The sequence below is a fragment of the Pseudophryne corroboree genome, chromosome 5 (assembly GCF_028390025.1).
Source record: "Pseudophryne corroboree isolate aPseCor3 chromosome 5, aPseCor3.hap2, whole genome shotgun sequence".
Classification (NCBI taxonomy): Eukaryota; Metazoa; Chordata; class Amphibia; order Anura; family Myobatrachidae; genus Pseudophryne; species Pseudophryne corroboree.
Window position 1 is genome coordinate 49,319,983 of NC_086448.1, and position 124,056 is coordinate 49,444,038.

The 124,056-nt window shown below is 45.0% G+C and overlaps 1 protein-coding gene and 2 pseudogenes across 2 annotated transcripts; 2 read left to right on the forward strand and 1 right to left on the reverse strand.

The window, feature by feature from the left end:
• The first annotated feature begins 34,124 nt into the window (after positions 1-34,124).
• Positions 34,125-121,490, forward strand: NDRG1 (N-myc downstream regulated 1). Of its 2 annotated transcripts, XM_063921249.1 has the most exons (16): positions 34,125-34,229; positions 62,502-62,576; positions 71,132-71,167; positions 102,978-103,083; positions 105,568-105,688; positions 107,357-107,419; positions 108,993-109,053; positions 109,629-109,715; positions 110,455-110,511; positions 112,328-112,431; positions 112,560-112,616; positions 113,919-113,970; positions 116,884-116,931; positions 118,047-118,082; positions 118,206-118,257; positions 120,013-121,490. In XM_063921249.1, the coding sequence occupies exons 2-16, from the start codon at positions 62,511-62,513 to the stop codon at positions 120,270-120,272; spliced, it is 1,206 nt and encodes a 401-aa protein (XP_063777319.1). In that variant the 5' UTR covers positions 34,125-34,229; positions 62,502-62,510; the 3' UTR covers positions 120,273-121,490. The 2 variants fall into 2 exon arrangements, with proteins under 2 accessions (XP_063777319.1, XP_063777320.1); XM_063921250.1 differs by lacking the exon at positions 71,132-71,167.
• LOC134929778 (5S ribosomal RNA) lies at positions 40,246-40,364 on the reverse strand (annotated as a pseudogene).
• Positions 42,389-42,507, forward strand: LOC134929731 (5S ribosomal RNA; annotated as a pseudogene).
• Positions 121,491-124,056: the final 2,566 nt, after the last annotated feature.

The window sequence follows — 124,056 nt, forward strand, 5'->3', positions numbered from 1 at the left end:
CGCTGCAGGTGACGTATAAGGGAGGATGTTCCGAGGTGGTTAACGTCCTTACCCCTACTTATTACAGCTTGACAAAGGGAACACACGGCTTGACACCTGTTGTCCGCATTTCTGGTGAAATACCTCCACACCGAAGAGCTGATTTTTTTGGTATTTTCACCTGGCATGTCAACGGCCATATTCCTCCCACGGACAACAGGTGTCTCCCCGGGTGCCTGACTTAAACAAACCACCTCACCATCAGAATCCTCCTGGTCAATTTCCTCCCCAGCGCCAGCAACACCCATATCCTCCTCATCCTGGTGTACTTCAACACTGACATCTTCAATCTGACTATCAGGAACTGGACTGCGGGTGCTCCTTCCAGCACTTGCAGGGGGCGTGCAAATGGTGGAAGGCGCATGCTCTTCACGTCCAGTGTTGGGAAGGTCAGGCATCGCAACCGACACAATTGGACTCTCCTTGTGGATTTGGGATTTCAAAGAACGCACAGTTCTTTGCGGTGCTTTTGCCAGCTTGAGTCTTTTCAGTTTTCTAGCGAGAGGCTGAGTGCTTCCATCCTCATGTGAAGCTGAACCACTAGCCATGAACATAGGCCAGGGCCTCAGCCGTTCCTTGCCACTCCGTGTGGTAAATGGCATATTGGCAAGTTTACGCTTCTCCTCCGACAATTTTATTTTAGGTTTTGGAGTCTTTTTTTTACTGATATTTGGTGTTTTGGTTTTGACATGCTCTGTACTATGCCATTGGGCATCGGCCTTGGCAGACGACGTTGCTGGCATTTCATCGTCTCGGCCATGACTAGTGGCAGCAGCTTCAGCACGAGGTGGAAGTGGATCTTGATCTTTCCCTAATTTTGGAACCTCAACATTTTTGTTCTCCATATTTTAATAGGCACAACTAAAAGGCACCTCAGGTAAACAATGCAGATGGATGGATTGGATACTAGTATACAATTATGGACGGGCTGCCGAGTGCTGACACAGAGGTAGCCACAGCCGTGAACTACCGCACTGTACTGTGTCTGCTGCTAATATATAGACTGGTTGATAAAGAGATAGTATACTCGTAACTAGTATGTATGTATAAAGAAAGAAAAAAAAAACACGGTTAGGTCACTGGTATATACAATTATGGACGGGCTGCCGAGTGCCGACACAGAGGTAGCCACAGCCGTGAACTACCGCACTGTACTGTGTCTGCTGCTAATATATAGACTGGTTGATAAAGAGATAGTATACTCGTAACTAGTATGTATGTATAAAGAAAGAAAAAAAAACCACGGTTAGGTCACTGGTATATACAATTATGGACGGGCTGCCGAGTGCCGACACAGAGGTAGCCACAGCCGTGAACTACCGCACTGTACACTGGTTGATAAAGAGATAGTAGTATACTCGTAACAGCTAGTATGACGACGGTATAAAGAATGAAAAAAAAACCACGGTTAGGTGGTATATAATACAATTATGGTTGGACGGACTGCCTGCCGAGTGCCGACACAGAGGTAGCCACAGCCGTGAACTACCGCACTGTACACTGGTTGATAAAGAGATAGTAGTATACTCGTAACAACTAGTATGACGACGGTATAAAGAATGAAAAAAAAACCACGGTTAGGTGGTATATAATACAATTATGGTTGGACGGACTGCCTGCCGAGTGCCGACACAGAGGTAGCCACAGCCGTGAACTACCGCACTGTACACTGGTTGATAAAGAGATAGTAGTATACTCGTAACAACTAGTATGACGACGGTATAAAGAACGAAAAAAAAACCACGGTTAGGTGGTATATATTATAATACAATTATGGATGGACGGACTGCCTGCCGAGTTCCGACACAGAGGTAGCCACAGCCGTGAACTACCGCACTGTACACTGGTTGATAAAGAGATAGTAGTATACTCGTAACAACTAGTATGACGACGGTATAAAGAACGAAAAAAAAACCACGGTTAGGTGGTATATATTATAATACAGGCCCTCATTCCGAGTTGTTCGCTCGTTCTTTTTCATCGCATCGCAGTGAAAATCCGCTTAGTACGCATGCGCAAAGTTCGCACTGCGACTGCGCCAAGTAACTTTACTATGAAGAAAGTATTTTTACTCACGGCTTTTTCTTCGCTCCGGCGATCGTAATGTGATTGACAGGAAATGGGTGTTACTGGGCGGAAACACGGCGTTTCAGGGGCGTGTGGCTGAAAACGCTACCGTTTCCGGAAAAAACGCAGGAGTGGCCGGAGAAACGGTGGGAGTGCCTGGGCGAACGCTGGGTGTGTTTGTGACGTCAACCAGGAACGACAAGCACTGAACTGATCGCACAGGCAGAGTAAGTCTGGAGCTACTCTGAAACTGCTAAGTAGTTAGTAATTGCAATATTGCGAATACATCGGTCGCAATTTTAAGAAGCTAAGATTCACTCCCAGCAGGCGGCGGCTTAGCGTGAGCAACTCTGCTAAATTCGCCTTGCGACCGACCAACTCGGAATGAGGGCCACAATTATGGATGGACGGACTGCCTGCCGAGTTCCGACACAGAGGTAGCCACAGCCGTGAACTACCGCACTGTACACTGGTTGATAAAGAGATAGTAGTATACTCGTAACAACTAGTATGACTATGACGACGGTATAAAGAAAGAAAAAAAAAAACACGGTTAGGTGGTATATAATACAATTATGGATGGACGGACTGCCTGCCGAGTGCCGACACAGAGGTAGCCACAGCCGTGAACTACCGCACTGTACTGTGTCTGCTGCTAATATAGACTGGTTGATAAAGAGATAGTATACAATACTACTAATATACTGGTGGTCAGGCACTGGTCACCACTAGTCACACTGGCAGTGGCACTCCTGCAGCAAAAGTGTGCACTGTTTAATTTTAATATAATATTATTTATCATGTACTCCTGGCTCCTGCTATAACAACCTGCAGTGCTCCCCAGTCTCCCCCACAATTATAAGCTTTATATACAATACATTGATGTGCAGCACACTGGGCTGAGCAGTGCACACAGACTGAGTCACTGTGTGACTGTGTATCGTTTTTTTCAGGCAGAGAACGGATATATTAAATAAAACAAACAACTGCACTGTCTCTGGTGGTCACTGGTCACTGTGGTCGTCAGTCACTAAACTCTGTCTGCACTCTGCACTCTCTTCTAATCTACAGTATCACAGCAATCTCTCTCTCTCTCTCTCTTCTAAATCTATTCTAAACGGAGAGGACGCCAGCCACGTCCTCTCCCTATCAATCTCAATGCACGTGTGAAAATGGCGGCGACGCGCGGCTCCTTATATAGAATCCGAGCCTCGCGAGAATCCGACAGCGTCATGATGACGTTCGGGCGCGCTCGGGTTAACCGAGCAAGGCGGGAAGATCCGAGTCGCTCGGACCCGTGAAAAAAAAAGTGAAGTTCGTGCGGGTTCGGATTCAAAGAAACCGAACCCGCTCATCTCTAGTATATACTACTATCAATATATAATGTACAATGTATAATCTACTATATATGTGTAATGTACAATGTATAAACTACTATCAATATATAATGTACAATGTATAAACTACTATCAATATATACTGTACAATGTATAAGCATCTATCAATATATAATGTACAATGTATAAACTACTATCAGTATATACTGTACAATGTATAAACTACTATCAATATATACTGTACAATGTATAAGCCTCTATCAATATATAATGTACAATGTATAAACTACTATCAATATATAATGTACAATGTATGAACTACTATCAATAACGAGTTTTATGGTAAGAACTTACCTTTGTTAAAACTTTCTGCGAGGTACACTGGGCTCCACAAGGATAGACATAGGGGTGTAGAATAGGATCTTGATCCGAGGCACCAACAGGCTGAAAAGCTTTGACTGTTCCCAGAATGCATAGCACCGCCTCCTCTATAACCCCGCCTCCCTGCACAGGAGCTCAGTTTTTAGTTAACCAGCCCAATGCAGTAGCAGGTAAAGAGACGACAACGGTTAGTAGCCACATACACCACACTCTCACTACAGGAGAAGTGTCAGCGGCTAATGCCATACCAACCCAAAGAAGCTAAGTGCGTCAGGGTGGGCGCCTTGTGGAGCCCAGTGTACCTCGCAGAAAGAGTTTTAACAGAGGTAAGTTCTTACCATAAAACTCTTTTTCTGCTGCGGGGCTCCACAAGGATAGACATAAGGGATGTCCTAAAGCAGTTCCTTATGGGAGGGGACGCACTGTAGCGGGCACAAGGACCCTGCGTCCAAAGGAAGCATCCTGGGAAGCGTCAATATCGAAGGCATACAACCTTATGAATGTGTTCACAGGGGACCATGTAGCCGCCTTGCACAATTGTTCAAGGGTCGCACCACGGCGGGCCGCCCAAGAAGGTCCAACAGACAGCGTAGAATGGGCCGTAGTGTGAGCAGGAGCTGACCAGCCTTCACATAACCATGCGCAATCACCATTCTAATCCATCAAGCCAGGGTCTGCTTGTGAGCAGGCCAGCCACGTTTGTGAAATCCAAACAAAACAAAGAGAGAATCAGATTTTCGAATAGAAGCAGTTCTCTTCACATAGATACGGAGAGCCCGTACCACATCCAAAGACCGCTCTTTGGGAGACAGATCAGGAGAAACAAGTGCCGGAACCACAATCTCCTGGTTAAGGTGGAACGAAGAAACCACCTTAGGTAAATATCCGGGACCAGTCCTAAGAACTGCCCGGTCATGGTGAAATATCAGATATGGGGAACTGCAGGACAAGGCCCCCAAATCCGACACTCTTCTAGCTGAAGCAATAGCCAGCAGAAACACCACCTTAAGGGAAAGCCACTTAAGATCAGCTGAACCAAGAGGTTCAAATGGAGACTCTTGTAATGCCTCCAAAACCACGACAAGTCCCAAGGAGCCACAGGCGGGACATAGGGAGGTTGGATACGCAACACACCCTGAGTAAAGGTATACACATCAGGTAAGGTCGCAATATTTTTCTGAAACCACACCGACAAGTCAGATATTTGAACCTTGAGGGAGGCCAGACGCAGGCCTAATTCCAGACCCTGCTGAAGAAAAGCCAACAACTTGGCTATACTAAACTTGGAAGCGTCATAATCATTAGATGCGCACCAAACAAAGTAAGAATGCCAGACCCTATAGTAAATCCGAGCCGAAGCCGGTTTCCGGGCCCGCAACATAGTTTGAATGACCGCCTCAGAAAACCCTTTAGCCCTTAAGACGGAAGCTTCAAGAGCCACGCCGTCAAAGACAGCCGGGCTAGGTCCTGGTAGACACAGGGGCCCTGAACGAGGAGGTCTGGGCATTGTGGAAGTAGAATTGGATGCTCTGACGATAGGCCTTGCAGGTCTGAGAGCCAGTGCCATCTGGGCCACGCTGGAGCTATGAGACACAGATTTCCTTTCTCTTGCTTGAACTTCCGAATTACCCTGGGCAGAAGTGACACCGGAGGGAACACGTACGGCAGCCGAAACCTCCACGGCACCGCCAGCGCATCCACGAATGCTGCTTGAGGATCCCTTGTCCTTGCTCCGAAGACCAGAACCTTGTGATTGTGTTGAGACGCCATTAGATCCACGTCTGGAAGGCCCCACTTTTCCACTAGGAGTTGAAACACTTCTGGATGGAGACCCCACTCGCCGACATGTACGTCCTGACGACTGAGAAAGTCTGCTTCCCAATTCAGGACTCCCGGAATGAATATTGCTGATATGGCCGGTAGATGGCGTTCCGCCCAATGTAGAATCCGTGAGACTTCCTTCATTGCCAAACGGCTTTGAGTGCCGCCTTGATGATTTATGTAAGCCACTGTGGTGGAGTTGTCCGACTGTACTTGAACAGGATGGTTCTGAATTAAATGCTGGGCCAGGTTCAACACATTAAAGACCGCCCGCAATTCCAGAATGTTGATCGAGAGGAGAGATTCCTCCTTGGTCCACCGACCCTGAAGGGAGTGTTGCTCCAGCACCGCGCCCCAACCTCTTAGACTGGCATCTGTCGTCAACAGGACCTAGTTGTATATCGAGAAGGGACGGCCCCTGCACAATTGTCGGTCCTGGAGCCACCAGAGCAGCGACAGACGGACCTCCGGAGTCAATGAGATCATGTGAGACCTGATCCGGTGAGGCAGGCCATCCCACTTGGCTAGAAACAGCTTCTGAAGGGGGCGAGAATGGAATTGAGCATACTCCACCATGTCGAATGCTGATACCATGAGGCCCAGCACCTGCATCGCCGAATGTATTGACACTTGCGGACGAGAAAGGAAGCAACGAATCCTGTCCTGAAGCTTCAGGACTTTCTCCTGAGACAAGAACAACCTCTGGTTGTGAGTGTCCAATAGCGCTCCCAGGTGCACTATGCTCTGAGCAGGAACCAGGGAGGATTTCTTCCAGTTGATGAGCCACCCGCGGGCTTGTAGAAACCGGACAGTCATATCCAGATGACGTAGGAGAAGTTCTGGGGAATTTGCCAGGATTAACAAGTCGTCCAGATACGGCAGTATCCTGACCCCTTGATGGCGGAGTACCACCGTCATCACCGCCATAACTTTGGTGAAGACTCGTGGAGCCATAGTTAAACCAAAAGGTAACGCCCGAAACTGGTAATGGAGGTTGCCAATTGCAAACCTCAGGTATTGCTGATGTGATGCTGCTATAGGAATATGCAGGTAAGCATCCTGTATGTCCAGGGAGACCATGTAGTCCCCAGGTTCCAAGGCCAGAACTATACAGCGAAGAGTTTCCATATGGAACTTGGAAACCTTCACAAACCTGTTCAATGCCTTGAGGTTGAGAATGGGCCGGGAGGACCCATTCGGTTTCGGGACTAGAAACAGCGGAGAATAGCACCCCGGCCCCTCTGCGCAAGAGGCACCTGTATTACGACTCCTGTATCCAGGAGGGTCTGTACCACCGAATGCAGAGTGTTTGCCTTTGTCTGGTCCAATGGGATGTCTGTCCGGCAAAATCAATGAGGGGGTCGGTGTTTGAAGGCTATGGCGTAACCTCGAGTGACAACTTCCCGTACCCAGGCATCTGAAGTGGTCTTCAACCATTCCTGGGTATACCCTAGAAGCCGGCCCCCCACCCTGGGATCCCCCAGGGGGAGGCCCGCCCCGTCATGCGGCAGGATTATCGATCTTGGAAGCTGACTGACGGGCCGCCCAGGCTCTTTTGGGCTTTGGCTTACCAGGTTTGGAAGTGCGGACCTGCTTGTTGTACGCCTGACCTTTTGCTTTACCTGAAGGACGAAAGGGGCGAAAGGAAGTACCTTTAGCCTTCGACACAGAAGGAGCGGTACTTGGCAGACAGGCAGTTTTGGCAGTAGCCAAGTCAGCCACAATCTTATTTAAGTCCTCCCCAAACAGAATATCTCCCTTGAAAGGGAGTACCTCCAGGGTTTTTCTAGAGTCCAGATCCACAGACCAGGATCTCAGCCACAATATCCGGCAAGCCAGGACTGATGTAGTAGAGACCTTGGTTGCTAGGATACCGGCATCAGAAGCCGCCTCTTTAATATAGTGAGAAGCTGTGACAATATATGACAAGCATTGTCTATCATGGTCAGAAGAAATTTCAGCTTCTAACTCCAAGGCCCATGCTTCAATAGCCTCTGCAGCCCATGTTGCTGCAATAGTGGGCCTTTGTGCAGCACCCGTGAGGGTGTAAATTGCTTTTAGACAACCCTCCACACGTTTATCCATAGGCTCTTTTAGAGACGTGACAGTAGTGACAGGTAGAGCTGAGAAAACCACCATCCTAGCCACATGTGAATCTACTGGACGAGGCGTTTCCCAATTTTTAGACATCTCTGGCGCGAGGGGATAGCGAGCCAGCATCTTCTTTTGAGGCACAAACTTCTTACCCGGGTTTTTCCAGGGTTCCTGACGTATATCCACTAGGTGGTCAGAGTGAGGTAAAACTTGTTTAACCACCTTCTGACGCTTGAACCTATCTGGTTTCTTAGGAGGGACGGATGGCTCAGAATCATCCGTAATCTGTAAAATCAACTTAATAGCCTCCAAAAGATCAGGAACATCCACATGTGAACTACCCTCCCCATCAGCAGTATCTGTGTCAGAATCTGTGGGGTCAGTGTAAGTGCCATCTTCATCAGACGAGGTGTCAGTGACAGCAGTGGATTGTGAGGAGACAATAGCTCGCTTGGAGGACCCCTTGGGCTTGGGCGAGCGATGGTTAGACTTTTTAGTAGTCAGGGACTGGTTCAAATTCTTCAATTGAGCAGATAAATTGTCTGCCCACAGCGGGTTAGTTGCAGGGACCACATACGGTTGCACCGGCATAGGGGGTCCCATAGGGGATGTTAGTTTATTAACTAACGTATGCAGAAGCGTGGAAAAAGCAGCCCACGGTGGGTCATTATGTACCTCCGTTGCCACAGTCCCACTGGGGGGCAAGGAGCCCCCAGAACCAGAGCCCAGAGCTGCTATATTCTCCTCATATGGATCTGTGGCTTCAGCAACACCTGCAGTGTGTTCCGCCCCAGAACCGTTACCTTCAGAAGCAGACCTGATATAACTTGCAGTATCAGGTAACAGTACAATTGGCAGCAGCACAATACCTCTTACCCAAACCCCTGCGCAGTGTAGTCAGCACAAGCAGAGATATAGGAGAGATATGGTGACTAAAATCACAGAGAAAAATACGTATTAAAGTATATCTTGTGAAAATCCTATATAAATATAAAACCTGACGCACCAAGCCCCCTCAGGTTATAGAATATAGGGATAGCAAGTTGAGTGAGAGACACGAAATGGAAACCACTCAGCAAGCTAATGCACACACATATAGTCACAGTTGTACAATGCAGAGGTTATTACTAACAATAATACTGCACTGGACTAGCTTACACAGCTATATAACAAATAGATATAACAGTACACAGTAAGAACTGGATGTATATCACAGGGTAACTGTACTAGAAAACCCTGACTAAATGCACTCTTTCTTAACTAACACTGTCTAATAGGCAGGTAGAATACTTAAGTGTCATGTAAAGTCACAGCGCTGACAACCAGGCGGCTTTACACAGGAGGATTTGCCCAAGCAGTCCCAGGAACAGTGTAGCTGAGAGAAGTGGCGCCCAGACACTGACAGGGAGTGAGGGAGAGACAGATATGCAGCTACAGGGTGGGAACATTTGCGGAAATGGCACCCTGGGGCTGGGGGAGGGGCTTATCCCCCTGCTGGCAAAACCACCGGGTACTGTGGGTTACTATTAAAATGGCTTTAAGGGAAAACCTGACCTGCACCCATGCCCTGGTGATCTAGAGGGATCACCTGTACTGCCACAGTGTCCACCGTCAGCGCGCACGGCCCGCCTCCCACTGACCGCGCCAGATCGCGATAAAATACGGGTCCCGCAAGCGGGACCCACTCACCACCTCCCGAAGCGCGGCCACGCGATCCCGGAGAGCCCCCGTCGTGTGTGCATGACCATGGAAGAAAACCGGAGCCTCCTGCTGTAGTTACCCGGCAACCAGGGCTCGGGAGTCTACAGCGCCGCTGGGGAGAGCTGGAGCTGCAGCAGTGAATGTCTCCTGACATTTAAACACCGCTGCAGCCCTTGAAGTCTTCACTTTTTTCTTCAAACTCTTCTTAGGGCTGCCTGGAGCAGCCCCTCTGTCATGTGCCTGCTATCTGCGGCACCAACTTCAAAACTGAGCTCCTGTGCAGGGAGGCGGGGTTATAGAGGAGGCTGCGCTATGCATTCTGGGAACAGTCAAAGCTTTTCAGCCTGTTGGTGCCTCGGATCAAGATCCTACTCTACACCCCTATGTCTATCCTTGTGGAGCCCAGTGTACCCCGCAGCAGAAATGTACAATGTATAAACTACTATCAATATATGATGTACAATGTATAAGCTACTATCAATATATAATGTACAATATATAAGCCTCTATCAATATATGATGTACGATTTATAAGCTACTACAAAAGTATAATGGGGTATAATGGGGAGTTGGGATCCCGGCACTCGGCAGTCAGGCTGCCGACGCCGGAATCCCGACACCTGAAAGAATGCCGACGCCGGCATCCCAACAGCCGGTATCCTGAACATACTGTATGTATCCGAGGGTGTTAGGGTTATGCTGTATGCGGTAATGTATAATGTTCAATGTACTGTATAAGCTGCTACCAATATATACTGTATAATGTATATGCCACTGACAATGTATCATTATAAACCTAGTAACAATGTATATTGTGTAAACATACTAATAATGTATAATATACAATGTATGAGCTACTACTAATGAATCCTGAACAATGTATATTATATAATTCTAGAAACAATGGGGGTCATTCCGAGTTGTTCGCTCGGTAAATTTCTTCGCATCGCAGCGTTTTTCCGCTTAGTGCGCATGCACAATGTTCGCACTGCGACTGCGCCAAGTAAATTTGCTATGCAGTTAGGAATTTTACTCACGGCTTTTTCTTCGTTCTGGTGATCGTAATGTGATTGACAGGAAGTGGGTGTTTCTGGGCGGAAACAGGCCGTTTTATGGGCGTGTGGGAAAAAACGCTACCGTTTCTGGGAAAAACGCGGGAGTGGCTGGAGAAACGGAGGAGTGTCTGGACGAACGCTGGGTGTGTTTGTGACGTCAAACCAGGAACGACAAGCACTGAACTGATCGCACTGGCAGAGTAAGTCTCGAGCTACTCAGAAACTGCACAGAGATGTCTTTTCGCAATATTGCGAATCTTTCGTTCGCAATTTTAAGAAGCTAAGATTCACTCCCAGTAGGCGGCGGCTTAGCGTGTGTAAAGCTGGTAAAAGCAGCTTGCGAGCGAACAACTCGGAATGAGGGCGCATGTATCATTATAACGGGCAGCACGGACGGAGTAATGTTTAGGATTACTGCCTCACAACATGGCCCTAACTGTGTGGAGTTTGTATATTCTCCCCATACTTGCGTGGGTTTCCTCCGGGTGCTCAAAATCTAATTTATCGTAGCTGGAGCTCTTCCTGCTCAGTAAGAAAAAAAGCAGCAACTTTTCTTTACGTCCAACTCTGAAACTCTGATTCCAACAACTTGTTGGAGTCGATCTGTTGCTTTAAATCCTGATAGTCTCTTAATAATCATCCATTTCTGTACACAATTATATGCCCCCTGGCAGGAAGCCCGGACAAAACAGTGTGCAAGCTGTGGGAAATGGGGCGGCTGTTCAAAGCTACACCTTGAATTTGTCATATTAGTCTTTGCAATAAACACGAGGCTTGTACGTGTCACATAAACAAAAAAAGCTAAGCTATAAATAGGACAGGGTTCCTTTAAAACATTACCAGCAAGAATTTCATTGATGAAAACACATCTCTTATCTACGCGTAGAATAGAGGCAGCCATTTTGAGAGCTAAACCAACACATGAGAATGCAGGAGGAGCCAGTACCTCAGGAACGTCACTAGCTCTAAGGGAATTTATAAGCCGCTTTCTTGTGATTATTGGTTCACTCACCAAAATGGCTGCCTCCGGGATGTGTAGCCACTTTAAGAACCATACATTGAGCCTGAGAAGTGGCGGTGATCCGAGGTGTAGCTAGGTGCCATGGTGCCCGGAGCAAGGGTATGTTTCAGCACCCCCTACCCTGTACTGAATTGTGGGCATGTTACATTTGAAAAGAAAAAATATTTAAAAATCCTAAATTGGTGACAGGGCCGGTTCTAGACCTTGTGGATCTCAGGGCAGAAGTTTCCCCCATGTTTTAAAATTAGAGATGAGCGGGTTCGGTTTTACTCGGTTTTACTCGGTTCTCAAAACGGCATCTAATTGGCTCACGGATGTCACGTGTTTTGGATAGCCAATAAGATTCGGTTTTGAGAACCGAGTAAAACCGAGTAAAACCGAATCCGCTCATCTCTATTTAAAATAGGGACAGTACGCACCTAAGGCACGCAACAAAAATATAGGAGCCTGGCTTCATGGGAAATGGGTATAGTTCCAATTCAGATTGCACCTTACAGTATTGTTATTCACATTATACCAAAATAGTGTCCGTTAGTCACTTTACGCCACACAGTGGAGCCCCTTATACACGTTGCACAACACAGTAAAGCCCCTTATACAGTTACGCCGCACAGTAAAGCCCCTTATACATGTTATGCCACAAGTAGAGCCATTTATATACGTTACACCACAGTAGAGCCGCTTATACATGTTAATCTGCAGCTTTCAATGCAGAAAGAGGTGCTGCAGCAGCTGGGGCAGAGAGTAGTGTAGAAGAACAGAAGTAACCCGGCTGCACAGCTACACGCAGACATTGAGACATATAAAGAGGGCAGCAGAGCTCCGGCATGTGCTGGCTGTCCGTGTCTCCTGCTGTCACCTATGGCCTGCCCTGTTCCCTACATAGCCTCCGAGTCAGTGTGCGCCTTCTGCCTCTCCTTCTCCTGTTCTCCAGCTGCCTGTACAGCGGCCCGCGGTATAGTAGATGGAGGGAGGGGTGCAGACGGCTACACACCCTCTAACTTTTCCAGCACCCGGAGCTTGCGCTCCACTGGAGCCACCCCTCGCTACACCCCTGGCGATGGTGGGTGCAAGCCGCTGGTGTTTTCAGTCTGCACAGACGTCCGAATTGCACTGCACCCATATAGATGCAATTTTCGGTGAAAGTTTCTAGATAGTAACAAGGAAGTGGCTAACCAGCGACTTATGCCTAAGATGTAGTTGCAGCGACACAGTCGGCCATGTTCAGACAGAGATTCTCCATAGGGCTGGTACAGTTTCCAGTGGTGCCTATGGTCATACACAAATTGGTGATTTAGCGCGGCAGGCGGTGGGCTTCTCAGTAGGAATGTATTCTAATATTATTATTATCATTTATTTGGTGCCACAAGGATTCTGCAACAACGTGCAGAGGGGGAGAGAACCTACAGCAACATTACTAAACTATAATGGTGGCTACATGGGACGGTTATAGATAAGTTCCCATTTTACATATGTACATATACTGTATATGTACATAATCACTTAATGACAGATCACACTATGCATAATTACATAGCCACCATATAAGCTGATCGAGAGAGCTTACATTCTAGGCAGGCAACTGGTGAACAGAAAGAGGGAGATGGGACAGAGTTGGTGAGTGTGGAACTTGGGGATTTAGGAGGGGAGGGGGGAGTATTTGTCAATGAATAACAGGTAAATAAAATTCTGCTGCAGGTTATATTGATAAAGGTAAAATGCCTATCGATCCAAGTCATTTCTAAAGTGGAAAACCTGCAGACCAGCACTGTTCCTTTATTGGCATGGCTGAACCTATTTCTCCATCTAGTGAGGTTCAATGTGCACACTCAGTTCTTGGTCCTTGGAACAGCTCCAGAAAGATTAACCTGCACAAGTTCACCTAAAAATGGAGACAAATGTTCTTTTAAAGTTCAACCGATCTTGTTTTGCCATGTGGGTGCTAAAGATGGGGCACTCATTCTCCTAACCTGCACTCAGCATGAAGTTCCCCTAATTCATTCAACTCCGCAGCGCAGAGGCTGCCATCTCTGCCTGCAAATCCATGTGGTTACCCATAGAAACAGGAACATTTAAAAGTAGGAGCGTGATGTCACACACAGCAGCATTTGAGCAGTGGATTTGTGCTTCAAAACTTCCCACCCAAAATCCTGGTTTGTAACACTGGTATGTATGAATACTTACCCGCCCAGGCAGCTCTTCCTGGCAGGAGGCCTATTGTGTATGCTTAGTATCTCTCTCTCTGGTGCATGCACAGAACAGACCTTGCACAGCAGAAGATTCCCATAATCGGGAATCTGCATGCAGTGCAGGACCTGCTCCCACATCTCAATCAGGCCGACATTCCCTGGAAAATTATACTTTCCGGAGCTTGATGCATATGGGCACATTTCAGCCCCTTAGTATGCTATAGGGATGCTGTACTTAGGGTGGCCCCTTCCCACTAGATTGTTAGCTCTTCAGAGCAGGGCCCTCTTTCCTCTTGTTGTCAAAGCCCTCTTCTCGACATATTTCACTCGCAGCTCTTTCCTACTCAGCGACCATCGATTCTTTACCCGCTTCTTCTCCTGCTGGTAAAGGCTCATCTCTATCTATGGCCACCAGCCCCTAGTAGTACGATGGTTACTCCTTCGCTACTTACATCCTAGCTGTATTATGCATGAGAATTGTGGTGCTCTTTGTTACCTGCACTCTATTTCTGTTATTTATTTACTGTAATGCTAAGTTTTGTCTCCCTGTACTGTCCTTTGTGCGGCGCTGCAAAACACTTGTGGCGCCCTATAATAAAATGTAATAATAAATAATAATAGAGTCACAGTAGATATCTCCAATATCTGCTGCAGAACATTTAATACGTATGAGGAGCCATATATATTGAAGTAAACCACAGAAAACAAAAGTTTTTTCAGAGGATTTACCACCCATTTTGAATTGATACATCCCAGCATTTGTCATAAACAAGACTATTTGCAGTTATTTAAAAAAAAGGGTTATTACCGCTACTCTTAAATGTATTAAAGATAGTGTTCATTCTAGCACCCTGCACCTTTCAAAATCCATGCAGTTCTCCTTTCCTGCCTGGGGTGTCGCTCTCTGCTCTGGTGCTTCTCAGAACACTCTGGACTGTATCTCAGCACTGAAATACAGACCAGAGTGTGCTGAGAAGCACCAGAGGAGAGAGTGACACCCCAGGCAGGAAAGAGGAACTGCACATGTTTTGAAAGGTGCAGGGTGCTAGAATGAACACTAAAAGAGCAGATTGTGGATTAATCACAGATTTTTCCAGCAACTCATACGGTTTCTGTTAACAATGCAGCTACCATAAATAGGTATGGTGACAAAGGGGTCTATGTACTAAGCCTTGGGGAGAGATAAAGTGTACGGAGAAAAAGTACCAACCAACCAGCTCCTGTCATTTCTCAAACCCAGCCTGAAGCAGTTAGGAGCTGGTTGGCTGCTACTTTATCTCTGTCTACTTTATCTCACTCCAAGGTTGAGTACATAGACCCCATAGTGTTATACGCACTTTAACAAAGTGATGAAAAGCTTAGCTATTTGCCAGTTGTCACCTAACATCTGGGAATGGGGTTCTGCATGCTTGCACTTTTTGCAGCCACCAGCTCCGGACCTCCTTGCACACGCACGTTTCACTCACAATGAGCTCTCACCAGTTATTTCAGATCTTGCACAAACATATTGGAGTCACATGGGAACCATGATACTCCGTTTTCTGTCTCAACACTAACATAGTGATACATTGAGGCGCTATAGCTTCCTGCTACAGTGGCAGGTAACACTTATTCTCTGACCTTATAAATGGTGCCCATATCATAAAATAATAAATGTTGCCCCTCCATAAAAATATTTTTAAACACCAAGTAACAATTAATTAACATTGACCCTTAATATATTTAATACATAATATTGCGCTATTAAAAAAATGAAAATAACCATTTTACTCGCAAGAAACTAATCAATGTTATCTGCTTCCATATTTAATAAATAGGTGCCTAATCCATGACATTTCTGATACCACGGGTCTCGACACTGCCTTTGTGTGCACACTCTTAGTAATGCATGCGTTATAGGAGTTGTTCAGGATTTTCACATGCGCGCAGTAGTGAGAAATCACTCAACTACGTGAACACCGTCATTGTTTGCAGCACTGAATCAGACCAATACTGGCGGTTTTCATTATAAGTGTATTGTGTTTTCTGTCCTTCTGATTGGCTGGATAGGTCAGCAAACAACAGCATGCTTTTTGAGCTATCTCACCTGTCACAACCAGGGCTATCGAAACCCATAGTCAGACCGGGCAGCTGCCCAGGTCCCCAAAATCCTAGAGGCCGTCGAGCAGGTTCAGATGGTGGTCATACAATCAGAGCATCCAGACAGCTTTCTCTACCTGCCTCCCTCCCCCCTCCCCCTTCCCCAGAAGAGTGGGCAATGGTGATGACACGATTTGCGCTGAATTGCGCCATTATAGCCACACCCCCTGCTGGACAATGCTGGTAGCCAGAGGCATGGTCATGATGACGCTGCGATCCTGTGGCCACTCACCCTGCACAACCCCCTTTTTCAGCATCAGAACCCCGCCCCTCAAGTTAAGCCATGCAGCCACAACACCTCCCACTGTGCCGATCTGACTACCCCCTCCCTGAGGGGGCTGTCTGAAAGTCGCCAGCTATGGTCTGGCTGGGCTAGATTAGAGAATGTGACTAAGGCAGAAATACCAGAAATAAAGATTTAAGTGCTGTCATGCCTAGAGTGTTTGGGCATGCTGGTACTTGTAGAACTACAGGTAAGACAGTGCTTGCTGGGAGCTGTAGTACAACAACCTATCTTTCCCACCAATGTTGCTGCTACAAACATAGGCTCAGTGGCACTGAGAGAGGGAAGGAGAGGGTACAAATTACCTGGGCCCAGGTCTGTTGGAGGGGCCCAGTGTGGGCCCAGGTCCACGCCTCCTGTGATTAGATCATGCCCCCTGAAGAGTACCTGGGCCCAACCAGGTTCTCTACTGCCCTGGCTGGGAGGCATGCTAAGCTCCTGTAAGTGGGTGCTTCTCATATGCTTAGGCATGCCCCCATAGAGGTGTGGCCATGCCCCCAGCATGCTGTGGTCACACCCCCTCCAGGGGAGGGGCATGGGGCCCAGGAAGTTGTTAATACCGGGGCCCAGGATTTCTCTTGGCAGTCCTGCATAGGCTGTGACAATTTTAGAGAGACAATTTTGCATTGTCTAATGAAATTATAATTCTATATTTATTTTGCAAGCAATTCTGCACCAGTCCCATAATGTGCACGCCTACATCCGCGCTGACGTATTACATGCTACATGTGTAACTGTTTCTTTGCAAAGGTCTGATCCTTTTCTGAAGTTTAGAGAAGTCACGTTGCACTTAGAGTCACAAGACACTAGTAGCACATAGTTACTCACCAGCAGCGTGATGCAACAGAGACATAATCAGTTTACAATTACTGCAATGCCACTCGTGCAAAACTGAGCTACAAAGCACTGAGAGCGCAGGAAACCACGAGCTGGGCGTGAATCATCATGTAATTAATCACTCATTTAAAGACACATAAGAAAAAAGTAAACGACAGCTTGTTTATGACTTACATAACAGATTACACCACAGTGTAGTGCCGCTAGCTGTGTAAGATATGCTGTAAACACACCAGCATCAAGCAGAATTCCAAGAGATTGCTTACATATTAGAAGTCTGTGAGACGTAATACACCTGTATACCTGTACAGGTGTTATGGTCCGCACATTCCTAGGTGCATGCAGCACTCTCATGGTCTGTCTGCATAGACCGTGTACATTATTGCCCCTTAAAAAAAGTCTGATTTCGGTCCACTGCGTTACATCCTGGACTTAATATTACATTTTTGCAAGGACCTTCTCCTGGCAAGCGCTTTCGCTTTCACTCTGCTATCTGGTTCAGCTCCAGATGGCATACTGCATGGCATGCATCAGTGGGGGGCCACAGAGTCAAAAATTCTAATAGGCTGCTATAGACTAACGTCATCTTCAGATGGCATTAGTTACTGGGGCTAAGCTGCCTGGTAACTTTGACAGCATAGCAGTCCTCGTAGAAACCTATGGGGTATGTCCTGCTGTTAAAAATGGTGGGACTGTTTTAGACATCTCTGATATTTCCCGTGGTCCCTCCATGCTGAATCCTGGGGTATGTGGCCAATCATATTTAGGATTCATGTTTAATATGGATTTTTCATGGGATTCATTATCGCATTCATTGGGCTAAGGAGAGATGAAAGCAGATCTTTTGCAGAGACACAAACATAGGATTTTGTTGAAGGGTAAAGTGCGCCCCCTGCACTAAGACCCGAATTAGCACACTGGGCAACAGATTCCTTGTCTCACATTGGTAACCTATGCAAATTTTGAAACACAATTGCAGTAACTGTATACCTGTTGCAATGCAAGGGGTGCAAATACATTTAAAAAAAAAATAATTATTTTTTTGCATGCAGGGTATATACCGGCAGTCTTTGCATGTAGCCCACAAATGCTGGACAGCTTTATTTTTACACTGCAATTTTGTTTTCAATTTGGACTCACACCTCCAATTCTATCAAATATACCATAATATATAATAACAGCACTGAGAAGAATTGTGACAGAGAGAAGTTCTGAATTCACATCTTGTTTTATTTTCTAATGCAATATAAGTGCATAATACATGTCATTATTTCAGAAGTATTTTTTCACAGGCACCGACAAACAATTGCCACTCACAGTGTACAATCAGATCTGATAAAGTCTCCTAATGCCACAGCTGTGATCATTTACAATGGTCTAGATCTAGAAGATGCCCCACTGTTTAGGAATGTTCATTTCCTCTGCCAAAGTGGCGGAGCAGCAGTTCAGTAGTTCATCAACTTATCAACCTCATTACAAGCCGACAATCAGAGGAAAACAGGTAGTAGGAGCACCCTGCAGAGATAGCACTACCTATAAAGCAAAGCCAAACCTCAATTATAGTTCATTAAACACAAAGTAAAAAACACAAAAACTGTGTCCCATATTTGTCTAAATCCAAGTGCTGCGAAATTCTTTGTCTTCTGCTTATTGTTACTGGGCAGCACAGAAGCACAATGGTTGGCATTGCTGACTGGCTGCACTGGGGGCCTAATACAGACTTGATCGCAGCAGCAAATTTGTTAGCTAATGGGCAAAACCATGGGGGTCATTCATTTTTTTCACTGATCGCTGCACTGCAAACAACGGCAGCTAGCGATCAGTGAAAAAAATGGCTAATCTGCGTATGCACCGCAATGCGCACGCGTGACGTACAGGTACAAAGAGCATCATTGTTTTGCACAGGTTCTAGCGAAGCTTTCAGTCGCACGGCCGAACGCAGGAAGATTGACATGAAGTGAGAGTTTCTGGGTGTCAACCGACCGTTTTCAGGGAGTGCTTAGAAAAACGCAGGCGTGGCAGAAAAAACACAGGCGTGGCTGGGCGAACGCTGGGCGGGTGTGTGACATCAAAATCCGTCCCTCGGTCGCACACAATGAGTAACTACAGGGCTGGTCTTGTTTTGCACAAAATGATTTTGCAGGCGCTCTGCTGCACAAGCGTTCGCACTTCTGCAAAGCGAAAATACACTCCCTGGTGGGCGGCGACTATGCCTTTGCACGGCTGCTAAAAGTAGCTAGCGAGCGATCAACTCGGAATGACTCCCCATGTGCACTGCAAGCGTGGCAGATGTAACATGTGCAGAGAGAGTTAGATTTGGGTGGGTTATATTCTTTCTGTGCAGGGTAAATACTGGCTGCATTATTTTTACACTGCAATTTAGATTTCAGTTTGAACACACTCCACCCAAATCTACTCTCTCTGCACATGTTACATCTGCCCCACCCGCAGTGCACATGGTTTTGTCCATTAGCTAACAATTTTGCTGCGATCAGGTCTGAATTACCCCCTAAGATCTCAGTTGCCCACCAGGGACCTGCCTGTGTGGAATTTTCATGTTTTGTCCATTAGGTTTCCTCCCACAATCCAAAAACATACTGGTAGGCTTGTGACAGTGTACATGTATTTTTTCGTATTTTTTATTTATGACAACTGTGTTTGGTTCTAGCGCTGATTCAGAGCTGCAATACGGGTCAGCTTTACGACGGACCCTGTGTTTTTTTGGTCTGTGTCTGCTCCTTAGCGGAGCGCACACATCTGCAGGAGATTGAGATATGAATCTCAGCTGCAATTGCAATGGTTGAGGCTGAGCTGAGTGAGGATCCATGATTCGAAAGGCTACACGTCTGCATAGATATGGGCAACTCTGCATACGGGGGGAGATGCGCATTTATTCCCGTGCACGCAATGGGCAGCGTGTACCTATTATACACCTCATTTAGTTAGAACAGTGGTTCCAAATCTTTTTGAAAAGTGAAAACATGGCGCGCTAGAGTATCAGAATTTTTTTCACGGCTCAGTCGCTGCCTGGCTCCCTCCTACCCGCTCCCCCTGCCCCCAGCAGTGCATAATGCGCAGCGTGACATGATGTCAGAGGTCACGCTGCGCAGTCTGATGCCAGCCGCCCGCGCCACCCAAACAGCACCTTGCTGCCTGCAGCCCGCAAGCCCTCCCATGATGGACAGTCTGACGCCAGCCGCCCGCGAGTGCTGCTCCCAGCCACGATGGTGAGTATTTGTGTGGGCTGAGGTGGGCAGGTCTTCAACCCAATCTCAGAAATCCCGGGATTTACCTTTTTTCAATCCCGATACCCGGGATTGAAAAAAAGGCCCGGGATTGGCCTCCCTAATTGGCAGCCACCAGCACTGGTTTTGCCTATTACATTGTCCATAAATTATTTTAAATTGGTGCTGGACCATCAATCCAAGGCAAGAGCCTCGCTGCACCCCAGGGTGCCTAGGCACACAGTTTGAGAACCACTGAGTTATACCCCTTTTCCACTATCTAGCACGGGTTGCAGCCGGGAGCCTGACACGGCTAAGACCCGTGCTAGAGTACCCTTCTACACTGAGCTCACCAACCCGGCATATTGCCGAGTTGGTGGCGCTGCTGGTGACGCAGCAGGGGGCGGCGCTGGGAGATCACATGATCTCCCAGCGCCGCCCTTCCATAGACTGTGAACGGGAGTGACACGGCTTCCGTTTACACTACACAGCTTACCGGGTTGAACACATGTTCAACCCTGCAAGCTACCCGGGTAGGGGAATTTGCAGGGGGGGCCCTTCCCACTAGAAATATCCACGGGTAAATGCGTGCCCCCGTGTTTTTAGAGCTAGTGGAAAAGGGGTATAAGACAGTCATTAGGTCCATCCCATATGCTTTGTGATTTCATCCCTGTTGATTTTCTTGTTCGTCTTTGGTGCACAAATTGACAATTTCTATTCATCTGAATGGTAACTCTGTCAATGCAACTAGATCAGGCTTTTTCAACCAGTGTGCCGTGGCACACTAGTGTGCCGCGACCAGTTGCAAGGTGTGCCGCGGAGCCAGAGCAGCTTCCTGTACCTTCAGAGTGAACTGTTGGCCTGGGCTCTTCTTAGAGGATCAGTCATGCTCCGGCCGTGACCTATGCCTTGATGACACGGCAATGTGATATCATAGGTCACGATCGCCGCGTGTCACCACTCAGCCAGCCCACCCGCCTGTATACACATCTTCCAGTTCCCGCCTGCATCCACAACTTTCCTTGCCCACCCACATTATTTATTATTATTATTATTATTATTATCCTTTATTTATATGGCGCCACAAGGGTTCCGCAGGGCCCAATTACAGAGTACATAAACAAATAATCAAACAGGAAAACAGCAACTTACAGTTGACAATATAGGACAAGTACAGGGTAAATAAACATAGCTACATCAGCAGATGACACTGGAATAAGTATCAGGTGGCAGAAGACTGCTGAATTTGGTGCAGTTGAATATTATTAAAGTAAGAAAAGGATAAGCACATGAGGGAAGAGAGCCCTGCTCGTGAGAGCTTACATTCTAAAGGGGAGGGTAGACAGACAGGGGTGAGACAGATGGGGTACATAGAGAGCGTGGAACAGAGGTTTAGGATGAGATTTGGCTGGGTTTGGTGAAGAAGTGGGTCTTGAGAGCCCGTTTGAAGTTTTGTAGAGAGGTGGAGAGTCTGAGGGGAGAGGTAGGGAATTCCAGAGAAGCGGTGCAGCACGTGAAAAATCTTGGAGGTAGGAGTGGGAGGAAGTAATCCGTAGGCAGGAGAATCGACGTGCATTAGCAGAGCGAAGAGGATGGGTGGGAGTGTAAAGGGAGATAAGGTCAGAGATGTAGATGGGAGAGGAGTGGGTGAGGGCTTTGTAAGCAAGTGTGAGAAGCTTGAAATGGATTCTGAAAGGGAAGGGGAGCCAGTGAAGGTCTAGTAAGAGAGGAGAGGTGGACGTAGTACGTTTGGTGAGGAAGATGAGCCGGGCAGCAGCATTGAGTATAGATTGGAGTGGAGAGAGGTATTTGTCAGGAATGCCAGTTAGGAGGAGATTACAGTAGTCCAGTCTAAAGATGACCAGTGAGTGGATAAGAGTCTTAGTAGCATCCTGGGTCAGAAAGGGTCTGATCCTGGAAATATTTTTTAGATGAAAACGGCAGGTTTGTGAGAGGTGCTGAATGTGTGGTTTGAAGGAGAGGGAGGAGTCAAGGATTACTCCAAGACAGCGCACTTGGGGGCTAGAGGAGATAGTAGTGCCATCAATAGATAATGAGATTGTAGGAGGTGAGGTTATGCGGGAGGGAGGGAAGATGATCAGCTCGGTCTTAGACATGTTAAGTTTAAGAAAGCGCTGGGACATCCAGGAAGAGGTAGCAGAGAGACAGTTGGAGATACGAGTGAGGAGAGCAGGGGAGAGGTCTGGAGAGGAAAGATTGATTTGAGTGTCATCAGCATAGAGATGATATTGGAAATCAAAATAACTAATGAGCTTACCTAGTGAGGACGTGTAGAGAGAGAAGAGTAGAGGACCAAGGACAGAACCTTGGGGTACCCTTACAGTTAGTGGAAGTGAGGGGGAGGTAGAGTCATAAGAGGAGACAGAGAATAAACGGTCAGAAAGGTAGGAGGACAGCCAAGAAAGGGCAGTGTCACGCAGACCAATGGAGTGAAGGATTTGCAGTAGGAGAGGATGGTCCACAGTGTCAAAAGCAGCAGAGAGATTCAGTAGAATAAGTAGAGAGTAGTGTCCTTTAGATTTAGCAGCATGGAGGTCATTGCATACTTTTGTAAGGGCAGTTTCAGTGGAGTGGAGAGGATGGAAGCCAGACTGGAATGTGTCAAGCAGTGAGTATGAGGAAAGAAAGGAAGTAAGGCGGTTGTAGACAATACGCTCAAGGAGTTTGGAGGCAAAAGGGAGGAGAGAGATGGGTCGGTAGTTGGAGAGAGTGTTTGGATCAAGGGTAGGTTTTTTAAGAATAGGAGAGATGAGTGCATGCTTGAAGGCAGAGGGGACAGTGCCTGATGAGAGGGAGAGATTGAGAAGGTGGGAAAGATGGGAACAAGCAGAAGGAAAGAGGTAGCGGAGGAGGCACATCCACACCTGCCCCCCGCTCGCTGCTCCGTATTCGCAGCACTCCACTATGAACAACCCCCGCCACTGAGGGACACGGAGGAGGACAGCTAACCAGTAGGGGCTAATATTTGTTATGTTATTTCTCCTGTGGGGAGCAATAGAATTTATGGGGGGAACAATGTGAATAATTCATGTGGAGAGCAATAGGATTTATGTGGGGAGAAATGTGATTGATTTATGTGTGAGCGTCATGATTTATGTGGGGAACAATGTGATTGATTTATGTGGGGAGCAATGGGATTTATGTAGGGAGCAACATGATTTATGTGGTGATCAACATGATTTATGTAGGGAGCAATGTGATTGTTTTCCTGTGTAGGCCTATGTATGCGTGGATTCTTGTTTTTACTGTGAGGGCCAATGTGTGGGGGGTTTTTTCTGTGGAGAACTGATGGTGTGCCTTTGCAATTTTAAAATATTGTTTGGTGTGCCGCGAGTAAAAAAAGGTTGAAAATCACTGAACTAGATGATGTTTCCATGTGTGGTCAGCTTCCACCAGATCACAGTCACAGTATTCTGCTTTCTCGCAGCACATGTATAAGAAATATAGACTGAACCTGTTTGTAACCACAGTTGGGGCTGATTCAGAACAGGGAGTACAGCAAGAAGAACAAAAAAGTAATTTTGTATCTGGAACAAATACAGGAATACATATGTATACCTGCAAACACATTTAATATTTCAGTAACAATAATGAGATGTGGCGCTATCTATTTATGATTAATACAGTCTGTGTACGCCTTGTGTTTCCGCTGCTGTATGGGACAGCGTGCAATTCTGTGCAGTCAGGAAGAGACACGCAGCTCCATACTGCACTGGAGACACAAGAAGTTCCGAGACTAAAGATAAGATAGGTACACACCTTAATGATGTGGCGACCCTACGACGTGACGCTGCGATGGAACGATATGTTGCATCGACCTACACACTGCACAATCCGCCGTATGGCGGCGATTGATATATCATTTGTAACAACACTGCGCCGCTCTGTGAGATGGGACGATACGACCATCCAATTCTCCAAATGAGGAATTAGGTGGATTTGGCGGCAAACATTATATGATGGATCAGAAGTATGGCTAATACTCGTACATTGTGTACCCAGCTTTAGAATATTTAATATCATTATTTCTATAGCATCGCAGCAGAAATGTTTGTTTTGTTATTTATATAAAGCATTGATACGTTATGAATAAATACATTCTATACATTCAGTTGTGTAAGTAGAATTTTTTTCTTAGCGGTACTGATAGGACAATTGGGCGTGGTCATGTCTCATGAAGGGGGGTGTGCTCACACAAATCTAGGGGAGTGGCTACATGACAATAGGGGCATGGACACATTATGCCACACACCGTAATGCCCATTACACATTATGCCAAACACCGTAATGCTTATTACACATTATGCCACGCTCCGTAATGCTCATCACACATTATGCCAGACACTGTAACACCCATTACACTATACGACACACTGTAATGCTCATTACACATTATGCCACACACCATAATGTCCATTACACATTATGCCACACACTGTAGTGCCTACAGTATTACATATTATACCACACACCATAATGCCCATTACACATTATGCCACACACCATAATGCCTATTTCACATTATACCACACCGTAATGCCTATTACATATTATGCCACACACATTTATGCCACTGACACCATTTTACAATAAATCCCCTTATAAATTATGCCCCAGCGGTGGCCTGGTGGTTCTGTGTACCACCACCATATTTCTTAATCGTACTCTGTACCACCCCACTTTCAGCACTGTACAAATTTTACATTTTATACGTTGTATATGGACAGTCCATGTATGATTCTTATAGTCATGTACCATACCCAGATTGTATTTATAATGGTGAAAAGATTGCGCCAAACTCTATAAGTTTTATAAGTGTTCTATAAGTGTTGTTTAAATTGAGAGAAGCTTTACTGTGTGACCACATAGGAAGCAAGACCCTTATACAGTACTACTATTATATATATATATATATATATATATATGTATGTGTGTGTGACGGTGGTAATTCTACATGTATTAATTTGCTTACAGTGTAAATGCTAGCTGCTCTTGCATGTAGCCCCAAGTAGGGATGGCCATTGACCATCGATGACTTAAAATCGTCAATGGTCTATGGCCAATGTTGAATACTTTAGCCATCTATGGGGGAGAACCAGATGGTTTCCTGCCATCGATGATAAAGATGAACCAGATAGTTTTTTTTTTGCTCTACATTGTGTCGGGACACGGAGCACAGCTCCACCCCCTGACACCCACAAAGCCCCATCCCCAGTCACTGATTGTCCGGCAGCCTACTCCATAGTAAATGCCCAACCATCAGTGGGAGAAACCATCGATAGTTACCTAGCAGATAGTTCCATACCATCTATGTTAGTTATCAATGGTACCATCAATGTATAACCAACCAATGGCCGTCCCTACCCACAAGTGCTGGACAGCTTTGCATTTACATAAGAGTCTGGACACGCCCTTCCCAAATCTAGTTATCTGTGTGTATATTATACCTGCCGCCCCTCTGCAGTGCAGCATGGTTTTACCAAGGGGCAAAATTACTTCTTCTTCTTTTTGCCTTTGCTCTTTATAGAATCAGCCTCCTAAAGCGCAGATAAAATGAATATCTAGCGCATATATAAAGGCAGCGTGAGATGCGTGATCAGCACCAGTGCTATAGCCTGGGCTGGGGGGACGGAGAGTGTGGAGTTCATCTGTAAATGCAGAAAACCAGAAACAGGGGGCTGCAAAAACCCTGCAGACCCCCTAGAGACAGATACTTCTATGTTGAATAGCACTAGGTTCTCCCTAAGGCAACACACAGGGGTGTAGCTATAACTTTGTGGGCCCCATAGCCCCTGTCCCAATGCTTCTAGATACACCTCTCCGTGGCACTTGTTCATTGTATGCCCCATTGTAGTGCCCTAGTTCAAATAATGTCACACTGTAGGGCTGCCAGCACACACTATGCCACACAATACTCCCAATATACATACAGTGGTCCCAGCTTAAATTGTGTGACATTATCATGCCCTCCAGTTCATTTTATGCCACATTACAAATGAGCAGGTCCAGGGGCATACCCAGATGTATTTTAGGTCCCAAGGCAAAAGTTTATAAAAGTCCCTATGTACTGTTCCACCCAATGGTGAAAAATGTGCTGTGTATAACACATGTAACTGTAACAGGGAAGGTGGCCCTTCTCCGCTCTGGCCCCATAGCAGCTGCACTCCCTGCACCAATGGTAGCTACACCCTGTATATAACACATGTAACTGTGACAGGGAAGGTGGCCCTTCTCAGCTCTGGCCCCATAGCAGCTGCACTCCCTGCACCAATGGTAGCTACACCCTGTATATAACACATGTAACTGTGACAGGGAAGGTGGCCCTTCTCAGCTCTGGCCCCATAGCAGCTGCACTCCCTGCATCTATGGTAGCTACACCCTGTATATAACACATGTAACTGTGACAGGGAAGGTGGCCCTTCTCAGCTCTGGCCCCATAGCAGCTGCACTCCCTGCATCTATGGTAGCTACACCCTGTATATAACACATGTAACTGTGACAGGGAAGGTGGCCCTTCTCAGCTCTGGCCCCATAGCAGCTGCACACCCTGCACCTATGGTAGCTATGTCCTTGTATATAATACATGTAACTGTGACAGGGAAGGTGGTCCCTCTCAGCTCTGGGCCCCATAGCAGCTGCACTCCCTGCACCTATAGTAGCTACACCCTGTATATAGTAGAGATGTGCACCGGAAATTTTTCGGGTTTTGTGTTTTGGTTTTGGGTTCGGTTCCGTGGCCGTGTTTTGGGTTCGAACGCGTTTTGGCAAAACCTCACCGAATTTTTTTTTGTCGGATTCGGGTATGTTTTGGATTCGGGTGTTTTTTTCAAAAAACCCTAAAAAACAGCTTAAATCATAGAATTTGGGGGTCATTTTAATCCCAAAGTATTATTAACCTCAATAACCATAATTTCCACTCATTTTCAGTCTATTCTGAACACCTCACACCTCACAATATTATTTTTAGTCCTAAAATTTGCACCGAGGTCGCTGGATGACTAAGCTCAGCGACCCAAGTGGCCGACACAAACACCTGGCCCATCTAGGAGTGGCACTGCAGTGTCACGCAGGATGGCCCTTCCAAAAAACACTCCCCAAACAGCACATGACGCAAAGAAAAAAAGAGGCGCAATGAGGTAGCTGTGTGAGTAAGCTAAGCGACCCTAGTGGCCGACACAAACACCTGGCCCATCTAGGAGTGGCACTGCAGTGTCAGGCCGGCTGGCCCTTCCAAAAAACACTCCCCAAACAGCACATGACGCAAAGAAGAAAAAAAAGAGGCGCAATGAGGTAGCTGTGTGACTAAGATAAGTGACCCTAGTGGCCGACACAAACACATGGCCCATCTAGGAGTGGCACTGCAGTGTCACGCAGGATGGCCCTTCCAAAAAATACTCCCCAAACAGCACATGACGCAAAGAAAAATGAAAGAAAAAAGAGGTGCAAGATGGAATTGTCCTTGGGCCCTCCCACCCACCCTTATGTTGTATAAACAGGACATGCACACTTTAACCAACCCATCATTTCAGTGACAGGGTCTGCCACACGACTGTGACTGAAATGACGGGTTGGTTTGGACCCCCACCAAAAAAGAAGCAATTAATCTCTCCTTGCACAAACTGGCTCTACAGAGGCAAGATGTCCACCTCATCATCATCCTCCGATTCATCACCGTGTACATCCCCCTCCTCACAGATTATCAATTCGTCCCCACTGGAATCCACCATCACAGCTCCCTGTGTACTTTGTGGAGGCAATTGTTGCTGGTGAATGTCTCCATGGAGGAATTGATTATAATTCATTTTAATGAACATCATCTTCTCCACATTTTCTGGAAGTAACCTCGTACGCCGATTGCTGACAAGGTGAGCGGCGGCACTAAACACTCTTTCGGAGTACACACTTGTGGGAGGGCAACTTAGGTAGAATAAAGCCAGTTTGTGCAAGGGCCTCCAAATTGCCTCTTTTTCCTGCCAGTATACGTACGGACTGTCTGACGTGCCTACTTGGATGCGGTCACTCATATAATCCTCCACCATTCTTTCAATGGTGAGAGAATCATATGCAGTGACAGTAGACGACATGTCCGTAATCGTTGGCAGGTCCTTCAGTCCGGACCAGATGTCAGCATCAGCAGTCGCTCCAGACTGCCGTGCATCACCGCCAGCGGGTGGGCTCGGAATTCTGAGCCTTTTCCTCGCACCCCCAGTTGCGGGAGAATGTGAAGGAGGAGATGTTGACAGGTCGCGTTCCGCTTGACTTGACAATTTTCTCACCAGCAGTTCTTTGAACCCCTGCAGACTTGTGTCTGCCGGAAACAGAGATACAACGTAGGTTTTAAATCTAGGATCGAGCACGGTGACAGCATCTCTTGCACGCCCCTGTCGTTTTTTAAATAATTCTGCACCACCAAATTCAAGGTATGTGCAAAACATGGGACGTGCTGGAATTTGCCCAGATTTAATGCACACACAATATTGCTGGCGTTGTCCGATGCCACAAATCCACAGGAGAGTCCAATTGGGGTAAGCCATTCTGCGATGATCTTCCTCAGTTGCCGTAAGAGGTTTTCAGCTGTGTGCGTATTCTGGAAAGCGGTGATACAAAGCGTAGCCTGCCTAGGAAAGAGTTGGCGTTTGCGAGATGCTGCTACTGGTGCCGCCGCTGCTGTTCTTGCGGCTGGAGTCAATACATCTACCCAGTGGGCTGTCACAGTCATATAGTCCTGAGTCTGCCCTGCTCCACTTGTCCACATGTCCGTGGTTAAGTGGACATTGGGTACAACTGCATTTTTTAGGACACTGGTGAGTCTTTTTCTGAGGTCTGTGTACATTTTCGGTATCGCCTGCCTAGAGAAATGGAACCTAGATGGTATTTGGTACCGGGGACACAGTACCTCAAACAAGTCTATAGTTGGCTCTGCAGTAATGATGGATACCGGAACCATGTTTCTCACCGCCCAGGATGCCAAGGCCTCAGTTATCCGCTTTGCAGCAGGATGACTGCTGTGATATTTCATCTTCCTCGCAAAGGACTGTTGGACAGTCAATTGCTTGGTGGAAGTAGTAAAAGTGGTCTTACGACTTCCCCTCTGGGATGACCATCGACTCCCAGCAGCAACAACAGCAGCGCCAGCAGCAGTAGGCGTTACACTCAAGGATGCATCGGAGGAATCCCAGGCAGGAGAGGACTCGTCAGAATTGCCAGTGACATGGCCTGCAGGACTATTGGCATTCCTGGGAAAGGAGGAAATTGACACTGAGGGAGTTGGTGGGGTGGTTTGCGTGAGCTTGGTTACAAGAGGAAGGGATTTACTGGTCAGTGGACTGCTTCCGCTGTCGCCCAAAGTTTTTGAACTTGTCACTGACTTATGATGAATGCGCTGCAGGTGACGTATAAGGGAGGATGTTCCGAGGTGGTTAACGTCCTTACCCCTACTTATTACAGCTTGACAAAGGCAACACACGGCTTGACACCTGTTGTCCGCATTTCTGTTGAAATACTTCCACACCGAAGAGCTGATTTTTTTGGTATTTTCACCAGGCATGTCAATGGCCATATTCCTCCCACGGACAACAGGTGTCTCCCTGGGTGCCTGACTTAAACAAACCACCTCACCATCAGAATCCTCCTTGTCAATTTCCTCCCCAGCGCCAGCAACACCCATATCCTTCTCATCATGGTGTACTTCAACACTGACATCTTCAATCTGACTATCAGGAACTGGACTGCGGGTGCTCCTTCCAGCACTTGCAGGGGGCGTGCACATGGTGGAAGGCGCATGCTCTTCACGTCCAGTGTTGGGAAGGTCAGGCATCGCAACCGACACAATTGGACTCTCCTTGTGGATTTGTGATTTCGAAGAACGCACAGTTCTTTGCTGTGCTTTTGCCAGCTTAAGTCTTTTCATTTTTCTAGCGAGAGGCTGAGTGCTTCCATTGTCATGTGAAGCTTAATCCACTAGCCATGAACATAGGCCAGGGCCTCAGCCGTTCCTTGCCACTCCGTGTGGTAAATGGCATATTGGCAAGTTTACGCTTCTCCTCCGACGATTTTATTTTAGATTTTTTAGTCCTTTTTTTACTGATATTTTGTGTTTTGGATTTTACATGCTCTGTACTATGACATTGGGCATCGGCCTTGGCAGACGACGTTGACGGAATTTCATCGTCTCGGCCATGACTAGTGGCAGCAGCTTCAGCACGAGGTGGAAGTGGATCTTGATCTTTCCCTATTTTTGGAACCTCAACATTTTTGTTCTCCATATTTTAATAGGCACAACTAAAAGGCACCTCAGGTAAACAATGGAGATGGATGGATACTAGTATACTTATGGATGACGAGTGACTGACGACACAGAGGTAGCTACAGCCGTGGACTACCGTACTGCGTCTGCTAGTATAGAGATGATAATGATATAAAAAATATATATATATCACTACTGCAGGTATATATAATATAATGACGGACCTGCTGGACACTGTCAGCAGACTCCTAAACTACTAGTATGAAGAAGATAGAAAAAAAAACCCCACCACAGGTAGGTATACAATTAAGGACGAGCACTGACGACACAGAGGTAGCTACAGCCGTGGACTACCGTACTGCGTCTGCTAGTATAGAGATGATAATGATATAAAAAATATATATATATCACTACTGCAGGTATATATAATATAATGACGGACCTGCTGGACACTGTCAGCAGACTCCTAAACTACTAGTATGAAGAAGATAGAAAAAAAAATCCCACCACAGGTAGGTATACAATTAAGGACGAGCACTGACGACACAGAGGTAGCTACAGCCGTGGACTACCGTACTGCGTCTGCTAGTATAGAGATGATAATGATATAAAAAATATATATATATCACTACTGCAGGTATATATAATATAATGACGGACCTGCTGGACACTGTCAGCAGACTCCTAAACTACTAGTATGAAGAAGATAGAAAAAAAAACCCCACCACAGGTAGGTATACAATTATGGATGAGCACTGACGACACAGAGGTAGCTACAGCCGTGGACTACCGTACTGCGTCTGCTAGTATAGAGATGATAATGATATAAAAAATATATATATATCACTACTGCAGGTATATATAATATAATGACGGACCTGCTGGACACTGTCAGCAGACTCCTAAACTACTAGTATGAAGAAGATAGAAAAAAAAAAACCCACCACAGGTAGGTAAACAATTATGGACGAGCACTGACGACACAGAGGTAGCCACAGCCGTGGACTACCGTACTGCGTCTGCTAATATAGAGATGATAAAGATGATAGAGATGAACAAAAAAAATATAACACTACTGCAGGTAAATATTTATATAATATAATGAATGACGGACCTGCTGGACACTGTCAGCAGAATGCGTTTATAGAATAAAAAAAAAAAACACCACAGGAGTGTTTAACTTTTTCAGGCAGACAATATACTGGTGGTCACTGGTCAGTCACACTGGCAGCAAAAGTGTGCACTGTACTCCTGCTATAACTGCACCCCAGTCTCCCCCACAATTCAGCTGTGTGAGCAGTGAGCACTCAGCACAGTCAGATATACATAGATGATATTATCATGCAGCACACTGAGGCTGAGCACAGATATGGTATGTGACTGTGTATCGTTTTTTTTCAGGCAGAGAACGGATTATATTAAATAATAAATAAAACTGGTGGTGGTCACTAGTAACTATCAGCAAAACTCTGCACTCTGAGTACTCCTAATGCTCCCCAAAATTACTAAGTTAGTAGTAAATCAACTCAAGTGTCTCTATCTATTCTAACGGAGAGGACGCCAGCCACGTCCTCTCCCTATCAATCTCAATGCACGTGTGAAAATGGCGGCGACGCGCGGCTCCTTATATAGAATCCGAGTCTCGCGATAGAATCCGAGCCTCGCGAGAATCCGACAGCGGGATGATGACATTCGGGCGCGCTCGGGTTAACCGAGCAAGGCGAGAAGATCCGAGTCTGCCTCGGACCCGTGTAAAAAGGCTGAAGTTCGGGGGGGTTCGGATTCCGAGGAACCGAACCCGCTCATCTCTAGTATATAGCACATGTAACTGTGACAGGGAAGGTGGCCCCTATCAGCTCTGGCCCCATAGCAGCTGCACACCCTGCACCTATGGTAGCTACGCCCTGTATATAACACATGTAACTGTGACAGGGAAGGTGGGCCCCTCTCAGCTCTGGTTCCCATAACAGCTGCACTCCCTGCACCTATGGTAGCTACGCCCTGTATATAACACATGTAACTGTGACAGGGAAGGTGGTCCCTCTCAGCTCTGGGCCCCACAGCAGCTGCACTCTCTGCACCTATGGTAGCTACAACCTGTATATAACACATGTAACTGCATACCTCCCAACTGTCCCGATTTTCGCGGGACAGTCCCGTTATTTGGGGACTGTCCCGCTGTCCCACCCGCGGGCCGCAGTGTCCCGCGGTGGGGGGGCAGTTGGGAGGCTCTGTCTCTCGCTGCCCTGCTTAGCAGAGCAGCGGTGAATAGACGCTGTGCGCATGTGCACAGCGTCTATTCATTGGAGACAGAGGGAGACGGGGCATGCAAGCAGCTCACAGAGCGCTGGGCATGCCCCTTCAGTGACGAAAACGGGGCGTGGCTCGCGATCGCGGGTCCTCCCGCGATGCCACGCCCCCTTTTTATAGGTCACGCCCCCTTTTCGGGAGCGCGCGCGGCTTCGCCGCGCGGGTGTCCCTCTTTCAAGAAGGCAAAAGTTGGGAGGTATGTAACTGTGACAGGGAAGGTGGTCCCTCTCAGCTCTGGGCCCCACAGCAGCTGCACTCTCTGCACCTATGGTAGCTACACCCTGTATATAGCACATGTAACTGTGACAGGGAAGGTGGTCCCTCTCAGCTCTGGGCCCCACAGCAGCTGCACTCTCTGCACCTATGGTAGCTACACCCTGTATATAGCACATGTAACTGTGACAGGGAAGGTGGCCCCTCTCAGCTCTGGTTCCCATAACAGCTGCACTCTCTGCACCTATGGTAGCTACACCCTGTATATCACACATGTAACTGTGACAGGGAAGGTGGGCCCCTCTCAGCTCTGGCCCCATAGCAGCTGCACTCTCTGCACCTATGGTAGCTACACCCTGTATATAACGCATGTAACTGTGACAGGGAAGGTGGCCCCTCTCAGCTCTGGGCCCCATAGCAGCTGCACTCCCTGCACCTATGGTAGCTATGTCCCTTGCACCACAGGAATGCTACAATGTGAAACATTTATTACGCATTGTTGTGGAAGTAAATGAAAATATATGTTTCGTGCAGACGCCACAATTTGTCACGTGGACAAAACAAGAAACTGAAGATCAGGAGAGACAGCAGTGCCATCTGCAAGGCAAGAGGTCTGCAACCTATGACTCTCTGCTGGTGGAGCTACAAGACCCAGCATGCCCTGAGACCCTCTGTCAAAGTATCTGGGTTCTTTGTGAGCCACAGGCTGCAATAAGCAGTGACTATAGTAGTTACTGTACAGAGCAGATGTGCCAAACTCCACGTAACGTGACAGTCATCTCCTCACCATGTTACACGGACCAGGCACGTACACCAAAATCACACTGTTCAGCTAATTGGCTCCTGACAAGGGATGAACCTTAGTGCCTATAGAGTGTAAGCTCCACTGGTGCAGGGACTGATGCAAATTACTGACATACTCTCTGTAAAGCGCTGCGGTATATGTGTGTGCAATATACATATCTGGTCATAAATATTACAGGGCTCAGCAGTAGCAGAACTTCCTCTGTGAGATGTGTGAGAGGCAGAGAGAGCAACAAGCTGCTGTGCTGTGTTTACCAGGCGTGTCTGACTGACCCACTCAGGACCCAGCCCCTTCATCCCTGCCTGGAGGGAAGAGCTGGGGTGGGGCTGAGCCATCCCAATATAACCCCCTCACTCAGCTGAGCGGATTAGCAACCACAACAAAAAAGCACAGAAGAGAGAGAAAGCAGCATCTGGGAAGGCACTGCCACATCTGACTTGTGAGAGGTAAGGGAGAGACAGCGCAGCTTTCTGCCATCAGGCGTGGGTGCTGGTGCACTACTAGTCCCAGCAGTGATGGCCACTATGGATCTAAACCACTCAGAGGGCATGCTGGGACTTGTAGCTCTTCAGCAGTTGGAGAGCAACAGGTTGGCTGCCCCGTCAGGGGTGGTTCCCTAACTTACTCCGACCCATCCCACTGTCTACCAGGGACTCATCTGTGTCTAGTTTTAGGGGGCTTGCAAGCAGGGCCCTCCTACCCCTATGTCTGTTTGTGTTTGCACAGTTTGTTCTATTACTGTTGTTCTAATTGTAAAGTGCAACGGAATATGCTGCGCTATACAGTATAATAATCTGATAATAATAATAATAATAATAATTCACATATACATTATCATTTTATGTTTAGATACATATTTGTATTGTCCCAGATATAATGTTTTATTTGCATACATTGCACTATATTTAGATACTGTTTATTTTAATACTGTATATTTTCCAGACTCATTGTGTCATTATTGTCTGTCGATACTTTTATTTTATTTATCTTGCGTTGGCAACGGACGACAATATCTATCTATCTATCTATCTATCTATCTATCTATCTATCTATCTATCTATCTATCTCATATTTACTAGAAAAGGGGACTGTGAGCAGAGATTCAGGATGAGACATGGGTATGGAACATGTGAAGCTCCTCGTAAACAGAGTTGCACTAATCACTTTAATCACTATTGTTTTGTGGGTCAGTGTTGACATCTTGCAGATTATCTGGGTTTAGCCCTATGACGGACAGGTCATGCTTTCCCTGCCCATCTGCCTTGCACAACAGAAACGCACATGTATACAGTGCACAGTACATATACAGTGCACACAGCTGTGTGTCAGTGTACCGTATGCCTGGTTTCAAGCTCCAGTAAATTCAGTGCACTAATGTGACCCCAAAGTGTAGAGTATGTTGGAAACCTGTACAGTATATTTCTGTGCATGGGGTTATGTGCTCTTCTCTCCAGGGTTATATAAACAGGGAAAAAAGAAATAGTTTGCCAATAAGTTTCCAAATAGTAATCTTACAAACTCCCACCTAGCCTTTTACTTATCACAGGTCGCCAGCCAGGCTGCAGGAAGGACCTGTGGGAAGTACAGGGGTATTACTGTATTGCTGAGCTACAGTTGAGTCTATGTAGTGTATATAGGAATATTGTAAGACCCTGGTATACATTATGAAAACACTGTGGTAAAAAAAAATATTTCAGCCAATCAGCAAGTAGATTTTATTTGTCTAGTTATGGAAGTACATTTCCGATTGGCTGAAATGATTTCAGTGCAAACTTTTCAAGAAAATGCCTTGTTAAATGAGTTTTATTATTTGCTAATACTATAGACGTCTAGGCAATGACGCCTTGGTGAACAAAATTGTTACAAAGTTAAATTGTTGGGGTTCTTGCTCCCTGCGCTAGTAGTAGATTGCACCCTCATTCGGTAGCAGAGATATCTTTCAGTTGGGGAAGCTCAGAAGATTTCTGACTAGTAACACTTACAATTGAAATGATGGTAAACAATGACTTTTTAGGACTATTGTACTAACACGGCATTTTCATTAAACCTGTAACAGCCATTCAGATTCTTGTGTTTATTAAGTGACAGATAAAAGCAAATTCTTTATTGGTTGCCGTGATACAGGGCACATTTTACAATGTTAGTAAATAAGCCATAACCTTTCTGATTTAAATTAAGTGGCCCATAATTTAATCTATGCCCGAGTCAACTAGAATAGGGAGGTTGTATACATTATTACACATATACTGACTCTTATTATATGTGTTGTAGGAGAAAAAAAAAGAGGTTTGTAAATAAAATGAATATAAGTGATATAAAGTTGACGGCTAGATTGCACCATATACCCACTTGGCACAGGCATGCCAGAAGGAGGCCTGGCAAATATGGTAAAGAAATTACTCCTTAGCATGGGGTGTGTTGTGCCGCTCCTCCCCCCCTCCTCCTTGTGCCAAAATCCGGTTACTTAATATTACATGTATATAGAACCCACAGCGTGCTGCAACCTTCCAAAGCCTTTTTGTGGGTGTGGATCCTAGGGTTGACCATACTTAGGTTGACAGTCATTAGGTCGACCACTATTGGTCGACAGTGACTAGGTCGACACCTGAAATAGGTCGACACGGTCATTAGGTCAACATGAACAAGGTCAACATGGAAAAAGGTCGATGTGTTTTTAAAAAAAATAAACATTTGGTGTCATTTTCTTCGTAAAGTGACCGGGAACCCAAATTAGTGCACCCTGTCCCCTCGCATGGCGAGCAAACTTCAGGCAAGGTGCCTCGCTCCGCTACCGCTGTGCTCGGCACAGGTTACCGTTCCCAATAATAGTCCACGTGGATCGTAAAGTATGAAAAAATAAAAAAAATTGTGAAAAACTCATGTCAACCTACCATGTCGACCAATAGTGGTCGACCTAAAGACTCTCGACCTAAGTGTGGTCAATCTAGAGACCGCATACCCCTTTTTGTATAGTAAATAAGAACACAAGGGAGATTTATAAATGGTACCTGTTAGCAGCCATATGAGAAATTGCTGCACAGTGTCAAGGGCTAAGGGGGCCTGCTATGTACTAAGCCTTAGAGAGAGATAAAGTACCAGCCAATCTGCTCCTAACTGCCATGTTACAGGCTGTGTTTGAAATATGACAGTTAGGAGCTGATTGGCTGGTACTTTATTTCTGTTACTTTATCTCTCTCCAATGCTTAGTACATAGAACCCTAAGGGTGACATTTGCTAAGCAGTGATAAGAGCGGAGAAGTGAGCCAGTGGAGAAGTTGCCCCATCAACCAATCAGCAGCTCTCTATCATTTTATAGTATGCAAATTATAGATGTTACTTCAGTGCTGATTGGTTGCCATGGGTAACTTCTCCACTGGCTCACTTCTCCGCTCTTATCACTGCTTAATAAATGTTCCCCTAAGTCTGTGCCATTAAATTTTGTAGAATTCACAATGAATATATCATCAGGTATACCTAGCACAAGGGTCCTTTACCTTGTCACATGAAATGTAGTGTTACGACTATTGTATAACTTATGTGTAGCTGGTCGATCCAGTCCTCTAATAAGGAGAGAGTTGTAACATTTTATTAGAATACAGACACCTGAGCACATGTCACAATAAATTCCGATACATAGTACTGTCTGTACGTCTTGTTACATTTTGTTATCCAGGTAACAGGTTATCTTCACACTTGGATGAAAGTTCTACCCTCTGCCGCCACCTAGAGGAGGTGCGATGTTATGCAGCAAGGTGATTGCATACCTGCACTGTTTCACCTGGAAAGCCTCTGCACGTTGCATTCATTGGCATATATACCTATCATCTTTTTATCTGTAGAGAACATATTGAAGTAGCACAAGTATATTATTTTTTTCAGGAATACAAAATAATGTATCCGGGAAAAAAAGTATCGCCACACTCCCCCTAGATTGTAAACTCTTTGGAGCAGAGCCCTCTTCCCTCCTGTTCTCACAGCCCTCTTCTCTCGCAATTCAATTACAACTGTCTCCTACTCAGCGACTGTTTACCTGCATTTCCTCTCGCTCGTTACCGTTCATCTTTCACCGGCTGCCTGCCCCTAGTAGTACCCCGATTACTCCTTTGCTTCCTGACATCTCAGCTGTATTGTGTACTGAGAACTGTGCTGCTAATTGTTACCTGTGCTCAGTTTTACTTTTTCAGTTACTGGAATACAGTAAGTGTACCCTGTAATAAAAAAAAAATATATATATATACTCTATATTATATAACTGCAGCTAATTTACAAAGATGATTGCATGCCTCTCTGTGAGTACATACTGCCCTGGGATATATCTTATTCTGGGGCCTCTGAGAGAATTGGGATTGTCACGGACAAAGGATCCATTCATGCGATGGGACTGCACCGTCATGTTATATGATGGGATGTAAATTCGTTACCATGGAGTGCCAAGGAGAAGAAGAGTTACGATTGGACTTCAGACTGCTTTGTGGCATCATGGATTACAGAGGGGGTAATACTTGCACAGATGGAACAATGGAAACTTGCTTTCTACTGTAGAACAGAACTTTGCTGCACCCGGGGCGAAATGTGGGGCTACTAGTGTATACAGTGCTCCAATGACTGGAGATATGGGGTATTCCCTTGCATGCTACTAGTGTATACAGTGCTCCAATGACTGGAGATATGGGGTATTCCCTTGCATGCTACTGGCATATACAGTGCTCCAATGACGAGATCTGGGAGATTCCCTTGCATGCTACTAGTGTATACAGTGCTCCAATGACTGGAGATATGGGAGATTCCCTTGCATGCTACTAGTGTATACAGTGCTCCAATGACTGGAGATATGGGGTATTCCCTTGCATGCTACTAGTGTATACAGTGCTCCAATGACTGGAGATATGGGGTATTCCCTTGCATGCTACTAGTGTATACAGTGCTCCAATGACTGGAGATATGGGGTATTCCCTTGCATGCTACTGGCATATACAGTGCTCCAATGACTGGAGATATGGGGTATTCCCTTGCATGCTACTGGCATATACAGTGCTCCAATGACTGGAGATCTGGGAGATTCCCTTGCATGCTACTAGTGTATACAGTGCTCCAATGACTGGAGATATGGGGTATTCCCTTGCATGCTACTAGTGTATACAGTGCTCCAATGACTGGAGATCTGGGGTATTCCCTTGCATGCTACTAGTGTATACAGTGCTCCAATGACTGGAGATCTGGGAGATTCCCTTGCATGCTACTGGCATATACAGTGCTCCAATGACTGGAGATATGGGGTATTCCCTTGCATGCTACTAGTGTATACAGTGCTCCAATGACTGGAGATATGGGGTATTCCCTTGCATGCTACTAGTGTATACAGTGCTCCAATGACTGGAGATCTGGGGTATTCCCTTGCATGCTACTAGTGTATACAGTGCTCCAATGACTGGAGATATGGGGTATTCCCTTGCATGCTACTAGTGTATACAGTGCTCCAATGACTGGAGATATGGGGTATTCCCTTGCATGCTACTAGTGTATACAGTGCTCCAATGACTGGAGATATGGGGTATTCCCTTGCATGCTACTAGTGTATACAGTGCTCCAATGACTGGAGATCTGGGGTATTCCCTTGCATGCTACTAGTGTATACAGTGCTCCAATGACTGGAGATATGGGGTATTCCCTTGCATGCTACTAGTGTATACAGTGCTCCAATGACTGGAGATATGAGAGATTCCCTTGCATGCTACTAGTGTATACAGTGCTCCAATGACTGGAGATCTGGGAGATTCCCTTGCATGCTACTAGTGTATACAGTGCTCCAATGACTGGAGATCTGGGAGATTCCCTTGCATGCTACTAGTGTATACAGTGCTCCAATGACTGGAGATATGAGAGATTCCCTTGCATGCTACTAGTGTATACAGTGCTCCAATGACTGGAGATCTGGGAGATTCCCTTGCATGCTACTAGTGTATACTAAAGGAAGGGAGAGAAAGAAGGCTCTTGTGTGGGCGCACTCTTGAAGGGAGAGGAAAATTCCTATAACATATAGAGAGAAATACTTAAAACATAACTTTTAATGTTTATAATGAAAATACCCATATAAATGATCCTTATCAAAGAAAAAAATGTGATAATTAGAATTAGTAAAATGTTCTGGTCTGTTTAATCACACTTGGTAATTGGAATGGTTGTAGACATTGATTGGTCTTACCCCCAATTCCCCTGACCAGCACAGAATATCTGTGTTAATAGAACCAGGGAGTGATCATAAGAGTTATTTAATAAGTAAGACCCACTTGGGCTACTTGATTGAAAATTGGTTGGTCTCCTGCATTCAAATGAGCTGGACTTTCTGACGTAAGCCACAAAAATTAGTATTAAGCCTCAAGAAGGAGAAGGAAAGGGGGAAAGGAGAATTAGTGGTGATGCTGCTGTTGGTATTGCAAACACATATGGAGGGAAATGGTCCCAACTCTACAACACCGGGTATTCGCAGGAAGTCTCCTCTCCTGGTACTGACCCGGCCCAATGCTGTTTGGCTTCCAAGATCAGACGAGATCGGGCATTGGCAGCGTGGTATGATAGTAGAGAATTTTTTGATGTTGCACCAATGAGAGTGCACCTATGTAGGAAACGGAAGAAAGAGGAAGAACGGGAGACAGAAAGAAAAAAGAAAGAAAGGATGAGAAATGAAAATAGTATATAGAAGAGAAAAGGAATGAATCAGTATAGCGTAATTGAGGGATCTGCTTTCTGCGTTAGACACAGCTCAACAAAACCCACTTTGGTGGTATTGTGTTCCGTGAATCGCAGATGAGAGTCCATGAAGCAATAGTGAAGTATGAGCAAAAGGTATGAAAGATATACTGGGTTGAACTATCAAAAAATTAAGCATCGATTTGAAAATTCACATAGGTATTTAACGTGCATATTAGGATAAAGTTTAGAAGTTCAAAGAACATGCTGAGGCTCACGATGAGTGAAATAATTATCAGACAAAATACCGGCCTCTGCTGGAAAATTTTTTTTGCATAATAGTATAAATACTTTAACAGATATTAATTTTGGAAAAATAAGGGAAGAAAAAAAGGGATGAAAAGACAATTTGGGCTGTATTAAGTTATTAGACAGTAGTGCTGTAGCAAAGAGCTTATGTGTGTGCTACACAAGTCCACATGACATGGAATAACATACAACAGATTAATATAAAGCGCATCAGGGGTTGCGGTCTGTGCAAAATGTACACAGAACGGCAGTGGAACTCTGATAAGGATACACAGATCTAAACATTCGCTGTATAATCAAGCATATTAATAAATGCACTTAATGTGTTGTTGTCTGTGCACACTATATACAGAGCACCAGTAGGTCCAATCAGATGTGATGGAAGTTTAGTGTGCATCAAAAGGTTGCCGTCTGTGCCAAGTATGCACAGGACAGCAGCAGGCTTGTAGTCAATAATACTCTCTGCCAAAAAATTATATCTACGTATGCTACAGGGCTATTAGCATGCTGTCCTCTCGGGGGACCACACTCAGAGTGATTTCTCAGCTCCTGCCTGGGCACATGACAATGCCCTAACCTGCCTTCTTTCTCCAATTTTGGTGACCGTAAGCCTACAGCTGCCCTGTGCACATCCTGCACAGACAGCAACACACTCTGTGTATTTACTATATATGTTTCACTAGACAGCATGCTAATAGCCCTGTAGCATACGTAGATATAATTTTTTGGCAGAGAGTATTATTGACTACAAGCCTGCTGCTGTCCTGTGCATACTTGGCACAGACGGCAACCTTTTGATGCACACTAAACTTCCATCACATCTGATTGGACCTACTGGTGCTCTGTATATAGTGTGCACAGACAACAACACATTAAGTGCATTTATTAATATGCTTGATTATACAGCGAATGTTTAGATCTGTGTATCCTTATCAGAGTTCCACTGCCGTTCTGTGTACATTTTGCACAGACCGCAACCCCTGATGCGCTTTATATTAATCTGTTGTATGTTATTCCATGTCATGTGGACTTGTGTAGCACACACATAAGCTCTTTGCTACAGCACTACTGTCTAATAACTTAATACAGCCCAAATTGTCTTTTCATCCCTTTTTTTCTTCCCTTATTTTTCCAAAATTAATATCTGTTAAAGTATTTATACTATTATGCAAAAAAAATTTTCCAGCAGAGGCCGGTATTTTGTCTGATAATTATTTCACTCATCGTGAGCCTCAGCATGTTCTTTGAACTTCTAAACTTTATCCTAATATGCACGTTAAATACCTATGTGAATTTTCAAATCGATGCTTAATTTTTTGATAGTTCAACCCAGTATATCTTTCATACCTTTTGCTCATACTTCACTATTGCTTCATGGACTCTCATCTGCGATTCACGGAACACAATACCACCAAAGTGGGTTTTGTTGAGCTGTGTCTAACGCAGAAAGCAGATCCCTCAATTACGCTATACTGATTCATTCCTTTTCTCTTCTATATACTATTTTCATTTCTCGTCCTTTCTTTCTTTTTTCTTTCTGTCTCCCGTTCTTCCTCTTTCTTCCGTTTCCTACATAGGTGCACTCTCATTGGTGCAACATCAAAAAATTCTCTACTATCATACCACGCTGCCAATGCCCGATCTCGTCTGATTTTGGAAGCCAAACAGCGTTGGGCCGGGTCAGTACCAGGAGAGGAGACTTCCTGCGAATACCCGGTGTTGTAGAGTTGGGACCATTTCCCTCCATATGTGTTTGCAATACCAACAGCAGCATCACCACTAATTCTCCTTTCCCCCTTTCCTTCTCCTTCTTGAGGCTTAATACTAATTTTTGTGGCTTACGTCAGAAAGTCCAGCTCATTTGAATGCAGGAGACCAACCAATTTTCAATCAAGTAGCCCAAGTGGGTCTTACTTATTAAATAACTCTTATGATCACTCCCTGGTTCTATTAACACAGATATTCTGTGCTGGTCAGGGGAATTGGGGGTAAGACCAATCAATGTCTACAACCATTCCAATTACCAAGTGTGATTAAACAGACCAGAACATTTTACTAATTCTAATTATCACATTTTTTTCTTTGATAAGGATCATTTATATGGGTATTTTCATTATAAACATTAAAAGTTATGTTTTAAGTATTTCTCTCTATATGTTATAGGAATTTTCCTCTCCCTTCAAGAGTGCGCCCACACAAGAGCCTTCTTTCTCTCCCTTCCTTTAGTATATGTACTCTCTGGCTCTGGGCGCACCACCAAGCAGGACAACGTTATTTATCGAAGTAAAAGACATAGTCTTTTCTTCTCTTTTCCTATTTTGGAGTGTTTAATTGCCCAAATTTTGGTTCCACAGTATTAAAACAGTACTATCTTTACCAGTGCCCGATCGCCCTTTGTCTAGTCTATGCTACTAGTGTATACAGTGCTCCAATGACTGGAGATCTGGGAGATTCCCTTGCATGCTACTAGTGTATACAGTGCTCCAATGACTGGAGATCTGGGAGATTCCCTTGCATGCTACTAGTGTATACAGTGCTCCAATGACTGGAGATCTGGGAGATTCCCTTGCATGCTACTAGTGTATACAGTGCTCCAATGACTGGAGATCTGGGAGATTCCCTTGCATGCTACTAGTGTATACAGTGCTCCAATGACTGGAGATCTGGGAGATTCCCTTGCATGCTACTAGTGTATACAGTGCTCCAATGACTGGAGATCTGGGAGATTCCCTTGCATGCTACTAGTGTATACAGTGCTCCAATGACTGGAGATCTGGGGTATTCCCTTGCATGCTACTAGTGTATACAGTGCTCCAATGACTGGAGATATGGGAGATTCCCTTGCATGCTACTAGTGTATACAGTGCTCCAATGACTGGAGATATGGGGTATTCCCTTGCATGCTACTAGTGTATACAGTGCTCCAATGACTGGAGATCTGGGAGATTCCCTTGCATGCTACTAGTGTATACAGTGCTCCAATGACTGGAGATCTGGGGGATTCCCTTGCATGCTACTAGTGTATACAGTGCTCCAATGACTGGAGATCTGGGAGATTCCCTTGCATGCTACTAGTGTATACAGTGCTCCAATGACTGGAGATCTGGGAGATTCCCTTGCATGCTACTAGTGTATACAGTGCTCCAATGACTGGAGATCTGGGAGATTCCCTTGCATGCTACTAGTGTATACAGTGCTCCAATGACTGGAGATCTGGGAGATTCCCTTGCATGCTACTAGTGTATACAGTGCTCCAATGACTGGAGATCTGGGGGATTCCCTTGCATGCTACTAGTGTATACAGTGCTCCAATGACTGGAGATCTGGGAGATTCCCTTGCATGCTACTAGTGTATACAGTGCTCCAATGACTGGAGATCTGGGAGATTCCCTTGCATGCTACTAGTGTATACAGTGCTCCAATGACTGGAGATCTTGGAGATTCCCTTGCATGCTACTAGTGTATACAGTGCTCCAATGACTGGAGATCTGGGAGATTCCCTTGCATGCTACTAGTGTATACAGTGCTCCAATGACTGGAGATCTGGGAGATTCCCTTGCATGCTACTAGTATATACAGTGCTCCAATGACTGGAGATCTGGGATATTCTTTGGCATGCTAAAATAAGTAAAGACATCACCGATGCCAAGGACTGGACTGTGTTGCATGACTATAGGGCCGCAATGGAGGGACTAGAGAAAGATAGGCCAATAAACTGAAGAAAAACATATCTGCGATTCTATGACATCCACAGACCATAGTATCATTTTGCATCCATTTATCTGGCAATATTGCAAGTTATGGGCATTCCCGTAAGAAAATATTTGCAGGATGGGGAAGTTTCTCTGATAAGAACTATACTAACCATAGCAGAGGGTAACCAATCAAGATAAATCGTGTGTTAAGGATGTTCCTAAATTCATGTTAATGAAAGTTTCATGTATGGCTAATGCTTCGTATAGGTATAGTTGGAACTCGTGGATCTTCCTGCATTGGTTTGACCAGGGCCGGATTAAGGGCCACATGGGCCTGGAGCTGAAAATATTGAAGGGTCTATTGTGAAAAATGGGGTGAGTGATCAGCGCTGTGTGGGTGTGGCCAGAGCCATATGGGTGTGTACATCCCCTACACTATCAACTCCAACAGCTCCATAAATATGTAAAAATATAAAAAAAAAATATGCATAAATATGTGAGAAAAATAGAAATACAATCTTAATAGTTATGCTTCATGGCAGACCATGTGGCCAGCTGTTGGGTAATGATCGTCATGCTGCCATGATGATGGGCCTATTTTTATGTGGAGGCCTGGAGCTGTAGCTCCATCCGCCCCATTGTTAATCTGGCCCTGGGTTTGACAGGAGCCTAATCTCAATGCAATGAAGAGCATGGTACATTATATGGAGCTGTAGGTCCTCTCCTGCTATCAGGTGTGATGTCTCTATGGGGGTAATGCTGAGTTGATCGCAGCAGCAAGTTTGTTAGCAATTGGGCAAAACCATTTGCACTGCAGGGGGGGCAGATATAACATTTGCAGAAAGAGTTAGATTTGGGTGGGTTATATTGTTTCTGTGCAGGGTAAATACTGGCTGCTTTATTTTTACACTGCAATTTAGATTTCAGTTTGAATACACCACATCCAAATCTAACTCTCTCTGCACATGTTATATCTGTCCCCCCTGCAGTGCACATGGTTTTGCCCAACTGCTAACAAATTTGCTGCTGCAATCAACTCAGAATTAGGCCCATTGGCCCTCATTCCGAGTTGTTCGCTCGCTCGCTGCTTTTCGCAGCAGTGCACACGCTAAGCCGCTGCCCTCTGGGAGTGTATCTTAGCTTAGCAGAAGTGCGAACGAAGTATTCGCAATATAGCGAAAAGATTTGTCTTTGCAGTTTCTGAGTAGCTCGAAACTTACTCTTCCAGTGCGATCAGTTCAGTGCTTGTCGTTCCTGGTTTGACGTCACAAACACACCCAGCGTTCGCCCAGACACTCCCCCGTTTCTCCAGCCACTCCCGCGTTTTTCCCAGAAACGGCAGCGTTTTTCCGCACACTCCCATAAAACGGCCAGTTTCCGCCCAGAAACACCCACTTCCTGTCAATCACACTCCGATCACCAGAACGAAGAAATTTCTTCGTTAAGCCGTGAGTAAAATACCAAACTTCTTTGCAAATTTACTTGGCGCAGCCGCGGTGCGAACATTGCGCATGCGCAGTTTGCGGAAAATCGCTGCGATGCGAAGAAAAAGAACGAGCGAACAACTCGGAATGAGGGCCTATGTGCGGACATCCTTTCTTCCCTTTGGAGAACCCAGAGGCGGATTGGCCATAGGGTATACAGGGAAGATTCCCGGTGGGCCGACGCACCCGTGGGGCCTGTTTTGTTTGAGGACATGTGGTCCTTTTATAGACCTAATGGATAAGATGCAAAATAATTTGCATATATGAAAATGACTTTGCCACTTAGCCTGTGATTGCAGATGATCTAGTGTATGCTCTGTCTGCCTGCTTGGCTGACATATAAGATTTAGTGAATAGTAATTGGGATACGGTTGGTGTAATAAGCAAGAAAATATATCTTTCTAAAGAATGATATAGTTTCCTAAATTCTGAAGGTGTATCATATAATGTGCTCATAATATTTAATTTGATTTATTTTTAACTTCCCCCTTGATGCTGGACATGCCCACTATCTGGTAAGTCTTGGGGGGAGGGTGCTGCTTCCATGGCCCATGGCTAGACCAGTGGCGTAACTAGAAATTTTTCTCCCCCAAGCCAAAAAATTCTTCGGCGCCCCCCCCCCCCCTTCCTTCATGCTACATAATTGGGAGCAAGAACGGGATAAATATGCGCGCGCCGAAGGCGCGCGCGGCAAAATAAGGGGTGTGGTTTCATTGGAATGGGCGTGGTTTCGCATAAAGGGGCGTGGCATTGCAGGAAAAGACTACCTTATACCCCAGTTCTGCAACCTGCACGCCCATACGTTGGCCACCACAGGAAAGAAAAATAATCCTGATTCATGCCCCTTACATTATTTGTCATTTTTCCTCCTTATAGTAATGCCCAGTATACATTATTCCACATACTGCAATGGCCCTTAGACATTATTCCACACACAATAATGCACGACACAATATGCACACACTGTAATGCCCCCGACACATTATGCCACACACCGTAATGCCCGTGACACATTATGCCACACACCGTAATGCCTGTGACACATTATGACAGGAATCGCAATGCCCGTTATACATTATGCTACACACTGCAATGCCCCTGATACATTATAGCACATACAATGTCTGTGACACATTATGACACACACCGCAATGTCCGTGATACATTATACCACAATGCCCGTGATATAGTATACCATACACCGTAATGCCTGTGACACATACCGCAATGCCCTGCCCGTTACACCCTATGCCACACACCGCAATGCCCGTTATGTATTATGCCACACTGCAATGACCCTGAGACATTATACCACATACCACAATGCCCGTGATATAGTATACCACACACCGTAATGCCTGACACATTATGACACACACCGCAATGTCCGTGATACATTATGCCACACACTGCAATGACCCTGAGACATTATACCACATATCACAATGCCCGCGATATAGTATACCATACACCGTAATGCCTGTGACACATTATGACACAAACCGCAATGTCCGTGATACATTATGACACACACCGTAATGCCCATTACACATTAAGTCCTACAGTAAGGCTTCTAATTACTTTTCAATTACCTGCTCGTTGTCAGGGGTTTCATGCACTGGGTGTCATGCTCGTTGCCAGGGGTTTCGTGCTCTTGGTTCCATGCACGGTGCCAGGGGTTTTCATGCTCAGGGTGTCATGCTCGTTGCCAGGGGTTTCATGCACTGGGTGTCATGCTCGTTGCCAGGTGTTTCATGCACTGTGTGTCATGCTCGTTGCCAGGTGTTTCATGCACTGTGTGTCATGCTCGTTGCTAGGGCTGTGCTCCCAGTGCCACATATGTCCCCAGTGCCAGATATTCCCCCACGGTGCCAGGTACTCACATGCCCCAGTGCCAAATATAGCCCCCCCCATGTGCCAGGTACACATATACCCCCCCAGTGCCACATATGCCCCCAGTGCCAGATATTCCCCCCCAGTGCCACATATGCCCCCAGTGCCAGCTATGCCCCCAGTGCCATATATTCCCCCCCAGTGCCAAATATGCCCCCAGTGCCATATATTCCCCCCCAGTGCCAGAAATGCCCCCCCCCCCAGTGCCATATATGCCCCCAGTGCCAGATATCCCCCCCCCAGTGCCATATATGCCCCTAGTGCCAGATATTCCCCCCAGTGCCATATATGCCCCCAGTGCCAGATAATGCCCCAGTGCCAGATATCCCCCCCCTGCCAGTTATTCCCCCCCAGTGTCATATATGCCCCCAGTGCCAGATAATGCCCCAGTGCCAGGTATCCCCCCCCCCCTGCCAGTTATTCCCCCCCAGTGTCATATATGCCCCCAGTGCCAGATAATGCCCCAGTGCCAGATATCCCCCCCCTGCCAGATATTCCCCCTCAGTGCCATATATGCCCCCAGTGCCAGATAATGCCCCAGTGCCAGATATCCCCCCCCTGCCAGTTATTCCCCCCAGTGCCAGACATCCACCCCCCCCCGCCAGATATTCCCCCCCAGTGCCAGATAATGCCCCAGTGCCAGATACCCCCCCCCCCCCAGTGCCATATATGCCCCCAGTGCCAGACAATGCCCCAGTGCCAGATATCCCCCCCCTGCCAGTTATTCCCCCCAGTGCCAGATATTATCCCCCCCCCCCCCCGCCGCCGCTTTTTGGAGGAACACGGAGGGTACAGCCTCTCCTGTGCCCCTCCTGCTGCATCATCTCCGGCGGCCGCGGGTCTAATAGGGGGAAGTGCCGTCCGTGAGCCAATTAGAGCTCACGGACGGCACTTCTCCCTATAAGACCCGCGGCCGCCGGAGATGATGCAGCAGGAGGGACACAGGGAGGCGCGGCTGTGCCCTCCGTGTCCCTGCAACAACCGGCGGAGGGAGGGAGAAAGCAGACTGACATGCGGACGCTCGTCCGCATGTCAGTCTGCTGTAAATCAGTGGCGCCCCCGCAGCCCCTCGCCCCCAAGCCACCGCGAGGACTGCGGGGGCAGTAGTTACGCCACTGGGCTAGACCTTACACCTCTGGGGCTGCCCATGTGGGGCCACTAGTACAAATTTTTCCAGGGCCGCTTTTTGTTCCCAATCCGCCCCTGGGAGAACCTTATTTGTAATGTAATGAATGAAACCTAAGTGATTCATTGGTGAAAGAAGGTGACTTGCAGCCAAAAGCGGTAGCTCCAGGATTATAGTTGTCTAACCTTAAGGGGGAATTTATCAGACCTTAGATAGAGATAAAGTGGAGAAATTGTCATAGCAACCTACCGGCTTCCAACTATCATTTTCTAGCACAGCCAATTGAGTAAAATGACAGATAGCAGCTGATCGGTTGGAATGGGTTATTTCTCTCCAAGATTTGATATATCTCTCCCTCAATGCTACCATGCAGGAGATCCCAGAGGAGAGTCAGATGGAGGTGCAGCAGATGTTCAGGTATGAATGGCGCTATCACGGTACTTTCCCTGCAATGCAGTGTCGGCAAATCGAGTCGTCGAGCCACCTCACACCATCCACTTCACTGGGGATTCAGGTGGCTGGCTCATACTCCCGGGAGTATGGGAGAGCTTCCTACAATTAGGGAGTCTCTCGGACATTAGGAGTAAGCAAGAGGAGGATGCCTGTTTGAATCTAGATAGTTTACTGGCCTGGTAGCGTTCTAGCTTTGAGGTGTATCAGTAATCGCCAGTACAACAGATTAAGGTTATGTAAGTAGATAACCCTCCAGTAATGGGTCACAGGAGACTTCACAGTTTTAGGTTGCATGCCATGACTCCGCATATAACATAATTCTCAGTTTGTGCTTTGCTAACTTTGTATGTCGAATACAGCTAACTATCCTCCATGAAATACCAATGGACAGCTGTAGTAAGAGACACTTTTTAGTAGAGATGAGCGGGTTCGGTTCCTCGGAATCCGAACCCGCCCGAACTTCAGGTTTTTTTACACGGGTCCGAGCGACTCGGATCTTCCCGCCTTGCTCGGTTAACCCGAGCGCGCCCGAACGTCATCATCCCGCTGTCGGATTCTCGCGAGGCTCGGATTCTATCGCGAGACTCGGATTCTATATAAGGAGCCGCGTGTCGCCGCCATTTTCACACGTGCATTGAGATTGATAGGGAGAGGACGTGGCTGGCGTCCTCTCCGTTTATAGAGAAGAGAGTGAGACTAGAGTAGAGAGAGACACAGTATTTACTTTAGTAATTTTGGGGAGCATTAGGAGGAGTACTACTACTTGCTGAAGTGATAGTGTGACTGTATATCTGACTTGTGGGGGAGACAGTGGGGAGCAGTTAGAGTCTGAGAGCAGGAGTACATATTTTAACGTACAGTGCACACTTTTGCTGCCAGAGTGCCACACTGCCATTGTGACCACACTGACCACCAGTATATATTGTGATTGTCTGCTTAGGAGTACTACTTGCAAGTTGCTGATAGTGTGACCAGTGACCTGACCACCAGTTTAATTAATCACCACCAGTTTAATATATATATATATATTTGTATATAATATATATATATATAATTGTATACCACCTACCCGTGTTTTTTTTTTTTTTTTTCTTTCTTCTTGATACATACTACTATAGTAGCTTACTGTAGCAGTCTGCGGTGCTGCTGAGCTGACAGTGTCCAGCAGGTCCGTCATCAGTCATTACATAATAAATATATATACCTGTCCGGCTGCAGTACTAGTGATATTATATATATATATATTAATTTCATCTCATTATCATCCAGTCTATATTAGCAGCAGACACAGTACGGTAGTCCACGGCTGTAGCTACCTCTGTGTCGGCAGTCGCTGGTCCATCCATAATTGTATACCACCTACCCGTGTTTTTTTTTTTTTTTTCTTTCTTCTTGATACATACTACTATAGTAGCTTACTGCAGCAGTCTGCGGTGCTGCTGAGCTGACAGTGTCCAGCAGGTCCGTCATCAGTCATTACATAATAAATATACCTGTCCGGCTGCAGTACTAGTGATATTATATATATATATATTAATTTCATCTCATTATCATCCAGTCTATATAAGCAGCAGACACAGTACGGTAGTCCACGGCTGTAGCTACCTCTGTGTCGCAGTCGCTGGTCTATCCATAAGTATACTAGTATCCATCCATCTCCATTGTTTACCTGAGGTGCCTTTTAGTTGTGCCTATTAAAATATGGAAAACAAAAATGCTGAGGTTCCAAAATTAGGGAAAGATCAAGATCCACTTCCACCTCGTGCTGAAGCTGCTGCCACTAGTCATGGCCGAGACGATGAAATGCCAGCAACGTCGTCTGCCAAGGCCGATGCCCAATGTCATAGTACAGAGCATGTAAAATCCAAAACACCAAATATCAGTAAAAAAAGGACTCCAAAATCTAAAATAAAATTGTCGGAGGAGAAGCGTAAACTTGCCAATATGCCATTTACCACACGGAGTGGCAAGGAACGGCTGAGGCCCTGGCCTATGTTCATGGCTAGTGGTTCAGCTTCACATGAGGATGGAAGCACTCAGCCTCTCGCTAGAAAACTGAAAAGACTCAAGCTGGCAAAAGCACCGCAAAGAACTGTGCGTTCTTCGAAATCCCAAATCCACAAGGAGAGTCCAATTGTGAGGTTTGCGATGCCTGACCTTCCCAACACTGGACGTGAAGAGCATGCGCCTTCCACCATTTGCACGCCCCCTGCAAGTGCTGGAAGGAGCACCCGCAGTCCAGTTCCTGATAGTCAGATTGAAGATGTCTGTGTTGAAGTACACCAGGATGAGGAGGATATGGGTGTTGCTGGCGCTGGGGAGGAAATTGACCAGGAGGATTCTGATGGTGAGGTGGTTTGTTTAAGTCAGGCACCCGGGGAGACACCTGTTGTCCGTGGGAGGAATAGGGCCGTTGACATGCCTGGTGAAAATACCAAAAAAATCAGCTCTTCGGTGTGGAAGTATTTCAACAGAAATGCGGACAACATTTGTCAAGCCGTGTGTTGCCTTTGTCAAGCTGTAATAAGTAGGGGTAAGGACGTTAACCACCTCGGAACATCCTCCCTTATACGTCACCTGCAGCGCATTCATAATAAGTCAGTGACAAGTTCAAAAACTTTGGGCGACAGCGGAAGCAGTCCACTGACCAGTAAATCCCTTCCTCTTGTAACCAAGCTCACGCAAACCACCCCACCAACTCCCTCAGTGTCAATTTCCTCCTTCCCCAGGAATGCCAATAGTCCTGCAGGCCATGTCACTGGCAATTCTGACGAGTCCTCTCCTGCCTGGGATTCCTCCGATGCATCCTTGCGTGTAACGCCTACTGCTGCTGGCGCTGCTGTTGTTGCTGCTGGGAGTCGATGGTCATCCCAGAGGGGAAGTCGGAAGACCACTTTTACTACTTCCACCAAGCAATTGACTGTCCAACAGTCCTTTGCGAGGAAGATGAAATATCACAGCAGTCATCCTGTTGCAAAGCGGATAACTGACTGAGGCCTTGACAACTATGTTGGTGTTAGACGTGCGTCCGGTATCCGCCGTTAGTTCACAGGGAACTAGACAATTTCTTGAGGTAGTGTGCCCCCGTTACCAAATACCATCTAGGTTCCACTTCTCTAGGCAGGCGATACCGAGAATGTACACGGACGTCAGAAAAAGACTCACCAGTGTCCTAAAAAATGCAGTTGTACCCAATGTCCACTTAACCACGGACATGTGGACAAGTGGAGCAGGGCAGGGTCAGGACTATATGACTGTGACAGCCCACTGGGTAGATGTATGGACTCCCGCCGCAAGAACAGCAGCGGCGGCACCAGTAGCAGCATCTCGCAAACGCCAACTCTTTCCTAGGCAGGCTACGCTTTGTATCACCGGTTTCCAGAATACGCACACAGCTGAAAACCTCTTACGGCAACTGAGGAAGATCATCGCGGAATGGCTTACCCCAATTGGACTCTCCTGTGGATTTGTGGCATCGGACAACGCCAGCAATATTGTGTGTGCATTAAATATGGGCAAATTCCAGCACATCCCATGTTTTGCACATACCTTGAATTTGGTGGTGCAGAATTTTTTAAAAAACGACAGGGGCGTGCAAGAGATGCTGTCGGTGGCCAGAAGAATTGCGGGACACTTTCGGAGGACAGACACCACGTACAGAAGACTGGAGCACCACCAAAAACGCCTGAACCTGCCCTGCCATCATCTGAAGCAAGAAGTGGTAACGAGGTGGAATTCAACCCTATATATGCTTCAGAGGTTGGAGGAGCAGCAAAAGGCCATTCAAGCCTATACAATTGAGCACGATATAGGAGGTGGAATGTACCTGTCTCAAGCGCAGTGGAGAATGATTTCAACGTTGTGCAAGGTTCTGCAACCTTTTGAACTTGCCACACGTGAAGTCAGTTCAGACACTGCCAGCCTGAGTCAGGTCATTCCCCTCATCAGGCTTTTGCAGAAGAAGCTGGAGGCATTGAAGGAGGAGCTAAAAGGGAGCGATTCCGCTAGGCATGTGGGACTTGTGGATGGAGCCCTTAATTCGCTTAACAAGGATTCACGGGTGGTCAATCTGTTGAAATCAGAGCACTACATTTTGGCCACCGTGCTCGATCCTAGATTTAAAACCTACCTTGGATCTCTCTTTCCGGCAGACACAAGTCTGCTGGGGTTCAAAGACCTGCTGGTGAGAAAATTGTCAAGTCAAGCGGAACGCGACCTGTCAACATCTCCTCCTTCACATTCTCCCGCAACTGGGGGTGCGAGGAAAAGGCTCAGAATTCCGAGCCCACCCGCTGGCGGTGATGCAGGGCAGTCTGGAGCGACTGCTGATGCTGACATCTGGTCCGGACTGAAGGACCTGACAACGATTACAGACATGTCGTCTACTGTCACTGCATATGATTCTCTCCCCATTGAAAGAATGGTGGAGGATTATATGAGTGACCGCATCCAAGTAGGCACGTCAGACAGTCCGTACTTATACTGGCAGGAAAAAGAGGCAATTTGGAGGCCCTTGCACAAACTGGCTTTATTCTACCTAAGTTGCCCTCCCACAAGTGTGTACTCCGAAAGAGTGTTTAGTGCCGCCGCTCACCTTGTCAGCAATCGGCGTACGAGGTTACTTCCAGAAAATATGGAGAAGATGATGTTCATTAAAATGAATTATAATCAATTCCTCCGTGGAGACATTGACCAGCAGCAATTGCCTCCACAAAGTACACAGGGAGTTGAGATGGTGGATTCCAGTGGGGACGAATTGATGATCTGTGAGGAGGGGGATGTACACGGTGATATATCGGAGGATGATGATGAGGTGGACATCTTGCCTCTGTAGAGCCAGTTTGTGCAAGGAGAGATTAATTGCTTCTTTTTCGGTGGGGGTCCAAACCAACCTGTCATTTCAGTCACAGTCGTGTGGCAGACCCTGTCACTGAAATGATGGGTTGGTTAAAGTGTGCATGTCCTGTTTATACAACATAAGGGTGGGTGGGAGGGCCCAAGGACAATTCCATCTTGCACCTCTTTTTTTCTTTCATTTTTCTTTGCGTCATGTGCTGTTTGGGGAGTGTTTTTTGGAAGGGCCATCCTGCGTGACACTGCAGTGCCACTCCTAGATGGGCCAGGTGTTTGTGTCGGCCACTAGGGTCGCTTATCTTACTCACACAGCTACCTCATTGCGCCTCTTTTTTTCTTTGCGTCATGTGCTGTTTGGGGAGTGTTTTTTGGAAGGGCCATCCTGCGTGACACTGCAGTGCCACTCCTAGATGGGCCAGGTGTTTGTGTCGGCCACTAGGGTCGCTTAGCTTAGTCATCCAGCGACCTCGGTGCAAATTTTAGGACTAAAAATAATATTGTGAGGTGTGAGGTATTCAGAATAGACTGAAAATGAGTGGAAATTATGGTTTTTGAGGTTAATAATACTTTGGGATCAAAATGACCCCCAAATTCTATGATTTAAGCTGTTTTTTAGTGTTTTTTGAAAAAAACACCCGAATCCAAAACACACCCGAATCCGACAAAAAAAATTCGGTGAGGTTTTGCCAAAACGCGGTCGAACCCAAAACACGGCCGCGGAACCGAACCCAAAACCAAAACACAAAACCCGAAAAATTTAAAGTGCACATCTCTACTTTTTAGTACTCAAGAGTGGTCACTACTCACTATTGCAATTCATGAATGCAATCTTCCTATTTCTCATACAATGAGACAGATGTGTTTAGCATTGGACAGTGATAAAGTACCAGACAATCGGCAACTGTCCTTTTTCAGCACGGCAATTAGGAGCTGATTGGCTGACCCCTAGTCTTGACAATCCAACACCTAAAGAACATCATCTTGAATTATGATGAATATTATATTTTGTCAAATAATCTGTCTTTTTTTAATGTTTCCTTTGCCCTGAATATTTTGAGTCTGGTTCCTTCCTTTTTTTTAAAAAAAAATAAGTTTGTGCTGATACATTTCTGCCGTCAATCTTCCATGAATGCAGAGGTAATCATTAACATTGGCGGAGATTTCTTTTCTTCCACACCCTAAAATTGTCCTTTGCTTCTGCCTTTGCCTGGTTTGTCACAAGACCTGTTAAATATTATGTGCCAAAGGTCGGGAATCTGTTGACAAGGCATTTTAGAATTCTTAAGGTGTGTACCTTCATGAAAACAGTTTACAAGATTTTTTTAAATGGCTCTTAAAGTTGAAAACTGCCTAGAGGTAAAGAATACACATCCCGCTTCACCTGCAGACATATCCAGTACTCAATGTTCCCAGCCGCAGGCAGTGCTGACATCACCGCTACGACAATATAAGGCTCCGACGTTTTGACCCTGTTGACCTTTTGTACTGTACCTATCTACCTTAAGCACAGTCAACCTTGCATTGGTTGACCTTTTGTGCCAGTGGACCGACTGCATGTCGGCTATATGGTTTCGACCTAATGACTGTCGACCATAACCTGGTCAATACACTGATCCACACCCATCCCGACCACAACTGAATGGGAAAAAAATGAACGTGTACATATTGTAACTATTTATTATTTTTAATTGTTTGTATATCATTGTTGCTTATCACTTACGCTGCAGCCTATCGGTCAATGTAGGTCATGGAAGACACTTGACATATAAAGCCTTGAAACATTGGGCTTTATTCAGAGATTTAGATTGTGGAGATATTTACGCAAATCTCAGATGTTTTTGGATCAGCGCAGGAGGTGTTGGATGCAGTGCAGCTGCAGATGTCAATTGAGTGACAGTTTGAAGCCGTTTAAAGGTGTTGAGGAGGAGCTTTGGAAAAAATATGGGGGATGTGGTACCATTATTTTCTGGGCCCCAGCAGCATTGTCTTACTGGACATCCTGAGTAACCAGAGAGTTAATCAGCTGTCCGATGGTGACCCGATGTTCACGCAAAGGTTCTGGTGCTTTGGACGTCTTTGGATGCAGTCAGCGTCTTTTTTGAGAATACAGTGCCCCAAAAAGACATCGGACAGCTGCATTTACCAACCAACCCAACATTTCTGTGATCAATTTTGATGCTTTTTGGGGCAAAAGGGTATTTTTAACCATTTACACAGTGATTCTTAGCTGCACATAAAATATGGAAAAGTACCGCAGCAATAATCTTTTATATGTCATTATTCCAAGAGATCTTATTACAGTGATGTTATGTTATACAGTATAGTTCTTATTATAGTGTATAATATGTATACATTGGGGTGCTGCTACTACTAACAATCTATACACAGACAAAAAGAGAACGTGGTACACCATAATTAGCAATTCTACTAAGACTACTTTTTGTGATTTAGGTGTGTAGTATTTAAGATGTAAACCTTTTATTTGCATTACTTTAAAACACTTTAGATGTAAGGACTCTCAACTGAGGCAATATTTGAATCAGAAATTAAATAATGTGATTAAAAATGACTTAGTGCTGCAACCCAACAGTTGGTCCATTAAATCCTAATTACTGTATCTGTTCGTTTATAGTATTCTTGATGCTGTTTTCCTACTTTATCGCTACTTCTGAGTAGGTTTGTTTCATAATTATGTTTATTTACTATGTGCTTGCACACTCCGAGTTATGCAGGTGCATATAGTAAATGGTATACCTGGAGGCATCTCCGGAAGTCCTATGTCTACTTAGTGCATAATAGAACAGTATTATAGTCATAGCCAGTGGTCAGGTCATGTAGGGGGTGTAGATATCTGTATAGGGTGTAATAGATGTATTATGGTCCTGTCCAGTGGTCAGGTCATGTAGAGGGTGTAGATATCTGTATAGGGTGTAATAGATGTATTATGGTCATGTCCCGTGGTCAGGTCATGTAGAGGGTGTAGATATCTGTATAGGGTGTAATAGATGTATTATGGTCCTGTCCAGTGGTCAAGTCATGTTGGGGGTGTAGTGTGCTATGTCTGTATAGAGTGTATAATTATATTGTAATTTCCAGTGGTCAGGTCATGATGGGGGTGTAGTGCCCTATGTCTGTATAGAGTGTATAATTATATTATGATAATGGCCAGTAGTGAAGGTCATGTTTGTGGTGTAGTGTCCTAGAATTCTGTTCCTATGTGTACACATGTACCTGCCCAACACGGCAGTATACAGCTGAAAATGTGAGTTTATAAATTGCACCAGTCTGAGATAATACAGATGTTACTTTGTCACCTCAGCACATTCTACTGTTATTTCGCCACCTGCTCGATAACGATTGTAGTGTGAACTGATTACACGGCTCCCCACAGTCACCAGGATCATATCCGCAAATTATACAGCTCTGTGCATGATATGATGCAATGTACAATCCTCGTTTTATCTTCAGTTGCAAATCTCTTGCTGGGTCATTGACAAACGTTCCTGTTTTCTCATTTTATGTTTTAGTGCAGATGTTAATCAAGACCCCGCTATAGATTCCATGCAACCAACACAAAGTGACATCAGATTAATAACCACGCACATGACACTCGGATAAAGTGTTTGTTACTTGGCTTTTTAGAGGAATGTATTTGTATGTAGAAAGGATCAGAGGTTATTAGTGACAAAGCCCAGAGGTTTCTGTTTGGTTCAGGTACAGGGACGGGACCCTACGTCCCTTCGTACAAGGGAGCACTGGGAATGGCCATCAGAAACAAGAACTCATAACTATCAACATTACGATCCAATGGAGGAGCTTTTTCCATTGGATGCCTGGATTGAGATGGTTGCCACCATCACCTGCTCCTCTCCGATGGCCACTGACGTCACTTCTGTTGCGCACACCAGAAAGGAGGAACTCTGTGTCCACAGCAGAGAACCTTTGTACATGCGCAGACTTCAGTTGTCCACTGTGCATGCACACTAGTCTACAATCAATGGTTAACAAGCTTCATGCCATCACAAGGCGTGTTGCAATTATGGCAGCTCTGCTATGATACAATGGCCTTTCCTGGCCCAGTGATTCCACTCTAGCTACCAGGGACTTGCTCTTGCTGTCTGGAACTTCTCTGCCATATGCCAGGAAAGGTGACCTGGCACTGCCGCATCTCTCTCCCTCTGTGCTCCAGAGTGGCTACACCACCTGTACCACTGGTAGATGAGACCCTGGACAACACTTATACCTTCTCATTGGGATGTCCAACCTATTCAATTATATTTTCTCTGGAGCTTTCCAAGAAACCAATGTCACTTTCCATTAAGGTAACAGCTGGCAATGTAAGTGTGAGACGAGGCTGGCTTTATTTCTAGTGTTAGAATTTCTACTTTGTTTTTTATCATTAAATAAATTGGTTCATTTCTGCTAAACTTTCAGGATCAGACTGCACTTGTCCTACATGCGAGAAGGTCGCTCCTCTGGGAGCTGTGGGAAGGTCACACGTGGGGAATGCTGATATTAACTACAAGGCCCTTTGCTCTGAGCAAGTTTTACTTGTTTTATTATCTCTGCTTCTGCAGGGCACCTAGTACAGTAAGCTTCAGATTACATACAATACACACGTCATAATGTCATTTAAGTACATTATATAGTAAGGCATCAGTAAATCCTGCTCTATTAGGTCTATAAACTGTTTTATATAATATAATTATGATTTGAATATAAAGCTACGCCACCATGTGGTCATAAGCAGTACTGCAGTTTTGTATTTGTTTCAAGTTTGTTATTAAACCTAGGAGATTACAGGTGGGTACACACGTTAGCTGATTGGGGTAAACTCTTTCGATCATCCTTCCTGTGTGTACTCAGCATGACCTCCTTCCAGCTCATACAAGCACCATCCACACGGTGCAGACTATGTGAACGGGGCTATTACGGAACTTCTATGGGATTGGATGTTCAATCCTTTAAAACTTAAACAGGGCATAAAGCCGCATACACACAGTGGTAAACATAGTGCATATCGCACTATGGGGGTAATTCAGATCTGATCTATGCTGTGCGTTTTCGCACAGCGGGCAATCAGGTCCTAACTGCGCACATGTATGCACCGCAATGCACAGGCACGTCAGACAGCAACAACGGGCATCACCGGTCAGCGACGGAAGGGTGTGAAAAATCCGATCGCACGGGCGTTTGCAAGGTGATTGACAGGAAGAGGCCGTCTGGGAGTGTCCGGAAAATGCAGGCGTGTCCAAGCATTTTCAGGGAGGGTGTGTAACATCAGCTGAGGCCCCGATCAGCCTGTTCTCATCACACTGGAGGAGAAAGTCCTGGGCTGCGCACAGACTGCACAAAGTGGATTTTCATAGCTTGGCATACACATGCGATCGCACACTTGCACGGCAAATTAACACTCCTCCTGGAGGCGGCGACTATCTGATCGCAGGACAGCAAAATAAGCAGCCCAGCGATCAGATCTGAATTACCCCCTATGTGTATACAACTTGTGATGCCGATGCATGCTCCACTCCTGCAGGGTCTGTATTGCAAGTAAAAATAGAGTTCTGGGCTCCGTGGAGTACAAGGGAAATTGCAAAGTCAAAATTGGCCTTTAGGCAGAATTGCACCATGTAGGCCCCTTAAAATTTGATTGCAGGAGTGTTTGTCGGCTTAAGCTCCTGCATCGCACTGCATGCACAAGGATACAATCATTTTGCTGATCTTTAGATACACTCTCGGATGTAAATCGAAGGATCGGCATAATGTATCCATATGTACTCACCTTTATAGTTCAGACATGCTCATTATGTATCTTCCTACCAGCCAGAGTAATCCTGTGATCGTAAACAAATGTCGCCACTTTGATAAGATGAATAGTTCTCAGACATGGGTAGTTACATTAATGTGCTATATTTAACAAAATTCAGAAGGTAGTTTACTGTACACAGCGCTTGCTCTAGATCAGTAGAAACCATGCATGTGAAATCTAGAAGTGCAGCCTGGTACAAAGCAGGTAACGTCATTTAAAGGAATGTTATAAATTCTTTTATTTAGCACCAAAATCAATCCCTCAATTCTATGCAGATTCAACGCCAAATACCAATTACACACTTGTACATTTTCCTAATAACTGTGCATGGGTTTCCTACAGCAGGACCACTGTAAAATTGGCGGATTTTGGTAAACCACCAATGACCGACTGCTAATATGTTACATAGTATCTCCTGGGTTTGCAAGAAATACAGTACATTGGGGATAGATTGTATAAAACGTGCCCTTTCTCGCTTTCACAGGTACATTATTGCCTCAACAGAACTTCAGATGGAAATGGACAATAACTGTGTTTACTATCAGCACAGACTTAATAGTCAGACGATATGGAAGTCCCAGGGGCAGGAGGATTTGGGAGAGTAACTCCAGAGGAGACCCTTGTGAGTAGGCATAGATAGCTAGCTCCGAGACCTTAAAACCAAGCTGAACTGATACTCCAGTGCTACTGGTGCTGGTTCTGGGCATACTGGAAATCAGAGTAGAGCAGGGCTCAGGGGCTGGAGAAGAAGCTCACATTCCTGCTTCCTGCTGCTAATCCTCAACAAATTGCAGATTTATAGTTCTACACACAATTAACATTTGTTAGACTAGTAGCCTGCATATTCTACAGTTACTAAATATGGACCCCACTAAGCCACTAGAACTGGAGTTTGTGACGCATAGCTGGAGACGGAGCAGTATTGTGGAGCTGACCTGGAGCACAGGTTCCTGGATCAACATACTGTAGAAGTGGGTTTATCTTGGCTCTGGGGCCAACAGTCTGGGTGCTCTGCCAATACTAGCTGGAAGATACACAGATATGAGTCACTCGTGTTAGGAGAATACTGATTTGTTAGAATATAACAGTAAACCCAATTACGAAGCATAATCTGAGTGATCATAGAACCACAGGTAGATGCAAAGATTCACAATGTGTACAAATGCTCACTCTAATTGTAATGGCAAATGTAACGTGTCCATTGGTGCTCTAGAATGTACGTTATTGTAAGCAGGGTCTTATGTCCCTTATTATCTTATGTATTTATGTCCAATTTTGTCTTATTCAATATGTATATATGTTTGTTTTTTTAAATAATAATTTTATACCACCTGCTCCTGGTGTTGCCAGGTGCTTAACTAACAGGAGATAAGTAGGGTGAGTCCCCGTGACCCACCTCATGTTTGGTGTAGAGTTTATAGTTGGAAAATTCAAATGTTCGTCTTATGCCAAAACAGGCTCAAAACAAAAGGCGCCGCGGAAGCCCGCTGTGCATTTCAGTTCCTAAACATATCTGGCTGTGGGTTTTTATACATACTGTATATTTATACAATGTTCAATTGTACATTTTATTAATGTCTGTAATTACTATCCTCCTACAAGGTGGGGAAAAAGATAATACTTTATATTTAGTAGTCTTTGCTTTGGAATTTTGAGAGATGGGAGATTTTCCCAACCCCTTCCCCAAAAATAAAATAAACCTCTAGTTATGTGCGTGAGTGTTTGTTGTTGCGTGGCAGCTTGTGATTTATGGCCACATGGGGTTATGAAATAGGTTCCGGGAGGAAGGAACTGGCGTGATTTTGCCTAGTCCCTGGCTAAATTTCAAGCGTCAATCAGTTGTAAGGTTAGTTCTACCGTATAATTTTAAATTTGGCCAGGAACTTGCTGAAATCACTCCTGTTCCCTCATCGTGGAAACCTATCGCATAACCCCCATAGTGTCTCTGAGGGAGAAGTAACGTCCATTCAAAACCACGTGGTAACTCTGCTGGAGGACACTTATATACACCATCTGTTTATGGCTGGGTAGCCAATTCAAGCAGGAAGGAAGCTCTGCTGTATGTCCCCCCAACTGCCTTTAGTGGTGCAATACATTTATACAGGTACAATGTATACTTCCCTGCCTATGTTATCTCCTCACTGACTGTATCTCCCTGTGCTGGCCGTCAGTATAAAGACTGCATAATCTGCCTCGTTACATTATCATGACTCCAATAATGATCTCATCACTGATTTGAAGGGGGGAAAGCAGAAGGACACTGTAGCTAACCGTATGTAACTCTGTATTAATAACTTTCTCGCTTAATTCTAGAACATTGCGTAACAGGATTCACATTAAATACTGATGACACGGAAATTAATCCCACATGTTGTACAGTTTAATGAATTCTGTTATTTCTTTTGCAGATTGACAAAATGTCTACACAGCTACAAGACCTAAATTTTGGGGAGGGGAAGCCCCTGTTGGTGGAAAGAGAAGAGGTAATTGTTATTAACCCTTTAATGCAGGAAACAAACACTTTGCAGCAGCACCGTACAGGCAGGAAGTTCTCTACAGTTTCAGCATTTACTTCTCAAACTTTTTTGGACGGGAGTAATTTTTCAGGAATGTATCCTTTTGGCCCCCACAGTCTGCTGTAGCAGCATCTCAATATGGTGGAAACGGGTCCAGGAAGAACACAGCTAGTAGAGCATACTGACGCAAAGAACACTGGCTTACAGACAATGTAGAGAATATGGGCTTGATACTACCCAATGCTGATATTCTTTCTTTTTTACTTAAAAATAAAAATCTGCCTAAGTGCTAGCACAGTCATTAAGCCACTATTGAATTGTTTATTCTGTCATACGTATTCTTCTTTAACAATTCTATCTGACTTGGAATTTCTTTTTATGTTTAAATTTAATAAAATGTGGTGGTTGCCCAGCGACATCCACCGAAAGCATTCATTAACAGGAACCAGGGCTGTCATTAGGGGGGGATGGATGGGACTGGAGTCCCGGGTCTGGACAGATAAGGGGCCCCTTCCCTGGCTCCTACCCAAGAGCGTAGCTACCATGAGTGAAGGGGGTTCAGTTGCTATGGGACCAGCAACACCTCCAGCCTATCTTGTCAGTCCCAGGCATCACAATTTCTGACGGCAGCCCTGACAGGTACTTTAATGTTTACTATGACAGAATCGGAAAAGTTTGACATCGTACTTACATTTTTCATACAGCAGTTCCAAATTTTGTTTTTTCAATGGCTGATCCAAGGATTTTATCCAACTGCTATTTTTGGAATTTGTTTTTTTCCATATAAGATCGCTATCACGGTGGAGAGGCGGGGTGGGGGGTTCATTTACCTTCTCCTGTATTAACAAAACTACAGTTTATGACAGATTTATATAGTTTTACTTTTCAAAATGCACTCAACGTTACTTGAGTGTATATGAATAGTTAATCAGGCGCACAAGAACAAATCAAACTACCTGTATACACACGAAATTTTTTTTGTCAATACATGTAATATATAGCTTCCAATCGCAGCTCCTATAAGACCGGACTGTCAAATAAAATAAATATATATATCTTTGGTGAGGGGGGACTCGTCGGATCTGGCGGTCACGGCGCTCGGTCCTCACAACTGGTGGGCACGGTAAGAACTTGCACACAGAGGAAGCGGCTGGAGTAGAACCGGACTGGCTGCAGCATACACGGTGCACAATGGAGCGTCCTCTACGCGTTTCTCCGCTCTAATGGTAAGCGGTTTCCTCAGGAGATTAGTACAGGTGTCCACAGCAGGTATGTTTTTAAAGTCCATTCAGCCAATAGGAAAGTCCCATTCATTTGGAATACACCTGTATCTAATTGATGCACCAGCTTATTCATCCAGAAAAAATAAACCTCTCTATCTTTATGAAAAAAACTTTATCAATCTTTGAAGCATAATTAAAAGAGAATACATGTATCTAAACTCTTTGTTTACACATTAATGATTACATACAGGTATAAAGATTATAATATTCTATATAACAAAGAGTTTAGATACATGTATTCTCTTTTAATTATGCTTCAAAGATTGATAAAGTTTTTTTCATAAAGATAGAGAGGTTTATTTTTTCTGGATGAATAAGCTGGTGCATCAATTAGATACAGGTGTATTCCAAATGAATGGGACTTTCCTATTGGCTGAATGGACTTTAAAAACATACCTGCTGTGGACACCTGTACTAATCTCCTGAGGAAACCGCTTACCATTAGAGCGGAGAAACGCGTAGAGGACGCTCCATTGTGCACCGTGTATGCTGCAACCAGTCCGGTTCCACTCCAGCCGCTTCCTCTGTGTGCAAGTTCTTACCGTGCCCACCAGTTGTGAGGACCGAGCGCCGTGACCACCAGATCCGACGAGTCCTCCCGGGACATCATTGACCGTCGGGTCCAATACCGCTAAGTACCCATGCAGTGCCAGCTTGAAAAATACTAGCAATTTGGTGGTGAAATTTCCGTGACAGCCTGGTCTGGTAATTCCATCTTTTGCATTGTCTGTGTGGCTACACTTTACGGATACTTGAACCGGTACAGAGTTCTAATTTAAATTATCATGAAACCATTCTATGTCCACTAAGTACTTGCGCACCTGGAGGACACAATCACAGCTTAAAGGCAGTTAAGAGGAAACCTGGATTGCTAATTAAGCTTTGGCTGGCAAAACCATCTGATATCTGTTTCTGTGGTCTACAATTGGAACTTGTTACCATTGAATGGACATAATGTCTTTGAACTTTTAAATAGAGTTATGTGCACATTTATGAGCGTATTGAAGTGTCAGCTTATGTAGATACTCAATTGAGTTTTTATTATGTTATATGTGTTTATAAACTGATATTAAATCTATTAATTGAATTTTAAACCAGCGCTCCTTATCTTTGCTTTTAGCTCACCAAAGATATATATATTTATTTTATTTGACATCCAGAGTGTCTTATAGGAGCTGCGATTAGAAGCTATATATTACATGTGTTAGCAAATATTTTTTCGTGTGTATACAGGTAGTTTTATTTGTTCTTGTGCGCCTGATTAACTATTCATATACACTCAAGTAACGTTGAGTGCATTTTGAAAAGTAAAACTATATTTGTTACTTTTATATTTCTGGATATACAATTTGGGCTGCACTATTGATTATTCTTTATTATAATTCAAACGTTGAAAGTATTTGTGATGGCATCACAGAGAAAGTTTGGTGATAGGGATAATAGACGTAATCTGTTGTTACAGGAGAGATTGGCAGCTGAATCCCTTTCCACTGAAGCTAACCCGCTAGACATGAGTCATCTTTTCAATAGACTTGAAGTATTACTTAAAGCCGAGACAAGACACTGGCTTGATAAAATGACTCTGAGTAAATACCTAACCGATAAAATGATCCCTAGAGGGTTAAGGATCCATAAATCCTGTTCATTTAAGGATGATGAAAATTTAACTAAAAAGTGGAACGGGATTCTTGACAATTGCTCTTTTGCTCTGATGGAGCTCCTGGTTACCCATAGAGCAAGTAAGGTCTCTGGATTATCTATAGAAATTGAGAAGGCTCAAGATATGCTTAAACCATTTGATGTAAGGTCAGATTTTCGTGATCGTGACTATCAATTGAACCAAAGAGTAGAAGAATTTGAGAAACAAACCATTTCAAATAAGAATAAAAAGCTAGATAGAGATCGCTCAGACTATTCAACCAATACAGTACGCACCTATAATAGGGGCGGAAGGGGTCAATTTGATAGGTTTAGATCCCCTAACAATACCAACAATGATCGTGCTTTGGTAAGAAAAACTAACATGCAGAGCCCTAGACAAATATATAGTGAAGGTATGAGAAGGACCTCCACTAGAACTGATTCCCAGATCTCTGATCTAAGGTCTAGACAATTAGCAAGTCATCTTTAAGATCAGAACACCAAAATAGGGGGGCGAGATCAAAAAAAAACCACTATAATTCGAGTAATTCGAATTATACTTCATCAACCACAGTTCCCGTAGAAAGCTCTGAGTCCTCCCATTTTTTAGAGAAGGAACTCTACCCAATCTGGAAAAATCGCAACCGCTTCAGTGCGTTGAATCAAAATTCTCCCAAAAGGGGCAGAGAACAAAGTATAGAGGAATTAGAGGAGGAAGAAAGCAATCCCACAAAAAATATAAAACAAAAGTAAGAAATAAAGGCCTATATAATCTATCTTCTAGGGGATTAACAGAAAGTGAGAAAGCTGTTATTGCTAAAGGTTTAAAGTTTGCTCCGAATAAGGGTCCAGAATTTTTTGATTTATATATTGAGCTCAATAGATATACTCGAGATCTGTGCAGACAAAGATATTTTCAGAATAAGGCCATTAAAAGGAGAGGTCTGATGGAGTCCCCTATAATATTAGATAGAGATGATCAATCTGCCCTAAATATTCTGATAGAATTGCAAAAGGAGAGTGACGCATCACAACCAATGCAAGTCTATGATGTGTCTAGAGCAACACTAAATAGACCTTTTAAGAAAAAGAGTGAATTCTACCCTACTCAATACAAAAGCGGCTTTATAGAGACATTCTATACCACCACCTTGCAAGACTTTAAAGAGCTGTGTGCGTCTTCAGGAAAACTGTCTAAGGGTAGTACCAGATCAAAGAGGGACAATCTTCACCCCAATGAAAGAAGGGCCATTAACCATTTGAAAAAAGATAAATCTATTATAAAAAGTGCGGATAAGGGAGGAGGGACAGTAGTACAAGATGTGGTTGACTATATACAAGAAGCTTATCGTCAGCTGACTGATGTGAAATTCTATAAGAAGTTACCAGGAGATCCTACTGTTAGGTTCCTGTGTGACCTGAAACAAATATTGGCTGATGCCCTGGCGTGTGGTGTGATATCTAAGGAGGAATATCATTTTTTATTTAATGCACACCCCATCACTCCCACCTATTATCACCTCCCTAAAATTCATAAATCACTTTTCTCACCTCCTGGACGTCCCATTATTTCGGGTGTGGGTTCACTCACTTCTAATTTATCTGCATATGTTGATCTTTTTTTACAGCCACATGTTAAAGGTTTGAGGTCTTACATAAAAGATACCACTCACTTTTTACACCTAATCAGGGAGCTTAAATGGCAAGAAGATTTCTTGCTAGTCACCTGTGATGTAGAATCACTTTACACTAATATACCGCACGATCTGGGTCTTAAAGTTATAGTAAATTATTTGTTTCAGGACCCAACACTGTCACGTGAGCACTGTCACTTTATTTTGGACTCTATCTGGTTTATTTTAAAACACAATTATTTTACGTTTAATGATGAATTTTTTCTGCAGACACATGGTACCGCCATGGGCACCAGGTTCGCCCCGAGCTTTGCTAATTTATATATGGGGAGCCTCGAAAATCAATACATATGGGGGGGCCCTTTCGGAGCGAACCTGGTGCTCTATGGCAGGTACATAGATGACTTGTTCATTATTTGGAAGGGGGACACAACATCCGTTTTACAATTTATTGATTTTCTTAACTTAAACACTTTTGGTCTTTTTTTCACAAGCACGGTCCACAAGACCGATATGACGTTCATGGATATTGCACTACACGCTGGGGCTATCAATCGGCCTATTCAAACTAAAACTTTTCGAAAAAAGGTCGATTGTAACACTTTTTTGGGATATACTAGTTGTCACTATAAACCTTGGGTCAATAATATCCCCAAAAGCCAATATCTCAGGATTAAAAGAAACTGTTCTAATGAGAATGACTTCATTATCCAAAGTAGAGAATTGACTCAATCTTTTTTGGATCAAGGCTTTCCGAAACATCTATTAGATCTGGCCTATGAGGAGGTATCAAAACAATGTAGACAGGAGATTCTATTAGAGAGACCTGAAAAAAAGAAGACCAGCTTCATATCAGAAAGTAATGAACCACTCTTTATCTTAAGATTCAACAGTTCATCAAATAAAATTAGAGATATTTTGATTTAAAAAAATTCTGTGTTAAAAATGGATAGAGTGTTATTAGGTTGTTTGAATGATAAACCTAAAGTGGTTTTCAAAAGAGCCAATCATTTAAAGAACCACTTTTCACCTAGTCATTTCAAACCCATTGCTACTCATTGCACTAAGAAGTTGCATACATCTCAGGCACAGAGAGGACAATGTAAGAAATGTTTGAAACCCAGATGTATTACGTGTAGATTTGTTGAATCAGAGAGCCATGATTTTTCAGCTCCGAAAGATACTGGAAATCACAAATTTAGTATCATCGGATCCATTACTTGTCAGACCACATATGTTATATATGTAATAACTTGCACATGTGGTCTGCAGTATGTAGGAAGCACTACTCGGTCCCTGAATACACGGTTCTTAGAACACAGAAGACTTATTAATAAGAAGATACTTGCGCACAGTGTTCCCAGACATGTGGTCCAGTCACATGGGGGGGATATCAAGGTTATTTCTATCAAGGGCATTGAGCACATAGAAGAGACCCCAAGAGGTGGCGATAGGTTTAATCGCCTCTGTAAGCGAGAGGCTTATTGGATTTGTTCGCTCAATACCCTTGTTCCAATGGGTTTGAACGAAAACATTGAAATGAACAATATATGATAAACCAGTTTATGGCTTGATGTGGCATGATCTTTAGTTTATCTACATAATATCATTTTCTGATGGTCTCTGGTTTACTCTAAAACCAATGAAAGTAACCAACTTTATTTATATCAGGATTGTTTCTTTTAGATTTCTCTGTTATTGTGCAATATGGGATACAACTGGGAGGTTTTACACGGGATATACCGTATTATGTGTAATAATAATAATAATAAAAATAAAAATAGAATGTTACTATAGACGAAATTTTGGATGGTTTGCTATTGTAGGTTACATATATACTGTTGAAATTTACATTTATTATCAACATAGAGGTATAGTTTGGGGTATGCTGTTGGGGGTTTATAACTCCCTTAGTGAGTGTGGCCTTATCTAGATTATAAAAATGGAATCTAACTCTACCAGTCTAGGTCTGGAAACATAGGAATATTGTGCACCTAAAAAGGCTAAATATAATAAGAACATAAATGAAAATTATAATCTGAATTTATGATGGGTCCTGCTGTGATTCGATCCTGTGACCTTGTGAGCCGTAGTCCAAGGTCTCACCAGATGAGCCATAGAGACTTATGTCCAGAATAGAGTCTATTGTAATATTAGGAGTGTTATATGCGATGTTTGTTTAGATGACACCAATGTTCTCTGTGATGCCATAAATAAAATAAAATAAAATAAAGAAATGTGGTTATATAGAATATTATAATCTTTATACCTGTATGTAATCATTAATGTGTCAACAAAGAGTTTAGATACATGTATTCTCTTTTAATTATGCTTCAAAGATTGATAAAGTTTTTTTTCATAAAGATAGAGAGGTTTATTTTTTCTGGATGAATAAGCTGGTGCATCAATTAGATACAGGTGTATTCCAAATGAATGGGACTTTCCTATTGGCTGAATGGACTTTAAAAACATACCTGCTGTGGACACCTGTACTAATCTCCTGAGGAAACCGCTTACCATTAGAGCAGAGAAACGCGTAGAGGACGCTCCATTGTGCACCGTGTATGCTGCAGCCAGTCCGGTTCCACTCCAGCCGCTTCCTCTGTGTGCAAGTTCTTACCGTGCCCACCAGTTGTGAGGACCGAACGCCGTGACCGCCAGATCCGGCGAGTCCTCCCGGGACATCATTGACCGTCGGGTCCAATACCGCTAAGTACCCATGCAGTGCCAGCTTGAAAAATACTAGCAATTTGGTGGTGAAATTTCCGTGACAGCCTGGTCTGGTAATTCCATCTTTTGCATTGTCTGTGTGGTTACACTTTACGGATACTTGAACCGGTACAGAGTTCTAATTTAAATTATCATGAAACCATTCTATGTCCACTAAGTACTTGCGCACCTGGAGGACACAATCACAGCTTAAAGGCAGTTAAGAGGAAACCTGGATTGCTAATTAAGCTTTGTCTGGCAAAACCATCTGATATCTGTTTCTGTGGTCTACAATTGGAACTTGTTACCATTGAATGGACATAATGTCTTTGAAACCCAGATGTATTACGTGTAGATTTGTTGAATCAGAGAGCCATGATTTTTCAGCTCCGAAAGATACTGGAAATCACAAATTTAGTATCATCGGATCCATTACTTGTCAGACCACATATGTTATATATGTAATAACTTGCACATGTGGTCTGCAGTATGTAGGAAGCACTACTCGGTCCCTGAATACACGGTTCTTAGAACACAGAAGACTTATTAATAAGAAGATACTTGCGCACAGTGTTCCCAGACATGTGGTCCAGTCACATGGGGGGGATATCAAGGTTATTTAAATATATTTAAATTATATATTTAAATTAAATTAATTATATTTAAATAGAGTTATGTGCACATTTATGAGCGTATTGAAGTGTCAGCTTATGTAGATACTCAATTGAGTTTTTATTATGTTATATGTGTTTATAAACTGATATTAAATCTATTAATTGAATTTTAAACCAGCGCTCCTTATCTTTGCTTTTAGCTCACCAAAGATATATATATTTATGACAGATTTAACCTGATAGACCTGTTCTGTTTCGGCTGAATAATTTTCCTGATTTCTGCAAAAAACAAACAGCAATTTAAAAAAACAAACCAAACATTTTTATTTATTTTTTGTTAAAAATGTTAGGATTTTTGAATTTGAGCAAATCTATTTTTTTCCTGTTCAAAATTTAATGGTAAACCAAAAAAATTTAAAGATATCTGATAATCCCCAATAAACTAATTCCTTTCAATATGAGCTAGACTTCCCAAGATGGATACAGTCTGGTGAATTCTGAACCATAAATAATTGTTATATTAATCAGTAATTACAAGTTCTTTAGACTTTGAACTTTTCAATAACATTTTTAATACTTGTTATTTTTACTTAACATAAGTGACCACCTTACTTACATTCTTCCCCTTCTGTGTTTTCTAGGGAATTACTGTATTATTGCAAGAATATGAAATTCAGGTAACTAATCAGACTAATTATAAAATACTCACCCCCTCATATAAGTTCGCCTCAATGTACCATCATTCTTTATCGTTTAGTTTTATTACACATTTCTTACTTCTACATCTTTGGAAACTGCCTGATAAAATAATAGTACACGTAATTGGAGCATTGTGAGATTGTTGTACTAGTTGTGATTGGAAATGAAGTGCAGAATTGTAAAAGTCAACAAAAGATATTGAGAAAAAGATAAAAGTGACATAATATTAACTACATCATAAATCAAGGCAGCAATTTATTGAATTGTCTCACTGAGGAGATCACTGTTGTAAACGGGTGATGTTCACGGCAGTCCTAATTCACAGATGAGCGTCAGGACGGCCGAACCCAAAGGTTTGGTGCCGTTTATTGGTAGTGGGGAGGAGAAGATGGTATACAGTACGTTAGGGATGGAAAACTATAATACTTATGCCCTTATTTATCAATGAGTGATAAATTTCACTGTGAGTGATAAATTGCACAAGCCAATCAGCTCCAAACTTCCATGTCACAGGCTGGGTTTGAAAAATGACAGTTGGGAGCGGATTGGCTGGTGAAATTTATCACTCACAGTGAAATTTATCGCTCATTGATACATAAGGGCAATAATTATGTAGTCCCTGGACAGCACGATGCTTCTTTTTTTGTGTAAACTGTTTTTATTGATTAAAGCAGCAGACAAAACATTACAGCAATACTTTTCCAAAATAAGGGGGGGGGACACAAAAACATCACATATCATATATGTCAGTACACTACACATAGAGGCCCAAAGTAGAAAAATTATTTGTCTGCTTCGCTTACAACATCAGAACTTATAAAGGAGGAACATTTTAACAAAACAGCATAGTAAAATGGGAAAGAGGAAGAAGAGAGAGAAGAGAAGAAGGAGAAGAGAGGGAAAATTAAGACGGGTAGAGTCAGATGTGAGAGTCTGCGCAGTAGGGACAGGTTGTTTGGGGAACGGAGGGGGGATCTCCACCAATTAAGGGTCTGAGACATATTATAGAGATATCGTAATCGGAATATGAATATGGATATGAATATGAATATGGGGGGGTTATGTCGCCATGTAGGACCGATACAAAGGTGTATCCTTAAAGTCGTACCAGGGAAACCAAATAGCTATAAAGTTAACGGTTTTCCCGGATGAGAAGGAGACAAGGTCTTCCATATCTAAAAAGTAATCGACCTTTGTGAACCATAATTTAATCGAGGGTGGTGAGGTGGATCTCCAAAGGATTGGAACAACCGCTTTTGCTGCGTTGCTAAGGTGTCTCAACAGGGAATGTTTGTAGGAGTGTGTTCCTGCGGGGGTGTGGTTGAGGAGCCAAAAACCTGGGTCTTTCGGGATCTCATCTCCCACTATCTGTTCGGTGCATTTAAATACCTCTGCCCAAAATGGGGTTATAAGAGGGCAATCCCACCAAATATGTATAAAACTCCCTGGGGCGTTTTTGCATCTCCAGCACAGATTCGAGAGAGAGGGAAACATTTTATTGAGAACACGAGGAGTCCTATACCACCTATATATAAGTTTATAGAGGGTCTCTAATGTCGATAAGCATAGAGAACTCGCCTGGGCATTCTTAAATACGGAATCCCAGTTAATCTGCGTAGGCAGTCCTGACAGTTCCTTCTCCCAGGAAGTCAGAAAGGTAGGAGGTTGCGGGAAAAAGTTTTCCATGATAAGCGCATAGATTTGTGAGATAGTATGTGTGGGAGAACTGGGAGAGGTGCATAGTCTTTCAAACCCGGTGAGATCCCTAGTTATGTCAGAGAGGTTCTTAGAAGATGATATGAAATTATGAACCTGCAGGAACCTCCAAAACTCAGCACTATGTAGGTTCCAAGAAGACTGAACATCTGAAAAGGAGCGCACCCTACCCGAGCTCACCAGCTGGCCGACTCTAAAAATCCCGGCTTCCGCCCATGGAGCGAAAGCTGTCCCGTGAAGACCTGGAGCAAACTCGGAGTTATAGAGAAGGGAGGTTAGGGGGGACCATTTGGAGGATATATGGCTCTGGGATCTCAGCGTGGCCCATAATTTGAGCGTGGGGGAGACCGTGGGGTGTGAAACCTTCGGGAGGGTAGGAAGCCAAGGTGCAATTTCAATATAATGTGGGAGACAGCCCTCCTCTAGTAGGACCCATTGTTTGCGGTCTTTAGCGCGCGTCCATTCCAGAATCCTATTCAAATGTACTGCGTGGTAGTAGTTAGGGATATGTGGGAGTTGTTGCCCCCCTTGATGTTTTCTCCTAAATAAAATGTTGTGTTTAAACCTGGGTGGCATACAACCCCATACAAATGCGCGAATAAGATTCTGGACGTCTCGGAGCCAAAGCAGGGGGATGTGTATCGGAGGGGTCTGGAGAAAGAATAGTATCCTAGGGAGGGCATTCATTTTGACAACGTTAATCCTGCCGAACCAAGACAGTCTTAGTTTCTTCCATTTCTGGAAGTCTAGGCGAAGCCTAGCCAATAAGGGGTTAAAATTTAGGGAGAATAATTTGGATAAATCGTTGGTCATTAACACCCCCAAATATTTTAGTTTGTGATCATGCCAGGTAAAAGGGAAGGCATGTTTCAGGCCCTCTACTATATCGGGGGGAGTAGTTAAATTCATGGCAATAGATTTGGAGTAGTTTATTTTGAAATTAGAGAGGGCTCCAAACTTCTCAAATTCTGTCATCAAGTTTGGCAAAGAAGTGACCGGTTTTGTGATTATAGCGAGTAGATCGTCGGCATATAAGGCCAGTTTGTATTCAGTCCCTTTTACTAACAAACCTGAAATGCTCGGGTTAGCCCTAATGCTTCGAGCTAATGTTTCCATGCAAAGGACAAAGAGCAATGGGGACAGTGGACAGCCCTGTCGCGTGCCATTGGAAAGGAATCAGAAAGGGAACCATTAATCCTAATTTTGGCGGACGGGGAGGTATAAAGGGATAGGATTCTGTGAAGACAAGCGTTACCGAGTCCCAGATGCTTCAGTATACCAGCCAGAAAGTCCCAGTCCACTCTGTCAAATGCTTTTTCAGCATCGGTCGACAGTATGATTGATGGGGATGAAAGCTGGCCGGCATAGTGAATCATGTTGAGCACTTTAGAGGTATTATCCCTAGCTTCTCGGCCTAAAACAAATCCCGCTTGATCTCCATGTATCAGACCAGGTAATAATAATTTAAGGCGGTTTGCAATCAATTTGGCAAAAAGTTTTATGTCTATATTTAATAGTGAGATTGGCCGGTAACTGGAGCAAAGACTGGGGTCTTTACCCTCCTTGGGTAGAACTGCAATATGGGCTTCGAGAGATTGTGGGGAGAAAGGCGATTGTTCTGATATGGTATTAAAGGCTCTCGTGAGTATAGGGACTAATTTCTCTTTAAAGGCTTTGTAATAGGCAATGGTATATCCATCAGGGCCGGGACTCTTGCCGTTGGGAGAGGATTCAATAGCTTTCTTAACCTCCTCAGTAGAAAACGGGGCATCTAGATCTTCTACTTCTTTTGTGGATAGCGTGGGGAAGTCTAAGGCCCGTAAGTAGTCAGCTATGGCTGTTTGATGGGACAACTTGTCAATTCTTCCGGTCGGACCAGAGAGGTTATACAGAGTGGAATAATATGCCCTAAAGGCCCTAGCGATGTGGGGTGTCTGGTGTTGGGATTGGCCGTGGCTATTTTTAATTGTGTGAATAAAAGCAAGAGCACGTTGTTCTCTAAGTGCTTTGGCTAGTAATTTCCCAGGTTTATTGCCCCATTGATAGTATCTGCTATGGCACTTCCGATAAGAAAACTTGACTCTATCAGAGAGTAACTTATTCAGATCTGCCCTAGCAGCTTCGAGATCGGCATAATGATGTGGGGTTTGGGATTTTTTATGTAGAAGCTCGAGAGATTGTATTCTAGACAATAAATCACCCCGAAGTTTCTCCCTCTGCTTTTTGCGGAAGGATCCTATCTGAACACAAACCCCCCTAATGACACATTTGTGAGCTTCCCAGACTGAGACTTTGGAAATGTCATCTAAGTCATTGGTACAAATATAAGAATCTAAAGCGTTGTCGATTCGGGACCTACAGTCTGCGTCTTGCAGAAAAGTGTCGTTAAAACGCCAGGACCATTGGCGATGTGTACTCGGAGGCAAGCGTAAAGTGAGGTTAACTGGGGCATGATCTGACCACACAATCTGTCCTATAGAGGCATCAGAAAGGAGGTGTAAGTGTCGGTGGCTCAGAAACAAGTAATCAATTCTGGAATATGTCTGATGTGGGTGTGAGAAAAAGGAGTAATCTATCTCAGTAGGGTGCGTCAGTCTCCATGTGTCAATCAGCTGGTGGTCGAGCAGGGCGCGCCTCATTCCCCTATGCTCCCTCTCCGGCCTGCAGGAGATCTTTTTAGAATTGTCCTGGCGGGGATCTAGGGTCCAGTTTAGATCACCTCCCATCACCACCACCCCCTCCAAGAGAGGTTCCGCGTTATCTAGAACTGAGGATATAAAGGAAGGTTGTTTAGCGTTAGGAGCGTATATGTTCAGGAAAGAGAAACGTTGACCATGTATGTCGCATTTCACCAGCAACCCCCTACCCTCAGCTATTCTATGGGAGGCAATATTAAGGACAGGCAGGTGGCGGGCCAGCAATATAGCCACACCCAATGTCTTACCAGCAGAGTTATTAGACAGGAAAACATGAGGATAATAGTGAAATTTTAGGGACGGCACGTGTCCCATCTTGAAATGTGTTTCCTGAATAAAAGCAACGTCAACTTTCTCATCTCTAAGCCATTTAAGAAGTTTAGACCTTTTCTCAGGAACATTCAACCCTTTGACGTTAAGGGTAGTTACGTGTAGATCATTCACCCCCATTATCAGGCGGACCTAATTGCTTCACATTAGTCTTTCCTACGGCAGACACTGGGGAAGGTGAAGGGAGAGCAGCAAAGGAAGGAGATAGGAAAAAAGGGGGGAAAGCAAAGAAAAGAAGAAAAAAAGATACAGCGTGGGAAACCACGCCGAGAGGTACTTTGCCATTAAACAGGGATGATAAAACTACAAAAAGAACTGCTGCAAAAAGGACAGGAGCGGAATCCTGCCGACTCCCAGTCCAAAGAAACAGGGGATGCAGCATAGTGGGGGTCCTACGGGGGGCCCAGGACAGTGACTATCCACTAGATAGAATCGAAACAAATGTGTGGTATTACCGAGGTGTGCACAAAGGCACAAGTGAAACAAAAATAAAAATATAAAAGCTTATATAAAAGTGTACATATAATCCTCAAACTATCAAACCAGGTTTCATGAAGGCTGATCAATTGTGTATGTGGATATCGACAACAAGATAATGAATTCAGCGTGAAAATAAACCAAAATAACATGTCGACGACATCACTTATCTATGAAATCAAAGCAACTGTATACTATTACTAAGTTACAAAAACCGATCTCACGTGTGAGCAACACATATCACTATATAAGAAAAAAAAGAAAACTCAGTGTATAACATGGGTAGCAAGTAAATTTACGTCCGTTCGGGACGAGACTTCTCATTCAGGGAGGCTCTGAAGAACGTGAACCAGGAGTGGCTCCCCGCCTCCGTGGGGGACGAACTTGCTGCCACGCGTCGTCTGGAGGGAGCACAACAGGCAAGTCCGGTAGGTGGGGAAAAGCGTCCCAATCTGGTAACGGTACCGGAGGAATTCCCAAGGTCGTGAAGAAGGTCTGTAAATCCGAAGGTCTAGAGAGACTCGCAACTTTGCCACCATGAGAAACCTGGAGGGAGAAAGGGAAGCCCCATCTGTATTTCAGCTCGAGTTTCCTGAGAGAGTCTGTAAGAGGTTTCAAGGCTCGACGTTGTTGTAAGGTCGACCAGGCAAGGTCAGGAAATATCTGAATCTTGTCCCCTTGAAAGACAATACTGTCCAGCTGACGGGCCGTCTTCATTATTTCCTCTTTTTGGACATAATAATGGAGCCTGCAAATCACGCCTCGTGGTCTGTCGGAGGGTAGGCCGCAAGGACGGAGGGCTCGGTGAGCTCTATCAAATATAATGTCCTTGTTCGGATCCAGGTCAATAAGTTCTCCAAATATCGTAGATAAGGCGGCTGTCAGGTCAGCCTGTTGGACACTCTCAGGTAAGCCCCTGACTCTGATATTATTTCGCCGGCCGCGATTATCCATATCCTCAATACGTGATTTTAGAAAAGAGATATCGTCCCGTTGGTGAGATAGCACCTCCCGAAATGTAGTCAGAGAATCCACAGTAGATGATTCATGGCGTTCCAGGACATCAACTCGAGTCGCAATTTGGGACATATCTTGTCGGAGCGCTGTCACTTCCTGAGTGATGGTGGAAAGCAAGCGAGTCTCCAAGGCTGAGAAATCTTGTTTCGTGGGAAGTGTCCTTACATGAGACAATATCTCGCTTATCTCCGCAGACAGAGAGAGGGCCTGCGGAGGCAACGAAGTCCCAGGGGATGACATGTCGTCCACCGGGCCGTGTAGAATCGGGGAGGTCGGGACAGTAGAGGGAGTAGCGGGGATTGAGGTTGGAGAAGTTAAGAACTGACGTAGGTCCGACGAATGTCGGTTCGCGGGGGATGGGATCGCGTCCGGCTTGGTCTTGGCCTTGTTTTTCTTTATCCCTCTCACCATGAGATCGGTCTTCAATTAAAGCAGTTTAGAATTACACTTTCACATATCCTCGGCAGCGTAAAGCATGTGGGTCGTCACCGTGCAAAAGCCCCCACGTGGCCTTAGGGTAGCATCAGGCAGGCAGGCACATGGCTAGGGATCCATACGTCAACTCACAGTGGCAATACATCCGACTTGGCCTAATTGAGGTGTATCTGCGGGACCCTGGGCCGCTAAGCAGGGAACCGACTGATGCAGAAACCTGAATGGATGGATGGGGGGGGGGGGCACTTCGGCAGATGGTATATATCATAAAGGTCTGTGTGGCCCAACCTTATATGCACCCCTCCCCTCTTCTCGGGCAGTCGCTCTGCAGACTTTGAGCAGCACAGATTAAAGGGCTAAATGAGAGGGGTTCCAGCAGAGCTCAGCCGACACGCGTCCTCTTTGTTAGCTTGTTAGGCTACACCCCGGCAAGAGTGGTTTTTAATAACCCCTACAGCTAGAAACATAGGAGGTAGTAGAGCTTCACCTCCTCACAGCCCCATAACATGAAGTATGGTCGTGCAGCCCCTAAACAAAATGGCGCCGTCGGCCTCCTATGCAGGGCCTCGGCGGCCTTGGTACCTGGAGCCCGCTAAGAGCGTTGGTGGCAGCGGTGTGTAGTCTCCCCGCTACAGGGTCCGCTCGTAGCAGGGGGAGAAAGGAGAGCACAGTGTGCAGCGTCCTGGTCCCAGGCTCGCCGCAGTCACTTCCGCGCCAATCGCGGGTCCCCGCTCCGGGCAGCGCAGCTGAAGGGGAGCGCACTTGTCGGGTCAGCCAGGCGGGGGACAGGTGAAGGAGCGGTGGAGGGATGAGGGATGAGGAGGGTCTCGACTGTGCCCACAGGACACGAGTACCTCACTTCCGGTCCGGGTCCGTGAATGAACAGAGACCCTTGCTTCAGATGGGGAGGTAGGCCGCAACCCGCACGGGTGCAGGAGGCACCCGCCGGCTCCGCAAACCACACACCCCAGTGCAGGTAAAAGATATAAGTTTAGTAATGCACTGATCTGTGGAAATAGCAGCCCAAAACAGTCAGTTTATATTTTTCTCAGGCAGGAGCCCCAATCCAGCACGACTGCCTGGATCTGCTGCTAAGCCACGCCCCCGCACGATGCTTCTTTATGTGTTTAAGCTAGTAAAAACATTAAAGTTTTAAACAATGGCCATAATACGATCGGAAGCGCCAAGTTTGACATCCCAATGTTTCGGAAGTAAACCCCGTGGTATTTTCTTGAAAAGCCGACAAAGCACCTACTGCAGCCGCTATTTTGTTTGTTTACAGACGGAAGATTGGGATCTGTTCAGAAGGTCAACAGAATGTCAATGTGGATATTAGGTCAACAAAGCAACACGCCGACATTCATAAATGTTAACAGGGTTAAAGCGATGACTTGTTCACAGTGATGACATTTTTACCATGTTGACATCAGAGTCTTGACAGTAAAGTTTTGTGTTATTTTTAGGGTAAGGCTAAAATATGCAAAAAACTGTATTCCAACATTCTGGTGTCAACATGTTAAATGTCGACATTTGTGAATGTTGACATATTGATTGTCAAACTAGTCTGGCTGTCAGCATTTTGTCTGTCGACTTTTCATACCACACCCTGGTAGATTGACTTTAGTAATTGCTACTTACATAAACAAAATAAGAATGCATCTCTCCGGGTGACCGGAATATTGGTGTCGGCGGTCTCTCACCGGTGTATGTGCCTCCTCTCGCTGGTCATGTTTCCCTGTGTATGTGTTGTATGTAGGTCTGCAGGAAGTTAGCCGAGGCTAATCCATGTAACCACAGTTATATCCTCCAAGCTCCAAATCCCCCGTACGTGTCACTGTCCTTAGGCTGACGGTGAGGAAAACAAACATGAGCGTCATTAATAAGTAACATCCCTCTTTAGAGGTTCTTAAACTGTGAGGTGGCGGTCGCTGGTGACAATTGCTCTCAGTCTAGTAAGGGTTACGAGTCGACCCCTTAGTTATTATACAGATATACACAAGATACAATGGTAATGAAAATGGGGAGACAGTATGCTCTCTGACCTGTGTGACAGTGCTGAAATCTTTCATCTAAGACCAAAATTATTGTTCTGTGAGCCCCGAGTGTCAGTGTGCCATTATTCTGGGACCCCAAATACCAGTGTCTTATTTTTCTGGGACCCCAGAGTGTCAGTACCTTATTCTTCTTGGACCCCCAAATGTCAGTACTTTAATCTTTTGGGACCCCTGATTGTCGAAGCCCTATTCAGCTGGGACTTTCGAGTGTTGGGACCCCCGAGGGCCAGGTCTTTCTTCTTCTGGGACCACTGAACGTCTGGACCTTAATCAGCTTGGGCCCCCCGAGCATGGAACTCCAAACTGCAGGATTGTAATATTATGCATAAGTTTTGAAGTTATTGTATTAATTACCCTTTAATTGTACCAAGCGGTAGCCCCAAAAACTGTAGAACTAAAAAGTGCTTGCCGTGACTCTTGTTCCGTAGCTTTGACACTCATCAAAGTTTAAAAAGGTTCAATAAGTCTGCACAGGATCAATGTCTATTTGAATCAATTTATATAGAATATAATAGACATTTAGTCTTTCCTTTAATGTCCTGCGGGTGGAAGGGGGTGTTCTATCTTCCGTTCAGCATGTAGGACCTGGAGCAGTAATTTTTGCTAATTTCTCCTTTACTGCACATATGGTGGGTGATGGGGCAGAAGGGAGAACACTAAAAGGGAGAAGCAGGCATTGGGCTGAATAAAGGGGTCCCAGTACATGACTTCCTGGGTGTTAGGGGTTATTTAATACGCAGAGGAGGGGTGGATAGTGCAGTGGCCTTAATATTCATAATTTTCCAGTAGAAGGGCAGCTTGCTTGACTGCAGATATCTCCAGTTCCCAGAAATAGATTTCTTAGCTTTCAATGGGATAAAAAATGAGTCACACCTTTCAGGAGGCACTGGGGACACCTTTCAGGAGGTACTGGGGACACCTTTCAGGAGGTACTGGGGACTTGGGGATCAGAGTTCAAGAGCCAGAGCAATCCACCAACATAAATCTAAAACCGCATACCAGGGGGTTTATTTACGAATATTCGTGTTTTGTCCGTTTTGAAGGGTGTTTTAACTCGAATGGTATCGGGTGCATTTTACTGCAACTTTTTGAATCCTGATACGGTCATTCACTAAGCTGCCGAGTTTTGCTCAATCGTTTTTTTCGATGTGATTCGTAATATCAGGCAGTGTTTTACTGGAGTGATGAGTAAAACACTGCCTGAAAAAACACAAGGAAACCCGGCCGGATCTGTGAGATCCGTGCAGGGCTTCATTGTGTACCTTTAAAAATTCATTAAAGTCTTTAAAAATCTGAAAAAAAATTGCGTGGGGTCCCCCCTCCTAAGCATAACCAGCCTCGGGCTCTTTGAGCCGGTCCTGGTTTAAAAAATATGGGGGGGGAAATGACAGGGGTTCCCCCATATTTAATCAACCAGCACCGGGCTCTGCGCCTGGTCCTGGTTCCAAAAATACGGGGGACAAAAAGCGTAGGGGTCCCCCGTATTTCTGAAACCAGCACCGGGCTCCACTAGCTGGGGAGATAATGCCACAGCCGGGGGACACTTTGATATCGGTCCCTGCGGCCGTGCCATTAAAACCCCAACTAGTTATCCCTGGCCGGGGTACCCTGGAGGAGTGGGGACCCCTTCAATCAAGGGGTCCCCCCCTCCAGCCACCCAAGGGCAAGGGGTGAAGCCCGAGGCTGTCCCCCCCATCCAAGGGTGGCGGATGGGGGGCTGATAGCCAAGTGTGAAAGTGTGAATATTGTTTTTAGTAGCAGTACTACAAGTCCCAGCAAGCCTCCCCCGCAAGCTGGTACTTGGAGAACCACAAGTACCAGCATGCGGTGGAAAATCGGGCCCGCTGATACCTGTAGTACTACTACTAAAAAAATACCCCAATAAAAACAGGACACACACACCGTGACAGTACAACTTTATTACATACATGCACACCAACATACACACATACTTACCTATGTTCCCACGAGGCTCGGTCCTCTTCTCCATGTAGAATCCTCGGGGTACCTGTGAAAAAAATTATACTCACATAATCCAGTGAAGAATCCGGCCTTTGAATAATCCACGTACTTGGCAAAAAAATAAAACGCAAACCCGACCACGCACTGAAAGGGGTCCCATGTTTACACATGGGACCCCTTTCCCCGACTGCCAGGACCCCCCCTGACTCCTGTAACCAATGGTGGGAACTTTGTGGTCAGCGGTGAGGTTACTTTCGGTCAACCGCTGACCACAAAGTTCCCACCATTGGTTACAATGGAGCGCATAGGCGCTACATTGTATCACTGCCGTGTGCTATCTGACAGACACTACAGGAGCACACAGCCAATCAGGAGGGTGCCACGACGTGGCGCTCCCTGATTGGCTGAAGGGTCCCTCTTTGACAGGAGTCAGGGGGGGTCCTGGCAGTCGGGGAAAGGGGTCCCATGTGTAAACACGGGACCCCTTTCAGTGCGTGGTCGGGTTTGCGTTTTATTTTTTTGCCAAGTACGTGAATTATTCAAAGGCCGGATTCTTCACTGGATTATGTGAGTATAATTTTTTTCACAGGTACCCCGAGGATTCTACATGGAGAAGAGGACCGAGCCTCGTGGGAACATAGGTAAGTATGTGTGTATGTTGGTGTGCATGTATGTAATAAAGTTGTACTGTCACGGTGTGTGTGTGTCCTGTTTTTATTGGGGTATTTTTTTAGTAGTAGTACTACAGGTACCAGCGGGCCCGATTTTCCACCGCATGCTGGTACTTGTGGTTCTCCAAGTACCAGCTTGCGGGGGAGGCTTGCTGGGACTTGTAGTACTGCTACTAAAAACAATATTCACACTTTCACACTTGGCTATCAGCCCCCCATCCGCCGCCCTTGGATGGGGGGGACAGCCTCGGGCTTCACCCCTGGCCCTTGGGTGGCTGGAGGGGGGGACCCCTTGATTAAAGGGGTCCCCACTCCTCCAGGGTACCCCGGCCAGGGGTGACTAGTTGGGGTTTTAATGGCACGGCCGCAGGGACCGATATCAAAGTGTCCCCCGGCTGTGGCATTATCTCCCCAGCTAGTGGAGCCCGGTGCTGGTTTCAGAAATACGGGGGACCCCTACGCTTTTTGTCCCCCATATTTTTGGAACCAGGACCAGGCGCAGAGCCCGGTGCTGGTTGATTAAATATGGGGGAACCCCTGTCATTTTCCCCCCCATATTTTTTAAACCAGGACCGGCTCAAAGAGCCCGAGGCTGGTTTTGCTTAGGAGGGGGGACCCCACGCAATTTTTTTTACTGATTTAACACTAAACAGACCCTTTCCCATAGATAACCATGCACAGATCTCACTGATCCGTGCATGGTTATCCAAACTCGACTGGAAAAAGCAGGTCTATTTTTTTTGCTGCTTTTTTTAACGATTCGAAAAAAAACAGACCCGCACTTGAGCACTCAGAAACTAACACCGAAATACGAATGAATAGTGAATGGCCGTATTATATGAAATAACAGCCGCTTTTGACCGATGGTCTATTCATTCGTATTTCGGAAGGCTGTCATTCAAAACATTACGAATAGACCAGACACTGCCGAGATTGGTGCCTAGTAAATTTCCGGATTGGGACTAAGAGAAAAAAAAACACAAATCGGCCAAACTCGGATTTTTAGTAAATACTGGCCCAGGTGTGTGTAGTTGGAGCAGGGAGCAGCTGCTGGAAGGCTGATTTCTCTGGTTCACCGAAAGGGGAGAGTCCCAGCTTTTATAGTATACCCTCAAAAAAATCCTCTAAATCAGACAGAACCTGAGATACCTGGCTATGAAGAGAAATTAACAGGCTTGGATGGGGACCACTGTTTTAAAGTTGCATATCTCTGGTTCCCCATGGCCGACTTAATAAAAAATCTGGTACCCCTGGAAAAAGGGGACCCTCAGCTATCAGCCTATGGCCCTTATACCCCTGCGGCCCTTGGGCAACTGCCCATTGAGCCTATACGAAAAGACGGCCCTGCTTACTGTATACCAATAACTTAAAGTGTGGTGACCAGGCCGGCTTCCACAACTGCTCAAATTAGTGAAAGTCTATTTAATTTACACTATTATTAGCACATACTGTAAGTGCATCTTTTTTCCCCCCACGTGTTCCTTATTTTATATCTTTCAGCTGTAAAACTGGCCTGCAGTAAGTCCCATTCACTCACTCACACACCGCAAAGGCCAGCTTTGGGTAATTAAATAAATACTCTGAAAGGTTATTGTGACATTTTGATGTGTTTTCCTTGCTCTGTGTACACACGCGAGGCCAAAGTTATGATTGGAACAGTCGCGCTATTTAAAGGTCACAATTCCTGAACAGATGGCGTCGTCTTCATCCCTCCATCAGATTATCGACCTAGACGGAGGTCTTCCCTCCCTGGCCCCAAGATAGTGTTTTAATGCAAATCGGTGGTTAAAGAGCCTGGTTCCCTAATAGCACTGACGCTGCTCGTTATGTGCAGCCATCTGCTGCCAGAGTAATAGTCTGCGCCTCCGTCACAGCTAGCTAGATTTCTATCACGCAGGGTCAGGCAAAGAAATAATTGAGTTAAACTGAGCAATAAAGTGTTTTCTACTGACTATGTACAATTCGTCCTCTTCTATAACTATAACATAGAGCAATCTGGTCAAGACAAGAAGTGATTTTATAATATGCGGTACATTATAAAAGCTGCACAGTGTTTCCTTTTTATGAAGGCAATTAAGGTCTGATTATGAGACGCAGGCAGCAGCGTCTCTTGGCGCAGTTGCACAAAATCTGATTCAGGCCCTTAGTGTAAACTCTAAAGAGTCTATTTATCAGAAGATATTTTATATGGCCGCATGTTGCAGGGAGAGAGAGAGTCTTCTGTTGCTGCTGTTTATCATTAACCACTTAATAGGCTAATATTTTTGCCAAAAACCTCTTGGAAATTGTCAGGGTTTTCTTTATGGTTGAATTAAGTTAATAACATAATTAAAATATATATAATACGATTAAAAAAAAGCATTGGTACAGGTACCAACATTGATGTCTGGAACATCGATGGTCAGAAGATCGCAACAATTGCCACTTCACTTTTTTTTTTTTTTTTTAGCACCTGCTTAACTCTGCAGCCTTTGAGGGTCAAGAGGAAAGATGGCTGCTTTTTAACATTTCCGCAGCAGCTGCTAATATCTGCAGCCGCAGAGTGTGGTGGTGGGGGGGGGGGGGGGGATGCTGCCAGGTTGACCGACCAGCATGGAGATCGGCAGCATGGCAGGCACTGGCAGAGGGAACCAGGAAGCAGGGGGGCAGAGAGGTCCTTTTGAGAGCGGCATCTGCTGGAAGATTCTCTTCCTGCAGCCGCACAGTGGGCTTTTTGACTGGTCACATCCAATGCAACCATGTCAAGGAATCCTTGGCTTTCTATGGGAATGCTATCTCAGGAGAACTCCTATGGTGGCTTTTATGAGCAATACTCGCCAGTGGGCATTACTATCAGTAGGACTTGGTAAATATGGAGGATCCCTAAATCCTACAAAAACTGGCGCTTTCACATTATTTAGGAATCTTTTCTCTTTGATAAATCAAACCACATGGCTCTGTGTAACTCTCTTCTGCAATATATTGTTTTTGTCTCATCAGGGTTGGATGTTACATATCCTTAAATACTCTGCAGCCGCTCCAATAAATGCTGTGTGTTTTTTTTCTGTTTTTTTTAAACGGACTCCTCAATCAGCATTCTAAAGCCATGCTGCACAGATAAGACAATCAGAAATTCTATTTACACAGATTATCATTTTGTAATCTATTTAATAGCACAACAATATGGGTCAGCGAGACACTTCTGTGTGGCAGCAGGTCAGTGTGTAGTAATTGTGGGATGTCTGTGTCTGCATAGCAGGAAGGCTCCATCACTGCCGGTTTAGAGATGCCAGTTAGCAGGGGTGCTGTGGGTGGGGGCTTATTTTCAAACATGCTCATTGCCTGCGGGATGGCTGCTCAGACCTCACTTACTGAGTCAATAGTCAGTGGACAGGGATCACATTAGCTGCTTGTGTGACTTTTCCGGACACTGCACAACAGGAACTGTGCAAGCGGTACATTGTTCTGCAGCTGATCATTGCCGGGATCCTGTCAGAATAATATAATGAATGGTATCATATTATATTATCATTTTACTAGAGGTCAGAAAGGGCTATAGTAGCAGCGGGTGTGGTATGAAGAGTCGATATTCAGAAAGTTGACAGGAAAATGTCAGCATTCACAGATGTCGGCATGACCACAATGCCGATATGTTCATAATGTCTACATTTGATACGTCAACACCACAATTTTCTCATACTTTTTTTTTTCTTTTCATATTTAAGTCTAGCCCTAAATGAAAATAATACTAAAATATACTGTTGACATTCTGGTGTAGACACGTGAGCCATGTCAACATTTGTGGATGTTCACATTTTACATGTCAATCTAACTTCCATGCCGACATGCTCAATGTCGTCATTAAGAATATGTTGACATTCTGGTGTGGTCATTCTGACTAAATTCCAGTAGCAATAGGGGTAAGAGGCAGCGGGATGCGTGGCTATACGATACTGGATGACAAATGTTGAAGTCATTTGAAGTATTAATTTCATGGCACCTTCCCCCTTCCTCCCCCGTGGGTACTAGAGGGCCCCTCAGTAATCGCCCGACAATGCAGGGCTAATCTCTGTGGCCTCACTATACTCAGCCGGGATCCGGTCTGAAGATCGACAGTGGGGTAAATTTACTAAGATTCGTATTTTCCCGTTTCAGGTCAAAGTTCAATCACGAATGACATCGAAAGTGTAAAACTGCAACTTTTTGAATTTATTACGACTAATTTACTAAGCTGTCGTATTCGGGTTTTTCTTTTGTTCCGATGTCGATGTCATTCGTGTTTTTTTTTCTATTTTTACGGCAGTGATTAGTAAAACACTGCCGACTTTTTAAAAATGAATCTCGGCCGGATCTGTGTGATCCGTGCTGGGGTTCTTTTTTTTTTTTTTTTTTAAATTAAACAGTGTAAAAACAATAAAAAAAATTGCGTGGGGTCCCCCCTCCTAAGCATAACCAGCCTCGGGCTCTTTGAGCCGATCCTGGTTGCAGAAATATGGCGAAAAAAATGACAGGGGTTCCCCCATATTTAAGCAACCAGCATCGGGCTCTGCGCCTGGGCCTGGTTCCAAAAATACGGGGGACAAAAAGAGTAGGGGTCCCCCGTATTTTTTAAACCAGCACCGGGCTCCACTAGCTGGACAGATAATGCCACAGCCGGGGGTCACTTTTATATAGTGCCCTGCGGCCGTGGCATCAAAAATCCAACTAGTCACTAGAGATGAGCGCCTGAAATTTTTCGGGTTTTGTGTTTTGGTTTTGGGTTCGGTTCCGCGGCCGTGTTTTGGGTTCGAACGCGTTTTGGCAAAACCTCACCGAATTTTTTTTGTCGGATTCGGGTGTGTTTTGGATTCGGGTGTTTTTTTCAAAAAACCCTAAAAAACAGCTTAAATCATAGAATTTGGGGGTCATTTTGATCCCATAGTATTATTAACCTCAATAACCATAATTTCCACTCATTTTCAGTCTATTCTGAATACCTCACACCTCACAATATTATTTTTAGTCCTAAAATTTGCACCGAGGTCGCTGTGTGAGTAAGATAAGCGACCCTAGTGGCCGACAAACACCGGGCCCATCTAGGAGTGGCACTGCAGTGTCACGCAGGATGTCCCTTCCAAAAAACCCTCCCCAAACAGCACATGACGCAAAGAAAAAAAGAGGCGCAATGAGGTAGCTGTGTGAGTAAGATTAGCGACCCTAGTGGCCGACACAAACACCGGGCCCATCTAGGAGTGGCACTGCAGTGTCACGCAGGATGGCCCTTCCAAAAAACCCTCCCCAAACAGCACATGACGCAAATAAAAAAAGAGGCGCAATGAGGTAGCTGTGTGAGTAAGATTAGCGACCCTAGTGGCCGACACAAACACCGGGCCCATCTAGGAGTGGCACTGCAGTGTCACGCAGGATGTCCCTTCCAAAAAACCCTCCCCAAACAGCACATGACGCAAAGAAAAAAAGAGGCGCAATGAGGTAGCTGACTGTGTGAGTAAGATTAGCGACCCTAGTGGCCGACACAAACACCGGGCCCATTTAGGAGTGGCACTGCAGTGTCACGCAGGATGTCCCTTCCAAAAAACCCTCCCCAATCAGCACATGATGCAAAGAAAAAGAAAAGAAAAAAGAGGTGCAAGATGGAATTGTCCTTGGGCCCTCCCACCCACCCTTATGTTGTATAAACAAAACAGGACATGCACACTTTAACCAACCCATCATTTCAGTGACAGGGTCTGCCACACGACTGTGACTGATATGACGGGTTGGTTTGGACCCCCCCCAAAAAAGAAGCAATTAATCTCTCCTTGCACAAACTGGCTCTTCAGAGGCAAGATGTCCACCTCATCATCACCCTCCGATATATCACCGTGTACATCCCCCTCCTCAAAGATTATCAATTCGTCCCCACTGGAATCCACCATCTCAGCTCCCTGTGTACTTTGTGGAGGCAATTGCTGCTGGTCAATGTCTCCGCGGAGGAATTGATTATAATTCATTTTAATGAACATCATCTTCTCCACATTTTCTGGATGTAACCTCGTACGCCGATTGCTGACAAGGTGAGCGGCGGCACTAAACACTCTTTCGGAGTACACACTTGTGGGAGGGCAACTTAGGTAGAATAAAGCCAGTTTGTGCAAGGGCCTCCAAATTGCCTCTTTTTCCTGCCAGTATAAGTACGGACTGTGTGACGTGCCTACTTGGATGCGGTCACTCATATAATCCTCCACCATTCTATCAATGTTGAGAGAATCATATGCAGTGACAGTAGACGACATGTCCGTAATCGTTGTCAGGTCCTTCAGTCCGGACCAGATGTCAGCATCAGCAGTCGCTCCAGACTGCCCTGCATCACCGCCAGCGGGTGGGCTCGGAATTCTGAGCCTTTTCCTCGCACCCCCAGTTGCGGGAGAATGTGAAGGAGGAGATGTTGACAGGTCGCGTTCCGCTTGACTTGACAATTTTGTCACCAGCAGGTCTTTCAACCCCAGCAGACTTGTGTCTGCCGGAAAGAGAGATCCAAGGTAGGCTTTAAATCTAGGATCGAGCACGGTGGCCAAAATGTAGTGCTCTGATTTCAACAGATTGACCACCCGTGAATCCTTGTTAAGCGAATTAAGGGCTCCATCCACAAGTCCCACATGCCTAGCGGAATCGCTCCGTGTTAGCTCCTCCTTCAATGTCTCCAGCTTCTTCTGCAAAAGCCTGATGAGGGGAATGACCTGACTCAGGCTGGCAGTGTCTGAACTGACTTCACGTGTGGCAAGTTCAAAGGGCATCAGAACCTTGCACAACGTTGAAATCATTCTCCACTGCGCTTGAGACAGGTGCATTCCACCTCCTATATCGTGCTCAATTGTATAGGCTTGAATGGCCTTTTGCTGCTCCTCCAACCTCTGAAGCATATAGAGGGTTGAATTCCACCTCGTTACCACTTCTTGCTTCAGATGATGGCAGGGCAGGTTCAGTAGTTTTTGGTGGTGCTCCAGTCTTCTGTACGTGGTGCCTGTACGCCGAAAGTGTCCCGCAATTCTTCTGGCCACCGACAGCATCTCTTGCACGCCCCTGTCGTTTTTTAAAAAATTCTGCACCACCAAATTCAAGGTATGTGCAAAACATGGGACGTGCTGGAATTTGCCCATATTTAATGCACACACAATATTGCTGGCGTTGTCCGATGCCACAAATCCACAGGAGAGTCCAATTGGGGTAAGCCATTCCGCGATGATCTTCCTCAGTTGCCGTAAGAGGTTTTCAGCTGTGTGCGTATTCTGGAAAGCGGTGATACAAAGCGTAGCCTGCCTAGGAAAGAGTTGGCGTTTGCGAGATGCTGCTACTGGTGCCGCCGCTGCTGTTCTTACGGCGGGAGTCCATACATCTACCCAGTGGGCTGTCACAGTCATATAGTCCTGACCCTGCCCTGCTCCACTTGTCCACATGTCCGTGGTTAAGTGGACATTGGGTACAACTGCATTTTTTAGGACACTGGTGAGTCTTTTTCTGACGTCCATGTACATTCTCGGTATCGCCTGCCTACAGAAGTGGAACCTAGATGGTATTTGGTAACGGGGGCACACTGCCTCAATAAATTGTCTAGTTCCCTGTGAACTAACGGCGGATACCGGACGCACGTCTAACACCAACATAGTTGTCAAGGCCTCAGTTATCCGCTTTGCAGCAGGATGACTGCTGTGATATTTCATCTTCCTCGCAAAGGACTGTTGGACAGTCAATTGCTTACTGGAAGTAGTACAAGTGGGCTTACGACTTCCCCTCTGGGATGACCATCGACTCCCAGCAGCAACAACAGCAGCGCCAGCAGCAGTAGGCGTTACACGCAAGGATGCATTGGAGGAATCCCAGGCAGGAGAGGACTCGTCAGAATTGCCAGTGACATGGCCTGCAGGACTATTGGCATTCCTGGGGAAGGAGGAAATTGACACTGAGGGAGTTGGTGGGGTGGTTTGCGTGAGCTTGGTTACAAGAGGAAGGGATTTACTGGTCAGTGGACTGCTTCCGCTGTCGCCCAAAGTTTTTGAACTTGTCACTGACTTATTATGAATGCGCTGCAGGTGACGTATAAGGGAGGATGTTCCGAGGTGGTTAACGTCCTTACCCCTACTTATTACAGCTTGACAAAGGCAACACACGGCTTGACACCTGTTGTCCGCTTTTCTGTTGAAATACCTCCACACTGAAGAGCTGATTTTTTTGGTATTTTCACCAGGCATGTCAACGGCCATATTCCTCCCACGGACAACAGGTGTCTCCCCGGGTGCCTGACTTAAACAAACCACCTCACCATCAGAATCCTCCTGGTCAATTTCCTCCCCAGCGCCAGCAACACCCATATCCTCCTCATCCTGGTGTACTTCAACATCTTCATCTTCAATCTGACTATCAGGAACTGGACTGCGGGTGCTCCTTCCAGCACTTGCAGGGGGCGTGCAAATGGTGGAAGGCGCATGCTCTTCACGTCCAGTGTTGGGAAGGTCAGGCATCGCAACCGACACAATTGGACTCTCCTTGTGGATTTGGGATTTCGAAGAACGCACAGTTCTTTGCGGTGCTTTTGCCAGCTTGAGTCTTTTCAGTTTTCTAGCGAGAGGCTGAGTGCTTCCATCCTCATGTGAAGCTGAACCACTAGCCATGAACATAGGCCAGGGCCTCAGCCGTTCCTTGCCACTCCGTGTGGTAAATGGCATATTGGCAAGTTTACGCTTCTCCTCCAACAATTTTATTTTAGGTTTTGGAGTCCTTTTTTTACTGATATTTGGTGTTTTGGATTTGACATGCTCTGTACTATGACATTGGGCATCGGCCTTGGCAGACGACGTTGCTGGCATTTCATCGTCTCGGCCATGACTAGTGGCAGCAGCTTCAGCACGAGGTGGAAGTGGATCTTGATCTTTCCCTAATTTTGGAACCTCAACATTTTTGTTCTCCATATTTTAATAGGCACAACTAAAAGGCACCTCAGGTAAACAATGGAGATGGATACTAGTATACAATTATGGACTGCCTGCCGAGTGCAGACACAGAGGTAGCCACAGCCGTGAACTACCGTACTGTACTGTGTCTGCTGCTAATATAGACTGGTTGATAAAGAGATGTCTATGTAACTATGTATGTATAAAGAAGAAAGAAAAAAAAACCACGGTTAGGTGGTATACAATTATGGACGGACTGCCTGCCGAGTGCAGACACAGAGGTAGCCACAGCCGTGAACTACCGTACTGTACTGTGTCTGCTGCTAATATAGACTGGTTGATAAAGAGATGTCGTAGTAACTATGTATGTATAAAGAAGAAAGAAAAAAAAACCACGGTTAGGTGGTATACAATTATGGACGGACTGCCTGCCGAGTGCAGACACAGAGGTAGCCACAGCCGTGAACTACCGTACTGTACTGTGTCTGCTGCTAATATAGACTGGTTGATAAAGAGATGTCTATGTAACTATGTATGTATAAAGAAGAAAGAAAAAAAAACCACGGTTAGGTGGTATACAATTATGGACGGACTGCCTGCCGAGTGCAGACACAGAGGTAGCCACAGCCGTGAACTACCGTACTGTACTGTGTCTGCTGCTAATATAGACTGGTTGATAAAGAGATGTCTATGTAACTATGTATGTATAAAGAAGAAAGAAAAAAAAACCACGGTTAGGTGGTATACAATTATGGACGGACTGCCTGCCGAGTGCAGACACAGAGGTAGCCACAGCCGTGAACTACCGTACTGTACTGTGTCTGCTGCTAATATAGACTGGTTGATAAAGAGATGTCGTAGTAACTATGTATGTATAAAGAAGAAAGAAAAAAAAAACCACGGTTAGGTGGTATACAATTATGGACGGACTGCCTGCCGAGTGCAGACACAGAGGTAGCCACAGCCGTTGACTACCGTACTGTACTGTGTCTGCTGCTAATATAGACTGGTTGATAAAGAGATGTCTATGTAACTATGTATGTATAAAGAAGAAAGAAAAAAAAACCACGGTTAGGTGGTATACAATTATGGACGGACTGCCTGCCGAGTGCAGACACAGAGGTAGCCACAGCCGTGAACTACCGTACTGTACTGTGTCTGCTGCTAATATAGACTGGTTGATAAAGAGATGTCTATGTAACTATGTATGTATAAAGAAGAAAGAAAAAAAAACCACAGTTAGGTGGTATACAATTATGGACGGACTGCCTGCCGAGTGCAGACACAGAGGTAGCCACAGCCGTGAACTACCGTACTGTACTGTGTCTGCTGCTAATATAGACTGGTTGATAAAGAGATGTCGTAGTAGTATGTATGTATAAAGAAGAAAAAAAAACCACGGTTAGGTGGTATACAATTATGGACGGACTGCCTGCCGAGTGCAGACACAGAGGTAGCCACAGCCGTGAACTACCGTACTGTGTCTGCTGCGACTGGATGATAAATGATATAAAAAATATATATATATCACTACTGCAGCCGGACAGGTATATATTATATATTATATAATGACGGACCTGCTGGACACTGTCTGTCAGCAGAATGAGTTTTATTTTTATAGAATAAAAAAAACAACAACACACAAGTGAAGTCACACGACGAGTGTTTAACTTTTTCAGGCAATCACAATATAAGTATACTATTAACTATACTGGTGGTCAGTGTGGTCAGGTCACTGGTCAGTCACACTGGCAGTGGCACTCCTGCAGCAAAAGTGTGCACTGTTTAATTTTAATATAATATTATGTACTCCTGGCTCCTGCTATAACCTATAACTGGCACTGCAGTGCTCCCCAGTCTCCCCCACAATTATAAGCTGTGTGAGCTGAGCAGTCAGACAGATATATAATATATATAGATGATGCAGCACACTGGGCTGAGCCTGAGCAGTGCACACAGATATGGTATGTGACTGAGTCACTGTGTGTATCGCTTTTTTCAGGCAGAGAACGGATATATTAAATAAACTGCACTGTCTGGTGGTCACTCACTATATAATATTATGTACTCCTGGCTCCTGCTATAACCTATAACTGGCACTGCAGTGCTCCCCAGTCTCCCCCACAATTATAAGCTGTGTGAGCTGAGCAGTCAGACAGATATATAATATATATAGATGATGCAGCACACTGGGCTGAGCCTGAGCAGTGCACACAGATATGGTATGTGACTGAGTCACTGTGTGTATCGCTTTTTTCAGGCAGAGAACGGATATATTAAATAAACTGCACTGTCTGGTGGTCACTCACTATATAATATTATGTACTCCTGGCTCCTGCTATAACCTATAACTGGCACTGCAGTGCTCCCCAGTCTCCCCCACAATTATAAGCTGTGTGAGCTGAGCAGTCAGACAGATATATAATATATATAGATGATGCAGCACACTGGGCTGAGCCTGAGCAGTGCACACAGATATGGTATGTGACTGAGTCACTGTGTGTATCGCTTTTTTCAGGCAGAGAACGGATATATTAAATAAACTGCACTGTCTGGTGGTCACTCACTAGTAAACTCTCTGCACTCTCTACACTTCTACAGTACTCCTCCTAGTCCTAAGCTCCAGTAAATCTCTCTCTCTTATAATCTAAATGGAGAGGACGCCAGCCACGTCCTCTCCCTATCAATCTCAATGCACGTGTGAAAATGGCGGCGACGCGCGGCTCCTTATATAGAATCCGAGTCTCGCGATAGAATCCGAGCCTCGCGAGAATCCGACAGCGTCATGATGACGTTCGGGTGCGCTCGGGTTAACCGAGCAAGGCGGGAAGATCCGAGTCGCTCGGACCCGTGAAAAAAAACATGAAGTTCGGGCGGGTTCGGATTCAGAGAAACCGAACCCGCTCATCTCTACTAGTCACCCCTGGCCGGGGTACCCTGGGGGAGTGGGGACCCCTTCAATCAAGGGGTCCCCCCCCCAGCCACCCAAGGGCCAGGGGTGAAGCCCGAGTCTGTCCCCCCCCCATCCAATGGGCTGCGGATGGGGGGGCTGATAGCCTTTGTTGTAAATGAAAAGATATTGTTTTTAGTAGCAGTACTACAAGTCCCAGCAAGCCTCCCCCGCATGCTGGTACTTGGAGAACCACAAGTACCAGCATGCGGCGGAAAAACGGGCCCGCTGGTACCTGTAGTACTATAACTAAAAAAATACCCAAATAAACACAAGACACACACACCTTGAAAGTAAAGATTTATTACATACATGCACACAAACATACATACATACTTACCTTATGTTCACACGCAGGTCGGTCCTCTTCTCCAGTAGAATCCAAGGGGTACCTGTTGAATAAATTACACTCACCAGATCCAGGGTCCCAGGCTCCTCGTCGCATCCATGTGTAATCCACGTACTTGAATAAAATAACAAAACGGATACCCGAGCCACGAACTGAAAGGGGCCCCATGTTTTCACATGGGACTCCTTTCCCCGAATGCCAGAAACCCACTCTGACTTCTGTCTAAGTGGGTTTCTTCAGCCAATCAGGGAACACCACGTTGTGGCACTCTCCTGATCGGCTGTGTGCTCCTGTACTGACTGACAGGCAGCACGCGGCAGTGTTACAATGTAGCGCCTATGCGCTCCATTGTAACCAATGGTGGGAACTTTCTGCTCAGCGGTGACGTCACTTTAGGTCAACCGCAGGGCAGAAAGTTCCCACCATTGGTTACAATGGAGCGCATAGGCGCTACATTGTAACACTGCCGTGTGCCGCCTGTCACTCAGTACAAAAGCACACAGCCGATCAGAAGAGTGCTACAACGTGGCGCTCCCTGATTGGCTGAGGAAACCCACTTAGACAGAAGTCAGAGTGGGTTTCTGGCATTCGGGGAAAGGAGTCCCATGTGAAAACATGGGTCCCCTTTCAGTTCGTGGCTCGGGTATCCGTTTTGTTATTTTATTCAAGTACGTGGATTACACATGGATGCGACGAGGAGCCTGGGACCCTGGATCTGGTGAGTGTAATTTATTCAACAGGTACCCCTTGGATTCTACTGGAGAAGAGGACCGACCTGCGTGTGAACATAAGGTAAGTATGTATGTATGTTTGTGTGCATGTATGTAATAAATTTTTACTTTCAAGGTGTGTGTGTCTTGTGTTTATTTGGGTATTTTTTTAGTAATAGTACTACAGGTACCAGCGGGCCCGTTTTTCCGCCGCATGCTGGTACTTGTGGTTCTCCAAGTACCAGCATGCGGGGGAGGCTTGCTGGGACTTGTAGTACTGCTACTAAAAACAATATCTTTTCATTATCACAAAAGGCTATCAGCCCCCCCATCCGCAGCCCATTGGATGGGGGGGGACAGCCTCGGGCTTCACCCCTGGCCCTTGGGTGGCTGGTGGGGGGGACCCCTTGATTGAAGGGGTCCCCACTCCCCCAGGGTACCCCGGCCAGGGGTGACTAGTTGGATTTTTGATGCCACGGCCGCAGGGCACTATATAAAAGTGACCCCCGGCTGTGGCATTATCTGTCCAGCTAGTGGAGCCCGGTGCTGGTTTTAAAAATACGGGGGACCCCTACTCTTTTTGTCCCCCATATTTTTGGAACCAGGACCAGGCGCAGAGCCCGATGCTGGTTGCTTAAATATGGGGGAACCCCTGTCAATTTTTTTCCCATATTTCTGCAACCAGGATCGGCTCAAAGAGCCCGAGGCTGGTTATGCTTAGGAGGGGGGACCCCACGCAATTTTTTTGGAAAAAATAATCACTTTCCCACCCCTTCCCACTGATATACATGCATGGATCCCTGCATGCCTATCCAATCACGAATAAAAAAAGCAGGTCTGTTTTTTTTAAGCACTTTTTTACGAGTTGTAATTTTTCACGGCAGTGTTTTGTTTTTTTTTGCTTTGCACTTCTTAGTAAATGACTGAGATTCATACTTAAACAGCCGCGTTTTGACCGATGGTGTATTCATTCGTGATTTTTTTCCTAGGACTTCCAAATATTACGAATGCCCTCATCACTGCCGTGATTTGAGTTTAGTAAATTACCGAGATGACACTTTGATGAAAAAACGGCATCTCGGTCAAAATCGGGACCTTAGTAAATTTACCCCAGTGTCTAGGTAAACCATGTTTAGGCCGATATGTTTTCAAGGTCAACAGGGTTTCTAGGTTGACGGGTCAAAAGTTCGACATGAGTTTTTCACTTTTTTTTTTTTTTTTTTTTTTCTTTTGAACCTTTTCATACTTAACGATCCACACGGACTACGATTGGGAATAGTAACCTGTGCCGAGTGCAGCGGTAATGGAGAGAGGCACCTTGCCCGAAGCATGGCGAGCAAAGTGAGCCATGCGAGGGGACACTGTGCACTAATTGGGCTTCCCGGTCACTGTACGGAGGAAACAACACCAAAAAACATGAAAAACCCATGTCGACCTTTTGACCTGTCGACCTAGAAACCCTGTCGACCTTCAAACCCTGTTGACCTAGTGACTGTCGACCTATAGTGGTCGACCTAAACATTGTCGACCTAGACACTGTCAATCTAATGATCCACACCCACTCAGCCAGCGGCGCTATCTATCTGGTGGTCTGTTCGGAAAGATGGTTCCGCACATGAGAGAGCAATCAATTTGGCACCGTGCCAAACTCTTCTGCACATGTTCCATCGTTCTGAACAAATCAGCGGAAAGATGGCACCACAGGACCCAGGTATGGGGGTGCTAGGGAACAGCTGCAATGTCCTTAAGACGCCCCTGCGAGAAGTCTCATTCTGATTCTGGAGTCCTCTGGAATGTCCAAGAGAAGGGGTCTATTTACTATGCCTTAGATAAAGTACCAGCCAATCAGCTCCTAACTGTCATTTTTCAAACCCAGTCTGTAACATGGAAGTTAGCAGCTGATTATCCGGTACTTTATCTCTCTCCACTTTATCTCCATCTAAGGATTAGTAAATAGACCCCTTACTTACTTACTGCCTTGCCTACTGTAAATTATAAAGATGTGCCCAAGGAGTTCTGTGACTGCATGAGAACCCAATCTTAAACAATCTGGGGTATGTTATTCCTTATAATGCACCTGGTTTTTCCTCATGAACACTGACGTGATGACATCAGAACTCAACAGTTATAAGCAATGTATACTCGACGATTTTTTTAGCACGCTGCCGGCAACTTCAGGGGTGCAGACGGGCTACTGTCACATTTGGCTCCGCCCTGTAAATATGGAGCTGCGTTTCCCGGTGTTATCTCCCCATCCTGCCCACTTTTCATTAGCAAGCAGGTGTGAGACGGGAGATTCGGCCGCTCTTCCGGGAGTATGAAGCAATGACATCAGAGGAACTCAACAATTTTAAGTGATGGCATCACTTTTTATGCAGACTTTAGTGACATGAGATTTGTATAATATCATCATAAACTGGAATACACGGAGTAGTGAATAGTGATGTCATCCCTTGTTCTCTTATAAGCATACAGTATAATGCTATGACATCATATTTGTAAAGCCCAACTGAATCACGACTGTAGGAAGACTCCCGTATTTTATATACTAGGACGCTCTCTGCTGTAGATTATACAAGTCGGCAAATATCGGTGGAAATACTCAAAATTGGACAAAATCGACCTTTAATTTATATACCTCCTATTGTCCTTATAATGTATGCCCCATCATTTGTTTTTCTATATTGATTATACTTCACATGCCTTCTGTCAGTTTGTTACATCTAGAAACATTTCAATTTAATTATAGTCATAAATGACGGAATTTACTAAGCATGATGCATGCACAGTAGTTGCCATCAATGCCTCACAGCGCTGAGGTCTTGGTTTGATGCCTATCATGGCCCATCAGTGTGGAGTTTATATAGTCTCCATGTGTATGGGGGATTCCCCCAGGTGTTCCGGTGTACGCCCACACTCCATAAACGGTATCCGGTCTCTAGGTCGACAGTCATTCGGTCGACTACTATTGGTAGACCTGCATTAAGTTGACATGGTCACTAGGTTGACATGAAAAATGTCGACGTGAGTTTTTCACATTTTTATTTATTTATTGAACTTTTTCATACTTTACGATCCACGTGCACTATGATTGGGAATAGTAACCTGTGCCGGGCGCAGCAGTAGCAGAGCGAGGCACCTTACCCGAAGCATGGCGAGCGAATACTGTGCACTAATTGGGGTTCCCGGTCATTTTACGAAGAAAACAACACCAAATATTTTTTTCAACTCATGTCGACCTTTTGTCATGTCGAAGCAATGACCGTGTCGACCTATTACAGGTGTTGACCTAGTCACTGTCGACCAATAGTGGTCGGCCTAATGACTGTCGACCTAAGTGTGTTCTATCCTATGATCCACCCAAACAAACTGGTAGATTATTTAGATTCTGCAAAAAGCAATATATTGAATATAGATTGTAAGCTCCCCTGGTGCAGGGATTGATGTATATAACTAAACAACAGAGGCGTAACTAGGGTTTTCGGAGCCCAGGGCAAGATGGAAAATGGCGCCCCCCCCAAAAAAAAAACATACAAAAAGAAGCATGTGCGCGCGCCGAAGGCGCGCAGCGAAAAATGGGCGTGGCCACACACCAGGAGGGGTGTGGCCAGTCTCCAGAAGGGGTGTGGCCACTAAAATGGCCCACAGTGCCGGATACATTGCCCCACAGTGCCAGTTACATTGCCCCACAGTGCCAATTACATTGCCCCACAGTGCCAGTTACATTGCCCCACAGTGCCGGATACATGCCCCACAGTGCCAGATACATTGCCCCACAGTGCCAGATACATGCCCCACTCAGTGCCAGATACATGCCCCACAGTGCCAGTTACATTGCCCCACAGTGCCGGATACATGCCCCACAGTGCCGGATACATGCCCAACAGTGCCAGATACATTGCCCCACAGTGCCAGATACATGCCCCACAGTGCCAGTTACATTGCCCCACAGTGCCGGATACAATGCCCCACAGTGCCGGATACAATGCCCCACAGTGCCGGATACATGCCCCACAGTGCCAGTTATATGCCCCACAGTGCCAGATACATTGCTCCACAGTGCCAGTTACATGCCCCACAGTGCCAGTTACATGCCCCACAGTGCCAGATACATGCCCCTCAGTGCCAGGCCCCACTCAGTGCCAGTTACATGCCCCATTTGGTGCCAGTTACATGCCCCACAGTGCCAGATACATTGCCCCACAGTGCCAGTTACATGCCCCACAGTGCCTGATACATTGCCCCACAGTGCCAGTTACATGCCCCACAGTGCCAGTTACATGCCCCACAGTGCCAGATACATGCCCCTTAGTGCCAGGCCCCACTCAGTGCCAGTTACATGCCCCATTTGGTGCCAGTTACATGCCCCACAGTGCCAGATACATTGCCCCACAGTGCCAGATACATTGCCCCACAGTGCCAGATACATTGCCCCACAGTGCCAGTTACATTGCCCCACAGTGCCTGATACATTGCCCCACAGTGCCTGATACATTGCCCCACAGTGCCAGTTACATACCCCACAGTGCCAGTTACATGCCCCACAGTGCCAGATACATGCCCCTCAGTGCCATGCCCCACTCAGTGCCAGTTACATGCCCCATTTGGTGCCAGTTACATGCCCCACAGTGCCAGATACATTGCCCCACAGTGCCAGATACATTGCCCCACAGTGCCAGATACATTGCCCCACAGTGCCTGATACATTGCCCCACAGTGCCAGTTACATGCCCCACAGTGCCTGATACATTGCCCCACAGTGCCAGATACATGCCCCACAGTGCCAGGCCCCACTCAGTGCAGGTTACATGCCCCACTTGGTGCCAGATACATGCCCCACTTTGCCGCTGGACCCCCCCCCCCCCCCCCCCCCCGTCACTTACCGGTCGGTGGCTTCTTGTTGCTATGTGAGGGGAGGAGAGCGCAGCGCCTCTCCTTCCCCTCGCCGCTCCAGGTCTCCGGCGGCTGTCTGGCGCCGGTTCGCTAGCCAATCAGAGCTCGCGGACCGGCAGCCAATCAGGAGCCGGTCCGCAAGCTCTGATTGGCTAACGCCGGAGACCGGACACAGCAGCGCTGCTGGCAGCGCTGCTAGTGCTGGCAGCGGCGGGGAGGGGAGGGAGAGACGCTGCACTCTCCTCCCCTCACATTTAGGGTTGACGGGGGCGAGTGGGGCATGATGCCCTGGACGCCGGCGGCGCCCCCCCTCTCCTGGGCCTGCCAAGGCGCCCAGGGCACGTGCCCCACTCGCCCTACCCTAGCTACGCCTCTGCTAAACCATAATCTCTATATAATAACGCTGCGGAATATGTGTGTGTTATATAAATAACTGTTAATAAACAAGTAAACAAATGTATAATCCACACCTCACAGCGACCCCCCAGAAATAACAGGAGTAAGCGGCTTAATCACAGGTCGGCCCTGTAGGTTGTTACGTGGTTCCTGGGAGAGATCCTGGAATGCCTGGCTTACAGCCTCAGACGTGCCCTGCTTAACAGGCCAGGGGATGGAATTATGCATCTGCCAGGATGCCTTGCCTCCCATCTTCGCTTCTTGATGTGACCTTGTTTCCTTGTCTGAGCTGGATTGGAAAAAAGCATTTGTCATATCATGGTCCTTTGACACAGATCCTGTTTAAGAACATCCTTATCCCAATTTAGCTTGTTGTGCTTGCGGTTCATGGTGGGAGTTGTCCCTGCTTATGCAAAACGTCATGTGGGCTATATAATCCTGTTACCGGGGAGCCTCCCTGAGAGTTCTGGGCACTAGTTGCAGCCTCCGGATCATTCGGTGTTCTCCATAATGGTCCTGGATGTGGATGACTCTGTCTTCTATACCAGCAATGATGTAAGTAAGAGGCCCTCTCTGCTAGTGCTACAGTATACTGATTATATATACAGCATATGGACCGGTTACCGGATGGTCACCGCCTTGCACCTGGCACAGATTATTTTTAAACGTTTTTTATCCTTGATGATGCTGACGGATGAAGTCGGGTTATTATTGCTGAGGGTGGAGAATACATGCAGGTACAATTATTACAGGTACAGTTGCACGTAGCACCTTGATGCAACTTTTACTAACTACTGTATTGTGGCTTACCTCGGTCTCTCTTTTTGCTGTTCGAGTCTTGACTTTCTTAGAGCAGGTGGATGTGTTTATTTGTCCTGGGCTACAATGTGTTCTACACATTGGATCCAGATGTTTCCAGATCTGTGTCCCCAGGCAACGCACACAAATAACACTTTATGCTGGTACACATACATAGGAGGGCAGCAGCTAGACTGTGTATAGTAAAAGTTGCAGGGTGGCACGTGTAAGACGGTGACATGATCTGGCGTGAGAAGACCCTTTAATTCAGGAGGCGTAGGATAAGCCTGGTCCATGAGCCATGGATTGTTTCAGCATAACTGGGCGCAACCAGATGACAGCATTTATGTAATACACCCATCTGGTATATAGCTGATGTATGTGTTGGGTATTTGGGGCCCGGATAATGTAACCAGCACTCCAGTTTGTTTCGGAGTTATAATTTGACATCTTGTGTTTGTGTAGCGCAACTTTTACCCAGTGGTGTTTAATCTATATCACTATGGAGACCCAAACAGAGAACATTATTCACAGCCGGTCACACCTGCTCTGACGGACTCTGATGAATCAAATACCTTTTATCAGGAGCACCTTTATAGCCAAAGCACTTTACCCGACCTAACCGTATCTTTCTGTATATCAGTTAATAAGTCACTGTAACATAGAGCTGGTAGGATTCAAATGAAAAGATTAAATGTAATATATATAATATTATTCTATTACACGCACTATAGATACATTAGCAGTAGGATGTCCATTGAGCGGTTAACCATCGACTGTGGATGGGGGGTTTTCCACTGGGGGAAACTATTGATGGTTAAACTATTGGTGGGTTTTGGATCTGTGCAATGGACCAGGGAATGAGCATTATTTACAAACGTAGGGATTGTGCCATCGGAACTCCTCCACCAATGGTAAATCTAGTTACCTTCAGGAGATAACCATCAATGGTAATGAATCATTGATGGTCATTGGCCACCCTTAGTGGGTATTGGCTAGGTATTGCTCACAAGTGCCACTTTTGTTTGTTCCTCCACTGAAGCGCAACCGAATGACGCATAATGCGTCAAGTTAAAAGTACGTACATAATGGCACCTAATCTCCACCGACTCACAGCTGATGTACAAACCATGCTCTCTTCCGGAGTGGAAACCACTGTGTGCCATTACGTACAGTATAACGATAAACCTTCTCCGTCCCCTTATGATGTTATAATCTTGCTCCTCAAAATCTTGTTTTTACGCCGTCTCTCCAACCAATTCTGCCCAGTGGTCCTAAAGCTCCTGCGCCTCCGCCAACACCACTCTGTTGGGCTCACAAACACAATGAAGCAAACCAAACATTTTGCATTTTGTAAATGATGAAAGTTAAAGAGATTGGAAGGAAATAACTGGCCCTTTTTTTGTGTGTTTTGTTTTTTTTACCTCCCAGGAACATGACATTGAAACAGCTCATGGAGTCCTTCACGTTGTCATGTGTGGCACTCCGAGACAGAACAGACCTGTCATATTAACTTACCATGACATTGGGCTAAACCGTAAGCAACATTCTCTGTGATCCAATGAATGTAGTGTGAATTGGTTTGTCTAGATTATACATAGTATATAGGTAACATAAAGGGACATAGCAAGTTTCATACCATGTAGTAGAAAGTGGTCAACTACAGACATTGGGGGTAATTCAGAGTTGATTGCAGCAGCAAATTTGTTAGCAGTTGGGCAAAACCATGGCCCTCATTCCGAGTTGATCACACACTGCTACTTTTTGCAGCCCGTGCGATCAACTAGACGCCGCCTATGGGGAAGTGTATTTTTGCATAGCAAGGCTGCGATCGCTTGTGCAGCCCTGCTATGCAAAAAGAGGTTGTGCAGAACAAAACCAGGGTAAGAGTTACTTATCCTGTGCGATCAATCCAGCGATTGTCAAGGCCCTCCAAATGCCTTGACACGCCTGCGTTTGGATCTCCACGCCCAGAAAACTGTGAGTTGACGCCCGGTTCCGCCTTCCTCCTGACAATCTTCTTGTGGTCGCCGCTGCGACCGCTTTCTTCATTAGCGGCGTTGCTGCTCAGCGACTGCCGTCGCCGGGCGATAACGCGCCTGCGCAATGCGGCTGCAGCGCATGCGCAGTGCCAACCCGATCGCAGGGCTCCAAAAAAGCGCAGCGTGCGATCGGGTCGGAATGACCCCCCCCCATGTGCACTGCAGGTGGGGCAGATATAACATGTGCAGAGAGAGTTAGATTTGGGTGGGTTATTATGTTTCTGTGCAGGGTAAATACTGGCTGCTTTATTTTTGCACTGCAATTTAGATTTCAATTTGAACACCCCCCACCCAAATCTAACTCTCCCGCACATGTTATATCTGCCCCCCCCCCCCTGCAGTGCACATAGGGCCTAATTCAGACCTGATCGCTCACTAGGGTTTTTTTGCAGAAAGTCGCTGCCCATAGGGGAGTGTATTTTTGCTTTGCAAGTGTGCGACCGTATATGTGCAGCTGAGCGGTACAAAAAAGTTTTGTGCAGTTTCTGAGTCAGCCTGTCCGGGGCCGGAATTGACGTCCGACACCCGCCCTGCAAACGCTTGGACACGCCTGCGTTTTTCTAACCACTCCCAGAAAACGGTCAGTTGCCACCCACAAACGCCCTCTTCCTGTCAATCTCCGAGCGATCCGCTGTGCAAATGGAATCTTCGTACAATCCATCGCACAGCAACGATCCGCTTTTTTACCTGTGCTACACGCCTGCGCATTGTGGTGCATGCGCAGTTCTGACCTGATCACAGCGCAGTGAAAAATCCTAGCGTGCGATCAGGTCTGAATGACCCCCATGGTTTTGCCCAACTGCTAACAAATTTGTTGCTGCGATCAGGTCTTAATTGCCCCCATAGTGACACTGCTTTGTGGCTGATTTAGGGGCTTAGGGCCTAATTCAAGGTTGATTGCAAAATAATATTTTCCTCTAATGGGCAAAACCGTGTGCACTGCAGGTGGGTCAGATGTAACATGTGCAGAGAGAGTTAGGCCCTTAAATCCTGCAATCACGATTTAAAACTTTAATTCCTTGAGACCAGGTTTTGTTTATTTGAAGACGTGCTAGAATTTAGTTGCACTTGATGATGCACAGTGTATATATTTCATGTGCCTCTTTATCACAGAAGTAACAAGTGTCCATAGTCAAATTTTCACCAGTTTAGCATGACATATCACAGTATACTGTAGTTTATTTATTGGCTCCAGGATACTTTATACGGCTAATCAATTATTATTTTTACTATTAACATGAATAAGATTTTAGGGTCTGATTTATCAACGAGTGAAATTCTTGTTATCACTTGTTACGAATGATAAATGGTGCTTCAGTCAATCCGCTCCAAACTGTCATTTTTGCAAACACATGGCAAAAAATCTGCCCCTTAATCGCTAGATGACATCAGTTACATTTTCCAGCTCATTTATGTGACTATTTTAAGGATGCCACATGATAGATCAGAATTGCCATATGTAACCATATGAAATATAATAACCATGAAAAAGTATACGGTAACAAAAACCATACAAGTTATTGCTAATGCTGACCCGCAGTCATTGCAGAGTGTGTAGTTGTGTTTGGGAGTTATGGGAGACCCATAGACCCATATTACTGTATATCTACTCACCACTGTGCAACACTCATTAGTTATTTCCAATCTCATGAATAGGGCTTTATAAACAAATGTGTCTGCATACACCCTTATCGGTGACTAGCACGTTTGGGGAGAGAGAGAGAGCTTGGAGAGCAATAAGGTGGGGAGAGAAAGTATCAGCCAATCAGCTCCTAACTGTCATGTTACAGGCTGTGCTTGAAAAATGATTGGAGCTGATTGGTTGGCACTTTACCTGTCCCCACTTTATCTCTCTCTAAGGTTTGGTGCATCTCCCCATGAGCATGTTAGCATATATATGTAGGCCATATTTGTATTGCTACGAAAGCAAACCTGAGAAGCATATTCCTGACACTTGGTTGCTGGTTTCCCGGATACAGATAAAACCTGCTTCAATTCGCTGTTCAACCATGAGGACATGCATGAAATTACGCAGCATTTCTCCGTCTGCCACGTGAATGCACCAGGCCAGCACGACGGAGCTGCATCTTTCCCAGCCGGGTAAGACTTTAATGAGCTAATTGCCATTTGGCCTCTCCTCAGATTAGTGACTTTGGTGCATGAGAGGTTGATGGCCACTAAGTCCTGTCAGTGGAAATGAGACTTACTAGAATTAAGCCTTAGCTATGATTAGTGGCTTCTGGAATTAATTACTGCTCAGGAGTTTGTTGCTGAATAAGGGCCAATCACAAGCAAGATTTTATCCACGTTCGGGTAAGTTTGGGGTCAGTCCCTGTTTTTCTGTTGCGTTTGCTGATTTAGCTAGGATGGTTACTCTTTGCTTTATGTTGCCCAAGTACAAATTACTAAGGGAGAGATTTATGAAACTTGGAGAGAGATAAAGTGGACGGAGATAAAGTACCAGCCAATCAGCTCCTAACTGCCATGTTACAGGCTGCGTTTGAAAAATGACAGTTTAGAAGCTGATTTGTTTGTACTTCATCTCTAACAACTTTACTCTCTCCGAACTTTGATAAATCTCCCCCCTAATTTTCTTAACGGTCAGTTGTCCTTTAGTGATAAAATGGAGAGTGAAAAAGTACCAGCCAATCAGTTCCTAACTGCCATATTTTACACATCCTGTGACTTGGCAGTTAGGAGCTGATTGGCTGGTACTTTTTCACTCGCCATTTTATCACTTTCCAAGCAATGATGCATCTAGCCCTAAGTGTAAACAAAGACAATGTAAGGATATCGGTTTCTTTTCCCTTCTTTGTCACCCGCTGTCACTAGACGCACGTGGATAAGAGAAATACATGGGAAAATACAGATAGTGTCCTATTTATCAATACTGTGATAAATGCCTGGTGACTTATCCTTCCTGGTTGCTGGTATTTGTGGTGATTTTGTAACCGGATTCGGGGTTATTTATCACAATAAGCAGCTGCCCAGTGAAACCCAAAAGCTACACATTCGCCGCTAACAAGTGCCGAATGCTTACACTGCCATGTCTTGTCCTGGCGGTGTCACCAAACGTGAGCAACCGTAGGCCGCCTACGCGCACTGTAAGAGAGGGAGGAGGAATCTAAATAGATCTTTAATTACACACTGTGCCCTCTTCGAAGAGGTAGGAGCGAACTATCGCCATATGAAGATTTCGTTGGCTCCAAAAAACATCTATTTCCCAGAGCTTGATAAATGGCACAACTTTAATGTCAACGTACATTGGGCCTAATTCATAGGGTTGGAGTTGCTATGGCTGTCTTTCTTGGAAGCAGCAGTGATAGCGCTGTACGGCGATGCAGCAGGAGGCGTCCGTTACAAGCAGATGCCTCCTGCGGCAGTAGTGATCCCACCTGCGTCGTATAACTCGGCAATGGATCTCTCTCCAACCGCTAATCTGTTTTAAATGAAATGCAGCCCTCTTTCATTATACCATAAAAACACAAACATAGAATTTGATGGCAGATAAGAACCACTTGGTCCATCTAGTCTGTTCTTTCTTTGTTCTTTCTTTCTTTCTCTTTTTTTTTTTTTTTTTACCATCCCCATAATAACGCCACTCACTCACTACACAAGCCCTGTATACTAATACCCCAACTTTTTCTCTATAGAGCGGGCACTGCATCCGCTCTAGCGTAGCCACTCTTCATTCTAGGATCTCTCTATCTCAAATGTTTGGTTTCAGAACATTACAAATTGGCTGAATGCAATCATTTCTTTGCCCAGGTATGTGTACCCATCGATGGACCAGCTGGCTGAAATGCTACCCGGAGTCGTCCAGCAGCTTGGGTAAGGGATACTGAATATCCATACATGTTGCACGGTGCAAAACGTCTGCCCAGAAATGTCAAGGATTACACGATCTTTATGCTTTCCTTTCAAAGATTTGGCCAGGAAATTGCCCATTTGTAAAGAGACTTTTCTAACTTTTTAGCTACTGCTCATCTGAAAATCTCCAGTTTTTCTAGGAGGTGGAGACAGAATCATTTGCAGCCAATCAGATCATCTGAATAGTCACAGCAGTATAGGAAAGCAGGAGAGTGAATGTGCAAGCCAATCAGGAGAGATAATGGCTCGTGCAGTCCATCCGGCTGATCCGGCTCAGATTGGAGTAGGGAGATCGACACAAACTTATAAACATCCTAGTGATATTTGGTGGACCCCCTTTATTAAAGTAAACCTTAGTTACCTTCTAAAACCAGTAAATAAAGACACGGAGACATGATTTTGGCAGAAAAATTGCTAGCTATTTATTTGACCCTAACCATAGCAAACCTGTAAATGGAAAATTTGTTAAGCTGCCGAATCCTCGGCAAAATGGTGGCAGAAAAAAGAACGGCTCTATAAAACTATTGGTGAACTTAAATTGGTAAACTGACCGAAACCGTCCAACACCTTATCAAAAACCGGTAATAGGTGTCAACACAACCCCCACAGTGACTTCCCACCGCTCCTGGGTGCCCTGCCGCTGCCTCCCGGATGGGTGGTCGAGCGGCCATTAAGTCGATGGAGGTGAGTGCACCTAAACCAAATAAACTGAAACTTACTACCTAAATAAGCGATACAACTACAAACTGCCGTTCTTTTCCGCCTATAAATAGCCAACGAATGAAAACCAGCCAGCAATCAAAACGCCAATGCACTCCGCGTCAACAAAACAACCACATCCCATAGGGCGGGAGGGCGGGAAGGAAATTGAAACAGCAAAGAGGCCCAAAATGGCCACTGCAGTGTATATATACCCTAACCCTCCCCCTTTTCCTAAGGCTGTACTACCTCACAGCTAGGTCCACCCCTCACAGGATGTTTAACCCATTCCTCTCCTATGCAGTCAATTCTTTCTCCATTGGGACTGCAAGGGAGGGCTGGCCCCAGATACATTACCTCTCTATGCTTTTGGGAAGTGGTAGTACAATGACGAGTGGAATCAAGTAGGAATCCGCCCTCTGGCAGACTCCTATAATAGCAAAACTCATACAAAGGTTACATAATTTATTGTTGCTTATTTACAATGTTGGGTAGATGTATTGGGCCTGAGTTGCAAGCAGCTAAAAAAAAAAAAAGGAAGTGTCTAGCGATTATTTGAAGACTGCGCACATGCCGCGGCGAGCCTGCCTATTAGCACAAGGTAGTAAATCTGTCTTCTGCAGCCGTTCACACTTGCAGCTGCAGAATAATGCCCATAATCACAAACCTCGGATACTCCATATTTCACTGCTTTAATTGTGACGTCTATTAGTCATTCATTATTACTGATCAGGCAGCGCCCCCTGCAGGAAAGTGTTGGGACATTAGTAACCGATCCCATGGGTAGAGAAGGTGACATAATTTTTTTTCTAATGTGTTTTTTTTTTGTCCATAGTTTAAAGTCAGTGCTGGGAATGGGAATCGGAGCTGGCGCGTATATCCTGACAAGATTTGCTGTAAGTATCACTTGGCTGCTGAGCTGTCGTTTGAAATGCTAGTGCTATAAATAAATACATTAGCCACCCAGTGGTGGAGATGTGTATTGCATGCTGAGTATCTAGTCGTGCCTCAACGCGCCTGTCCGTGATTAAACTCAGCAACCTAAGCTATCGCCTAGGCATGACAAAACCTCAATCTAGGCGCAGAACCAGTCAAGATAACGGAGGACCCATCTGTAATGTTTGTGAAAAGAGTGTGTGAGACGAACAAATCTACGATGAACAAGATATAAATGACATTACATTAATAATTCTTAGAATTCCAAACATAAAACCAACAGGGGGGGCTGTTCTTAATGAAAGTGGTCCCCTTTGATTTCTCCCAAAATATAATTGGTGGCTTTATGTGCAATAGAGGCTCTTAATGCATCTATTAAGCGTCAAGAGGTGAAACTGGTCTAAGTCCACAATGATCTATGCTGGGAGCTCTGTTGGCCTCAGCTGCAGTGACTGACTGTGGATCATTATATCAGGGCTATAGCCATGGAGAATGACTGAATTGTACTTTGAACAAGCAATGCTTTCTGTTCCAGCTGAATCACCCCAGCATGGTTGAAGGCCTGCTGCTCATTAACATAAACCCGTGCGCAGAAGGATGGATGGATTGGGCAGCCACAAAGGTAAATTCAAGTCACACGGTTTCGGTTTTATGGTAAATCTATAGTAATTCATCATTTTGGCTCTGCCACCTTTACAAATAGGCACGATTCGTGGCATTTTGCCACTCGGAGGCGGGTCCTAATGACGCAAATAGTTTGCCCCCCATCACTGTTCACTTGCGGTGAGGAAAATACAAAAGTTGGCAAGTACATGATGCCATTTCTATGACTAGTATACCCTGGCAAACACACTATTATATGTATTAATAGCAAAAGTTTTATTTTATTAGAATAATGAACTTGAAATATAAGCAGTGCCGGACTGGGTCATGAAGGGCCCACCGGTGGCATGCAGTGCTAGGGGCCCACATTTAGGGGTGTGGCCACTCCAGAGGGGGTATGGTCAGTCACCACAAAGGCTTGGCTAACCTTTAAAGAGTGCATGGGCTGGATCCCTTGACAAATTTATATAGTAAATACTGCTGGGGAAAGAATGCATGATAATGTACCAGATAAACAATATGCACTATAGAAATGCACTGTAGGAAATACACATTAGTCCTGTGCAGTATAAGGTAACATACAGTATGTATAATGTAGAATTCAAGTGCACAGTCTGGATCCTAATCCCGAGAGGAGGAGGTGGGCCCCCCGGGCAGTGGGGCCCAACTTGCGTTTCCCCTGTACCCCTGTGGGCCAGTCCGACCCTGAATATATGTGAAATGAAATAAGCCGTTACAGTTATTTGTTACTTTTGCAGCTTTCTGGACTCACCCAAGGATTACCTGATATGCTGATTTCCCACCTGTTTGCAAAGGTAGGTTTCATGACAAAGATTGTAGACCCATTGTGTCATATATTCTGATACTGTAGTATGTGAATGATGCTGTCGACAGTAGGTGCAGTGACGTAGCAACAGGGGAAACAGATGTAGCAACCACATTGGGCTTAGGGGTTCTTGGGGCTCAGATCTGCCAGACAGGTTCAGGCCCCTGCCCAGTTTTATTATTTTCATTCTTAGGTTATAAGCCTTTAATTTGGTGATTTCTCGTATATCATAAAAGTGGGCAGGTCAGCACTCAGGGCTTTGTTTTTATTACGGTCAGTGACCATAATTAAATCGGCTGGTAACTGCTAACAGTCTGATTTCTCAGTAACTACAATATATTTCCACTGTACCGTACCTTACAACATCCTTGGTGGAGAGTAGACCGGTGGGACATGCTGGGAACTTTTGTACTGACAGTAATAAAACATGTGCCCAAGTGTCGCCCCCAGTAAGTGGCTGCTCTAGGTGCGTTCCTATTCACCACTTCTTAAAAGTATAGTAAAGCAAAGCATTATTAGAAAGAAAGTGATGGAATTATCATAAAAGTTCTAACTTCAGTGAGGTTCCAGATTTATGGTGGGAACGTACGGTACATCCAGGGGCTTGTAGCCTCCGAAACGCCTCACCTCGGTGATACGGACTGTTTTGTAGCAAAGCTATTCAAACAAAATTCCATCTCCATTTCCATCATATCTACTTTTGTTCCCGGTGGGTGTGGCATAAAACATCTACAGTATTTAGGTCGACATGCAGTTGGTCGGCACCAAATGGTTAACATGCATTAAGATCGAGAGCTACCAAAGGTCAACATGTTCAAAAGATCGACATGAGAGTGGTCAACACAGAAATGGTCAACACAAATTTTTTCAGTAAATCTTGTTTGTTTGGTAATATGTGACCGCCATCAGTAAAAACATATATCCTCGCGGGCTCGTTGCAGGCAAGGTGGCTCGCTCTGCTGCCGCTGCTCTCGCCATAGGTTACTATTTCCAATCGTAGTCCACGTGAATAGTAAGTCAAGCAAATGTTGGGGAAAAATGTAAAAAACAAACAAACTAGAAGATAGCTAAAATCTGGTTACTATGGGCACACCTTAGTAAATATACCGATGTCTATCTATCAACTGCATACCATTCCTCCTGGTATTTCCCAGTGAGTACAATTTGAATGTGCTGAGAATCTGACTTTTCTCACCACCACATGCGTAGGCCATACAAAGGCCCAGATTTATCAAGCCTTGGAGAGAAATAAATAGCACGGTGATAAGTACCAACCAATCCGCTCCTAACTGTATTTTTTTCAAACATAGCCTGTAATATGACAGTTATGCGCTGATTGGTTGGTACTTTTCACCTTGCTATTTATCACTCTCCAAAACTTGATAAATGGGGGGCCAAAGTATATTTCAAATTCTTCCTTCACCGTTGGGGAGATAAAGTGGAGACAAATAAATTTCCAACCAATCGGCTCCTGTTACTTTACAGGTTGTGTTTGAAAAATGACAGTTGCAGTAGCAGCTGATTGGTTGGTAATTTATTTCTTTCCACTTTATCTCTCTTTGATACATCTCGCAAATCCCTTCTGTTTGATGTAGCGTTTGCTAAACCTAGACAATAACACATCAAACAATGTCGGCTAGAGGAAAGCTATTATCTCTCCTCATGTTGTGCGGGAATGCTGTTACTGTATTCTGGCTGTGCACAGTGCACTGACCTACTTCCAGTAAGTCATAGCCCTGGCACATCTCTCCAATCTGGGGTCTAATCATTTAAGCTTAAACTCTTCTTTTTATGTTTGTGTTTAGGATGAAATCCAGAACAACCACGAGCTGGTGCACACCTATCGACAACACATCCTGAACGACATCAACCAAAACAATCTGACGCTGTTTGTGAAGTCATACAACAGGTAGGGTGGAGAGAGTGGTGGAGCATTTGTGTCGTAGCACAAAGAACCTCTCGGATCTCAGTCTAGTGTGTACATGTGTATAGTTTCCCCATTGAAGTGTTTAAAGTTGTGATTTATGTCCTTTTCAGCCGGAGGGATCTAGAGATTGAACGTCCCGTCCCTGGGACAAATGTTGTTACGCTAAAGTAAGTGCAATATAAACTGTGCAGATACCTCCCAACATGATCCATTCCAGGAGGGACAAAATGCTCTCTACCTGGACTTCCCTCTTAATATATGATTGGTGTCACCTGTGTTGAAATTTTTAATTGATGAGCAAGGTAGTTTAACACAGGTGATTGCAAACTTAAATTAAGAGGGAAGTCCAACAAGACAACTTAAACAAACTTAAAATACACACAGAAAAATAAAATTTATAAGTTATCTTGTCACATGCAAGAATAACAGCAGCCTCCGTACTACTTACACACTGGGACAGGACTTAGGAGGACTCTCGGTGTGTGTTTCTCTCTCTAGACCCAGATGCTCTCATTAGATAACACATTACACAGGACCGAGACGGGTTGAAGGAGAAGTTGGGATAGCTGGGTCGGGAAGCTCCATCGGTAGCTCATGACACCTGATGCTCCTGTGTCTCTGTCTGCACTGCGTACTGTCCTGCTTGCATTCTGGCTGCCTGGTTCTGATGCCGCGCAGGAAGGAGAGCTAATGATGTCACTATGTTTTGACCAGTGAGCCCCCTGACAGAGGGGGACCTGGGGCACAGTTTTCCCTGCACCTCCCCCTTCCCTGTTTAATCTGGCTATGCGAATTGGGTAAATGAGGCACTCCAAGATATGTAGCATACTATATTTTACTTTCAATTCGAAGATGCCACGTAAAGCCGCACATTGTACTAGAGACTCAGGGCTACGGTTGGTTGTCAAGATAATAATATATGGGATAGTGGACTCCCTCCTTGTGTTCTGTATCATATATATCAGTTAGAAAACAGGTCCTATTATGGTTCTGTGTTCTCTTTGTCGGGTTACCTGGGCCGGAGGAAGGGTGCGGGGCCTTTCCCCACTGGTGTAGCCCTTCCTCAGGGTGTCCAAAAAAATTCAAATCTCCAGTAAGACTGGTGCTCAGTACAGGGGCAGGGGAAATTAGAAGGGCTAAAAGGCTGCCATGAGGTCACTCATGCATTGCTTTAGCCCCTGAAATATTTATGTTCTTTGTGACCTCCTGTGTTCCCCAAACAATAGCCCTGCCCTGCTTGTTACTCTGCTGTAGGTGACTTGTCACATCTTGTTCATTCCCAGCCATTCTTCTCCTGTATTCCAGATATTTCATTAATGCTATGCGTTAGCAGTCTCAATAGTTCATATTCTAGGCTTATAATTACTCTTTGTTTCATCCTCCAAGTGTTTCTTTAGCTCCGATTTTACTGCCCTGATTATCACATGTATTTTGTGTAATGTTCTATCTGTTCATTATCTCTCTTCTAGGTGTCCTGCTCTACTGGTGGTTGGTGACAGCTCGCCTGCTGTGGATGCTGTGGTATGTTCTAAGACTTTTATATATAGGACCGGAAACTATCTTATCTTTGATTAAGGTTTCTTTTTACATTGGCATTGAAATGTGTTTTTGGATTCTCTTATCATTATTGGCAGACAACATATGTATAACAGCATATGTCAATCAGGAATCAGTGTCGGTCAGTCAGTGAATCATCCTGTATCCCAGGAATCTGTGTCAGTCAGTCAGTGAATCATCCTGTATCTCAGGAACTAGTGTCAGTCAGTCAGTGAATCATCCTGTATCTCTTGAATCAGTGTCAGTCAGGCAGTGAATCATCCTGTATCTCTTGAATCAGTGTCAGTCAGGCAGTGAATCAGCCTGTATCCCAGGAATCAGAGTCAGTCAGCCAGTGAATCATTCTGCATCTGAGGAATCCGTGTCAGTCAGTCAGTGAATCATCCTGTATCCCAGGAATCCGTGTCAGTCAGGCAGTGAATCAGCCTGTATCTCAGGAATCAGAGTCAGTCAGTCAGTGAATCATCCTGTATCTCTTGAATCAGTGTCAGTCAGGCAGTGAATCATCCTGTATCTCTTGAATCAGTGTCAGTCAGGCAGTGAATCAGCCTGTATCTCAGGAATCGGAGTCAGTCAGCCAGTGAATCATCCTGCATCTGAGGAATCCATGTCAGTCAGTCAGTGAATCATCCTGTATCTCAGGAATCCATGTCAGTCAGTCAGTGAATCATCCTGTATACCAGGAATTCGTGTCAGTCAAGCAGTGAATCAGCCTGTATCTCAGGAATCCGTGTCAGTCAGTCAGTGAATCATCCTGTATCTCTTGAATCAGTGTCAGTCAGGCAGTGAATCATCCTGTATCTCTTGAATCAGTGTCAGTCAGGCAGTGAATCAGCCTGTATCCCAGGAATCAGAGTCAGTCAGCCAGTGAATCATTCTGCATCTGAGGAATCCGTGTCAGTCAGTCAGTGAATCATCCTGTATCCCAGGAATCCGTGTCAGTCAGGCAGTGAATCAGCCTGTATCTCAGGAATCAGAGTCAGTCAGTCAGTGAATCATCCTGTATCTCTTGAATCAGTGTCAGTCAGGCAGTGAATCATCCTGTATCTCTTGAATCAGTGTCAGTCAGGCAGTGAATCAGCCTGTATCTCAGGAATCGGAGTCAGTCAGCCAGTGAATCATCCTGCATCTGAGGAATCCATGTCAGTCAGTCAGTGAATCATCCTGTATCTCAGGAATCCATGTCAGTCAGTCAGTGAATCATCCTGTATACCAGGAATTCGTGTCAGTCAAGCAGTGAATCAGCCTGTATCTCAGGAATCCGTGTCAGTCAGTCAGTGAATCATCCTGTATCTCAGGAATTAGTATCAGTCAGTCAGTGAATCATCCTGTATCCCAGGAATCTGTGTCAGTCAGTCAGTGAATCTTCCTGTGTCTCTTGAATCCATGTCAGTCAGGCAGTGAATCATCCTGTATCTCAGGAATCCGTGTCAGTCAGTCAGTGAATCATCCTGTATCTCAGGAATTAGTGTCAGTCAGTCAGTGAATCATACTGTATCTCAGGAATCCGTGTCAGTCAGTCAGTGAATCATCCTGTATCTCAGGAATTAGTGTCAGTCAGTCAGTGAATCATACTGTATCCCAGGAATCGGTGTCAGTCAGGTAGTGAATCATCCTGTATCCCAGTAATCGGTGTCTGTCAGGCAGTAAATCATCCTGTATCTCTGGAATCAGTGTCCTGTATCTCAGGAATCAGTGTTAGTCAGGTAGTGATCTATTCTGTATCCCGGGAATCCGTGTCAGGCAGGCAGTGAATCAGCCTGTATCTCAGGAATCCGTGTCAGTCAGTCAGTGAATCATCCTGTATCCCAGGAATCCGTGTCAGTCAGTCAGTGAATCTTTCTGTGTCTCTTGAATCAGTGTCAGTCAGGCAGTGAATCATCCTGTATCTCAGGAATTAGTGTCAGTCAGTCAGTGAATCATACTGTATCCCAGGAATCTGTGTCAGTCAGTCAGTGAATCATCCTGTATCCCAGTAATCGGTGTCAGTCAGGTAGTGAATCATCCTGTATCCCAGTAATCGGTGTCTGTCAGGCAGTAAATCATCCTGTATCTCTGGAATCAGAGTCCTGTATCTCAGGAATCAGTGTTAGTAAGGTAGTGATCTATTCTGTATCCCGGGAATCAGTTTAAGTCAGACAGTGAATCATCCGTTTTCTCAGGGATCAGTGTTAATCAGGCAGTGAATCACCCTGTAACTCAGGAATCCGTGTTCGTTATCACTGTCAGGCACTCAAACTGTGTTCTTCACTTCAAATCATGCAAAGAATGAATTTTAGAAAAATCCTTAGCATAATAAGACCCTTTTGCAATTAGTTATGGCTAGAGGAGCTATGGGCTACAGAATGTGGTGAAACAGATGAATGGAGTAAAGGATATTAAGGGGGTATAGAAGCTAGAAATGTCACAATGAGCATTCAGTGTGTTGTGAGAGTATTTTATTTGGCATGCGGTCAGAAAATCGACTCACTAATGACCGCAGTGAGTACTGCATTGTCAACATGAGAATGTCGGTGCCGGTATCCCATTACAGGGGTAATACTAGCTAGAGCATTTTAACATGCAGGTTTTAGATCTTGAAACATGGGACTAACCTGCATGTTTCAAGTTATAACACCCACACAGTGAAAATGCTGTAAGTAGCTTTCCAGTGTTGCTATTACGGCACCAGCATTCTCATGTCGGCATACTCTGGACACAGGGCGTGTCGACCTTCCATATTGAACCCTTTTATTTTGAGCTGATTGTGCTGTAACATTTTCTCACTAATTCCGTCATTAAGAATCTATTGCATGTACGGTATTCGGCTAAATATTTTTTAGATGAAAGAATCTTTAATATTATACTTTGTTTTTCTTATTTTCCGCAACTGCTTAGGTGGAATGCAATTCAAAGCTGGATCCAACCAAGACTACATTGCTGAAGGTGAGGCGCTGTCGCTATGATGTGCAATGATATAGAAGACGCTGTGATTTTGTATTTCTCACACTTCATGTTATATTACACTATGTAGCGAACATAATGAATCCCATAATGAAATCTAAAATTCAGCTAACTGCTGAGAGTCAAGGTTGTTCCAACTTATTAATACCCTTATATTATGCTCTTATAGTACATATAGCCTTATAGGTTTCAAGAAATAATAGTAATCCTCTGTATACAGGGGTGTAACTAGAACTGTGTGGGCCCCAAAGCAAAATTTTGAAAGCCTCCCCTCCCCTTGTCACTACAATGCTGCTTAGGGGAGCAAGAGAGAGAGTGCGAGGGGAGTGAGAGAGAGAAAAAGAGGGTGTCAAGGGGAGAGAGAGGAGGGAGAAAGAGAGAGAAGGGTTCCATGGAAAAATAGAGAATGAGAAAAAGAGAGAAGCAAAAGAGAGAGGTTGTCAGGGAGAAAGAAAAAGAAAGGGATGAGAGGGGAGAAACAGAGCATCGGGGAGAGAGAGAGAGAGAGAGAGAGGGTGTGAAAGAGAGAGGTGGGAGAAGTGAGAGAGGGAGAGGAGCAAGCGGGAGTGAGAGAGTGTTTTAGGGATAGAGGGAAAGAGAGGGGAGTGAGAACGCTAGTGAGAGACAGAAGGAGAGCTAAAGGGTGGCAAAGAGGGAGAAAGAGAGATAGACGGGGTGTCAGGGAGAGAGAGAGTGAATGTCAGGGAGACAAACAGTGTCAGGGAGAGAGCGTGAGATACAGTATGAGAGAGAGATAGAGAGAGAGATGAAATTATAGTGTCAGGGAGAGTGAGGAAGAGAGACAGCGTCAGAGGTAGAGACAAATAGTGCGCGCGAGAGAGAAATAATTTGCCCAGCCAAATGATGCAAATCTATGATTTAACGGTCTGAGGTGCAAACGGGCACTTTAAAGAATACTGGAGTCGGTAAAGAGGAAATTAGAATGTAAGCTCTCACGAGCAGGGCCCTCTGACCTCATGTGCTTTTCCTTCCCTCACCTATACCATCACAAAGAGAGAGAAATAAGAGTGCCATTGTGTATGATCTAAGTGCTTGAGTCTGTACTCAGTCACTACATCTGTATTCTCTCTCCTCAGATGTCAGACTGTGGCGGATTTCCCCAGGTCGTACAGGTGACTATAGATCATATTTCCTAGTAAATGTTAAGATGTTTCATCATGAGATCTTTGATGAAATGTTACAGGAAACTATAATGATTTATGTTTATTGATCAATGTCTTTCTTTTCCATTTTAGCCTGCAAAGCTTGCAGAAGCCTTCAAATATTTTGTTCAAGGCATGGGCTACAGTAAGTAATGGTTCTCATGGCATGCATTGGTGGCTATTGGCCGTCTTGATGTTTCCCTATAAAACTATGGGGCCGATCCAGACCTGATCGTTAGGCTGCGTTTTCTCACAGCCTGCGATTAGATCTGAACTGCATAATGCACAGCAAAGCACAGGCACGACAGACCGCAGCAACGGGGATCGCCGGTCAGTGACTGGATGGTGCAAAAATTCCAAACGCACCGGCGATCGCAAGGAGATTGGCAGGAAGAAGACGTTTGTGAGTGTCAACTGACCGTTTTCTGGGAGTGGTTGGAAAAACGCAGGCGTGTCCAAGCGTTCGAAGGGAGGATGTCTGACATCAATTTCCGATCCCGGACAGGCTGATGTGATCGCAGCGGCTGAGTAAGTCCTGGGCGGCGCAGAGACTGCACAAAATCAGTTTGTGCAGCTCTGCTACACATGCGTTCGCACACTTGCACAGCTTAAATACACTCCCCCTGTAGGCGGCGACTATCCGATCGCAAGACAGCAAAAATCGCTGCCCAGCGATCAGGTCTGAATTACCCCCTATATTTCAAATAACTGCTCCAGGCATGGTCAGTGACTTTTTCCGTGGAATAAGGCAGATAAAGTTAACAATTTTAAATGACATCCTAACTTTCATCATTTTGATGATATGATAATTTGACAACTATTCTCATTACTTCTGGTACCTTGTGATTGAAAACCAACATGAACTATTTATTATTAAATATTCTTAGAAAAACAAATGTTTTTGGTGGCACCCAGTGTGGCTATAGTCAAAATTGTGTGGGACCGAAAATGGGCGTGACCTTGTGGGAAGGGGGTGTGGCTTCACTGGGAACCCCTGTTTACATCTCTCTGGGGATGTGACCAGCAGTCACAGAGATTCTGGATTGCTCCTGGAGACTCTTCCTCAGGGCTGCCCTCATGCCCCTATATTTTTTGCTCTCCAGGTGTCGGCAAAAGGAGCCATGGGTGGGCCCCTCTATCTGTAAGAGCCCGGGACACCAGTTACACGCAGCCACTCCTATTAAGAAAATGACAGTGGATCGCCTGCAGGGGGTTGTCCACACTTTCTGCAACCGCAATTAGATAAAAGGATTGCAGAATATGCAATCCAACCTGAATAACCCCCAATATTAGGTTTAGCGTTAGGCTAAAAGTAGTTCAAAACTGTATGTTGACATTATGGCGTTCCCTTGCTAAATGTTGACATTATGAATATGCATTTTAGCCATGTCAACATTCATCAATGCAGAATTTTCCTGCTACACACAGTGTGGGGCAATGGCACTTTCTTTTAGATGCACCCATCCCCTGAGTAGTACTTTAGTCTCTACGATCCCCAACCGCTGACTTCTTATCAGTGCCAATCCTTGCTGTTGGACGAAAGATCTTGCAGCACTGGAAAACCTCAGCTATTTGAGGCATTCACTGCACTGTTGGTGGGGAGGAGTATGATGCGGCCACCTGATTGGATGACCATGTATTCCTGTCCAATCAGGTGATGCATTCTCTACAAACCTCCCAGGACAGCAGTTTATAACCTTACCAGCCTTCTTCAGGCGCAAGAAGCTCTATGTTCTTACTGCCCACAAGGAAACAGTGACAATCTCAGGGCTATGGAACTTCCACCGAATTCTACACACAAGGGGAACCTAATATACAGTAGAAAGAAGGTTAATGTTAACAAAACTCTTAAGTATTTCTCCATTAGTAATGAAATATTAATTTATTTGTGTTTCCTTAGTGCCGGCAGCCAGTATGACCAGACTGATGAGATCCAGGACAAACTCTGGTGCTAGTGTTTCTTCCATGGATGGCAACCGGAGCCGGTCTCACACCAACGAGGGCTCACGGAGCCGCTCCCACACCGGTGATGGGAACCGCAGCCGAGCGCAGACCGGGGATGGGAACCGCAGCCGTTCCCACACGGATACCAGAATGGATGTCAACAACACCAGCAGCCCAGATCACAACAACGTCAAATCCATGGAGGTTTCCTGTTAAGCGAATGTCAAAAGAGTACCAATGAAAACTTGCCTGCCAATTGTACAGATTAAGGTTAGCCCTTGGGGAGTGTCCCAACAGCTCAAGGGTTACTTCTGATGGTAACGGTGGAAAACCGAGATAATTGAGGACCAAAGATACTTATGTGTGACGATTAACCCTTAGGAAATAGCTACTACTAGCCAAGCACACTCCAGTAAATTACAAAGCTGTCACCACGTGGTATTAGCACAAATCCCTTTTAGGATGTGCAGTTTTAGCCTAATTAATACTGGGCAGTTTTAGCTGTAACAACACTAAATTCAAGAGAGTTTGCAGCACATAACGGATAGCTAGTGCGAAAAAATGTTGCAAAAATGTAAATATATCATGAAAATATTTATAAATGTGTTGTGCATTTAAATCTATTTTAATAGTTTATAAATACTGGAAAAATAGTTTTTACAATAAGCCACTTATATGTGGAATTTTTTTTTCTATGTAAACAAATGTATTTCTGATTTTATTAAATTCCTCTTCCAGAACTAAAACTTTTAAGTTACATGAAGATTCAAATTAATTGGATTATTTTTTTTTTATGGTAATTTTTTTCCTTTCTACCGTGTGAGTTCATTAAAGCAAAAGTAATCTGCATTTTCTATAAAACAAAAAAAAGTTGAAGAAGAAATATATAAATGAAAAATAAATCATGAAGAAAACCTATTTTGTGTAAATTTTAATATATAGGGATACCACTGGTCATCAAACTATATAAAATGCATTGATTTTTTTTGGTGCTGACAATGACTAATTCTTTTTTTAGAAATTTTTATCTTGGATAGCTCATTGCTGCTAATTAAAAAAAAATACATATATAATTTTTTTAATTACACTTGTGATTTAATTATAGAAAAGTAACAAGAAATAGCACCACATTAAATTTTGTGGAGGATTTAAAAAAAATGCTATTTCTGTTTTTTATAAATATGTAATGTTTTAGCGTGACCAAAATCTAATCTCTAACCTAATTTACTTTTAAATTGTGAATTTTGTTGATTTAATAAACATTATTTTGTTCCCTGTTATCCAATGTCCAGTATTCTATATTTTCTTATTTCAAAGTGTTTTTGGAGCACGAAAAAACTGATTTCTCCAGAACTTGTTGAAGGAGCTCATTGTATACACATGAATGGGATCATTGTATTTATTAAAGAACAATAAACTTGTAACTTTGCACTGCCTGCGTCTTTGTGGTGATTTTTGTTGTTGTTAAATCATTATACAATGTAGCCTGTTGTTTTTTTACCCTCCATTTATTGAAGAAATGCAGAATATTTTATTCTATTAATTATTTAAAAAACGCAAAATTGTATTTACTAACTTGATTGATTAATAACATATAAATTGTAGTCTATGCAAATCCTGGATTTTCCTGTAAATGGTCAGAATAAAACACAGACCTTATTGTATTTCTCCATATATTACCAATGTCACTGACACACATAATTTTTTTTCCCATAGAAATCCTGTGCTAAATATGTTGCCCTAAGTTTCTATATAGTTGTGTGAAATGACTGCGTGGGCAAATGCAGTATTTCTGGAGGGCAGTGCCCACGCCCTGCTACCAGAGTGGGCATGGCCAGTATTCAAAGGGGTGCAACCTTTCTCCATTATTAACCCATTCTGCAACCCCCTTCCTGTCCACATAAAGGAGAGATCGGGTTAGTATAGTTTAATCTCCCGGTAGTCATGGATTATAGACAGAGCTAATACACATCGGATGGAGGAATGATACATACATACTACCTGGGCAGCATAAGGTTAAAGGCTGACCAATCTGGATAGCTGTGAAGTGCTATTACTTACAAGGAAAATCTAGGTTATGAAAGTGCACACTCGGAAGGCAAGAATCATTATGGTTTGTTGCCCAAAGCCTCCTCCAGACATGTATTGACAGCCAGGCTAAGGATACATTTCAGTGAGTATTCTAATCGTAACTCTATCCAGCCTCCCGCAGCCCAACCCTAACCGTTCCCTTCGGCAGACTAACCCTCCCCTCCCGCAGCCCAACCCTAACCGTTCCCTCCCGCAGCCTAACCCTAACCGTTCCCTCCTGCAGACTAACACTGACTGTCCTCTCCCGCAGCCTAACCCTAACCGTTCCCTTCCAGCAGCCTATCCCTATCCCTCCCCTCCCACAGCCTAACACCGACCGTCCCTTCCTGCAACCTAACCTAACCCCCCCCGCAGAATAACCCTAACCATTCCTTTCGACAGACTAACCCTCCTCTCCCACAGCCTAACACTGACCCTCCCCTCCCGCAGACTAACCCTAACTCTCCCCTCCCGCAGCCCAACCCTCCCCTCCTGCAGCCTAACCCTAACCCTCCCCCTAGTGCCTAACCCTAATACTCACCATTGGGTGCCTGACTACATCACCACACATACTATGCAGCGCTTTACAGGCAATATTAATCATTCCCATCAGTAACTGCCCCAGCGGAGCTTACAATTTATATTCTTGACCACATGGTTACACACATTAGGGTTCATTTTAGCCAGAAGCCAATTATACTACCTGTATGTTTCATATGCAACTCCGCACTACTAAATCTGTGCCCTTACATAAACTGTGTCTTTTTCTGTGATAAATAAATCAAACCTTAAATTCTCAATATTTCATTAAATAATCCATTATCTACATGACTTTAGGGGACACTATTGTTTGTAACATGCATCTATAATACATACAGTATGTTTGTTTCACCATTAACTATTTTTCCAACTCTTTAATCACACAAAGTTAAAACAGATGCAATACTAACCAGCCATTAAATCTAGACAATGAGGGGGTAACCTGCACTGCCGCTAACACAAAGTGGCGATGCAACGATGGAAATAATGAGAGGACGCAGAGATTTCCAATAGCACAAATGTTAAATAAAATAAACTTTATTGGAAACTGTATACATGGATGATGGAGCAATTGACTATTCATTTCAATTCATGTTCTGACCTGTGCTTTCGATTACAATGGTCACTTCAGTCACCTATTTACAGTGGAAGAAGACACTTTGGGGTGTATTCATGAAGCCGTGCAGAGAGTGGAGAAGTTGCCCATGACGACCAATCGGCATTGAAGTAACATTTATAATTTGCATACTATAAAATTATACAGAGCAGCTGATTGGTTGCCATGGGCAACATCTCCACTGGCTCATTTCTCCACTCTTTTCACTGCTTCATGAATAGACTCCTTTTGGCATCCATCAACTCAATAGGAAACTCAGTGATGTCCGTAGTTCCTACTGGCTGCTATTATCTTACACAGCCTATATGAGATGCGTGCGGTCTGGATGCCAGCGGTCATGTGACCGACGCCAACCCTACACTAGATACGTTCAGCATACCGGCGGTCTGGATGCAGGCGGTCATGTGACCAATGCCGGAATCCCGGCACCACTTGGTAGACCGGTGCTGGAACCCCGGTCGCCGGAATGCCGAAGGTGCGTATCTGGTTTAGGGTTAGGCATTATGGGGATAGGGTTAGGCACTACGGGGGTGATTAACCATAGCTGCTAACCCCCCCCCCCCACACACACACACTGATTAGCCCTAGCCGCCATCCCCCAAAGGTTAGGGTAGGGGGCAGGAGAGGGGTAAAGTACTTACCAAACCCGCCTATACAATGACAGCCTCTACCGTGTCTTCACAAGGGGTAAATATTAAATGCTATAATAATATGATCTTGTGTATGAGCCCAAAGTGTATACATAGCACTGCCTGTCTTATATTATAACTATGC

What these genes read in the sequence shown, in the direction of transcription:
- NDRG1 (XM_063921249.1), top strand. Translation starts at nt 62,511, where the DNA reads ATGTCTACACAGCTACAAGACCTAAATTTTGGGGAGGGGAAGCCCCTG. An exon ending in TGTTGGTGGAAAGAGAAGAG is followed by an intron (nt 62,577 to 71,131) that starts GTAATTGTTATT and finishes TGTGTTTTCTAG; the next exon opens with GGAATTACTGTATTATTGCA. An exon ending in CGCCTGCTGTGGATGCTGTG is followed by an intron (nt 113,971 to 116,883) that starts GTATGTTCTAAG and finishes GCAACTGCTTAG; the next exon opens with GTGGAATGCAATTCAAAGCT.